The sequence below is a fragment of the Diabrotica virgifera genome, chromosome 1 (assembly GCF_917563875.1).
Source record: "Diabrotica virgifera virgifera chromosome 1, PGI_DIABVI_V3a".
NCBI lineage: Eukaryota > Metazoa > Arthropoda > Insecta > Coleoptera > Chrysomelidae > Diabrotica > Diabrotica virgifera.
Window position 1 is genome coordinate 176,712,197 of NC_065443.1, and position 144,179 is coordinate 176,856,375.

Consider the following 144,179-nt stretch of genomic DNA (forward strand, 5'->3'; position numbering starts at 1 on the left):
TTAGTTCTGTATACTGACGCTTCAAAAAATGATACAGGGGTAGGCTGTTCTGTTACAACGTCACGTAATCTTATCACGGCATCCCTTATCCCCTCCTTTTGTAGCGTTCATACTGGCGAATTATTCAGCATACTTCAAGCTATCAAAAACATTTCTCCATCAAATAAGCAAGTTGCTATATGCACAGACTCTCTAGCCTCAATCCAGTCTATCCAAAACATATTCACTGATCATCCTATTGTCCAAAAGATCCACGACCATTACCAACGTATCCTTTCCCAAAATATAACAGTTACTCTGATCTGGCTAGCATCTCATATTGGGATAAAAGGTAATGAGCTTGCAGACCACCATGCCAAGATTGCCTCAACATCATCTGTTACCGCCGATAACATCCAAATTAGCAAGGATTTAAAAGCTTACATTAAAAGAAGAACAAGAGCCCGATGGCAACAACACTGGGACACCAACTGCTCAGCTTTACCAAATCAAATTCAACCGCTAATCGATAGTCCTCCTATTTTTGGACCTACAAGTTTGTCTAGAAGAGATCTTGTCATGGCAAGATGACTCCGTATCGGGCATACAAAATTAACACATGGTTACCTGATGTCATCCAGCAACCGACCTAATTGTGAAAGCTGTCAATTACAACTGACAGTGAATCATATTCTCACCGAATGCCTCCAATATTCTGCCAGAAGACTATTTTTTCACCTCAAAGACAATATACGAGACATACTAAGTAATGCGGATCAAATCAACTGCGCCATAAAATTTCTAAAAGACATTCAGTTGTGTTATAAAATACAATTTTCATTGTACCATATTTTTTGCATTGTGTAACATATTATTTATTGTAATATTGTTGTAACCGTTCTTGTGCAAGTGGTCTTAGTAGCCGAGCACATTAATTTTAAATAAAAAAAAATCTTTAGAGATTTGCCGACTACTAATATGTGGATTCTGTTGAATTAAAGCAAAAACATTGATTGAATTATATTCGGTCATACCTCTACTACGTCGTTTAAAACAAGGACGATGAAAATTATTACCAGTTTCTCTTAATCTTCTTGCCTTTCTTTAAAATACTTGTTTGCCATAATGTCTCCTGTCAGGATATCTTACAGAATATATAGGTGAGGCAATAGCGGCATTTTGGTGACATTCGAAATAAACTCCAATCATATCATACAATTCTCAGTGGCGGATCCAGGGGGGGGGGGCGATCGGCCCCCCCTCTCAACCCAAGTGATTTATTTTTTTTTAATTATAATACAGTAAAACCTGTGTTACCGGCCACCCGCCAAAATCGGCCACCTGTACTAACGGCCAGTTTAAAAAATCCCCAAACCAATTATAAGTAGACTACAAAAACTGGCAATACCGGCCACCTTTCTATATCGGCCAATGGTTCTTTCATTTTTAGTGGCCGTTACTGACAGGTTTTACTGTATAAAGATTACAAAAACATTCATTGATTTTTCAAATGGATAATTATACATGTTTTAAAATTACAATATTATATGAATTACATATAAATATATTTTATTAGTATGAGACTTGTCTAAAACGGGCCAGTGACGCCAGTGTATTCGGAAATGAGTAATTTATAATTCTTAGGTATACATACATTAAGAATTAAAAATGATTACAATAAGCATATTTAAACAAATATGTATGTATATACTGTGAACGCATACCTAAGCATGTCCACCCTCGTATAATTATAAAATCGGTTGCAGATAACGGATTCTTCGAAAATCTCTCGAAAATAGCGCGCCCAGCAAAACTATATTAATTTGCCGAAAATATAAATGTATTATGTTCAAACGATTGCTGACCAGGAAAAAAGAACACCCTTTGCTTATTAATTATTAGTCATTTTAGTGTATTTTGTCTATCGATGCAAGTAACATCTCTAATACTGATTCGTACAGATCTTAGTTTGTAAATTGTTAGAGTGATTAATATTATTTTGAGTTTATTCTTCTTTTTTATATTAATAGTTTGTGATTTACGAAGAGTTATAAAATGTCAAATAAACGAAAAGAAGCTTCTACCGAGAACTTGAAAAGTAAAAAATTGAAATGTCGCAATATAGCTGATTATTTTTTTAAAAATCAACGTAATTCGGGTGATAGTGATAATATTAATAGTAATGAAGATAATAAATATGTACAAGGTACATCTTATCAGATAGATCATACTATGAGACCTACTGATCTTGGATCAAATTTAAGATCTGAGAGCATTCAAAACAAGTCATGCGATGTTTCAGTGCGTCCGATACAAATCAACGATGATGCAGTAAATACCAATTCTACTTTCGACAGTTTTATGGAAAAAGGTACCTATGTCTTATATGCATGAAATGTATGTCTTGTATATTATATAAGTTTATTCTATATCACGTTTGATAGACGTGAGTATTTATGCACGAGTACGATAGATAGTCATTTATGTCGCGGGATGCAATCATCCACATATAAAATTATGGTAATTAATTAAATTTTAAACTTCATATGGGAAAGTACATCATGTGACACCTCATTTAAAAGCTTTTGAGATAGTGATTACAAAAACGTATAGGTAATACTTGTGCAAAATCTCGGTCCAATGCTTTTTAAATGCATTCATTTTTTTATAATCCTGAGAAAACTAATAAGTATTTTTAAAAAATTTAAACACAAAATGCAAGATTACATTATTACCGAGGGACGAAAGTCCCTGAAAACTTCTATAATGTTTATTTGAATAAGTTACAGGGGTGAAAAAGAAGAGAAAATTGAGTATGATTTTTAATTTCAAATACCTATATCATTCACAAGAAACCTTTTGTTTATTCTAATGGACTTTCGGCCCTCGGTAATAATGTAATATGTATTTTATTCTGCTTTTAAATTTTTCAAAAATTCTCGTATTAGCTTTCTCAGGATTCGAAAAAAATGAATGTGTTTAAAAAGTATTTGACCAAAATTTTGCGCATGTAGGTATTATCCATTTTTGTAATCAGTATTTCAAACGCTTTTAAATGAGGTGTCACATGACATGATGTACTTTCCCATTACGAAATAACATTAAAACTATTTCGACATGAATTTGTTTGCATTGAAAAAAGTAAAGTAGTTATTTTGATTTTTTGAAAATTACATTCGTTTAATTCATTATTACATTTCCGGAACTACTGTAAGTTGTTAACTTATAAAGTCTCATTTTGTAGGTTTTTTAAATTTTAATGATAATTCACTACATATTATATTTATTTTTCTTTCATCAACTTTATGTATTATGTATATGGTGTCCCAACCCAAAATTAGCGGAACCGTTGAATATTTCGCGAAATGAACATCGAATCGAAAAAATGAAATATATGTGTTCAATAATTTTTAAAAATCTATCAAATGATACCAAACACGACCCCCCACTCGACCCCCTGAAAGTGGGATGGGGGTAACTTTAAAATATTAAATGGAGATCCTCAGTTTTAATTGCAGATTTGGATTCCTTACGTAAAAGTAAGCAACTTTTATTCGAGACATTTTTCGAATTCTGGATAGATGGCGCTATAATCGGAAAACCATTAATCGTGATACCATAGGTAATTTATAGAAATGGTTTAATATATCTAAAAACACTCTCAAATGAAAAATCAAAAAACACAAGTTTAATATTTTCCAAAATCCTGTCGAATACCACCAAACACGACAGGATGTCATTTGGTAGGTTTTTGAAAAATATTAAACACGTGATGTTTAGTTTTTCATCTGGAAGTGTATTGATCAAGAAAAACTATTTCTATATTATTATATTTCTATATGCTATATATTATAGCGCCATATATCCAGAATTTGAAGAAATGTCTCGAATAAAAGTTGCTCACTTTTACGTAAGAAGTTCAAATCTGCAATAAAAACTGGGGGTTTCCATTTACGATTTTAAATTGAGCCCCTACCCCACCTCCAGGGGATGGAGTAGGGGGTCGTATTTGGTGTCATTATTTTCCATTCTTTCCTCCTTGCTGCTTTATTTTTCCAATTTGTAATTTTAAGTTCTTCTGTCTCTTTAAACATCTTTCTTCCATCTGGTTTTCGGTCTACCTTTCTCCTTCTTTCCTGCTATGCTATACCTCCCGTTAAAATTCTTTTGGGAAGCCTCGTGTTTGGCATCTTTTGGATATGTCCCAAGCTACCAAGCATCTCAGTTTTTGTGATTTTATGATCCCTGCTATATTCGGTTCTCCATAAATCGTCTCCAGTTCTACATCTAGTCTTCTTATCCACATTCAATTCCATACCTTTACTTTAAATATTTTCCTGAGGACTTTTCTTTTCTACAGTTTCAGTAGGGCTTGTTCGGATTTGTTCATGGTCCATGTTTCACTGGCATATAATACTATACGTTTTATCACTGTCTTATATATTCTTATCTTAACCCTTCTAGATATGTTCTTACTTCTTAATAAGTTGTTTAGAGCAAAGATACAACCAGTCGTAATTCTTACTTGGATTTGTTCGTTCGTATTTGGTATCCTAGTGAATATTGCTCCTAGATCTTGGAATCTTTCTACTTATTCGTATTTACATATTTTTTCTTCTGTGCTTATCGTCAGCTATTGTCCTTGTATCTTTTCTCGTTTTGTCCATTCCGTATATTTTCTTGGTTTATGCATATCCTTTTATTTTCGCTATCACCTCTAGGTTTTTTAGTATTTCTTTTATTTCTTGTTTACTTCTGGCTATCAGTACTATGTCATCAACGAATGCCAAGCATTGGTGTTTTCGTTAATATACAAGTTGTGTCCTGTTAACTTCAACCTCGACTTCTCTAATGACAATTTCAAGGATACTGAACAACAATGACGACAGTGGGTATTCTTGTCGCAGCCCTTCACTGACCTTAAACTTATCTGTTTCCTTTTTCCTTTCCATCTATTTTAATCCTATTCTCTGTTTCTCTGAGTGTCACTTTTATCATTTGTACTAATTTTTCACTAATTCTAATTTCACATATTGCCTTGTATATTTTTTTTCGTTTTACCCTGTCCCAAGCTTGTTTCAAGTCGGTGAATAGGGCCACTGTACGTTCTCCGTATTCGTAGCTTTCCGCTTGTATTTCACGTAGCAGGAAAATTTGATCCACTGTGCTGCGTCCTCTTCTGAATCCACATTGATATTTTCCTATGTCATTATCTATCTTTTGTGTTATCTTGTCTTTTATATGTACTGCAAGTATTTTATACGCAACGTTTAGTAGCGCTATTCCCCTGTAATTATGGCATAAACTTTTTTCATTTTAATTTAGAAAGTCTCATTTTGTTTTTTTGAAACCCTTCAATCATATGTGTAAATATTTTATGTTTAAGCGAAAATATATCAAAAAATATCGATTTATCGTTTTTTTTTTGACAAATGTGTATATAAACATATCTCCGAAGTTTGATGATAAATTTTAAACAAAATCTTATTTGGTTTGTTTTTTGGAGTTGTTGGTGTATACCTTGAAAAATTTGGGTGTACCTCCCAAATTTTTTTATATCGAAAAATATTACAATTTTATGTTTTTAGATTCTTTTTTTTTGTTGATAATTTCACATGTCATTTTTTGTTAGTGCATCAACTACAAGAATTTTTAAAAATAAGACTTTTTACGTTAATTGTTTACGTTATGCTTCACAAATAAACAAAAAAGTTTTAAATTTTTTGCCGATTCCGACTACTTTTCATGTTTGTACATCATATGTTTTATACATATATTTTAATAAACATGGCGATATATTTTATTGTTTGAAAAGTGTAAGACTAAAAAGTAAAAAATAAAAAAATATGAAAAAAATTTTTTTAAGAAACGCTTTTCTTTAGTTACGAGTGGCCAAAATTAAAAGTATTATAAAAAAAATTAACTAAAAACCAAAAAATAAAAAAAATTGAATAAATCTAACACATTCGTTAAAGAAAAGCGTTAGGCGAAAACCGTTTATTCGATGAAGACGCGCCATGCTTTTCTTTGACGAATGTGTAAGATTTTTTGATTTTTTTTTTATTTTTTGGGTTTTAGTTGATTTTTTATAATACTTTTAATTTTGGTCACTCGTAACTAAAGAAAAGCGTTTCTTAAAATTTTTTTTTCATATTTTTTTATTCAATTTTTTATTCATTATCAATATGTTATTACGAATTAAGTACTTATATAAAATGAAATGATTTCATTTTTGTATGAAAAATTAAAAATTTTTAAATATACTTTTGTATTATCTACATTTTTACGCCTACATGATTATTTTTATTATTATCCAGATTTAGCCATACTGTTCACACTCTCTCTAAGAGGAAAATTTACTCATCCCGATACCTGCGGTAACAAAAAGATCGAGCTCTGGTGTGACTTTTTCCGTGTTATCGAGACCTAGGTGACGTGGTATGCTGGCTGGAGTATCTCCCAACAATTTTCATACACATCTGGCACTCGAGAGTAATATGTACAGCTTTCTGCATGGTCTTATAAAGATATTCATTTAGAGACTCAGGTTTTTTGTTTTCGAGGAGGTTCTTCGGAATGAGTCCAGTAGTAGACATAATAATCGATATTGTTAGGGTATTTTGCATTCTTCATTGTCTTCGTATTCTTAAAGCCAAATTATTATTATTATTATTGTTATTACAGTAAAACTTGTCAGTAACGGCCACTAAAAATGAAAGAACCATTGGCCGATATAGAAAGGTGGCCGGTATTTCCAGTTTTTGTAGTCTACCTATAATTGGTTTGGTGAATTTTTAAACTGGCCGTTAGTACAGGTGGCCGATTTTGGCAGGTGGCCGGTAACACAGGTTTTACTGTATATAGAAATTTAGCCAATCGGCCCCCCCTCTTAATGATGCTGGATCCGCCGCTGACAATTCTGCATTTGATATACTCATCACGAATTATTAGTACTCATAATTAATTACTAATATTACCAATATTAGTATCTATTGAAAAAAGTACAATCTTCAATTCGAATTATAATATAACACTTCTTAACAATGTTTTGACTGCTGTCAATAAATAAACAATATGAACGGTCAAATTCATTGTCGTAGCCTACTTAGTTTCGAGAAAACTATTTTTAATCGTATGAAGTAACAATGGTCAAAATAGGTATCAATATTAAGATTCTTCTGCTATAAAAAAAATTGAAAGTACCTCCTGACTTATTTTTTAATTTAATTTATAATACAGGGTGAGTCAATACTATACTTACTTATGTTTATGCGTTTTTATTCATATCTCGAGTTCGACAAAAGCTATCAACATGCAGTTTGCACCATTTTGTTACAAATTTAATCCAGTTCCATTATAATTGAATCGTTTATTTCAGAAAGGGGTCAAGTGACAAATCTTGACAAAATGAGTGAAAAATTAATTTTTTTTCTTAAACAAATTAACAAGACACATTTTAAAAAAATACAACACTTTTTGACAAATACTCCAGGTTGTTAGGTAGAATTTTTATTTTATATAAAGTGATTGTTTGTTGAATGTAAATAGTGTGTAAACTTGATTTTCTCAAAAGTTGATACTTGTGACTTGACCCCTTTCTGAAATAAAGGATTCAATTTACAATAAGTAGGTGTTTCCATTAAACATTTTGAAGAAAAACAAATTTTAATTTTTTCTATTGGAAAGTATCCTCTACCTATGACAATTAAAACCAAATGCAATTATTTTATATTAGATGTAAATTAATTCATCCACACTCTTTGTAATGACACTAATTTCATTAAAATCGGTTGATCCAAACCAAAGTTATAGGTATTTATCCATAAATACGTTCCCACTCTCCCCACCATTTATTTGAAAAAATAAAAAAAAGTACTAACAACTTTGTGCAGAATTTAGGACTCTTTCTAGTTTCCTTATTTAACACTTGGTATTTCACAAAAAACTGGTTTTCAAATTTTTCTTCACAGATTACGCCCCCTAGCGGTTAATCCAGAAACTTGAAAGTTATTTCCAGCCATTTTTCTTTGCCACTTTTACTAAGGAATTTTTTCTCCTAAAGTTATAACATGAATAGTTTCTGATAATATATAGCCGAGAGATCGGCTTATTGGACCACCCGGTACAGAGTCCCAGAAAACTTCTCACTTGGTGTTTGTCAGTCACTTCAGGCCATTACTTAATGGAATCAATTTTTCCTTTATCCACGGCCACTCTTTCTTTGCTGACTATATGACCTAAATAATTGACTTTACTTTAAAATAGCTGGCACTTCTTGGGGTTTAACATCAACTGGGCAGCTTTAAGTCGGTTAAAAACGTCTTCTAGATTTTTTAATGGTCTTCAAAAGTCTCGCCCAAAACGATTATGTCGTCTAAATACACCAGACACGTTTTCCAAGGTAACCCTCTCAACACATTTTTCATAAGCCTTTCAAATGTCGCAGGAGCATTGCAGAGTCCAAACGGCATAACGTTGAATTCCCACAATCCATATCCTGTAGTGAAGGCTGTCTTCTCCTTATCCACTCGGTCCATTTCTACCTGATAATATCCAGACTTTAAGTCCAACGTAGAAAACAATTTATTTCCAGCCAATGTGTCCAACCTGTCGTCGATTCGAGGCAGAGGATAACTATCTTTCTTGGTAACATTGTTCAACAAATGGTAGTCCACACAGAACCTCGTAATTCCGTATTTCTTCTTGACCAGGACCACCGGAGGGACCCATGGGCTCGTAGAAGATTCTATCACGCAGTCTTTCTTCATTTATTGAACAATCCTTTCAGCTTCCTCTTTCTTCGCCTGTGGTAATCGTCGAGCTGTTTGACGAATTGGCCTAGCGTTACCAGTGTCAATTTTATGTTTGACAACGGTAGTTCTTCCTGTCTTTTCTCCTTTCGATACGAATATGTCACGATAGTGCCCAACAAATTCCCTTAATTTTCTTTTCTCCACTTGATTTAGAGACTGGCTTGCAACTGCAACCATTTGGTCAAAGTTGTCATTGGAATTATCTGACTTTGTCGTCTGGCGCATTATGGACGTCACGGGTAAACAAGTTCCTACTTTTGTCTCCTTCTTGATGGTTACTGGGTAGTCATTGACATTAATCAGTCTTACAGGAATTTCTTTCGCAGAAATAACTAATTCCTTTCCAATTATGTGCTGTCATCATATGGATGAAGATACCTCCTCGTCGCCAACATTGATTACTCTGTTCTTAAAATCCAATTCAAATCCATGCGAATTCATTACATCCATTCCCAATATAAGAGATTCCTACTGGCAAAAGACCACTCGGACGTCACAGAATGCGATGGAGAGATAACATCTAATCATATCTCCGAAATATGAACATTCCATTCGACCCTAGGTTGATGGAAGACCGAAAAAATTTGAAGAAAGTTGTACAGTCAGCCAGGACCCACCCAGGGTTGTAGCGCAACGTGATGATGATGATTCCTAATATAACATCCTCTTCGATGTCAGCAACTATGGCAGTATGGATGAACTTTTCTGCTCCAATTCCTAAGTGTATCCTGATTTCTCCGTGGGTGTTGGCATTTTCACCTCAGGCAGTCCGCAGTCGCAACCTTATTGGTAAGAGTTTCTTACTCTTACGGCTGTTTATAACTGACGGTCGTATAATGGTCCTGGTCGCTCCGGTATTAACCAACAATGTATACTTTTGTCCATTTATTTCTCCATCCACATATACACTATCTTCACGATATTTCAAAGAAGCTATTAGTATTAGATGGTCTTTAGAGAAGTTCTGAGTCGAAGCGGACCCCTAGGGTTTGTCAGTTCTCTTATTTCTTGCTGGCGAGTTTCTTGATTTGCGCTCTTACTTAAACTCCGTGCGTGCCCCTTTTCGCCACAACTGCAGCAATTCGTGCTCTTCGTTTTCTTCGATGTAATGCCTTTCACCATATTAACAATCTGGTCCAGATTGTCTTCATTCTCTTCTTCTTTCACAGTTCGAACATTATTATACCTACCAAAGGCCTGCGTAGCTGATTTGAACTCGAGGGCCGCGGACAATACATACATCGACCAGCGTCTTGTGACGAGCTAATCTCAGTGTTCTCTGCATCTTAAAATCACGAAGACCATCAATAAATGTTTGAACAGCCAAAATTTCTATCATGTTTTCGCATGATGTATTGGATAAGCAAATCGTACAAACCTGGCAATATCTAGCTGATATTCTTGAAGAGCTTCATCTTTATTTTGTCTTCTATTTTTAAGCCGCGCCTGATAGACATACTCCAAATGTTCGTGACCAAATCGCATGTTTATTCTCTTCATAAGCTGGTCAAAATCATTAGTTTCCACTATTGCTATGGTCTCAAGTACATCCAAAGCCTCTCCTCGAAGAGCAATTACCAGGTTTACAGCTTTGTCTTTTTTAGACCATCCGTTCGCACTTGCACCTGTTTCGAACTGTTTCATATAACTGTTCCAGAAAGACTTTCCGTCGAAAGTTGGAATTTTGACTCGAGCAGAACTTACACTCCCTTCAGTTATCGGCCGTGGCTCCAATTTGTATTTGGGATCATCGTCTTCTATCTTCTTTTCCATCTCTTTGATCTTTACTTCAAAAGCAGAGACTTGGTTTTTTAGCGACGATACTAGTCCAGAAAGTTTGGTCACATAGGAGGAAACTTTCAAAATTAAGGAAACCAAAGCAGCATGATTTTCCTTAAATAAATAGGCTTCTGGACCATGACCCTCTTCTTTTAGGGCGTCCTTCAGACGTTCGACTAAATCAGCTTTTTTTCCAGTAGAATTCAGGTCCCTTTCTTCAAATTCAACCCTCAGATCTGCAATTGTTAGCTTACACAAGGAAGACATGATCACACAGTTTAATGCGAATTTATGTTATTATTTTAATTTTTACGAATCCCAATTTTCTGGCACCATTTGTGACGCGTGAGTGACTTGATTATTATTTTTAATAACTTACACAAATAGATAAAGAACACTGAATGTATATTCTTTAATAACAGTAATTTACAAAATAATAAACACTTAACATGCTTTAATTTATTATAAAATACTACATTATTTTTATATGATACAAAATAACCACGGCTTTATTAAAGATTACACTACAACATAATTTATTTATATATCTTATACAATTTATTTCGCAGCCGAACATCGAATTGTTAATCGACGGCTATAAATTTATTACTGAACTCTGCTTAAAAAATCATTCGCTTATATATGTACAGCGTGTCTACTTAAGTTGGAAACATATGGGAAACTTTTTTGTTATTAATTTTACGAAAAAAAGTTATTCTTTATAAAAAGTTCTGCATGATCTTAAACCTAAGATTCAATCACCAGATATCAAATTTTGTCAATACTATACGAGGTATGTCAAAAAATATAAACTTCGTTCAAGAGTAAAGTACCTTTATTTCTCTCAATATCGAAAATTCTTATTATGAAAAGTTGTTTGGAAATAAAAACTAAGATCAAATATGCAATTACATGCTTCTAATTGGAAAAAAATATTTTCCAAATTTTTCTCAAATTTATTGATACTAACTTCGTTTTTATTTATTACACATACGATAACTCTTTTATTATTACTTTTACGAAAAAAGGTATTCTTTATAAAAAGCTCTACATGTCCTAAGACCGAAGATGAAACCATCAGATATCACATTTTATTAATTTTATACGAGGTATGTCAAAAAATATGAATTTCACTCAAGAGTAAAGTACTTTTATTTTTCACAATATTGAAAAGCGTTATTAAAAAAGTTGTTTATAATTAAAAACTATGTTTCAATATGCAATTACATCCTTCTAATTGAAATATTGTGAAATATAAAGGTACTATAATCTTGAAAGAATTTCATATTTTTTGACACACCTCGTATAAAATTAATAAAAGTTGATATATCATGGTTGTGTCTTAGGTTTTAGACCATGCAAAGCTTTTTATGAAGAATAACTTTTTTTTTTATGAAGAATACACGAGTTATCATACCTATTTGTAATATTTAAAAACGATGTTGGGTATCCATAAGCTCGAGAAAATTTTTTTATTTCAATTAGAAGCATGTAATTGCATATTTGACCTTAGTTTTTAATTCCAAACAACTTTTTATCATAAGAATTTTCGATATTGAGAGAAATAAAGGTACTTTACCCTTGACCGAAATTAATATTTTTTAACATACCTCGTATAATATTGAGAAAACTTGATATCTGATGATTGAATCTTAGGTTTTGGGACATGCAGAACTTTTTATAAAGAATAACTTTTTTTCGTAAAATTAATAATAAAAAAGTTTCCCATATGTTTCCAACTTAAGTAGACACGCTGTAGATACGGATTTGCTTCGAGAATCCCCCGTCGAACATTTCGAACGCCTGGAACAGGTGTCTCGAAAATTCCGGCTTAGCGGAGAAATTATTAGTCGATGACGTGGCCCCGTTGTTTGTTTACTTCTAGGGGCAGGGCCGGACTCAGTTAGAAATTCGTCACAGTATATTAAGAGTATGAAGTAGAATGTTTCTTATCGAAAATTTGTATTGGATTATAAAATTAGATGATAGTCATAGATGATAATATAAAGAAGATGAGAGGATATAGATGATATGGGTTATGAAAAAGTTGTCGATGTAGGGGTTGCAAATCTCGATTAAAAGACGCATGGCGATTAACACAATTGGGACTTCTCCACTTCTCTTTAATTATTTCTAAGTCCTCATACAGGTCCAATTTCAGGAAGTTTTTTGAGGAATATTATGTAACAGTAAGACGTCTTCTGGGATGTTGAGAGTATGTTTGTTTTGTATGAGATGTTGTGAGAAAGTTGAAGTGTTCTCTCTTTTGGTATGTTCTAAGGAACGAAGGGCTAGTGATCTACAGGTTCTCCCTATATATGTAGCATCACAATCTGAGCATTGTAATCTATAGATGCTGCTACGATTTATATAATTAATATGGTCTTTAGAATTGGTAAGACACTGTCATGGATTATTAGGTACTTTAAAAGAAATTTGAGTATTATCAACTGCTCTTTTAAAAAGATATCTGATATCAACGGAAAGACGCTCATGATGATATGGTAAGGAAGCATAGAAGGATTTGATGGTCAAGTCTCTGGGGAAAGCAGTCTCTCTCAAGACTCTAAATTGTCTCTTTTGAATAAGTTTGTTTATAAGATTGGGACGGTAACCGTTGTTAAATGCTACCTATTTGACGGAGAATATTAAGTTCTTTGTTACAGTTAGATGGATATAATGGAATTGCCTCTAGTCGGTACACATAGCTGTGGAAGGCTGCATATTTATGTGACATTGGGTAATGAATGGATAACGGTATGACAGATAACACGATCAGTCTGTGTAGGTTTCCTATAGATACTTAAATCGAATTGGTCGCTTAATCTGGAAGTGGTAAGGTTGAGAAAGTTAATTGATTGGAAAGACTCTAGTTTCATAATAAACTTGATGCTTGGATGGATTTGATTAATTTTAGAAAGTAATAGATCAGCTGATTCAAAGTTACCTGAAATGAAGACTAAATAAGCGTGAACATAAATATCAAAACCCATGAAGTATTTTAGGGTTTTTTATATGTGTGGACTCTAAATGATCCATAAAAATATCAGCTAAAAGTGTAGATTAACAACTGCCCATAGCTAGGCCGTCAGGTTGTCTGTAAAATGTATTATTAAATACAAAGAAGTCTTGAACTAGACAAAATTGTAGTAATTGGATTATAGAATTGTTGGTAGACATAGTAATAGAATTGCCTCTTAGAAGGGAGTATATCAGATTAATAGTTATTTGTTTAGGAACAGAAGTGAAAAGGTTGCTGACATTAAATGAAAGCATAGTAATGTTGGGACAAAAGTTTATTCGAGAATCCCCCGTCGAACATTTCGAACGCCTGGAACAGGTGTCTCGAAAATTCTGGCTTAGCAGAGAAATTATTAGTCGATGACGTGGCCCCGTTGTTTGTTTACTTCTTGGGGCAGGGCCGGAGTCAGTTAGAAATTCGTCACAGTATATTAAGAGTATGAAATACGATGTTTGTTATCGAAAATTTGTATTGGATTATAAAAGTAGATGATAGTCATAGATGATAATATAAAAAAGATGAGAGGATATAGATGATATGGGTTATGAAAAACTTGTCTATGTAGGGGTTGCAAATCTCGATTAAAAGACGCATGGCGATTAACACAATTGGGACTTCCCTACTTCTCTTTAATTATTTTTAAGTCCTCATACAGGTCCAATTTCAGGAAGTTTTTTGAGGAATATTATGTAACAGTAAGACGTCTTCCTAGATGTTGAGAGTATGTTTGTTTTGTATGAGATGTTGTGAGACAGTTGAAGTGTTATCTCTTTGGGTATGTTCTAAGGAACGAAGGGCTAGTGATCTACATGTTCTCCTTATATATGTAGCATCACAATCAGAGCACTGTAATCTATAGGCGCCGCTACGATTCATATAGTTAATAGGGTCTTTAGAATTGGTAAGACACTGTCATGGATTATTAGGTACTTTAAAAGAAATTTGAGTATTATCAACTGCTCTTTTAAAAAGATATCTGATATCACCTTAGAGATCATGATGATAATATGGTAAGGAAGCATAGAAGGGTTTGATGGTCGTGAGAAAGTTGAAGTGTTCTTTTTTTTTGGTATGTTCTAAGGAACGAGAAGCTAGTGATCTACAGGTTCTCCTTATATATGTAGCATCACAATCAGAGCATTGTAATCTATAGGCGCCGCTGCGATTCATATAGTTAATAGGGTCTTTAGAATTGGTAAGACACTGTCATGGATTATTAGGTACTTTAAAAGAAATGTGAGCATTATCAATTGCTCCTTTAAAAAGATATCTGATATCACTGGAAAGACGCTCATGATGATATGGTAAGGAAGCATAGAACGGTTTGATGGTCAAGTCTCTGGGGAAATCAGTCTCTCTTAAGTCCCTAAGGTGTCTCTTTTGAATGAGTTTTTTATAAGATTAGGATCGTAACCGTTGTTAAATGCTATTTGACGGAGAATATTGAGTTATTTGTTTCAGTTAGATGGAGATAATGGAATTGTCTCTAGTCGGTGCACATAACTGTAGCAAGCTGCATATTAAGCATGTCGGAGTGAACAGCGACTAAACGAGCTCTTACTTTTTCGGTGTTTTAAGTGGTATTTCCGATATAAAACTTATTGGTTTTTGGTTGTACGTGGTGTTTGTTATTAGTTGAAAGTCTAGGATATAAAGTGATATCCCTCAAGAAGCTGCAAAAGGTAATTTGACTTACATCCTATTTGATAACGACTCACATATATTCAAGCCATAGTTGCCAGCTAGTTTAGAAAATCTCAAACTATGAGTAAAACAACTAGAAGCACGTCTATATCTGAGGATAGTATAATCGATGCTGTGATTAATAAGTTATTGCCGAGATTAACTGCTATAATTAATGAAAACACAGAGAAACTTGCCAAAAAAATGGACGGCCTAGAAGAAAAATTAAATAGTGCCATTACCAAACTCTCAGCAGTTGAAACCATGATACAATCTAATAATAAAGAAGTTGATATAATTAAAAGTAAAATGGAAAAAATTGAACAAAATTACAAAAGGAACTCGTTAACTATGATCGGAATTAAAGAAGAGGAAAATGAAAATCTGTTAGCCAAGGCACTTACTATATTTAATGAAGGTATGAAGATCAAATGCGCCCATTGGGAAATTAACAATATTTTCAGGATTGGAAAATTTAATAAAGATCAGCCTAAACCTAGAACAGTGATAATTGAATTTGTGACAGTATTAAAAAGGAATGAATTATTCAATTCAAGAAAAGTGCTCAAAAATTCCGGTATGTATTTAAACGAAAATTTGACTAGTCAATCTTATCAACTGCTACGTTCTGCCAAAAGTAAATATGGTAACCAATCTGTCTGGTCTAGGAATGGAAAAATTTTTGTTAGAAGTGACAACAACGTAATGGTGATTAACGATATACATGATCTGAACTAAAGCGATTAAGTTAAAAAACTGGTAAACTGTAATGAGGTATTTATTTATTTTTAATTTCTACTTGTCTATTATGCGATAAGAAATTTATATGTTCGAAAATGTATGATTTTATGTCGGATATAAAATTATCATAATTATTAATTTGGAAGAAATTAAGGAATCTTTTTTATTTACTTATTCTTAATTTTTATGCAGCAGTATTATTATTTTATTTAGGTTTATAGTATAGAAAATTGTATCTCTTTTTGGGTGAAGCCGAATGTTAGTTATGGGTTATTAGTGTTTCGATTCGGGTTGTTGGGTTGGTTTTGTTTGTGAATATATTTTTATGTTTAGGTTATAACCGTGTAATTTTCTATCTTTGTAAAATTCATACTCCTTTTCTTACTCTTGTCGTTAGTATCTCGTCTTATTTCTATTTAAAGAAAATATGATTCATATTTATTACATTAGTTAAACTTTATGATTAAGAGCTCGTGATGTAAAACACTTACGATATCCACCCTTGATATATATTATCAAAACTGCCGAGGACTGAACACTAAATTAAGCGATTTTTTCAGTAGTTGCTTGAATGACAACTATGATGTTATTATTGCTGTCGAAACATGGCTACAGGATAGAGTAATGGATGGTGAAGTAGTAGACACTTCAATTTTTAACTTAATAAGATCAGACCGGAACCTTCAGTTGACAGGAAAATCCACAGGTGGTGGAGTTTTTATTGCACTTAGAAAAAATTATAAAATTTTAAATGTAATAAAATATAACACTTTATTTGAAGCTGTTATAGTTAAGTTTAAGGTCAATAGTTGCAAGTACACCTTTTGTTCTATATATATACCTTCGGGAAGCGGGGTTAATGTGTATGAGACCGCATTTGAATGTTTACAATCTCATATAATGGATGAAGAAAATATATACCTTTTTGGGGATTTTAATATACCCAGTGTAACTGGTATACATATTGACAATAACATCTCTAATGACATTTTTGAAAAATTACAAGACTTTCTTGATTACAATGGATTTAAACTCTATAATAATATTAAAAATTTGCAAGGTAGGACATTAGATTTGGTAATTAGCTCGGATAGTAACTGGAATAATTGTACAGTCAGTAGAGATTGTCTCCCATTTGTTAAAGAAGATTTATACCATCCTGCCCTGGATATTGTAATTAAAACTAAATCAAAGCCAAAACTAAGTAATCAGCATTTAACAGAAATTCAGTACAATTATAAAAAATGTGACTTTCTTAGGTTAAGTGTAAGTATTAGAGATGCAAACTGGGATAATGTGATTAGGGAACAGTCAGATGTGAATGTAGCGTTAGATGCATTTTATAATATATGGAACAAATTAATAGACGATTGTGTACCGAAATTTTGTAAATATGTAAATTTAAAAAAATATCCGGTCTGGTTTACTAAAGAAATTAGAGATTTATTAAAAGAAAAAGATAGATATAAAAAATTAAAGCTTGTTTCCAATTACTATGTAGATAAATATAAGGAATTAAGGAGTAGGGTCAATAAATTGATTAAGTTAGAGGAACGTAAGTATATAAGTAATATTGAAAATAATTTATCTACAGATATTAATTATTTTTGGAATCATGTGAATAGTAAGAAAAAAGATATCTCAAGTTTCAGCAATTACACATTTAAAGGGGAACAAATAACAGAGGAAAAGACTGTAGATGCATTTGCAGACTTCTTTTCATCTGTGTATTCATCAATTAAAGTCTCATATAATCTCAATTTTCCTGAAAATACTGTACATAGTGACAACTTTGTAATAAAATTCATAACCGATGCTGAGTACAACAATGGAGTAAAAAAGATAAAACCTAAGAAAGCAGCTGGGACTGATGGAATTCCGCCGTATATTCTTAAAGCATGTGGTGAATGGTTAGAAAAACCATTGCTTCATATATTTAATTTAATAGTTTCCTCTAATAGCTATCCTGTAATATGGAAAACTGGTATTGTAACTCCTATATTCAAAGCAGGTAATAAAATGAATGTAGAAAATTATAGACCGATATCGATAATGTGTGCACCAGCTAAACTATTCGAACAAATTATTTATTCTAGTCTATATCATTATGTCGAAAAGTTTTTAGTATCGCAGCAACATGGTTTTGTAGCCAGTAAATCTATTAGTTCAAACTTATTTATTTACATGAATCGAGCATATGAAACTTTAGAATCAAAGTCCCAATTAGATACTGTATATACAGACTTTCGTAAAGCATTTGATACGGTTGACCATGACGTGTTATTATCAAAATTAAATAAGTTTGGTTTATCAAAGAATTTTATCGAATTAATAAAAAATTATTTGCAAAACAGATCTTTTATAGTTAAACACAATGGAAATACCTCAGGTAAATTTGAAGCTAATTCGGGAGTGCCACAAGGTTCTAATCTGGGGCCTCTTTTATTTGTACTTTTTATTAATGACTTACCATCAGTTTTGAAACATTCAGAATGTCTTCTATTTGCTGACGATTTAAAACTCTACAAACGCATACAAACTGTTAGAGACTCTGTATTATTACAAAAAGATCTAAATAATTTACTTGAATGGAGCTATTGCAACAAGTTATACTTTAATGTGAAAAAATGCTGTATATTTACCGTAACACGTTTAAAAGATCCTATTATATTTGAATATAAAATTAATGAAGAAACTTTACTGCGTTGTACAGAGGTAAAAGATTTAGGCATCACCTATAATAATTTATTATCTTTCGCTGGCCACATAAATAATATCACGAAGTCTGCAAACCGATTACTAGGGTTTATAATTAGACAAACCTTTAATTTTAGAAATATAGCAACTCTTAAAATTTTATACTATACTTTAGTAAGGGCAAAATTAGAATTTGGAGCTCATATTTGGTTTGGTGAGTATCAAACTGCATTAGATACACTGGAAAAAATTCAAAATAAATTTTTAAGATATATTTATTTTAAAAAATATTACATACGACCAGATTATACTGAAGTTAGAACCACTCGCCTTAGAAAGGAGTTTAAAATATTATCATTAGAAGACAGACGGAAACTTACAGCTTTAATATTTTTACATAAAATAATTAACAATAAAATTAATTCACCTGAAATTCTAGCTTTGATCAGGTTGAATGTACCATCAAGATTAACTCGCAATATGGTAATGTTTAATATTCCACTATTATCTACTACCACCAGGGCTCCTCTGGTGACCATGTTTCGACTAGCTAATAACATCAATACTCTAACTGATTTAGATTGGGCAGTCTCACAAAATGTATTTCGGGGAATAGTGTTACGACAAATTATTAATTTATCGGCATAGGATTAGTAAGTGCAGTCTTATGGATAGTATATAAGAATGGTTTGTATTATCTGATATGTTAGATTTACTACTTATTTTGTTTTTTTTTGTTATTTTTATTTTTTATGTTATTGTATATTTATTTTAGAAAAATTATTGTATTTTATCCTTGTAATTAGACCTTACAGGTCTGTTAGGATAATAAATAAATAAATAAATAAATAAATAAATATTTATGTAGGCTGCAAAAGGTTTCAGGCAAAGAAAAGTGATAATAAAAAAAAGTGATAATAGTTTCTTTCGAACAATAACTTCACTACACTTACCGAAGACCCATCTAAAAATTTAATTAACAAACTTAAAGACAACCTGAAACGTTTTTCTGAATTCGTCTCAGAACAGTTTGCTCCTTACTATAAAATACCACGCAATCCGCTGACAACCAGACGATACAATTGTTAGTTTCATAAACACTCCAGTCTCTATTCTGCCAAAATTTATATTGAATCTCATCAACAATTTGACGAACTTCACCCCTCGTTTTTTGGTCAGAAACACTAGTCATCTAGTTGAAAATCTCCAACAAATAAATCTTCGTCCCAACATTACTATGCTTTCATTTGATGTCAGCAACCTTTTCACTTTTGTTCCTAAACAAGTAACTGTTAATCTGATATACTCTCTTCTAAGAGCCAATTCTATTACTATGTCTACCAACAATTCTATTATCCAATTACTACAATTTTGTCTAGTTCAAGACTTCTTTGTATTTAATAATACATTTTACAGACAACCTGACGGCCTAGCTATGGGCAGTTGTTAATCTACACTTTTAGCTAATATTTTTATGGATCATTTAGAATCCACACATATAAAAAATCCTAAAATACTTCATTGGTTTTGATATTTATGTTGACGGTTATTTAGTCTTCATTTCAGGTAACTTTGAATCAGCTGATCTATTACTTTCTAAAATTAATCAAATTCATCCAAACATCAAGTTTATTATGGAGCTAGAGTCTTTCCAATCAATCAACTTTCTCGACCTTACCATTTCCAGATTAAGCGACCAATTCGATTTCAGTATCTATAGGAAACCTACACAGACTGATCGTGTTATCTGTCAAACCGTTATCCACTCATTACCCAATGTCACATAAATATGCAGCCTTCTACAGCTATGTGCACCGACTAGAGACAATTCCATTATATCCACCTAACTATAACAAAGAACTTAATATTCTCCGTCAAATAGGTAGCATTTAACAACGGTTACGGTCCCAATCTTATAAACAAACTTATTCAAAAGAGACAATTTAGAGTCTTGAGAGAGACTGCTTTCCCCAGATACTTGACCATCAAATCCTTCTATGCTTCCTTACCATATCATCATGAGCGTCTTTCCGTTGATATCAGATATCTTCTTAAAAGAGCAGTTGATATTACTTACATTTCTTTTAAAGTACCTAATAATCCAGGACAGTGTCTTACCAATTCAAAAGAACCTATTAATTATATGAATCGTAGCGGCGTCTATAGATTACAATGCTCAGATTGTGATGCTACATATATAGGGAGAACCTGTAGATCACTAGCCCTTCGTTCCTTAGAACATACCAAAAGAGAGAACACTTCAACTTTCTCACAACATCTCATACAAAACAAACGTACTCTCAACATCCCAGAAGACGTCTGACTGTTACATAATATTCCTCAAAAAACTTCCTGAAATTGAACCAGTATGAGGACTTAGAAATGGTTAAAGAGAAGCAGAGAAGTCCTAATTGTTTTAATCGTCATGTGTCTTTTAATCGAGATTTCCAACCCCTACATCGACAACTTTTTCATAACCCATATCATCTACATCCTCTCATCTTCTTTGTATTATCATCTCTGGCTATCATCTACTTTTCTATTTCAATACAAATTCGATAAGCAACATCCTACTTCATACTCTTAATATATTTATATTATTTAGATTTCATCTTTCCGCATTCTTATTATTTCACTTCTACAGAACTTTCGACATACCACCACATTTCTAAGAATAGATCTTCAGTCCACCTGGCTTCCTCTTATTTACTCCATCTCATAGCTTATCGATCAGACAACTTTTCAATCATAACAATCACAACAGAACACACTGTCCATCATTCATGGTCCAACATTACAATATACTTTGTCACCCACTTTCTCTCGTTGAATATTTCACTCCTCTTTCCCTTCAGTTTGAAGTTGAGTCTCTTGGGATTTCAGTCTCATCGAGTGGTTTTATTCTCGTTGTCATTCGAATATTACAACAAAATTTCTTTAGTCAAACGAAATACGCTATCTTTCTTCATTTTTGTTGGGTTCACCTGTATTTAACAAATTAGATCAAATTGTCAGTCATTAAAACACTCACACTCTAATCAATATCTTAGGATTGTACATTTCTGTACACATTAAATAAATTCAGATGTCCTAGACGCTTTAACGTAAAAGGCCTTATTAATAATTATTCTGTCTATTGTTTCCATATTATGTTCCTAATAACTACAAAGTATTGTTGACTGCATAACTACCTGTAACCTAAATACCATGTTTTCATATTCATCTATTTAATAATTGAATATTTCACAGTTTTTTACATTTAGGTTCGAAAATTTTTAACATTTTTACAACAGTTCATAACGTTACATTGACAGTTTGTCTTTGACATATTTCTAAAGTTTCTTAACCTTTAGTTGACATTCAACTCTCAATATGTGAGGTCCATCCCTTTCACATTACATCCACATGGGTTAAAGTCCTACGTTGCCCTGGATAATATCCAGGAATATTTGCAACATCCAATATTATTATTAACAATGTGTAGTACCATTTAAGATTGTGTAACATTTACCTAACAAGGGTTTTTACCCATAATATTTTGGTGGCTCACGCATGCCTGTTATTGTAAGTACATAATATGACCTCTGGCAATTCTTACCCTTAGTCAACTTTTTACAACAATTTCCTTTATTAATTAGGTTATACTTATTATTTTAGGGCCTTAATTTATTAACACTGATGACGAATTATTTGTTAATCCAAAAACGTTTTCTTAATGTGATGTAACCTTTACTACGGTCTTTTAAATATACCTTTTACAAAGGATCCACTACTTTTTTGTGATTTATGGTATACATCCAGCTACAGGAATTTTATTTTCCTCGTGGATTATTGTACCTTAAATGACTAGACAGTGGGTTGGATTATACGCAGTTTTGTGTTTTGTCCATTCCAATGAGTTTGCCATGTTTTAGTTGTGTTTTGTTTTATAGTTGCTGATAGAATTTTTATAGTTGCTGAAGTTTAATTTTTTTAGGCGTAAGTCAGAAGGACATGCTTTCCTTGCTGCGATACCTGCGGACTCATTTTCACTGATCCCCACATGAGAGGGGGTCCAAAGAATGGTTATTGATGCTCCTCTGCTGTGGTGTTGGTGACAGATATGTTGAATTTTTGAAGAAAGATAATCAGTGCATATTGCTAGGGATTTCGTATTAGGAGAAGTCCTTTAAATAGTAAGCATTCCATATAAGTCTGCAGTGTGGATACTACAAGTGGTTGGTAACCGGTGTAGAGATAAGGTTATATTTTCGGTACAGACAGCACAGCCAGTATTCTTTTCATCTTTTGAGGCGTCGGTATACAGAACTTGGTTGTATTGTTCGGCATTTATTGCTTCTTGAAACAATTGTCTAAAAAGATGGCTAGTAAGCTAAAGATGATGACTTGTAAAGGCTGACGTCATTTGAAAAGGGGAAGTTTCAAAGCTTCAATGCACATGCTTTCGGCGGGGCTAGATCGAAATGCACCTATAGACATATATCTGAGGGGGTCGTTCGTATTAAATTCAGAGGTTTGAGATAAGTATTGCAGGCGGTCATGTAGAACATGCATCCATAATCTAATCTAGAGCGGATAAGAGCTCTATAGATTCTCAGTAAGATATTTTCTTCAGTTCCCCATTGGTCGTAGTCTAGAGTTTTTAAAATGTTCATTCTATTTAAACAGTTGCTTTTGGTGTTTTCAATGTGATGTCTCCATATAAGTCGTGTGTCAAAAGTAACTGCTAAAAGTTAGTGTTGGTCGGCAAGTTGAAGTAAAACTCCGTTTAGGTAAATAACAGGAGAATGGGAACTATATCTTCTACTAAATTTGATAACTCTAGATTTGGAAGGTGAAAATTTAAACCAAATTTCTGTGGACCATTTATAAATCATATCTAATACGTTCTGAAGTAAATAACATTTAGTTTCTGTTACTTTTCCTTGACAAAATATGATAGGGTCGTCAGCATATTTCACATTTTTTACTGGGGAGGAACGAAGGAGCCCGTATGGTTTATACTGAGAAGAAACAAGGTAGTGCTTAGAACTGAGCCTTGTGGTACACCGTTTTGAGGAGTGAGTGATCCATATGTTTTTCCATTTGTAGCAACTTTAAAGGATCTGTTAGTTAAAAAATTACATTAAATGATAAAATATTTCCGTTGAGGTTAAACTCTTGAAGTTTTTTAATGATGGAAGCTTTAGATACAGTATCAAAGGCGCACTTTATATCCAAGGCTACAGCGACAACATCGCTCTTTTTGTCATGGCTTGAGAAATTTCTAACTGAAGAAGAACCAAATTATCTATCGTGCTTCTATTAGTTCTAAAGCCTGACTGAGCAGTATCTAGAAGATTATGCCGCTCCAGGTGCCAGAGCAGACGTTTGTTTATCATTTTCTCCAATAATTTACAGAGCGTACATGTTAATGAGACAGGTCTGAAGGAGTTGAGAGAGTTTGATAAGCAATCAGTTTTTTTAATAGGTATTATGATAGATTGTCGCCAGAGGTCAGGGAAAACTTGATTACACCATGTCATATTGTAAAGTTCGAGTAGTTTGGAAAGCGTTGCTTAATGTAGATTTTTAAGAAAAATTGACGGAATGTTGTCAGGACCGGCTGCTGAATTTTTTATAGAAGAGATGGCGGGATTTAGTTCTTGTTCCATAAAAGGTAGATTCATTGGATTCGACTGATCTAAAGCAAGAAGTGTATTATTGTTTGTGTATGAAATGGAAGAGTTGGATTTGGTTTTGTCATATAAGTGTTGTGCAAGTATATTAGATCGTCGGTAACAATATTGTCGTCATGAATTATTTCAGGTATTGAAGATGTTATATTTGCATCCTTTATCTGCCTGATTTTTGCCTATACTAGAGCAGAGCAAATAGAACTTACAAATTTAGTCCACGATGCTTTTTCGCTCCCTTTTAGAATGGGTTTTGATTTTGCACGCATTTTTTTAAGTGAATGAGATCTTTAATTCTGCGGGTATTCCGGTACTTATTAGCGCCTTTTTGCATTCTTTGGTGACTGATTTATAGGAGTTACTCCACCAGGGAACGGTTTTCCTTGAGGAATTTATAACATGCATTGGTCTGCGGCAGAGATGAGACAATCAGTTAATTCCACTACAGATTCATCAACATTGTTTCCCAGTGAATTTTTCAGTAGATCTTCAGTAAAAGAATCCCAGTTTGCATGAGAAATTTTCCATTTTTTACGAACATAGTTAGTTTTAAGTCAACTAGTGGAAATGAGAATCAGAAAGTGATGACTACTATATAAATGTTGAAGAGTGTTCCAGTGTAGGAGAGGAGCGATTTTGGGATCACAAAAACTCAAGTCTTTGAAGGAAAAAGTTCCGGATTGTATAAGAACATATGTAGAATTTCCAAGGTTTAAAAGGTTAATATTGGTATTGTTTATTACTTGCTCAATAATTTTTCCTCGGCCAAATGTTCGTTCCGATCCCCATAGTGTGTTGTATGAAATTGCCAACTAAGATGAAAGGAATGGGATGTTGTTGAATAAGATCGGATAGATCGGAGCTCTGTAGGTTAAAGGTATTTTATTAGGGCACCAGGAAGTTATTGCTATTGCTTCTAAATTAGTAGTTAAAGAGAATTCCTGCTGATATTATCTTTGGATATAAAGATGGAAGCTCCGCCACACGCACGTAAATGAGTGGTTCTAATGTAGGTGTAACCAACAAAATTTTTTAAAGAAGGATTATGAGCTGTGGTAAAATTGGTTTCCTATAAACACAGGAGATGGGGAGAGTGATCAGATATAAGGGATTGCAGGTGTTTCAGGCGTGGATAAAATCCATCGCAGATAGTTGGGATATTTCAGATGCGTCAGAATTGTAGTCATCATCGCTGGTTTCTTGGGAGATATTAAAGCTGAGCGAATTTTAGGTTTCGTCTAAGTTAGTCTTTTAATTTATTATTAAGATTTTTTATTAAGCGGCTTATTCTGTTCTTAACAGATCTTTCTATAAAAGCGGGATGCAACAGTTGTAAATTAGAAAACAGTGTTGTGACATCATTTGTGAATTTTATTGCCTCGGAATATGCCAAGGAATACAAAATGATTCGGGAGATTGACGGTAAAATATCCTTAATAAACTGTTTTGAAGTTTCAATGAGAGCATTCTGCGAAGGAGAGCTTACCCTTCGTCTCCTTTTTGGCTTTTTGGTATTTAATTTAGGGGGAGGCATCACATCAGAACTAGTTCTGGAGTTACTATCAGTGGAACTAGTTTGGAATTCAGAGTATCCCCGTTTGTTTGTAGAGGTGGGAGGTGCTGTTGGCTGATCTCGTTATGTTTTGCGTAGGTTCTACATTGCAGTCTTTGGTAGTTTGTTGGTTGTTTTAAGAATGTATAATAGTGTTTTCGGATATTGTTGGTTGGTCAGTTGTTACTACTGTAGTTTGAGGAGGGTTTGGACAGCTTGATATCATGCGATTTGGATGCGATTTTAAAAGATTATCAATAAAGTCTGAATTTTTTAGGTATATACAGATTCGCTTATTGGATATTCTGGAGACGAAAGAGATATGTACAGGACCAATAGCGTCACCTACTACCTAGTTGAACAGCTTAAGATTCTCAGCAGCATGCATCACTATGGCTTGGTTCTTGTTAGTAAAAATGTCTTAGGAGTTGATTTCACTACGGAAACATATGACATAGTTTGATTTGAATTATTATTATTTGTATTTTGAGACATCGTGTGGGATTTAGAACTGTTGGAGATCTGAGTCGATATACTGTCGCTCTTGTAGTCAAAAGCAGATAAATTGGATAACTAATAATATTTGGTTTTAACTTCTATGAGATTAGTTTTTGACAACAAATCCATTATAATTATAGATACACCCACGCCACTGATGGGCAGGGCGTGTCTTTCTATGACTATTCGATGTACTGATTAATATTTGCACCAAAAAATGTAAATAAAATTTCAATACATACGTGAAATTATCCAAGTGTAAAATAACAATATCTATTTACTATTTTTATCGATAGCACTACGATATAAAGATAATAGCAGAGCACAAAAAAATTTTTACTCGTTTAAGTATTTACTCGAACTCCTATCGCAAAATTTAAATAAATTGTAAATTGCATAATACAACCATGTGAAATAATAAGTTTAAGCTGCTACATGGCATTCAAATATACATAGATAAACATACGTTATGGTTCGTTCAACTTTAAGCTAAGCTCAAGGCCACCATGATCGGTGGTTGTGTCGTATCGTCGCAGAATGTCATTGGTTAGAAATTACGACGTCACTATATACCTACCCATCGATGGCCGTGGTCTCGAGCTTAGCTTGAAGTTGAACGAAATATAGTTAACTACTTTTACGTAAGGGTAGGTGCTGTAATTTCTCCAGTTATTCCTTAAGAAACTATTCTACTGAATAATATACTCTTTCAGATTATGTAATAGGCTTTTGTCATTTTACGGAACTTTGGGAAAAATTTTAGAGATTTAAATTGTAAAGGGAGATGGTTGTATAGTTTTTTGCAGAATATAAATAATATACATTTCTTTATAGCCTCCAATCAGGCCATGTAGTTGGGGTGTCTACATTGTAAAAATGGCGTACACCCTATACTCCATGCTATGGCATGCTGGACGAGCCATACAGTCTTTAGTCAACACTCCGAGGTATGAGCTGGAATAAAAGGTGTATTGTTACACCTTTTCTTTTCTATGATCTTTTAGGCACTAATGTTTAGTTTTAGTTGACTTTATTTATTTTTAATAACTTACAACTAGACAAATGAAAAACACTGAATTTATATCTTTTATATTACAAACTACGATATCTAATTTATTTATTACACCAAATCTGCTAATTTATCTAATTATAAATTCAAAAGTACACCGACGGTTTCAAATTTACAACTAACTGCTAATTTCAAAATCCCTCTTATTTATACAATGCTTAATCATCTCGAACACAAAAGAATTATCCAGAATGAACGAGTATTTACATAATAACTTAAAGCAGGTAAAATCGAATTTACTAGTACAATAACAAAAGAACAATTATTAGAAAGAGGTATGTAAACAACTCGATCGAGATTTTTCTTTAAATTAGGGTCCCTCATAAATCATTGTATAACAAAGGTGACTTGGTAAACATCTTCGGCGTCTGTTAGGCCGGAAGCTGAAAACAGCCGGGTGTCACATTGACCCTCCTTAAAAGAAGGTTCCTCCTGGAACCCTGTCGGGACTCGAACTGGATGCTGGTATCTGCAACTGGACCCTCTTTTACACGTCCCAGTTGTATAAAAGTGGTAGGGGACGGTCTTCGCTCCGCACCAGTAACTATGCGGATTGCAACAGACTAACACCTGGACCTCGGTGTCTTGGAAAATTTGCACGTTGGACTCCAAAACGTGCTTTCTCATTTGAATTAATGCGTCCCATACATCTTGGTAGGTATGTTGGTCATGGACAGTATCTTTTGTTACCAGATAGAATAGGTAACGTGATGAATCTTGGAGTTTCAATGCTTTGCCAGGAGCTGGCAGTTGGCATTGCAGTTCTGCAACTCGACCAAACTTCCTTTGAAAGGCGGACGTCAACACTCGTGCGTCTTTTATACTGGCCGGGATGGTATGGGCCAGTGAATAGTCATCGAGAAATGCGAGTAGATCTCGCTTTTCTTCAGTGGTAACACCATGTATCGCTTTACCGGACCTCCATAGGCACCCATGAACTCCTTAAACGTGAGGTCAGGTATTTCTCGAACTTGTTTTACTTCCACTTCTTCATCTACGTCGTGGTCTCCCTCGTACGGCACCAACCGGTTAAAGTGGACTATCGTCGGCTTTCCCCTAGGAATCTTGCTTATTCGGTAGATAACATTATTATGTTTCTTGACAATGAGACACGGGCCTTCGCAGAACTGCTGAAACTTGGGAGAACAACCTGTTCGCTTCTTTGGATTATAAAGCCAGACTTTGTCGTTCTCCTTGAAACATCCCTTCTCGGCTTGGGTGTCGTATCGTTTCTTCATTCGGTCGCTAGCGATCTGAAGATGGGAACGGACCAACACGTGTATATCGTCCATTCTTCTTCGCAATTCATTCACAAAATCCTCACCAGCCACATCTTCTCCAAGTCGACATCCAAACTCTAAATCACAGGGTATACGCATCTCGCGTCCAAATAGGACTTTTGCTGGTGTTTGGCCAGTTGATTCATTAACAGCAGATCTATAGGCCATTGCGAAGAACGGAAGGTACTGGTCCCAGTCTCGTTGATGATTGGACACCATCTTTGTCAAATACTTGACGAGTGTCTTATTCATACGCTCCACCATTCAATCCGATTGCGGGTGATAGGCCGTGGTTATTGTCTTTTTCATGCCTAGTCTATCACAGATTCCCTGAAATAGATCGCTCAAGTTCCTTCCTTGATCACTATGGATCACTATGAATCTCCAAGCACTCCAAATCGGCTGATACAGTCTTTGATTAGCACATCTGCAATAGTGGCGGACTTCTGGTCCGGCATTGCGTACATCTCAATCCATTTTGTGAAGTAATCCATTACGACCAACATGTATTTGCGTCCATTTTCACTTTCTGGAAATGGTCCGGCAATATCCAAAGCTATTCTTTCAAACGGACTTCCAACATTGCACTGTCTCATAGAAGCCTTTCTTTTCCGGTAGAGTCCGTTACTTGTAGCACAGGTAGTACATTTCTTACACCAGTCCTTCACATCGTCGGAACAACTCATCCAATAAAATCGTTCCCGAATTCTCTGAAGAATTTTCTTTACACCAAAATGCCATCCTGATGGACTGTCGTGTAACTGACGAAGTACTTCGGCTACTATGCTCTTTGGAATCACCAACTGTGTTCTTCTCGCTGAACTATCATCATTACTCGTTTAAGCAAGTCGTCTTCCAAGATAAATGAGTCCAACTGGGCCCAATACGTCTTAACTACTGAGCCTACGCTTGATATTTCTTACCAAGATGGTCGACGATTTTCTTCTTTCCATTTTCGAATCTTCTGTAAAACTGGATCTTTCCCTTGTTCTTTCTTGATCTTGGTAGGCGTCCACTCGTCGCTGACCACTGTTGTTCTTAGTACTGCTGCTTCCTTTGACTCTGTTTTGTTGCAATGGGAACACTCTGCTTGGCCTTCTAAATAGAGAATCAGCTTTCCTGTGGCTAACTCCGCCCCGATGCTCGACCTTGAAATCATATTCTTGAAGTCGTTCAATCCATCTGACTATCTGATCCTCTTGATTCTTAAACTGCATTAACCATTTAAGGGCGGCACGGTCGGTTCGGATTAGAAACTTCCTTCAATATAGGTATTGATAGAAAAGTTCCACTGATTTTACTACTGCTAGAAGTTCTCTTCCCGTGACGCAGTAATTTCGTTCAGGTTTTGAGAGCACTTTACTAAAATACCCCAGAACTCGTTCCTGTCCTCCTAGAATCTGAGACAGCACTCCTCGAATTTCCACATTACTTGCATCCGTATTTAAGATGAACTCTCCTTCTGGCAGTGGATATCCTAGTATTGGCGCTGTAATTAAATGCCTCTTCACAGTTTAAAGGCCGTTTGGCAGTCTTCATCCCAGCAATAATCCATTACTTTCTCTGTAAGTCGCGTTAATGGCTTAGCGATATCTGCAAACTTCTTAATGAATCGTAGTAAGTACATAGTCCCAGAAAACTTCTCACCCGATGTCTATCAGTTGGTTTAGGCCATTCCTTAATGGAATCGATTTTTCCTTTATCCACGGCCACTCCTTCTTTGCTAACTTCTTCTTCAGGTTCCTTCCCCTATCAGAGGTTGGAAATCATCATCGCTATTTTAATTTTATTGGCCGCACTTCTGAATAATTCTAATGAGCTGCAACCGCACCACTCTCTCAAATTTCTTAGCCAGGATATTTTGCGTCGTCCTGGGTTTCTCTTCCCTTGTATTTTCCCTTGCATAATTAACCTAAGTAGTACGTTCTTCTCCCGTCATTATATGACCCAGATATTGAATCTATCTAATTTTAACAGTTTTTATGACTTCACATTCTTTCTTCATTCTTTGTAACACCTCTATATTAGTTACTTTTTCAGTCCACGATATTCTGTGGATTCTCCTTTGGTACCACATCTCAAAGGAGTTTATTTTTTTGATTTCAGACTGTTTTATTGTCCACGCTTCCATGCCTTATAGTAAAGTAGAAAAATCGTAACAACGTAGCATTCTTGTGCGGATCTCTATATTAAGGTTACGGTTGCAAAGTAAGTTCTTCAATTTTATGAACGTGTTTCTTGCCATTTCTATTCTAGATCTGATTTCTTTTGTTTGATCTCCATCTTCGATTAGCCACGTTCCTAAATATTTATATGTTGCTACTCTTTCGATCGTTGTATTATTGATGATAGGTTATCTACATTTTGTAGTTTTTTGAGAATATCATTGATTTCGTTTTCTTGAGATTCATTTGCCTTTCACATGCATTGTATACATGTTGCATTATGTACTGTATCTGATCTTTCATGTCACTTGCAAATATGACCGTATCGTCCGCATATCTAATATTATTAATGCTATTTCCGTTGACCAAAATACCTTCCACAATATCCAATAAAGCTTCTTGAAATATCACTTCACTGTAGACGTTGAATAAGAGTGTTGGAAGTATGCACCCTTGTCGAACTCCTCTAAGTATACTAACTTCCTCTGTCAGTTCTCCTTCGACTCTTACTCTTGCTTTCTGATTTTGATGCAGATTCGATATAATTTGTAGATCTCTACTATCTATGTTTTTGGTTTTAAGAATACTTAAAAGCTTTTCATGTTGAACTCTGTCAAAAGCTTTTTTAAATCTATGAAGCAAGCATATATGTCTTGATTCATATCCAGACATCGTTGTGTCAGAACATTGACTCCGAATAATGCTTCTCTAGTTCCTAAACCCTTTATGTATGATTTTAAGGAAGGTTTTCAATGTGTGGCTCATTAATGCTATTGTCCGATAGTGATTGAAATCTTTAGCATTTGTGATTTTTGGAATCGTTACAAAAGTTGAGAGAAGCCATTCTTGGGTATGTTTCCCGTCTTGTATATGGAGTTAAAAAGGTCTACCAAGACATCAATATTATCTTCATCAATTATCTTCAATAGTTCAATTGGTATTTCATCGGGTCCTGGAGCTTTTCTACCTTTTGTGTGTTTTATGGCATAAATAACTTCCTCTTTCATTATTTCTGGTCCCGTGGTTTCTCCGTCAACTTCTAATTGTTCTACTTTGTGGTCATAAAATAGGTGTTCGATGTATTCTTTCCATCTACGTAATTTGTCTTGCGTTTTAGTTATAGTGGTACCATCTGCATTTGATAATATCCCGATTGGTTTGTTACGATTTCCTGAAATCATTTCTTTAACCTTCTTATGGGTGTTGAAAGTGTCATACCTTGCCTCACATTCCTCAATTTCTTGACATTTAATGGACATCCATGTTTCCTTAGCTTGTTTTATTTTCTGTTTTATTTGTTTATTGATTTCTTGATATTTAATTTTATTTTTGTTTTTATGTATTCTTCTTTTGTCCATCTTTCCGAGAATTTCTTGTGTCATCCATTCATGTTTGGCAGCTTTTGTAAATGTTACTGTTTTTCGTCCCACGGTCTCTATTGTGTTCTTTATATTCTTCCATTTTGTTTCAATATCTGTAGTGTTCTGTTATTCTGTTGTTTTATTGCTTGGATACTCTGATTTATTTTATTTCGAGTTTCTTGGCATGTATGTGGTTCTCTTAGTTTATCAATGTATATTTGTGGTCTAGATCTTTTCATTAATGGATTTCTTAATCTTACATTCATATTTGCTACTACTGGGTTGTGGTCCGAGTTTACATCTGCTCCAGGGTAAGTCTTCACTACTGTAATAGAATTCTTGTACCTGTTACTTATCAAGATGTAATCTATCTGATTTCTTATAATTCTATCTTTGTTGTCTCCAGGAGCTTTCCACGTGTAGAGCCGGCGATTTGGTAATTTAAACATTGTATTCATAACTACCAGTTCTTCTGTTTGGCACGTCTGAATTAGTCTTTCACCACGCTTATTTCGCTCTCCCAATCCATACATTCCAACACAACACTCCACACTTCACACTCCACACTATATGACCTAAATAATTGACTTTACTTTGAAATAGCTGGCATTTTTTGGGGTTTAACATTACTGGGCAGCTTAAAGTCGATTAAAAACGTCTTCTAAATTCTTTAGGTGGTCTTCAAACGTCTCCCCTAAAACGATTATGTCGTCTTAATACACCAGGCACGTTTTCCAAGATAACTCTCTCAACACATTTTCCATAAGCCTCTCGAATGTCGCAGGAGAATTACAGAGTTCAAATGGCATAACATTGAATTCCAATAATCCAGATCCTGTAGTAAAGGCCGTCTTCTCCTTGTCAACTGGATCCATTTCTACCTGCAAATATCCAGACTTCAAGTCCAACGTAGAAAACAATTTACTTCCAGTCAATGTGTCCAACGTGTCGTCGATCCGAGGCAGAGGAGAACTATCTTTCTTGGTAACATTATTTATTCAACAAACGGTAGTCCACACAGAACCTCGTAGTTCCATCTTTCTTCTTGACCAGGACCACCGGAGTGACCCATGGACTCGTAGAAAGTTCCATCTTCATCTTTCTTCAGGTTTTTCTTCATTTCTTGAACAATCCTTTCAGCTTCCTCTCTCGTCGCCTGTGGTAATCATCGAGCTGTTTGACGAATTTGCCTAGCGATACCAGTGTCAATTTTATGTTTGACAACTGTCGTTCTTCTTGTCTTTCCTTCTTTCGGTACGAATATGTCGCGATATTGCCGAAGAAATTCCCTTAATTTCCTTTTCTTAACTTGATTTAGAGATTGGCCAGCAACTGCAACCATTTGGTCGAACTTGTCGTTGGAATTATCTGATGTTATCGTCTGACGGATTATTGACGTCACGGGTACACAAGTTTCTACTTTTGTTTCCTTCTTGACGGTCACCGGGTAGTCATTGACATTAATCAATCTCACTTGAATTTCTTTAGCAGAAGTAACTAATTTCTTTCCAATTATGATTCCTCAGCCAACCTCCTCGTTGTGGTTCCATGGCTCCATCATAACAGGTGTTCCTTCTTCTACAATTCCCTGTAGCCGCGCTACGATGATCGTTTCACTCCTCGCAAGCACAACTGCATCTTCTTTAATGGCTGCTAGCACAGCGCTGTCATCATGTGGATGAAAAAATACCTCCTCGTTGCCAACTTTGATTACCCTGTTCTTAAAATCTAATTGAAATCCATGCAAATTCATTACGTTCATTCCTAATATAACATCTTCTTCGATGTCTGCAACTATGACAGTATGGACGAAATTTTCTGCTCCAATCCCTAATTGTATCTGGATTTCTCCGTGGGTGTTGGCATTTTCACCTGTGCAGTCCGCAGTCGCAACCTCGTTGGTAAGAGCTTCTTACGACTGTTTATACCTGACGGTCGTATAATGGTCCTGGTCACTCCGGTATCCACCAACAATGTATACTTTTTACCATTTATTTCTCCATCTACATATACACTATCTTCACGACATATTTCAAAGAAGCTATTAGTATGAGAGATACCCAAAGATAAAGTAAAAGCTATAAGAAATTGGGAGTTCATCAATGAGAGACTATTGAAAGTATCAATGAATTGTAGTAAAAGCGATATTATAACTTTGATTGTAATATACGCACCTGGAGAAAGTGACAAAACAAACGACAAAAATCAATTTTGGGAACAACTACAGCAGACAGTAGAAGATTATGAGGGAACACTCATAATATCAGGAGACTTCCATGCTAGAGTGGGAAACGAAAACATGAAATGGCAAGGAGCTATAGGTAGGCACGGAGAACACACAATTAATAATAACGGGAAAAGATTGCTAGAGTTTTGTATAGATAATGATTTAGTTATAGCCAACACTTTCTTTAAACACAAGAAAATACACAAGATAACAAGAGCAATGCCCCAGCGAAATGAAAAATCAATAATAGACTTCATAATTGTTCCTCGAGAAAAAAGGAGTAAAGTTAAAGATGTCAGAGTGAAAAGAAGATAGGTAGTGACCATTATCTACTAGAAGGAGTATTCAAGATTAACAACAAAGTCGAGGACCGAAAACAGATACAAAACAAAAACTATAGCGGAAGAATAAGAACCGATAAGCTGAGAAACTTGCAAACAAGAAATGAGTATATAGAAAAAACAGAAAAACAGTTTGCAAGGATTGAAAAGAGAAGACAAAGTAGAAATGTGGAAGAAAAGTGGATCAGATTTAAGGCAATACTATTAGAAACAGCAGGGCAAGTTTGCGGGTATACCAGAAGAAATAATCATAAAAAGCAGACAAGCTGGTGGAACAACGATATTAAAAAAGAAGTCAGAGAAAAGAAAAGGCTATGGAAAATGTGCATACAAAAAAGAAATCAAGAGGCATACGATAAATACAAGGAACAGCGCAACAAAGTTAAAGTAAGGATAAAACAAGAAAAGCAGAACGCCTGGGAAGAATTTGGAAGAACTATGGAAGAAAATAGTACCCAAAATACAAAATTATTTTATAGAGTATTAAAGAATATGAGAAGTAAAACGGAAATTAAACTACAGCAGATAAAAGATAGAAACGGAAATATAATAACTGAGGATGAACCCATTATAGAAAGGTGGAGAGAATATTTCAAGGAACTTTTAAACAATGAAAATACAACAGCAGAGAATCGCACACAGATAACAGACGAAACACCTGAAAGAGGGCAAGAAGACGTTTATGAAACTAAAATAAAGATGGAAGAAGTTGAAGATGCACTATAAAAACTAAAAGTTGGTAAAGCAGCAGGGATCGACGGAATAGATGCTGAATTATTGAAATATCTTGGACAACAGGGTAAACAAGAATTACATGACCTACTAAATTTAGCGTGGACAAACAAAAAAATCCCAGAGGATTGGAACATTTCAATAATACTGCCTATCCACAAAAAGGAAGACACGAAAGAGTGCAGTAATTATAGGGGTATATCACTTCTCTGCTCAGCGTTGAAAATCTACGAAATTATCCTAGAAAAGAAACTACGAGAAATAGTTGAGCCTCGACTGGCGGATATACAAAGTGGATTTAGACCATCACACAGCGTACAAGATCATGTATTCACACTACAGCAAATTACTGAAAAAACACTGTTAAAAAACGATACACTGTACCTGGCGTTTTTAGATATGAAAAAGGCGTTTGACATGGTCAATAGAGAAGGAATATGGCAAAGCCTGATAAACAAGGAAGTAGATGAAGAACTTGTAAGTGTAATAAAGAGTTTGTATGTCAACACAAAAAACCAGGTCAGGACAAGTAACTTAATCTCCGGCGAATTTTCTAATAACGACGGGGTTAGACAAGGTGGAGTGTTGAGCCCACTGTTATTTATTTCCGTTATGGATGAAGTTATTAAAAAGTGTTGGAAAAAAACTAAAAAATGCGCTATAGAGTATAGAAATTTGCAACAAATAAAAATTGAAGCCTGTGCATTTGCTGATGACATTGTATCAGTTGCAAGAACTGAAAAGGCTCTCGCAGATAACATTAGAATCTGGGCTGAAGAACTAAAAAACTACAACTTAATAATAAATATGGAGAAAACTAAAGTAATGACAATAGCCAACAAAGAAGCAACTGTAAATATTGAAATCGAAGGGCAAAAAATCTAGCAAGTAGACCTCTTTAAGTATTTGGGAATAATGTTACACAACAAAGGTACACAAGAAGATGAAATTGGAAACAGAATGAAATTGGCAACGAGAACTTATTATTCACTGTATAAAAATTTCCTAAACAAAAAAGAAATATCGAGGAAAACCAAAATGACAGTATATAAAACTGTATATATGCTAATTACAATATATGGGGCAGAAAACTGGGTACTTAATGACAGACAAAGAAAAAGATTACAAGCTACAGAAATGGGATACTTAAGAAAAGTGGTGGGAGCAAGAAGATTAGACAAAAGAAGAAACGAAGATATAAGACATGAATTACAGGTAAAATCGCTCAACGAAAAAGTTGAAGAAAAGAAGTTAAAATGGGCTGGACACATGATAAGAATGAGTGGTGAGAGACAAGTGAAAATGACATGGGAGGCCAAAGCAGTGGGTAAAAGCAGGAGGGGCAGACCAAGAAAAAGCTGGAACACTAGTGTAAACGAAATACTCAAGAAAAGAGGAACATCGTGGCAAGAAGCAAAAGTTTTAGCAGCAGATAGGAAGAAGTGGCGTAAATTTGCAGAGAGTATTATATAAAGGAGGAATCCTCGACACCTAATGGTAAAAGAGGTAACCGATTATGTATGTATGCATGTATGTATTAGTATGAGAGGCTCTTTGGAAAAGTTGCGGGTCGAAGCTACCCCCTTATGGCCGACTCGTTCTAGTTTTTCTGCTGGTGAGTCTCTTGATTGCTATTGTACCTATGGTACTTACATGAACTCCGTACGTGTCCCATTTCACCAAAATTCCAGCACTTTATGGTCTTCGTTTTCTTGGATGCAATGTCATTCATCATGTTAACAAGCTGGTCAAGTTTGTCATCATCCTGTTCCTCTTTCACAGTCCTAACTTTACTGTACCCACCAGAGGCTTGGGTAGCTGATTCGTATTCGATGGCGGCGGACAAGACATCGACTAGCGTCTTGTGACGAGCTAATCGCAGTGTTCTTTGCATTTCATGATCACGAAGGCCATCAATGAATGCTTGAACAGCCAACTTTTCCATCATGTCTTCGGGAGCTGTTGGATACACATATCGTACTAACCTGGCAATATCTACCTCGTATTCTTGAAGAGCTTCATTTTCCTTTTGTCTTCGATTATTAAACTGCGACTGATAGACATGCTCTAAATGTTCGTGACCGTATCGCATATTCAGTCTCTTTTTGAGCTGTTCGAAGTCATCTGTCTCCTCTACGGCTATGGTCTGGAGGACATTCAAAGCGTCACCTCGAAGAGCAATAGTGTGGTTTACAGCCTTTTCTTTTTCGGACCATCCGTTCGCTCTGGCCGCCGATTCGAACTGCTTTATATAATTGTTCCATAACGACTTTCCGTCGAAATTTGGCGCCTTAACACGAGCAAGACTTACGCTCCCTTCAACTATCGTCCGTGGCTCCAATTTGTATTTGGTTTCATCATCTTTAATGTCTGTTAAGATGGGTTCCATCCCTTTGGCTACTTTTTCCATTTCCTCCATTTTCTTTTCCATTTCTTTGATCTTTTCTTCAAAAGTAGACTTTAGGGACGATATCTTGTCGTCAAAATCAGAAGTGACTTTAGAGATGCTAGCAGAGATCTCGTTAGTCATCTTGCTTTCAAGGAATGAAATATCACCCGAAACTTTCAAAATCTCACTAGAAACTTTATGTTCTAATGATGTTATATCCGCCGAAACTTTGTTCTCTAACGATGTAATGTCTATCGAAACTTTCGCAATCTCGCCATAAACTTAGGAGATTTCACCAGAAACTTTGTTCTCTAACGATGTAATGTCTGTCGAAACTTTCAAAACATCCGTCGAAACTTGGAAGATTTCACTAGAAACTTTTTTCTCTAGTTTCGAAATTGACGAAATCACAGCATCATGCTTCTCCTTAAACAAGTAGGTTTCTGGATCATGACCCTCTTTCTTTAGGGCGTCCTTCAGACGTTCGACTAAATCAGCCTTTTTTCCAGTAGTGTCCATGTCTCTTTCTTCTAACTCAAGTCTTAGCTCCGTAACGCGCAGGTCACTAATTAGCGGCTTATGTTGTGAGGACATGGTCACACACTTTATTTATTACGATTTATATTTAGTTATTATTAAAGATTCCACACTGTATTTAAACCGAGTTTATTTTCTTGATTATTATCCACTTCTGACCCAATGTTACAAAACTGACTTTTATTTATTTATTTTTAATAACTTACAACTAAACAAATGAAAAACACTGAAAAAATGAATAACCGTTTTCAATTTCGTTGCAAAACGAAAATAAAGCCGAACCATATTCTAGTCCAATCAGAGAGTGCTGCAAGCACCTCTACCGGTTTCGAAACTTATTAGTCTCTCATCAGTAGGCACATATGCTGCTCTCCCCGATCCAACCAAAACAAACCCCAGCGTGCAGTCCCGGATTGCAACGAACGAAATGGCATAGATGCCCTAGCGGCAACTGCTAACAAAAAGACTAAGTCTTCACTCTAATGGCATATAAAACAACATAATGCTATTCTACATCCCACCAGAATGAAAACAATGGGAACCTTCTCTGGTTAGACTTCCGAGGCTTCTACAATTTGCAAGCCATACGGATGCTGAGACAAAGGAAGATGAGGGAATTCTACAATTTACAATTCACGTCCCATCTGCTCAGCGCGGTAAAGTTCCAACGAGAATGATTCCCTTCATACTCCACACAGAGTAAATGTAAATCAAAAATGAATAACCATTTTCAATTTCGTTGCAAAACGAAAATACAGCCGAGCCATATTCTAGTCCAATCAGAGAGTGCTACAAGCACCTTTACCGGTTTCGAAACTTATTAGTCTCTCATCAGGAGGCACATATGCTGCTCTCCCCGATCCAACCAAAACAAACCCCAGCGTGCAGTCCCGGATTGCAACGAACGAAATGGCATAGATGCCCTAGCGGCAATTGCTAACAAAAAGACTAAGTCTTCACTCTAATGGAATAAAAAACAACATAATGCTATTCTACATCCCACCAGAATGAAAACAATGGGAACTCTCTCTGGTTACACCTCCGAGGCTTATTAATTCTCGTTGGAACTTTACCGCGCTGAGCAGATGGGACGTGAATTGTAAATTGTAGAATTCCCTCATCTTCCTTTGTCTCAGCATCCGTATGGCTTGCAAATTGTAGAATCCTCGGAGGTGTAACCAGAGAAGGTTCCCATTGTTTTCATTCTGGTGGGATGTAGAATAGCATTATGTTGTTTTATATGCCATTAGAGTGAAGACTTAGTCTTTTTGTTAGCAGTTGCCGCTAGGGCATCTATGCCATTTCGTTCGTTGCAATCCGGGACTGCACGCTGGGGTTTGTTTTGGTTGGATCGGGGAGAGCAGCATATGTGCCTCCTGATGAGAGACTAATAAGTTTCGAAACCGGTAGAGGTGCTTGCAGCACTCTCTGATTGCACTAGAATATGATTCGGCTGTATTTTCGTTTTGCAACGAAATTGAAAATGGTTATTCATTTTTGATTTACATTTACTCTGTGTGGAGTATGAAGGGAACCATTCTCGTTGGAACTTTACCGCGCTGAGCAGATGGGACGTGAATTGTAAATTGTAGAATTCCCTCATCTTCCTTTGTCTCAGCATCCGTATGGCTTGCAAATTGTAGAAGCCTCGGAGGTGTAACCAGAAAAGTTTCCCATTGTTTTCATTCTGGTGGGATGTAGAATAGCATTATGTTGTTTTATATGCCATTAGAGTGAAGACTTAGTCTTTTTGTTAGCACTTTGCCCGCTAGGGCATCTATGCCATTTCGTTCGTTGCAATCCGGGACTGCACGCTGGGGTTTGTTTTGGTTGGATCGGGGAGAGCAGCATATGTGCCTCCTGATGAGAGACTAATAAGTTTCGAAACCGGTAGAGGTGCTTGCAGCACTCTCTGATTGGACTAGAATATGGTTCGGCTGTATTTTCGTTTTGCAACGAAATTGAAAATGGTTATTCATTTTTGATTTACATTTACTCTGTGTGGAGTATGAAGGGAACCATTCTCGTTGGAACTTTACCGCGCTGAGCAGATGGGACGTGAATTGTAAATTGTAGAATTCCCTCATCTTCCTTTGTCTCAGCATCCGTATGGCTTGCAAATTGTAGAAGCCTCGGAGGTGTAACCAGAGAAGGTTCCCATTGTTTTCATTCTGGTGGGATGAAGAATAGCATTATGTTGTTTTATATGCCATTAGAGTGAAGGCTTAGTCTTTTTGAAAAACACTGAATTTATATCTTTAATTTTACAAACTACGATATCTAATTTATTTATTACACCAAATCTACTAATTTATCTAATTTCAAATTCAAAAGTACACCGACAGTTTCAAATTCACAACTAACTACTAATTTCAAAATCCCTCTTATTTATACAATGTTTAAAAAAAAATTATCCAGAATAAACGAGTATTTACATAATAACTTAAAGCACGTAAAATCGAATTTATTAGTACAATAACAGAAGAACAATTATTAGAAAAATGTGTGTAAACAACTCAATCGAGATCTTTCTTTAAATTAGGGTCCCTCATAAATCATTGTATAAAAAAGGTGACTTGGTAAACATCTTCGGCGTCTGTTAGGCCGGGAGCTGATAACAACCGGGCGTCACAGTATCAATACTCATACGCTTATGAAACGCACCTGGCGGATCATGAGGACCTTCACATTTTGCCCTTTTTTTAACATTTCTTGAGTCACTTATCTTTAATCTTTCCTATCAGCCTCTCTTGGCTAACTCTTGTTTCTTCCGAGCCCAAATGGCGATTAGGTTTCCGAAGGCAGACGGTCGCTATATTTCTTTCTACTACATACTCTTCACCGAAAGGTTGTCGGTATAAGCAATCCCCCACTTACTGACTAACGACTTCGGGCGGATGAGTTGGTAAGTGGTAGGGAACCTGAGGTTGTGAAATCGGCCCCGAAGGCGGATGAACTAAATATTTGGTCAACGGTATAAGGATGGGGAAGCACAAGTAGGGCAAACACCCTAGTAATGATCCAGAGCGATAAGCCCTAGTCAATCAACCATGGTAATGCTCAACACTAAATTAAATTCCGGAGTAAGTCCTCCGATCGAGTCTCCGGGGAGGACAGTTTTGAGTTCACCACAAGATAATAAATTGAAGTGCAGAAAGAATATCAAGATCTGTACATGGAATGTCAAAACCTTATATAAAGCAGGAAAAATCACAAGGTATACTACTCGGGAAAAAGTGATGGATTACATGAATATGGAGTCGGATTTATATCATCCAAGTCTATGCTCCCACTGCAGACAAAGAAGAGGAAGAATCTATTGAGTTTTATGAGAAAATCCACAGAATTATACAGAAAATTCCATGGCATAAAGTTCTTATCATTATGGGAGATTTGAATGCCAAGATTGGAGTTGCAGATAAGACGCAGTACATCGGCGCATGTGGACTTGGAGTCAGAAACGACAGAGGAGACCTCCTAGTTGTCACCAATACATTTTTCCAATTACCACCTTGAAATTTGTACATGTGAAAATCCCCTCAAGACCAACCTGGGAGAATCATCAGAAATCAAATAGATCACATTTTAGTCACCAAAACTCGTTATCACCAACACATTTTTCCAATTACCACCTTGAAATTTGTACACGTGAAAATCTCCCCAAGACAAACCCGGGAGAATTATTAGAAATCAAGTAGATTACATTTTAGTAAACAAAAAATTCCGAAACAGCTTTACATTTATGTCAATACTTTTCCTGGAGCAGACTTCGAGACGGACCACGTTCCACTGGTGAGAGTATTTCGGGTCAAACTCAAAATAATGCAAAAAAAAAGAAATCACAATCATACGATCTACGTATGCTAAAAGACCCTGACACGAAAATGAGGGTTCAAGTCACGTTAAACGAGCAAGTGACTGTAATTAGAGACGAATCTAACGAAGAACAAATGATTAAACAGATGACCGAAATAGTTCAAAATGTAAAAGATAAACACTTAAAGGCAGATAAATGAACCAAAAAGAAATCATAAATATCAGATAATATCCTGGAACTAATGGACGAAAGAAGAAATGCCAAAAATGACCCCGACAAATATAAAACAATCAATATATCAATACGAAGGAAAATTAGAGAAACAAAAGAAAAAGAAGCGGTGGAGAGATGCCAAGTTAAAGAACTCACAGGTGGACTAAGACGGAGACAGAAAGGAAATCTAACTGATTCTGACGGAAACATCATATTAGACAAACAGAGTAAAATTAGAACGTGGAAAGAATATCTAGAAAATCTATTTGAAGACCAAAGAGATAACACCTTAATTAGAAGAAGGATAAATGATGGACCAAGGATATTACAACAGGAAGTTTATTCTGCAATAACACAGCTAAAGGATGGCAAAGCAGCAGGTCCCGATAATATACAAGCAGAACTTCTCAAACTGATAGATGACGAATCAATAGCCACAAAGATATTCAACAATATACAACCAACAGAATGGCTAAAATCTGAGTTTATTGCACTTCCAAAAAAACCAGAAGCCAAAAAATGCGAAGAATACCGTACAATAAGTCTGATAAATCATCTCCTAAAATTGTTCCTAAAGGTAATCCATACGAGAATTTGCAAGCTATGTAAAAGTCAAATTTCGCCCAACCAGTTCGGGTCATAAATACTGTTACGAGAAAGGCTTTGTTTTTAATACAAGTCTTATTCCAGAGATGCAGAGACGTTAATTGCGAAGTATACGCATGTCTGGTTGATTACGAGAAAGCGTTGGATCGAGTACAGCACGCCAAGGTGATGCAAATACTAAAAGAAGCCGAAATTAACAACCAAGATCTGAAAATAAATCTTTACTGGAATTAGACTGCAAACCTCAGAGTTGACGGTGAACACACCGAATATGTAAAAATCATGCGTGGAGTGAGGCAAGGCTGCATTTTGTCTCCCCTAATTTTCAATCTTGACTTTGAAAGAATATTCATCGAAGCTTTGCACGAAACTGAAAAAGGTATTCTACTAAATGGGTACTGGCTAAATAACATCAGGTATGCAGATGACACCAAAGTATTTGCAGACAACCTAGTCTTAATGAACAAAATCACGTATTACAGTCAACAATATGGACTCAATATAAACGTAAAAAAGACAAAGCTTATGATCATTGGCAAGAAGAAGATAACATAAGGTCAAATCTACATCAACCAAACCCCTGTAGAAAGAGTGAGGTACTCACGGTACGGGGGTCTTTTTCAAGAGCCATAACCTTTCTTTTGGTATAAAAGTAAGAATGCTGAGATGCTACGTCTTCTCTGTCCTTTTTTATTGTGTTGAATCAGATATTATGTGCCGAAAATTGGAAGCATTTGAGATGTGGCTATATCGGAGAATTCTTAAAATCCCATTGACTGATCGGGTCACAAATGAGGAGGTCCTTGGAAGAATAGGGAAGAACCGAGAGGTACTAACCACCATCAAATCTCGAAAGTTGGAATACTTTGGACACCTATGCCACATATGCCACATATGCCACATATGACACATATGCAAGGGACAAACATGACCTCCTAAAAACCATCCTGCAAGGAAAAATATTTGGAAAGCGAGGTCCAGGAAGAAGAAGAACATCCTGGTTAAAGAACCTCAGAACCTGGTTCAACACAACGTCTGTGCATTTCCGCGTTGCTGCAGATAAAGTAAATATTGCTATGATGATCGCCAACATTCGTCACGGATAGGCACATCATGAAAAATATTTTTTTACTAACATAGTGGATGGGATCGGTAAATAGGCATCAAAGATTGAATTTCTGCTGGAGTAGTCATGATTAGGTCTTGCTGGAAAGACATGTAGGTGTTTACAAATTAAGCAAATAGTTTCTAAAATATGTAAAGAAGAAAGTGTTAAAATCTCATGATCATTGAAGTAGCTTTTACAATGTGTTGTTCTTTTGAGGCCAAACAGATACCTTATTGTGCTTTTTGTAAGTTAAAAATAACATGGGATTGGTCATCTGTACAAGAACTCCAAAAAGGGTGACCATATCGAAGATGAGACTCGAACAAAGAAAAATATGTTATTTTGGAAGATGTTAAATTGATATCCTTCGATACAAATCGATATAAAGGGACCATTTAGGGTCGCTCTTAAAAAAACAAGAGATTTTATAGAATCAAAGGTACTGATCTGGCTGTTATTAAGAAGCCATGGTTGATGAAGAGCTCCTGTATAGGATAATGCCATTGCCTTATCCAAATTATATTATATAGTTATAATGGCATGAAGGGTTTCAATATTTGAGTTGTTCTAAGTAACACTGGTATCAGCAGCAAAAAGAAAAATTTTTCGTGATATGATATTTAAATAGACGTTAATTTTAAAACAGAGGGAAATATAGGTAGAAAAAGAAAAATGAGTTAAGATATAAGTTTCACGCGGTACTGTAGGTATGTATATTGTGAACAATTTTATATCATTTTAATTATTTAAAAAATAATTTCAACCTTTTTAAAACATTTATATTATAGTCATCCTTGAACTTTAAAAGAGAAAGTAATTTTGTTATTGATTCCCTAATGAGACGATTAGTCGGTATTAAAGTCTCTAAAAATGCCACGTATTCCTTTTTAAAAATTTATGGATTCAAAGGAAGGAATACTGAAATCGTTTGTTTTTATGGAGTTTCTCATAAATATTTCAAACGGCAAAATGACCGTCTAAATGTATTTTTCTTCTGAACAAATAATAGATAATTATCTTAAATCATTAGAATGTATACAAAGCGTTATTCATTAATTCAGAAATTGAAGTAAAATAATTTAAGTTTTTCTTAAATAGGTCAACTAACAGCTAAGTGATTAAAGAAAAATACAGATTTCTAAATGCCTCCAATATTTTTGGACACCACCGGCGGTAGCTGGACACAGCGGTAGCTGTGTCCAGCTACCGGACTAAGCTTTTTTTTGCGGTAGCTGGACACAGAGGAGTAGCTACCGCCGTATCAGCCATATCAATTATACGGGGCCCCCAACATTCAGGGGCTCCAACGCAGCATGCCGAAACTAAATTCCATTTAAAAAAAATTGAAGGCACTCGTGGGAGTGCCGACAGAAGTGAAAACTTCTTATAGTATATAAATTACGAGCTCAATGCTTTTACCCCATCCTAAAAGAAGTGCTATACCTATATCATATACGATATACGCGATGCGTATGCCCTATGCTATTTATGTATACATACACATAATTTATATATGTACAAAATTTATTTCAGCGAAGTGATGACGGTCGCAAATGCAATACTTTTTCCCCATCCAAGAAGTGCACAACGTCCCTAAAGAAATTTTCAATTCAAAAATTTATTTCGTCGAAGCGATAACGGTCGCTAATTTAATAATTTTCCCCATCCAAAAAGTGCACAACGTCCCTAAATAAGTTTCACTTCAAATATTTATTTCGTCGAAGCGATTACGGCCCTAATTCAATACTTTTCCTCCATACAAAAAGTGCACAACGTCCCTAAAAAAGTTTTCACTTAAAAAATTTATTTCGTCGAAGCGATGACGGTCGCTAATTTAATAATTTTTACTTATCCAAAAGTGCACAACGTCCCTCAAAAAGTTTTCACTTAAAAAATTTATTTCGTCGAAGCGATGAAGGTTCGCTAATATAACATTTTCCCCATCCAAAAAATGCACAACGTCCCTCAAGAACTTTCCACTTCAAAAATTGATTTCATCGAAGCGATGACGGTCGCTAATTCAATACTTTTGTCCATCGAAAAAGTGCACAACGTCCCTAAAGAAGTTTCACTTCAAATATTTATTTCGTCGAAGCGATAGATGACAGTCCCTAATTCAATACCTTTCCCCCATCCAAAATGTGCACAACGTCCCTAAAGAAGTTTCACTTCAAATATTTATTTCGTCGAAGCGATGACGGTCCCTAATTTAGTAATTTATCCCCATCCAAAAAGTGCACAACGTCCCTAAAGAAATTTTTGACTTCAAAAATTTATTTCGTCGAAGCGATAAAGGTCGCTAATTTAATATTTTTCCCCATCCAAAAAGTGCACAACGTCCCTCAAGAAGTTTCCAATTTAAAAATTGATTTCATCGAAACGACGACGATCGCTAATTTAAAATTTTTTTCCATCGAAAAAGTGCACAACGTCCCTAAAGAAGTTTCACTTCAAATATTTATTTCGTCGAAGCGATGACGGTCCCTAATTCAATACTTTTCCCCCATCCAAAAAGTGCACAACGTCCCTCAAGATTACAAATTTATTTCATCGAAGCGATGACGGTCGATAATTTAATACTTTTTCTATCCAAAAAGAGCACAACGTCCCTAAAGTTTTCACTTCAAATGTTTATTACGTCGAAGCGATGACGGTCGCTTATTTATTACTTTCTCCCCATCCAAATTTAATAATTTTTCCCCATCCAAAAAGTGCACAACGTCCCTAAAGAAGTTTTCACTTCAAAAATTTATTTCGCCGAAGCGATGACCGTCGCTAATTCAATATTTCTTCCCCATCTAAAAAGTACACAACGTCCCCAAAAGAAGTTTTCACTTTAAAAATTTATTTTGCCGAAGCGATGACGGTCGCTAATTTAATACTTTTTCCCCATCCAAAAAGTGCACAACGACCCTCAAGAAGTTTTCACTTCAAAAATTTATTTCTTCGAGGCGATGACGGTCGCAATGACGGTCGCCAATTTAATACTTTTTCCCATCCAAAAAGTACACAACGTCCGTAAAGAACTTCAATACATATACGTACAAAATTTATTTCGCCGAAGAGATGACGGTCGCGATGACGGTCGCGAAATAAATCCTTTTTCCCTATCGAAAAATAGGTTTTACATTTATTTTAAATTTAAATACTTCTATACAATTTACATATGTATATGTAGATACACTTAATATAGATACGTACAAAATTTATTTTGTCGAAGAGATGACGGTCGCTATGACGGTCGCGAAATAAATCTTTTTTCCTCATCCTAAAATAGGTTTTAAATTTATTTTAAATTTAAATGCTTCTATACAATTTATATATACATACTAATATATATAGCATAAGTGATGACGGTCGCAATGACGGTGGCGATGACGATCGCAATGACGGTGGTGATGACGGTCGCGATGACGGTCGCGAATTCAATGCTTTTTCCCCTATCCAAAAATCGCACAACGTCCCTAAAGAAGTTTTCACTTCAATAAACGTACAAAATTTATTTCGCCGAAGAGATGACGGTCGCAAAATAAATCCTTTTTCACCATCCAAAAATAGGTTTTAGATTTATTTTAAATTTAAATACTTCTACACAATTTATATATACATACACATAAAATATATATGTACGTACAAAATTTATTTCGCCGAAGAGATGACGGTCGCGAAATAAATCGTTTTTCCCCATCCAAAATTAGGTTTAACATTTATTTCAAATTTAAATATTTCTACACAATTTATATATACATACACTTAATATATATTTATGTACGTACAAAATTTATTTCGCCGAAGAGATGACGGTCGCTAAATAAATCTTTTTTCCCCATACTAAAATAGATTTTACATTTATTTTAAATTTTAATAATTCTATACATTTCATATATACATACACATAATATACATATACATATATATATATATATATATATATATATATATATATATATATATATATATATATATATATATATATATATATATATATATATATATATATATATATATATATATATATATATATATATATATATATATATATATCAATTTACAAATTATTGGGTTAACAGCTGAAATGGAAGACTCAGTGTACTCTTTTCTACGATTCCAATATTTCGTTAACAGTCGTTAACATCATCAGGGACGCTGAAATAATATTAAAGGTATAATAGTGAAACTGGGTATTAAAAAATAACTCACCAGTTTGAGATTTTAGTCAACGATGTTATAAATGTGTAAAAAAGCGGCATTAATAAAAAGAATTGCAGTGAATGTTATTAAAAATTAAAAATATAACAATAAGAAAGATAAAAAATGGAACTATAATATAAATAACTATGCTAAAAACCACTAATTATTAAAATCTTTTAAATTCGTCGCACAATTAATTTTTTATTAATGCCGCTTTTTTACACATTTATAACATCGTTGACTAAAATCTCAAACTGGTGAGTTATTTTTTAATACCCAGTTTCACTATTATACCTTTAATATTATTTCAGCGTCCCTGATGATGTTAACGACTGTTAACGAAATATTGGAATCGTAGAAAAGAGTACACTGAGTCTTCCATTTCAGCTGTTAACCCAATAATTTGTAAATTGATAATTACTAATCAGCTGTGATCATTTCTAATTTATATATATATATATATATATATATATATATATATATATATATATATATATATATATATATATATATATATATATGTTAGATCACTGATCACGTATTTGACTTTTTAAAAAAAGATTTTATTTGTTACACAATAAGTTTACATAATAGTACAAAGTTAAATTAATTTAAAATGACTACAATAACTGGACTGGTCGAAGTTGCAGCTAAGAGTGGTCCCGGCATCTGAAAATGGTAATTTATAGGTTTGGTATAAAGTGCTGAATCGCTGTTCCCATGAATGTTGGCCAACGGTTCGTACAAAGTTCCTCTGCTGCTTGGTCAGCGGTTTCTGTGGGAATGGTATGATGAAATATGAAGTCGGCGAACTTAGGCTAGTTCAAGGTTAATATTTTCTCATATAACAACTCCCCTTATTAGTGAAAAGTCAATGCCATTGCTTTGACTTTTACAGAGAAATTGGTGTTTCTGCTTCTTCTTCGCTTTCTTGTTGGACATTGGGTCTTCTTCTGAAGGAGGTTAAGCTTTGAAGTTTTTGTCTAATGGAATTCCTGCGTGGTGCTGAAGTTGGAGGCTGATCCTGGGACAAGGAGATTGCAATTTTTGGGAATATTTTGGTTCGATATTTACAGCAAAGGTATAAGATAACTAGGATTATAATCAGGGATAAGGTAGATATGGTGAATAAGGGTAAATGTTCCTCGATGAATGATTGGCTCATGATATGGTCCAGTTCTTCTGAATATTGGTCCAATTTGTGTTGTGCAATATTTAAGTCATCTACGTTGATCTTACTGAGTTTTAGCGGTTTCAATTTTGATAGGTGACTCTTTGTCTCAAAATGGTCACAGCATCTGTAGGGTACGTTAACTGGGTGACTTCTATACGTAATATTTGTATATTTCTCGATTTGGTCTTTGGCATGAATTCTGGTACTGCCAATGAATGCAATACATTCGGGAATTAATCTTAAGATTGAATTTGTTTTGATTATTCGTGTAGTGACATCTTTTCTTGCACATTTGATTGTTACTGGTAATGGATCGGAAATGGTTAGCAACCATAAATTTCGGTAAATCTCTTGAACGTTGTAACCTTGTGCCAAGAGCATGGACATCTGGCAAGTTTTTGGCAAGTTGCTGAGAGGTTTCAAAAGCTGGGCTTCGCATATAGCATCGGTGTCTATGGGGTACGGAAGAATGTCTGTACACATTCTTTGGTTTTGACTGATTTGATTGCATTTTTCGGTGTTCATGGGTAAGACATATGAAATTGAATCATCATCTCGCGCTATGTATTTATGAACAGTTGAAAGTATATGATGGAAACCAGTTTGATTATCTAATATTGGTATTGAATATAGTTGATACAAAGTGAAGATTTCGGGATCAACTAACGGAATTTCGAGAACGAAAACAATTTTTGAATCGAGCTGATAAGCTTGTAGTTTTATTATGTCAATATACTGAGCTATATTTGACATATAAGTGGGTAGAGGCAAAACGTTATTTTGTAATGACTGTGAGATTTCTTTTAATGCTTCCATTAAGTCTATGGGCGAAATAATAGAACTATGTAAAATTTGCAGGCGAGAGAATGTGATAGAACTTAGTATATCATTTAAATAATTTTCTAAAAATACGTAGCTTTCCATTAAGGACTCACATAAATCTAGTATTTGTAATTGTGCTTGGTAAAAGGAGATGTCATTATTAATGTCCAGAAGTGTAGTCTCTATAGTTTTTAAGTCGTTGTTAAAGGTTTCTTCGTCTATTTGCAATTTTTGAATAGAAGTGTTGAAAGTTTTTATAATTGAAGTGGTAACAGATATTTGATTTTTTAAGAGATTTTCAATTTGAGTTTCATCGGAGTTTATCTTATTTATACATTTATTAAAGTATTCGCCGTCAGAGGCGTCCAAATTTCCAGTAATGGATTTCCATATTGTTCCAATACCATTTACTAAACCGCGTTTTACGCGTTTATTATAAGGTACTGTGTCAGAGGTTATTTCTTTATATTTTAAGTTAACGGAGTTTGAGATTTGTTTTAGCAGACTAACATGTGTCTGTACTTCGGCTTGAAAGGCAAGTTTTCTCGGTGTATCCACGTTAATAAATTTTTCTAATAGGTTTTCCAAAATTTTGTCATTGTTGGATATTGTAGTTTTGATAGGCAATAATTCTTTGTAAACAAGTAAAGTCCATTTGTCGTTAGATATTCGTATAGTTCCTTTTTCATGGAAAAATATTCCAATTGTGTTATTAATGGGAGTGAGGAGAATTTGGGATTGGACGATAGAAAGGAGTCCATAGAATCTGTAAAGGAAAATTATTCAAAATAAGGTTTTAGTCTGTCAAAATTTACTTTAGAAGTTTGGTTAGTTTTGGGATTTAGGATAATTGCGGAATTTGTAAAAATTTCTTGAATTTCGAAAGGTCCATTAAAAAGATTTTCCGATTTTGATTTAATTTGGGATTCTTTTACGTAGACTTTATCACCAATTTTAAAATCAGGTCTTTGTGCTGAAATATTTTCGTCAAATCTTACTTTCGCCTTTTCTTTCTGTCTCTCTGTTTTTGCTCTGGCTACTTTGTAAAAATATTCCATGCGATTATTCAGGTCTCGAATATATTTACTCATTAGTGTTTTTTGATTGTATAGAGTTTCTGGTGGTCGGCCTGCAGTGTGCCCAAATATAAGTTCATATGGTGTAAAACCGTGAGTTTTATTTTTTGTGTTGTTATAGCATATTATTGCATAAGGAAGTATAGTGAAGGGATGATCGTTTGGGTTTTCGGCTTGATTTGCTCTAATCATTTCTGAGAGTGTGGCATGAAATCTCTCTACGGATCCATTAGATTGTGGATGGTTAACACTAGAAAATGTTAGTTTGATGTCATATAATTCGCATAGGTCTTTGATTATAGCATTCTCGAATTCTCGACCGCAGTCGCAATGAATTCTTAATGGTGTTCCATAGTGTTGAAAGAAGAGTAAAAGTGTCTTGGCTACTGTTACTGCTCTTTTGTCTTCTAAAGGATAGGCTTGTGTGAATTTTGTCAGTTCGTCACGAATAGTTAATGCATAATTTCTAGTTGGGTATTCGAATATGTCCATATTGATTCTTTCGAATGGTGTTTTTGGAGTTTCTGTTATGACTAGTGGTCCACTTAAGTTTTTTCTACAAATTTTAACTTTTTGGCAAATTTCACATGCTTTTACAAATTTCTCTACATCTTTTGTTAAATTTTTCCAATTATATTTTTGTTTTATTCTTCTGACAGTCTCGTTTATTCCACGGTGTAAATTATTTTTACCACAATGGTAATGATCTAAAATTTGAGGGATTTCGTCTTCGCTGGCTGTTTTAATTATATTTTGACAGATTCTTAATTTTAATTCTTTGTCAGCAAAAATATAAGAAAATATCTCTAGAATAGGTAGTTCGAGATTATTTTCGACACAATATATTTTTGATTCATCGAATTGATCTTTATTTGCAAAAAGTACAAGAAACAGGTGTGATATTACTCGTTCGGGATCAAAAGGTAATGGTATAATAAAATATTTTCGATCTTTTACTGTTTTGCTGTGTACAATATTAATTCTTCTGTTACTATATTCCATGTTTTCTTCGAATATGTCATTCATTATTTTCTCGTGAAGTTCTTCAAGTTTATTTTGCCAGAAAAAGGTAACAATATTTTTGTTAGATTTGTCTAATAAGTCCGTATTCGATATTTCAACTTTAGAATAATCGATTATCGACTTAGTTCTATAAAGTTCGATAAACTTGTCAAGTTCTTCGGACATTTTTTCTATATCTTCTTCATCGTTGTCTTCCTCGTTTTCTTGTGTGTCCGTGTCGTCTTCATTCGATGCATGTAATGTGATTTTCGATTGAAAGTTTGCACAATCCTTAAAATGGTTAATCTTAATCCTTGAGAGGGCATCAGCGTTTCTGTTTATTTTTCCTGCACGATGTTCTATTTTATAATTGTATTCTTCGAGTTTTAGGCGCCAACGCGCTAATCGGCTTCCGGGATCTCTTATCGAGAAAAGCCATGTAAGGGGTCGATGATCGGTAATAAGTGTGAATTTTCGGCCAAAAAGGTATGGTCTAAAATGTTTGACTGCCCACACAATAGCTAGTAATTCTCTCTCTATGGTTGAATATTTTGTTTCTGCACCGCATAACGTTCTGGAGGCATAAGCTATGGGTAAATCTTTTCCTATTGGGCCTTGTGATAGAACGGCTCCAATCGCGAATGCACTAGCGTCAGTTGTTAGTAAAAATGGTTCCTCAAAATTCGGATATATGAGTATTGGATCTGATGTTAGAATATTTTTGAGTTCGTTAAAGGCTTCTTTGCATTCAGAATTAAAGATAAAAGGTACGTCTTTCTGGAGTAGTTTCGTAAGTGGTTTAGAAATTTTTGCAAAATTTGGAATAAATCTTCTGTAGTAACCGGCTAAGCCTAAAAATGATTTTATTTCTTTGGTGTTCTTTGGTTCCGGGAAGTTTTTGATGCAAGAAATTTTAGCTGGATTTGTTTTTACACCATTTTCTGTTACAAGGTGGCCCAAATATGCCACTTCTTTTCTTAAAAATTCGCATTTGTCTGGCTGTATTTTTAAATTTGCTTTTCGTAACCTTTTAAAAACTTCTGTTAGTCGTGACATGTGATCATGGATAGTGGGTGAGTAGATAATTATGTCATCCATGTATACTAGGCATCTTTCGTTTTGTATTCCCAAGAGGATGTTGTCCATTACTCTTTGGAAAGTAGATGGAGCATTCATTAGTCCGAATGGCATGCGGACAAATTCATAATGCCCATTTTCGACGGAAAAGGCCGTTTTCTGGATGTCTTGTGGCTCCATTTCAATCTGGTGAAATCCAGACGCTAAATCTAGTGTTGTGAAGTATTGGCATCTTCCTAATTGGTCTAATAGTTCTGATATTTGTGGTAGAGGATAACGGTCTTGTACTGTCAGTTCGTTAAGCTTGCGATAATCAATAACAACTCGCCATTTTTGTTTCCCTGAGGCATCCAATTTCTTCGGTACAACCCAGACTGGACTCGAATATGGCGACACGCTTTTCTGGATTATTCCTTCTTCTAACATTTTATTAATTTGCGTCTTTACCTCTTCCTTATGTATTTGAGGATATCTATAGGATTTAGTGAAGATGGGTTTAGCGTTGTTTGTATCGATTTTGTGCTTGATTTCGTTTGTGAAAGTCAATTTGTCGCCTTCGACATAAAATATATCTGCATATTCAGTACAGATATCTAAAATCAGTTCTTGTTCTTCGCAATTTAGGTGATCAATTCTTAGTTGTTCTTTAATTATTCTCGTTCTATCTACTACGGGTTCTTCAAAATCATTTCCGTTGTAGGCTAGGATTGTCTCCGAATTTTTGAAAGGTTCAATTGAAATGTCTGAAAATTCGATTGTCTTCGGCATAGCATTAGCATTTAGGACGGAAGTTAAGAATTCTCCATTTTCGTCAACATGGACTAATGCATGAGGTAATCTAACTTTTTCTATTTCTTGTGCTGATAATATGGCATCTGTATTTGATAAGTTGCATTTTAGTCTGCATATTTGTTCGGTCCGGCTGTCAATGGTAATTATGTTTTTTCCTTTTATTCGTTTTCTCTCCGGTCTTTCAAGATTTTTGTCTTGATCTCGGTTATTTACGATAGTGTATTTTTCATTCATAGGGTTTTGGTATTTTAAATTTGATTCCTGTTTAGAATCTGGTTTAATTTTTATTTTAGGTTCGTTTTGTCTTGTTTCCGTAGGGTGTGTCGGTGATATGTCTTTAGGAGGTGTGTTTGTATCATGTCCTACCTTGTGAAGGGTGAGAGTTTTAAAATTTGTATGCAACTGTCGGGATTTGAGATCTATTACGCATTCATAATGATCTAGAAAGTCTAGGCCTATTATGCCATCGAAGTCAATGTCTAAATTGAAAATAAAGACTTTGTGGGGATTATCGTCAGTGAAAGGAATAAGGACAGATTCTGTTATTAACAATTTTTGATCGGTTATACCTTGGATAGTAACGTTTTCAGGAAATCTATTATGATAATTGCGTGCTGTGTTTTCTTTGAAAACAGTGATTCCAGCACCTGTGTCGATTAAAAGTTTAAAAGTGTTGGTAGCATCGTTAATGTAATATAAATTTTTGGAACTCATGGTATGAAATGGGGTTACAGGAACCTTTGTTCGGGAAAATTGAGATCCGGATGAAAATTGTCTAAGTTGAGTGCCTGGATTTGTTCTTGGATATTCGTAATATCCGTTGAATGGTTCGTATGGTTGGGAGGATGATTTTGATTCTGAAGTGAAAGAAAATCCTGATAATTTTCTGTGTCGAGTGTGTTATTGGTTTCGTAAAAGTTATCTGTTTGTGGATTATTTTCTGTATAATAATCTGTTTCATAGTTTTCGTAGTTATCGGTATTATAATAATTATTATCTGTATAGTAATCGTCTGTATAATAGTTAGTCGTCATTTCATCAGGGTATTCATTTAGAACATGTGCCCTTTGAAAATTTGGGTTTCTTTGAATAACGGATGGACGATTTTGATTTTGATTTTGAGATGAAGAGGAAGGTCTCTGTTGGTTGAAATTTGGATTGTTGGAGGAATATTGATTCCTATTAGGGTTTTGATTGTTTTGATAGTTATTAGGTCCATTATTATATTGGTTTTGATAACCGTTAGGCCTAGAAAAAGATTGATTTGGTTGTACGAAACGGGAAGAACGGCATTCAAAATTTTGATGACCTATTCGGCCACAATTTGTGCATTTTGTAAATTGAGACGAGGGTCTTCTCATTGGCTGAGAGGGTTTAGGAATAGTTGTCTTAAAATTGGATTTTTGTTCTTCAAAATATGACAATTGAAGTTCGCGTCGGATGCGATTGCTTGCTTCAATGAGATCTTTAGGGTTACTAGCCCTAATAATTTGTCCTAGACGAGGTTCTAAACCGGTTAAAAGTGTGTTTAGGGCCATGGTATCGATTAAGTCACATTGGGTGGTTTTTTGTTCTGCGGATAAATCTGCAATTTGGATCGAGGCGTACATTTTTGCATTCAAAACTTGTAAGCGATTAAAGAAAGTTAGAGGAGATTCGTTAGATAGTTGTCTTAGTCTTTGTAAGTCTTGTATTAAGGAGGTCAGGTCTCTACTGTCTCCGAAATGTAGATTTAGTAATTGTTTTATTTCTTTATAAGAAAGTGGTTTTCTAGAATTAATAAGCTGTGCAGCTTTACCTTTGAGTTTATTTTTTATGTGAATCGTTAAAAGAACGCGCTGATCACCTGTGGCCATCTTAATAGCACAGTCGCACGCATCTAAAAATGTTGAAAGAGAAATCGGATCGCCTTCAAATTCTGGGATAATGGAAAAAATTTCCGAAAGCTTATATGGTTCAATATCTTGTTGAGTTTGGGAACGTGTCTCGGGCATTTTGCGGGATATTTTTAAACGAATATGAAAAAAAGAAGTCTGGAGAAATATAAAATATCTGTATGTAAGGGAGAAAAAAAAATATGTAGTGGTATATAAAGGGCAAAATGTATCAATAAAAATAAAAATGTTATATAGAGACAAAATGTATCAATAAAAATATCAAATAATATATCAATAAAAATGTATCAAATATATCAATAAAAATATCAAGAGAAAATATACCAAAAATATAGCAAGTAAAAATGTGTCAATAAAATATGGTAGAAGTATACCAAGTAATAAAATTATGTCAATAAAATATCAGTATAAAATAGTATAAAGAAAAATGTCAATATTAATACTTTCAAATGTTAGATAATCAAACTGTATTTTATTTTTTTTTATGTATCTTGATTAATAATTGACTTGCAGTATAGTCAATTTCGTAAATTATTAAAACAAAATTATTAACGAGATGATTCAAAATCCACTTACATAAAGAAGAACATCGGGACGCCTTGTTCTCTCTGCTCAGCTACCAGGGGCTTCACTAGGTGTTCCTTCCGTAGATCACAGGAGTGAGGTTGTTCGGAGATGCTTTCTTCTTTAAGGGTCGTCTTGTTCTCTCTGCTCGGCTACCAGGGGCTTCACTGGGTGTTCCTTCCGTAGTTCACAGGAGTGAGGACTTCCGTAGATTCTTTGATCCGTTAAGGGATAAGAATCCGCCGCTGCCAGTGAGTATACACGTGTTCTAGCAACGTTAAACGGATCCTACTGACTGCGCCAATTGTTAGATCACTGATCACGTATTTGACTTTTTAAAAAAAGATTTTATTTGTTACTCAATAAGTTTACATAATAGTACAAAGTTAAATTAATTTAAAATGACTACAATAACTGGACTGGTCGAAGTTGCAGCTAAGAGTGGTCCCGGCATCTGAAAATGGTAATTTATAGGTTTGGTATAAAGTGCTGAATCGCTGTTCCCATGAATGTTGGCCAACGGTTCGTACAAAGTTCCTCTGCTGCTTGGTCAGCGGTTTCTGTGGGAATGGTATGATGAAATATGAAGTCGGCGAACTTAGGCTAGTTCAAGGTTAATATTTTCTCATATAACATATATATATATATATATATATATATATATATATATATACAATATATCAAGTGAGTGAGACGAAGATCTCACTGTAATTGAGGTTATCAGTCAAGGAGAAATAAAAAATGAAAAAACTATTTCATTCTTTTAATAGAAGACGTTTCGTGCAGCCTTCCTGCACTTCATCAGTTCTACTGATTGTGAAGTTACATATAAGATGTACACAACAATGTCATCACAATGGGTTGTGTTGTTAAAAACTTAATAGTTAAATGTTAAAAAAAATACATAAAATTTCTTAAGCTAAAAATACAAAAACGCAAAAAATGTCACAAAGGTCCTTAGTGGTAAAAATCCTAAGGTTATTAAATAGTTACATGGAATGGAGTTACATGGTTTATTTGGAAACATGAGGCCAGGAGAAGAAATATTTTGTTAGAGTCAATAGAATTCCTTTAAATCCATCTCTTATTCTAATCAAAAAAGCGCACAAAAAACCCAAGCAAAAAACAACTGTTAGGTGTCTGTCATTAAATGGATTTGAAAAAGGGATGTGAAAACCTGAACCAAATTAATGTAAATTACTGTAAACCTAGATTTTCATCCAAAAACCTCCCTGTGACACAAAAAAGATAAGAAATAAAAATATACGATCACCGTGAAAACGTCAGCAAAGTATATTGTCACAAAAAAGCTTTCAAATGAAAACCCGGTTCACAGGTTTGCCGATGCACCCTGAATTATATCAAATTTTATTTAATCGAAAAAATGCCATAGATTTAATGGTTGTTAATAATATTATTGAAATCCAGGAACCTAGAAATATGCGTGGATTAGTTAAATATTGATTACAAAAGACTGATTTACTTGCCTCATGATTGTTGGAAAAAAGCCACTAAACCTGGAGTGTTAAGCCATGTTATAAGACAGGAGCTGGTTGGAAAAGTGATTTTAAAACTTTCATGTTGCTACCAAGCATTGGTGGTTTGTAGGTTGGAAACTTTTTGGATGTAGGTAAAAACAAATGAAATTAGGCCATGTGTTGATCGGATTTGTGTGGAAAATAAATTTGAAATTTGACAACTGAATGAATTTAAGGATTGTTTAAAAGCAAGGAGTGATTTATGATGCTAAGATTGTCTATATCAGTACGTTTGTTCATAGAGTTTTGTTCCTTTAGGATGTGGGCCAATATATATATATATATATATATATATATATATATATATATATATATATATATATATATATATATATATATATATATATATATATATATTGATGTGATCTTGATTATTGATATGAGATAATATTCTTATATGTCATTTAATTTAATCAATGCATTAATCATAATCTAATTAATTTACCAGATCACATATCAATATGTTTTCAATCTCAGGGCGAATTATAAAATTAATTACTTACTCTCGTGGCTTCTAAGTATTTCTCAATGGTTCCTAATCGGGATAGGAAAGAAAAGAGTAAAATAATACACACATATGGGTTACAATTATAATCAAAATATTGTTTATTTTATTTAAATGGCAATCACTGCTTAATATTTGCTAGATCTTATTATTCTTAAACATAACATTTACAAATGGGAATCTTATTTCCTTTTGGTTTCCAATTGAAAGTTTTTATTAACATTTAACTATTAGGATTTATTAGCAACAATTCTATTTAAGTTTGATGAAGCTTTTCTGATATTATTTATTATGTTCTTCAATTTATAATGTGGTATTTAATACGAAAAACCCATACATTCATGTCCAAACAAATGAGACTGACCTTTTTCTGGTGAACTGAGAATGTCTTCACACAAGACCCGTTTCCTGCTATCCTTGGCTGCGATCAAAACCTCGTCCTGGCTTTCAGTAATGTTCTCCTTTGAAAACTAGCTCGTATAGCTCTCGTTCCTGCTTCTGTCGTGATGCTGTATTCTACCTTTTTCGAAACTGCAATCAGCTACCGGGACACTCTTGGCTCAAGGAGGTTCTTTTACTCTCAACCTGGTCTACCTCTCGTTCCACGATAGATACTGTAACGTTACAAACGTCACATCTTTGATATTTTATTTTTAAAGAATTATTTTACCATATTTCCTTTAATATTTCATTAATAATTATTTTCTTCTAATTGGTTTACCCATTTTCCCCTTTAAAAATCGGTTGGCGCTCTCTTTTATTACCTTCTTTTATTATCTTCTATTTAATATATCTCTTTCATTTAAATCATCATACTGAACATACCTCGTATATTCATACTCTCCAAATATCTGTATTTTCAATACGGAACATGCCGCTACTTCATAGTACTTGGTTGTGTTTTTAAATGTCGTTTTCAATGACAGTGTCACTTCATCGACTTGACCCCCTACTCCCTGACATACACTGGAAGGAAAAAATTTATCCTTAAAAAGGCATGTAATTCGAAAAATAAATCATTTCATTTCATCAAATCATCTCTTGGGGTAAGGATAACATTATATTGTGATTATATTTCTCCGTCTAACAGTTTTTATATTGTTTTTTTTTATCTAACCTAACTTCCAATGTCAGACCATGTGTTCTGATATTTTAGTTTCAAATATAATTATCTTTTAATTTACATGTATGCACGTTTAGTAATCAGAATTTTAACTATTCTCATCTAAATTTCATTTGATTTATTCTTGTCATCTGCTACTCTTTCTGACGATTAGAACGGCAGATGGCACACGTTGGTTTTTCTTCTTGATGATTGATACGTGTCTCTATTTTATAGTTTTTTGGAAAGAAACCACTTTTCTCCCTCCGGGAGTTTCAACAACCCTCAAATCGCCGGCGATACAACAACGAGGACCATGTCATCAGGGCTGCAACCACATAACCAAGACTGCAACGACCAACATCCGTAGGCCTGGTGGAATACAACACCTACAACCCCAGAGCCCGTTGCAGAACCAGCAGCAGTACCATACGACATCAAGAAGATACCATCAGTTGCCAAAAGCCATAAGTATAATCCAGAATTGTTAGTTTTTGGCAAGAATTTGAATACATTTGTTAATGCAATTTACAAGTCATTTTATTTATTATATCTTTATGAACAATAAACATGATTAATTAAAATTATTGTTTTGTTTGTTTCCATTCCAATTTTCATAGTTCATATCTGAGGTTAGGACAAGACGAACACACACCTGAGTGACTGAGCTAAGCTAAAGGTGTAACGATGGCTATCTTGGTTAGTTGAGGTAATATTTTCGAATATTATTTCAATTAGCGGGGTAGTCCATCGCTTTTCGTTACACTGGCGCCGCAACGTTTCTCATGTGCGCTTTTTCGTTACACTGGCGCACCAACGCACTTGTCTTATCCGAAGAATCGAGCTGTGAGTGTGTGGTTTGGTAGCAGACAACAAGCATTAATAAATACTATTTTCTTATATTCAATTTTTGCAGTAAATCTATATATATTATCTATTTTGGTACTTTTTGACTACCTTTTTGACTAATTTTTATATATTTTCACATGTTATGGGTCAAAAAGTATTACCAGTTTCAATAATTTAATTATATATTTCAGCATAATTGATTTAAAATACATTTACAGTTGCAAATATTGGTATTTTTAACATTTTGATACTTTTTACCTACTTTTTTTGGCTAATTTTTATGTTAGAACCTTGATAGTAATGCCCACATGGCATTTTTTTTCTGTTTTCTCAATTTAACCAGTTTTTTTTTGGTAGTTCTTCTTTAATTACTTTCTTATTTTATTGTAACTTTCCAAAACCCAAGAGAATTTTTCCATTTATTGTCATATTTTCTGTACTTTTTATATGTACTATTTCGTCTACGTTCTTTTCATAGGTACTTCTGTGTACTCTAAAGTGCATTTAAATCTTGTTTTATTACTTATTTTCAATTACTTTTTACTTATTCTTATTTTTCCTAGTTGTTTTCATATATTTATTACCAATTTTGTACAACTACCAAAAGTTTTGTTGTTTCCGTCGAACTTTCTGTTCGGATGGTATATACTACTTTACTTGTATAGTAAAGACTAGGACAATTTTCAAGTTCTTTTCTTTCATTGAGGTATTTTATTCTTATTCTTCTTCTTTACGTATTCAGAATATTAATTTAAATCATTCTTCTTCTTCTTGTATTGAATCTCAAAAAATTTTTTGTTCGTAAAGCATGATATTTTACATTTTTCAATTTTTTGCATTATTGCACTTATATTAATTATGATAAACATTATATTTAACATCTTTTTTATTTAACAATGCCCTATTTATCTATATATTATTGTTTTATTATTTTATTTTGGGTGTTGTACTGATTTTTGATACAGATTAGCATGAAAGCCTCATCCGGCACTTATAAGTTGTGTATGGCTTATATATAGCTGCATAGACACCTAGTGTTTTTTTTCCTAGGGTACATATAAGTTATCCATAGGGTTGGGCCAGATCTATTGAGTCTGAGTTCCGTTTTTTTGGTCTTAATGACTGTTGATATACAGTTTAATGCTGTATATTATTTTTAGGATGATGTCTTTTATAAATTTTTTCTTTTGGAGTTCAAACAATTCTATGCATATCTACTTTTAGAAATCTGGTGTAGAATTGTGGCGCTTTGAAGTATGATTGTAGTTTAGCTACTAGCATTTGTTATTTTCCATCTTTGCAAATCATATTTATGCATTTTTATACATATATTTTGTTCTTTAGTGTAGATCCCTGGTATGCATTTGATGGAAGTAGCATTTGCATTATGTATCTCTCTCTCTCTTTATTAACTTATTGGTTAAGTCTTTTAGGACTAGTTTTATGCAGTTTTTTTAAACCCTTTGGTGTAGAACTTTGTCTTATTTGGGTTTCCATATAGTTGGTACTTATTTTTTTTAATAGTTTATCTATAGTTGCACACTTGCATTTCTTTTTATTATATTATACTTATATTATCTTTATCTACTTATATGCTTTTACTTACCGTGTTATATTGATTATTATATTATTACCTTACTTTCGGTACTCGAGTTATCCGAGTACTTATTATTTTGTTTGATATTTAGTTCTTAGTAGCTCCACTAGCTATTGATTTATTTTATATAGGATGTGATATCGATATCCCTTATATTTACTTAAATTTGGTTATATGCCTTTTATTTTATATAAATACCAGAATATTTGCACTGCAATTCATTTTTAATATGTCTACATTATTTGACTATGGTTACTTACTTACTTGGATTATTAGTTAAATTTGATTATTTCTTAGACTTTATACTACATGTCTTTATAATTTTGAATTAATTTCATACTTTTTAAAGTACATTTATTTTTTCCCAGAGATAGATATTCTCTGATGTCATTTATTTATAATAAATAAATATTTTATAGTGTGATGAATACTACAATTCATTGGGTAATATTTTTATTTTTTTTATTTTCCCCAGAGTAACATCTGAAAATTATTTTGGTACTTTAAAAATTTTTATGATTAATAATTTATATTAACTATATACAGTGACTTAATGATTACTTTATTATCAGTATTTATTTTTGATTTGTTTTGAACGATTACTACTGCATATATTTATTTCTGGTTAGAACTTTGATTTCTTGTTTTCCTTGAGAAAAATTTCTCACCTGTGTTCGAAATTTTTCTGATGAGTGGAGGGAGTGTGTAACATTTCTGTTTTCTTTGAGAAAAATTTCTCACTTGTTCAAAATTTTTCTGATGGGTGAGAGGAGTGTGTAACGTTACAAACGTCACATCTTTGATATTTTATTTTTAAAGAATTATTTTACCATATTTCCTTTAATATTTCATTAATAATTATCTTCTTCTAATTGGTTTACCCATTTTCCCCTTTAAAAATCGGTTGGCGCTCTCTTTTATTACCTTCTTTTATTATCTTCTATTTAATATATCTCTTTCATTTAAATCATCATACTGAACATACCTCGTATATTCATACTCTCCAAATATCTGTATTTTCAATACGGAACATGCCGCTACTTCATAGTACTTGGTTGTCATTTTAAATGTCGTTTTCAATGACAGTGTCACTTCATCGACTTGACATACACTGGAAGGAAAAAATTAATCCTTAAAAAGGCATGTAATTCGAAAAATAAATCTTTTCATTTCATCAAATCATCTCTTGGGGTAAGGATAACATTATATTGTGATTATATTTCTCCGTCTAACAGTTTTTATATTGTTTTTTTTTATCTAACCTAACTTCCAATGTCAGACCATGTGTTCTGATATTTTAGTTTCAAATATAATTATCTTTTAATTTACATGTATGCACGTTTAGTAATCAGAATTTTAACTATTCTCATCTAAATTTCATTTGATTTATTCTTGTCATCTGCTACTCTTTCTGACGATTAGAACGGCAGATGGCACACGTTGGTTTTTCTTCTTGATGATTGATATGTGTCTCTATTTTATAGTTTTTTGGAAAGAAACCACTTTTCTCCCTCCGGGAGTTTCAACAACCCTCAAATCGCCGGCGATACAACAACGAGGACCATGTCATCAGGGCTGCAACCACATAACCAAGACTGCAACGACCAACATCCGTAGGCCTGGTGGAATACAACACCTACAACCCCAGAGCCCGTTGCAGAACCAGCAGCAGTACCATACGACATCAAGAAGATACCATCAGTTGCCAAAAGCCATAAGTATAATCCAGAATTGTTAGTTTTTGGCAAGAATTTGAATACATTTGTTAATGCAATTTACAAGTCATTTTATTTATTATATCTTTATGAACAATAAACATGATTAGTTAAAATTATTGTTTTGTTTGCTTCCATTCCAATTTTCATAGTTCATATCTGAGGTTAGGACAAGACGAACACACACCTGAGTGACTGAGCTAAGCTAAGGGTGTAACGATGGCTATCTTGGTTAGTTGAGGTAATATTTTCGAATATTATTTCAATTAGCGGGGTAGTCCATCGCTTTTCGTTACAATACTCCACACTCACGGAACTACACCGGCTTTCTCACTCTCCGTACACTACCGTCTACTACTGGACTTCACTTCTCGACAGCTCAAAACATTCTGATCTATCTTTTTCATTCATTCTCCTACTTTCTAAATATCCCTTCCAGATTCACAAATCAACCTTCCACCACCAACTCTCATTCGCAGTATTCCTCAAAACCAATTTTTAATCTTTCTAAATATGCTTAATGGATTTCCAAAAAAGAATAGTTAATTCCCATTCTAAAATTACTTTCTACTATTTACAAAATTTAATGACCTATTATCTACTTCAACTGAGTCTTATTTAGCATAGGCTAATGATCGAACCTTCCGCGAACAACGATAATGAACTATTATCTATTTCAACTGAGTCTTATTTAGCATAGGCTAATGATCGAACCTTCCGCGAACAACGATAATGGTACGCGCCATTCACTTTGTTTATTCTAAGCGCATTGTCCCGAGTTTCGTATGCTTCTTCTAATCACTTCTTAAAATTAAATATAACAATTTGTTGTATACAGGTTGTTCTAAATTTATATGCCCGTGGTTGAGAAAATTGAAAATATTTTATATTAAATTGAATTCTGTTTATAATTATCAAAATTTAATTTTCATATCAAATAGAAATATAACAATCCCCGCCTTGTATTCGATAAAATTTATCTGCATTTTTAAATAAATTTTCTCGAGGCAAAACCAACTCCCTGTATATTTCCTTACTTTAATCTACGTCTTATACCCCTTCTTCTTGTATTACTCTAATTAGTCCCACCTGTAGAGTAATTGTTTCCTTATTTTCAGTGTCCTCATCCTGTGTTAGAGTGTCGGCTATTATGTTGTCTTTCCCTTTTTCCCATATCAATCTTCTGTCTTTTTCCTCAGATTTTTCACATACTTTTACCGTGTATTCTGCATCCTCGTTTTCATATGCCTCCTCTTCAAATGCCACTGTTTCGATCATATCTTTTTCGCTTTCATTTGTTAGCTTTATTTCTTCTTCTCCTGAGCTCATCTCTTCTTTTGAGGAATCCCAGTTTTCTTTTGCTTTTGATACTCTCAATTTTTCTTCTTCTGGGCTCAACTCTTCTTTTGAGGAGCCACAGGTTTCATTTTCTTTTGTCTTTTTCTGACTTTTTCTCCCTTTTCTTCTTTGTCCTTGCTTCGTTGCCAAATTCATTTCCACTGTTTGTTCTTTACCTGATTCGTCCGTATTTTGTTTCTCCTGTTCCTTGTCCTGTTCTTCTTCTTTTTCTTCTGTTAGTTCATCGTATTATTTTTAAAATCTATCACTACATGTTTTTCTGCCAATTCGTCAACTCCTACTATCATGTCATGTGACATGTTTGGCATTATTACACATTGTAGTGCATACATCTTCTTACCCAGTCGTACCATTACTCGTATGCCTTCATTTATAGTTGCCAATGTCCGTTTGTTTGCGCCCACTAAATTTACCCTAGGTATTTTGTAAATTAAATTTGTTAAGTTAACTTCTTCTATTAGTTTTCTGTTGACGCAATGTTATTTCAGATCCAGTGTCTATCATAATTTTAATTGGTTTCTCGTTGATAAATCCATCCACAAATTTTAAATTAACTCCATTTTTCTTTTCGTTGTTTCCTGCCAATTTAATAAACTCCTTGGGGTTACAAAAGATTCCTGTTTGATTTTTGGTTTTTAGTGAGCGCCGTCGTGAAAAGACGCCGCGATGGCTAAACTTGCACAGCGGCTAACTCCGTTTTTTAAAACTTTACAGGAACACAAAAAACTTCTTAAAATCACAGAATTGGTATATTGGGTAACTCCTCAATTCACATAGTAAATAGTTACGTTAAAAATGGAGAACTCCATCCTCAACATATTATGTTATAACTAGGATATTTCTCACAAAAAGTTATATTATTTCATTAAAACTACTTACCGGTAAAATGGAGTTAGCCGATTTGCAAGTTAAGCCATCGCGCCGGTTGCTCATCGTTGTTTATATTTTCGTCATAATGTCTCTCTCCGTCATATTCATCTGTCTGGGTATTATTTACTTCTCTTCTATTTTCTCTTGGTCTGTCGGATCTGTTTCGGTTTTCTCGATATCCCTGTTCATTTTGTCTACCATTATTTCTGTTTTCTTGATTTGAGCGTGTGATGTTTCTACTCTGGTATTCTCGATTTCTGTCCTCATTCCATTGCCTATTTCTTTGTTCATAATTTCCTCTTCCGTTGTCTCTATTTTCGTTTTCCCTTCTGGGATTAAAATCTCGTCTTGTGTAGTCCCTCCTATTTTGATTTCTATCTCTGTAATCCTGTGTTTCTCGGGGCCTGTAATCTTCTCGCGACCTTCTTGATTTTCTTTCTCTTAAACGTGATTCTCTTATTTGTAGGAATTGGCATAAACTATCTATGTCTTTGTAGTTTTGCAATGTGATATGGTCTTCCAGCGTTTCTTCGAAATGTCTTGCAATCAGTTCGACTAATTGTTCCGATGAGTAATTATATTGTAAATGTTTTGCGTTATAGTAAATTTGTAATGCATATGTCCTTTCTGATATACCCATCCTATCATTGTATTTCCCATTTTGCAATTCCTTGTTAATTTCCAATTGTTGGACTTTTCCCCAGAAATAATTCAAAAATTTTTGTTCAAATTGTTGCCAACTGTCAAATTCTTCTTCTTTGCAATCGAACCATAGGCTTGCTTCATATTTTAGATGGTTTCTGATAGTTTCTTTTGCTGTTTCGAAATTTTCGATGTGCTGTATTTTCTTTTTCAGGCTATTTATGAACGGCACTGGGTGTAATCTTCTTACATCCCCGCCAAACCTTATCTTCACGTCATCTGTGCTATGTATAACCATTTCTCTTCTTTCTCCGACATTCTGTTGCGTCCTGTTTTCGGTGACTTGTTTTTCTATTTCTGTGATTCTTTTTTCCACTTCTTCTCTGTCTACTTGAATAGCATTTTCCAACTTGTTTTCCAAACTTTCCATTTCTTTTTTCTGGCAATTCGTTAACTCCTTCATTTTATTTTGAATTTTCATTTCTTGTTCTTTCATGTGGTCCTTCATTCTCATTTCTTGTTCTTGCATATGGTCTTTAATTTTCATTTCATACTTTTCTATGCGTTCCTCCATTTTCTTGTTGTTCTCTTCTATTTTTTGTTGTGTTTCATCCATTTTTTGATCCACTTTATCCATTTTTTGATCCAATTTTTGTTGTGTTTCATCCATTTTTTGTTGTGTTTCATCCATTTTTTGTTCCATTTTTTGTTGTGATTCATCCATTTTCTTTGATGTTTCTTCCTGATTTTTATCCATTGTTCGTTTTGCTTCATCCATTTTTTGTGACTGGAGTTGCATAAGTTGTAATATCTTTTCTAATTCTGACAATTCTTTTTTTCCTGTTTCCATGATTGTTGTGTCTAAAATATCTTCTTGGTCTGAATTTTCCTCTTGATTTGAATGTTCTTTTTGTTTTTTATTGTCTTTGCTTTGGCTTCTTGTCACAGACATTTGTTTTCAAGAAGTACTGTCCCCGCCAAATATGAAATTTTACTAGTATGTTACCAAGACGACATTTTCTCACCCAAATATTATAAATTTTCAAAAAATATATCAAATGTAAATATCGTAAAAATAAAGTATTAAATCAGTTATGTAAAATTTGTACCTAAAGAGATCTAAAATTTTATGTTATCAAATGTAAGTATCTCACTTTTTACCACAGGCATATAAATCTTCAAATACCGGCTTTACTCTTTCCATCCTTCAAATTTGCCACTAGAAATACTTTTCAACGCTTTCCACGTTGGACGACAGTTGATGTGATCTTGATTATTGATATGAGATAATATTCTTATATGTCATTTAATTTAATCAATGCATTAATCATAATCTAATTAATTTACCAGATCACATATCAATATGTTTTCAATCTCAGGGCGAATTATAAAATTAATTACTTACTCTCGTGGCTTCTAAGTATTTCTCAATGGTTCCTAATCGGGATAGGAAAGAAAAGAGTAAAATAATACACACATATGGGTTACAATTATAATCAAAATATTGTTTATTTTATTTAAATGGCAATCACTGCTTAATATTTGCTAGATCTTATTATTCTTAAACATAACATTTACAAATGGGAATCTTATTTCCTTTTGGTTTCCAATTGAAAGTTTTTATTAACATTTAACTATTAGGATTTATTAGCAACAATTCTATTTAAGTTTGATGAAGCTTTTCTGATATTATTTATTATGTTCTTCAATTTATAATGTGGTATTTAATACGAAAAACCCATACATTCATGTCCAAACAAATGAGACTGACCTTTTTCTGGTGAACTGAGAATGTCTTCACACAAGACCCGTTTCCTGCTATCCTTGGCTGCGATCAAAACCTCGTCCTGGCTTCCAGTAATGTTCTCCTTTGAAAACTAGCTCGTATAGCTCTCGTTCCTGCTTCTGTCGTGATGCTGTATTCTACCTTTTTCGAAACTGCAATCAGCTACCGGGACACTCTTGGCTCAAGGAGGTTCTTTTACTCTCAACCTGGCCTACCTCTCGTTCCACGATAGATACTCCACACTCACGGAACTACAGCGGCTTTCTCACTCTCCGTACACTACCGTCTACTACTGGACTTCACTTCTCGACAGCTCAAAACATTCTGATCTATCTTTTTCATTCATTCTCCTACTTTCTAAATATCCCTTCCAGATTCACAAATCAACCTTCCACCACCAACTCTCATTCGCAGTATTCCTCAAAACCAATTTTTAATCTTTCTAAATATGCTTAATGGATTTCCAAAAAAGAATAGTTAATTCCCATTCTAAAATTACTTTCTACTATTTACAAAATTTAATGACCTATTATCTACTTCAACTGAGTCTTATTTAGCATAGGCTAATGATCGAACCTTCCGCGAACAACGATAATGAACTATTATCTATTTCAACTGAGTCTTATTTAGCATAGGCTAATGATCGAACCTTCCGCGAACAACGATAATGGTACGCGCCATTCACTTTGTTTATTCTAAGCGCATTGTCCCGAGTTTCGTATGCTTCTTCTAATCACTTCTTAAAATTAAATATAACAATTTGTTGTATACAGGTTGTTCTAAATTTATATGCCCGTGGTTGAGAAAATTGAAAATATTTTATATTAAATTGAATTCTGTTTATAATTATCAAAATTTAATTTTCATATCAAATAGAAATATAACAATATATAATCAACAAATGAAATAGAGAATGTGGAAAAATCCCCTTACGAATAACTCACACATCCACTATTTCGGGCTGGGAAAAATTTTCTGAATAGAATCAAGATCCAAACACCAGTTCTCAGAAATGTGTTTCGCCCTCTTCAACCTCCCTGGGCTCATCGGTAAAGATGAGAGGTTGAATATCTTTAGACACATTCCATCAAAAAACAACATCCGAGACATAGAACATAACAGGAGCGTATATCTACGCATCATCTGACAATGACAGTCTCAAGTTTTAATTCCCTAATTACTTAAAGTAAAATATATGTTTAAAAAACAAACAAAAAAGAAGTCAATCTTTGAACACACTCAGTGATCAAAAGATACAAAGTTGGTTCACCGACCAATCGTAACAAAATCAACAAATGAAATAGAGAATGTGGAAAAATCCCCTTACGAATATATATATATATATATATATATATATATATATATATATATATATATATATATATATATATATATATATATATATATATATATATAAGGAAAAGAAGTCTTTGCTGACAACGTAGAAAACGGAATTCTGAGGTTATTGGGATATGCAGCGGTGAAATAAGTGTACTCTTTTAACTAAGTTTCAAGCTTTCGAAAATGTTTATTTTCATCATCAGGAATAACTGAAATAAAGTGCTACTGTTAGTACAGCATCCTCGAAAACATATAGTACAAGGTGTAAAGGTTTAAAAACTTACGTTATTGAGATTTGCTTTCCGTGGATGTTATACTCACAGGTGACAAATTCACGCACCACTCATTGATTGAGTCAAATATTAAAAAATACATGGTGTAAAAGACCAAATTGACAAATTATTTTCTACACTAACACATAAGAAAAAGACAATTAAAAAGATTTACATGCCACGTGTGCCGGCAAGTGTGAAATGTGAGGTTAGAAGTCAATGTCATTCCTGGACATACGCAAATGACACCACTTCTTCTTTTTTCTTTGTCTTATGTAGTACTAATACTTTAAGAATACACATCAAAAATTTACCAGAGTTTTGTTTGAAGTTAAAAACCAAAATTATAAATAATTTACATTTCAATGTACTGAAAGCTGGAAACTTTACAATAAATCAGTTGATAAGACATCATTGAAATGAGGATAGTTGTCCAAACATAATAGATATGAGTAAATAGAGCTTAATTGATTTATGTCACTCCTTTTGTTCATTGCATTAGAATTCTGCGAAATGAAAGCCATCTCTAAGAACAGTCTTTTAGTATAGTTGGATTCAGAAGCTAAAACTCTGACCGATTCGTAATTCATTTTGTGATGTTCTTTATTCACATGTTCGGCAAGAGCAGATCTTTCAGGATCTAAACGACTACCTAAATTGCGTGCGGTTTGTCCAACATATACCAAATTACAGTTGTTACAGGGAATCTGGTAGACAACGTTAGAACAATCCCTAATGTCACTCTTGTCCTTAACCTTTGAAAATATAGATCTTGAAGTTAAAGATGTTTTAAAGGCTATTTTCAAGTTAGGGATGTCTTTAAACAGTCTAGCCAGTCTGGGTGTTATGCCTTTAACGTATTTTAAAGAAGTATATAAACAATTGGCATTTTGTTCTCCGCTTGTACCAGTAATTTGCAACTCATCATTATGGCGTATTATGTCAGGGGTCAAACTGAATAATATCTTGGTGACTAGGTGTTTTGGATAAGAGTTGTCGATATAAAGGTTAGACAGGATTCTCAGGTTCTTCTGATGGCAAGGAGGATCACTGATAGCTATGATTCTAGCCTTCATTTGCTTGATCAAATTGATTTTTATTGAGTGTCGATGATATGACCAATAGTTAAGAAAACGTCCAGAACTATGAGGTTTTCTATGCCAGTCAATTCTCAGGGAGTTGTTATGGGTTCTAATGAACCGGGTATCAAGAAAGGGGACTGAGCATAGATCATCCTCATGTTCAATTGTGAACTGTAATAGAGGGTCATAACTATTGAATACTTGCAAAATTTCAGCTGATCTATTGCTAGGAATAGCGAGGATTAAGTCATCCACATACTTTTTAACAAAAGGAATATAGAAGGACAATTCTGGGATCACCATATCCAGTAAATGATCCATCACATAACAGGCCAGAATGGGAGAGATAGTACCTCCCATAGGAGTCCCTTGTGTTTGTCTAAACACAGTATTATTAAATGTGAAGTAGGTGTTGTTAAAAAGAAAGGAGATGAGTTTTTTGAAAGATTCCAAGCTAATATTGCAATGAGAACTAATAAAATTCCAATTGTTTTCAACAGCTATTAAGGCTGCATCTAGATGTACATTAGTGAACAAAGAGACTACATCCAGACTGATAATAACATAGCCTTCAGGTAACTGATAGTTGTTAAAGCTGTTAAAGACATCAAGAGAACTTTTTACGTCATATTCATTAGAGACATATGCATTGGTCAAAATCTCAGTCAAAAAAGATGCTAATAAATTAGTAGATGAACCAATGCATGCAACAATGGGACGTACCGAAAGCTGTGGTTTATGAATCTTAGGTAAAGCGTAAAATTTGGGTATGACACCCTTTTACCCTGTTAATTTTTTCTTTGTATCATCATCTATTTGTCCCGAACTGCATAATTCCTTGATGAGGTTATTGCATTTAGTTTGAACAGTATTAGTTGGATCTCTGTTCAATCTCTCATATATATTATCAGAATTTAGCAATTCGAGACATAAATCTAAGTATCTCTGCTTCTCCAGAACTACAGTTACATTACATTTGTCAGAAGGCATGACACTAACGTTAGTTAGTGTTAGTGTTTTCACTGACGTGAAAACACTAACATTATTGTCATACTCAACTGTTATAAAATTTTGACACTAATAACATTTATCAAATTTTGACACTAGTGACATTGCATAGATTAATTAAGTTATATCGGCCATTTTTGCGTTTTCTGTGTTGTTCCTTTAATTTTTAGATTATTAATCTGCTTTTATATAAAAAGCAGTTGTTTTTGGAACTCTTTAACGACATATTAATATTATAATATAAATTAAAATTAAAATTAAAATTATTAAATTATAATATTTATGGATAGCCGTTGAGGGCTGACTAGATCAACCAAAAAAGAAGATGTATTTGGTTATTATTCTAGTGACTTTCTTGGGTGTGAATCTGTCTTTTTAGTTTACTCCTCCTGGTTAAAAAATAAACTATAGTAAATAGTATTTTTAGGAATAAAAACCTATAAATGAGTAACTAAAGGTTAGGTTTTTAGATGAATAAAAAATAACAAGTTTGTGATTATTTAAAAAAATAATAGGTACATAAAATGCACGCGGGTGTAAGTCTAAAATTCGTTATTGTAAACCTATATTCTTCCCCTTCATATTTAACCCATTATCGTAACCTTGACTACGCATATCTGGTACATATGTCAATTTCGTTGGAGATTAAATATTCTAACAAAAATTGAGTTAATCCCTGACCAGAAGTATCTGTAATAGAAAAAAAAAACCTTGAAAATATGTTTTTATTTCAGCCTTATTGCTACTTGCATTTAAAAGAACGTACCGTACGGCAACCGACATTTTGTTCTTCGTGAGCAATACCTGAAGTGCAATCTAAAATAATTGAAAAATATTTTGATTGTTTTAATTCAAAAGTAATATGTAGTTCTTTTTATTCTTTCTCCCAATAAATTTATTATTTCATTCTGAATATTATGGCCCAGGTCATGAGTTTGGCTTGTCTCAGAATTTTGAATAAGGGCAATATGTTCTGCAAGCACATTATCAAAATTAGAAGTATATTCAATCAACTTTAAAAAATTACGATTGTCAGAATCGTAATTTTTTTCAGACTTTCCCCGTAAAGCCAGATATTGCCTCGCTAAAAGATGGATTATGTTGATTAGGTATTCGTTCAATAGTCCATTAAAATGTTACATTTTTTAAGCCATACCTTGCATTTGTTAGAGGAGTCAATTTTATTATTTTAATGTGTAGGGGGGATAGGTAGAAGCTTAAGTTCAAGTTTTTGGGGTCGCCACCCTTGTCCACCGGTCGCCATCTTGGAAATGGAAATTTAATTAAACATAAACTGTAGAAAATTAAATTTTATACAATTTTGTTTCTATTACTTTTTATCGTCAAGTGACCAACAAAAAAGATATAAACAAAAATATATAAAAAATTTTTAACAAGTTTCCTTTTGGAGGTTATAACTTTTTTTCAGTTTATTTTAAAATAAAATAACAAAAAAGCAATTTTATAGAGTGTTTTTCAGCGAACAATTTCCACTATTAAGTTGTTTAATTCTATTTATTTATATAGGTTTTACAGCGCTCCAAACTTGACCAGATTCTCGAATGCTCATAGTGATACAATAAAAACAAAAGTTAGGCTTACTTTTCTATCTCTATATGTATTTTATTCATACAATTTATTATGATTTTAACATTCCTATGCTATTATGAATCTGTTTTTGACCTTTCTTCCCACTATAAAACTTATAACCCTAAGCATATATAGAAAAGGCCCAAGAAGTTATTTGAGGACAAATTCGCCGGTCAGAAAAAGAATGACGCAACCGCAAAATGCAAAATTTTTAAGAAGAGCAAAAAACGAATTTTTGATATCAAAATAATAAAGTATGATCAAAATTAGCCATTCGCCACACCGTGGTCAGGATGTCGAGATATAAGCGTTTTTTGTGGTGTGCCGCTTGTCTATGAAGTAACAACTTTTTTCCTATTGTATATTTTAACTTAATATTTTCCAAAAAACTTCTTTGTCACTCAACTTTTTTAAGTAAACTGAAACTAACGAAATATGATGACAAAATGTTTAAAAACTCACAACTCCTTTTTTAATGTGTTTAAACATTATGGACAAATTCCATTGTTATCTATATACTTCAAAGATGACACAGTAAAATTTTCAAAAGGAAATATTTACAGCGACCAAAGATACAGCGAGGTAAATATGAAAAATCATCAAAATGGATTTTCGACATTTTTGTATAAAATTTGATTTTTGAACATGTTCCACCAAATCTAGATAAAAATAAACTTCATATTCGGATTCAGCGACCTCGAAAACATAAAAAGAGACCAGAATTGGTCATTCAGCTTAAATTAGATTTTCGTGGTCGGCATAACGATTGCTGCCGCTCGACTAATATTATGTACAGTATGTCCCTGTAAGTTGTATCCATATGGAAAACTTTTTTATTATTAATTTTACGAAAAAAAGTCATTCTTCATAAAAAGCTCTGCATGGTTTAAAACCTAAGATTCAACCATCAGATATAAAATTTTATGAATATTATACGAGGTATGTCAAAAAGTTTGAATTTCACTCAAGAGTAAAGTAGCATTATTTTTCACAATATTGAAAATTGCTATTATGAAAAGTTGTTTGGAATTAAAAACTATATTCTAATATGCAATTACATTCTTCTAATTGAATTTTTTTTAAATTATGGATAACTAACATTATTTTCAGTTATTTCAATTCTGATAACTCTTTTATTATTAATTTTACGAAAAAAAGTGATTCTTAATAAAAAGTTCTGTATGGTCTGAAACCTAAAATACAACCGTCTTATGTCAAATTTTATCAATTTTATACAAGGTATGTCAAAAATATAAATTTGGCTCAAGAGTAAAATACCTTTATTTTTCACAATATCGAAAATTGTTATTATGGAAAGTTATTAAGAATTAAAAACTATGTTTCAGTATGTAATTATATCCTTCTTATTGAAATATTTTGAACTGTAAAGATACTTTACTTTTGATCTAAATTTATCTTTTTTGATACACCTCGTATAAAATTGACATAAGTTGGTTGTATTTTAGGTTTTAGAGTATTTTAGACTATGCATAACTTTTTATTACGATTCACTTTTTTCGTAAAATTAATAATAAAAGAGTTATTAGAATTAAAATTTCTGAAAATAATGTTAGTTATCCATAATTTTTCAAAAAAAAAATTTTTTTTTCAATTAGAGGGATGTAATTGCATATTAGAATATAGTTTTTAATTCCAAACAACTTTTCATAATAGCAATTTTCAATATTGTGAAAAATAAAGCTACTTAACTCTTAAGTGAAATTCAAACTTTTTGACATACCTCGTATAATATTCATAAAATTTGATATCTGATGGTTGAATCTCAGGTTTTGGACCATGCAGAGCTTTTTATGAAGAATAACTTTTTTCGTAAAATTAATAATAAAAAAGTTTTCCATATGGATACAACTTGCAGGGACATACTGTATATCATATTATATGTAGAAAAGTATTATTATATTATAGATAGAAAAGTAATTTTTTTATTGTATTCCTATGAGAATTCAAGAATCTGGTCAAGATTGGAGCGCTGTAAAACCTAGATAATAAATAAAATTAAACAACTTTGTAGTGAAAATTGTTCACTGAAAAATCGTCTACAAAATCGCTATGATGGTATTTTATGGGTCTAGGACGTTTCATCGCCGCCGTTTCGATGCCGCCAGTTCGATGCCGATGCAGGCCGATTCATCGCCAGTCAATTTATCGCTATCTGATATATTTCCGAATTTTCGACAGTTACAATTATTATTTATTTTTAGTATTAATTATAAATTCTGGGAAATGCGAGATATGACGGCAATGAAATGGACTGGCGATGAACCGGCGGCATCGAAACGGCGGCGATGAACCGGCGGCATCGAAACGTCCCATTCCGTATTTTATTGTGAAATGAACGGGAAAAAAGTTATAACCTCCAAAAGGAAACTTCTTACAAAATTTTCTCATATTTTTGTTTATAACTTTTTTGTTGGTTACTTGACGATAAAAAGTAATAAAAATAAAATTTTAGAAAATTTAATTTGCTACATTTTATGTGTAATTAAATTTTCTGTAGGATTGCTAGTTTAGGAGATACAGCGCGAAAGCCCTTTGCACCCCTTTTTCCAATATGGCGGACGAGGGACAAGGGTGCTGACCCCAAAATTTGAACTTAAGCTTCTACTGAACCCCCTACACATTAAAAAAATAAAATTTACTCCTCTAAGAAATGCAACCCTAAATTACAACTTGATTCAAAAAATCTACCGACTTTCCTTTTAAAATAATGGTATTTAATGTAATTTGTTTCTTAAGACATGATCGGTGCCCTAAGCTTTTTTCGTGACGCCTTAAAGCTATAGACAAAAAATGCTGCCGATCTTTGTAACACATTTTATCATTAAAAGGTGTAACATCAGTATGAAAAAGTTTACAATAAAAATAATAAACAGAATCAGTCGATTTAGAGAAAACCAGCCTAGTTCTTAAAACAGTTTCATTATTTAACATTTTTTTAGTATAATACGTCCCAAGTAGCAATTTTTCGACGCATTGGTTGTCAGTACAAACAAATGCACTGTATATAACGTTGCCACAGTGGACTTTCAGTTGTTTCGGCCAACGACCCCTAACCCGACTGACATTACGATGTTACAACGTTAAGTAATATCTTTAGTTATATGAGCAACTAAGTTATTACTATTGTGACAACTACATATCACAGTTAAATTTTTCAACAATCGCAACTACTTAAAAACGTTATAATGCTAAACTAATTTACGCCCATGGGTTTTCTGGCCGACTAGGTAGTTGTCTCTCACGACCCCTGGGCCTTTTATAGTTCTATAGATGTGTGACACGTTTACGGCAACTTCAGGAGCAAAAAAAGAATTTACTTTATAACCTTACTTTTTTCTTATTATTTTATATTTTATTTTGATGGAAATTTTGGATTTATTTAACAACTTGTTTATTTGTTTTTTATTAGCTGGTTTCTCCATTGTCCATTGTTTTATCAGTAGATTTGATAAGCTTAAATCTTTGTATCAGCTTTGCTAGACAGGGTTGCCAGGCCAGTTCTTACTCTTTCAGTACTATATCCGTTGCAAGATAATTTGGCTGAAACTCCGACAAAATATGTACTTTTTGTACATATTTTGTCTGAATTCCATCCGAATTATCTTGCAGCGGATAGTAGTTTTGCTTTCAAAAAATCAATAGAAATCAGTAGATTCTTTTAGGCCCTGTAAATACAGTAAAATCTGTGTTAACGGTTACCTGTCAAAATCGCCCGGTTTCATAATCAACTTAAAGTAAACATTAAGTAAAGTTCACTTTAAAGTTGACATGATTATGAAACCGAGCGTTGCAATCATTTTGAAAATTCTCCAAACCAATTATATGAAGATCCACAGGGAAGAATTTCCTGTAGCTGGCTGTATACCATTAATTACAAGTAAAATTTAATAAAAAATTTTGGTCCTGGTAAAAGGTATATTATTTTAAAAAGCCCTATAGGGCTACAAACATCGAACAAAACGTTTTCGCTCTAAAAAGAGCATCATCAGTGTTGCAAGAACATGGTGAGCCAACCAAAAAATACGAAGGTCAAAGCCTTTCAAAAATGGACTAAAAGTCACATCAAAATGCTAACATAGCAAATTCCAAAGGATGGATATAATCCCTAAGGATACGGCCCTAGGATAACATATGACTCCCACACGTTGTAAGTGGGTCAAAGGTAACAAATTAGGTCGTTATGTTACAAGAGCTGACAGGCAACTGATGTGACTTTTAGTCCATTTTTGAAAGGCTTTGACCTTCGTATTTTTTGGTTGGCTCACCATGTTCTTGCAACACTGATGATGCTCTTTTTAGAGCGAAAACGTTTTGTTCGATGTTTGTAGCCCTATAGGGCTTTTTAAAATAATATACCTTTTACCAGGACCAAAATTTTTTATTAAATTTTACTAATTATATGAAGATTTCCTTATTTAGATCTGGTATTTACCAGTTTCATTTCTCTGTCCATCTATTATCATCATCTACGTCCTGAATCTTATTTTCGGTAATGACATTGGGAAATTGTAACAAAATTTCTGAAAATTAATTTAGAAATGGGGTGAATACTATTAAAAAGCAAATTTTATTTTAGTGATAACAAAATATTGAAATATACCAAACATCTAATAAAAAACATTGCCTACTAGAATTTTTTAAATAATATCAAAAATATACCAAAACAGTAGATATCTACTAAATGTGGCAACGCTGTTAAGGAGAATGATGCACTTCAATTGCACTGGTCACATGACCTCTGTCACCCAATAAGAGGGTGCGTTCTAAAGTGGTTGGGATAGTCGGTCCAGGCCGTGTTTGGTCGGCGATTGGACTTCTCGGTTGTCTCATCCGTCTATGGTTGGTAATAAGGTATATTTTAAGTAATATTAGTAATGTTGTTTAATGCACCATTTTGGTTTTTTTGGATGTAAAGAAAATAAAAACACAAAATATAAAAAATGCAGGCATTTTCTAATACCTTTAAAAGCACCATCAATACATTAAATTTATACAAAACATCTTTAACATAAATTCTGGCTTTTATATTAAAATTAGATTTTTTAAATTTACATATTTTTTGTTAAAAAGGTGATAAAAATGAGCGCGTGTGTTTTTTAAAGGTGGAATATCCATATTTGACGGTAATCTGAGATGCGTTTATAAATTTCACATCAGGTAATTTTGTTTAAGTCCTTATTTATGTATTTATATAAATTTAAATACCTGATATGATGTCAAAATAGTTTACTTTTTATATAGGTAAAAAACATAACCAGTCCGACTCTTTGAGCAACCATTGCACGCAGGCACTTTTTATAGTCGCTTCAGTTGTCTTATGCAACGCTTAAGGTTGCCTAGGCAACGTCAAGACAACTCAAAAATCGTCCACCAAATTAGTGCAGAATTGGGTCGTCTTCTAGGCAATAACAACGTTGTAACAAAACGTTGCCACGCGGTAGACAACGTTGTCGCGTCGACAAATTGCTACTTGGGGTATTTGAAAAAGATCTTTTAGAACTATTCGAAGGATAGGAACGCTGTTTTACTTGTACTGGTCCACTGATCTTGTGTCGGATAAAATCCGTGGCTGTAAGGCAAGATCATTCATTATATCATCTTGAAGTATATTCTCCGGGAACGCTACGGCACAAGAAGGTTCTTTGTCTTCTTCCACTACCAAGGACGAAGAGAATATAGATGACGACGTTGAAGAGATGAGTTCTGGTGTATAATTACCTTGGTTTTCATTTGCCGGATTGACAGTCGGGCGGGCGGCAATCTATAAATTGCGCTAAGTGCCAGTGTAATTTTTTATTAATCATTTTAAATCATATTTTATATTGAAACAAAGTAAACGACCCGCTTTTTGGCGCTCGGCGCAACCAACATCCCGGCGCCCGTGTGCACCGCACACCCTGCACAATAGGTAAAGCTGCCTCTGGTCTTTGTAACATGACAGACCCTATACCTATTATGAATGGGTTTCTTCATTACAGATATAATGGGTTTATGGTCAGTTTGAAATCTACATTGAATTTATAAATAAAATCATGAAATTTCTGAATTCCGTAATATATAGCTAAAAATTCTTTTTCGGTTTGACTATAATTGCCTTCATGATTGTTCATAGTTCGAGAACTGCATGCAACTAATTTTAGAATTTTGTCATATTCATGAGACATGCAACAACCTAGCCCATCCTTAGAGGCATCGCATTGTAACACTATTTTCTTCTCTGGGTCAAATGGGGTGAGACCTGGAAATTTGCTAATTATATGTTTTAGTTTGTCAAACGCTTTTTGGTGTTTGGGTAGCCACTGAAATTCACAGTTTGCTTTTAGTAGTTCACCTAGAGGGTTCATATACTCTGACATATTTTTTATGTAACGCCTTACATAGTTGAAAGACCCTAATACTCTTTGTAATTCAACTTTATTTGTAGGGGTAGGTAATCTGCATAGTGATTCAACTCTATTCGGGTCAATTTCCATGCCGTCTGCCGAAAACATCTGTCCCATAAATTTAACCTGACTTTGACAGTATTGAATTTTGTTTCTATTAAATTTAGCATTAAATTTTTTTGCTCGTTCTATTACCTCTGTTAAGGCTATATCGTGTTCCTCTCTGGTGGAACCAGAGATTATCATATCGTTATGACAAATTTGTACATTTTTTATACCTTTAAAAATTTTTTCTACTTGATCCTCGAAGATATCTTGTGCATTGGATAATCCATAAGGTAGTACCTTAAATCTGTAAATACCAAATGGGGTTGCAAAACAACATTTCCATGAGGATTCTTCAGTGAGCACTATGTGATGATAACCCTCTGCCAAATCCATCACAGTAAATATAATCTGGCCTTTTAAATTTGCGCATATTTCTTCATTATTTGGTACTAACCTGGGTTTTCGAATAATTTTATTGTTTAGGTCGGCTGGGTCTAGACAAAGCCTAATTTTACCATCGGGTTTTTCTACGATAACAGTTCTATTAATACTTCCTGCTGGATGTATCTCATCTACCTTAACAAATGCTTTTCTCTCTATGAGCCTTTAGAGTTCATTTTTTAAGGGGTCTCGAATAGCCACAGGAATCCTTGTAGGGGGGTGACTAACAGCTTCAAAATGTTCAATGGTGGCGATTGTGTGTTCGCCAGGGAACCTTCCAAACCCACTAAAATTTCATGATTTCCCTTAATAAATTTATCTTTGTCATTTAAAATTATCTTAGCACAATAAACCCTTTTAATTAAATTTAATTTTTTACATGGTTGCCCATGCCCATTTAACATAACTTGATTTGCACCCTTCGTTATAACAAAATTTTCATAAATTTCTAAATTTTTATACTTGCAATACAAATTACATATAACAATTGGTTTTACATGTGAGCCCTCAAACCCTTTTAATACAAACTTAAGTCTAACCTTAAATTGCTAGTTAATAGATTTAAAAATCTTATCTGGGATTATGTTTACATCTGCCTCTGTATCTAACCTAACTTTGATTTTTTTGTTTTCTATGGACATAGTTTCCTCCCATACATTTTTTTGACTTATAGAATTACTAAAGTTAACATTTCCTACAAAATAATCACTTACACTGCTATTGTCTTCATACTCATCTTCAACATTTCTTATATTTCTTACTTTACATGCGACAGCAAAGTGGTTTTGTAGTCCACACCTTTTACATTTTTTGCCAAATGCTGGACAGTCTCTGACTTCATGGGTGGTCTGACATCTCTTACATTTAAACTCATTTTTCTTTTGTTTGTGGTCACGGTCACACTCCGATTTATAATTTTGGGATTCCTTTGTTGACCACTTTTGATTATTATGTCCATATTTGTTGACAAAATTTACTTGGGTTGAGTCCTCTTGGAATATTAGACTCTGTGATTTACTTTGTTCACTTGTACGACAGAAAGTTATAGCTTTATCAAGTGTCAGTTGGTCTATTCGCATTAGCGCTTCTCTTGTTACAGGATCTTTGATACTCATTACTATTTTGTCACGTAATGCTTTGTCCTCGTTGGATTCATTCTTGTCGATAATATTGTAGTTGCAACTCTTGATTAAATGTCTGCACTCAGTCAAGAAGTGTTCGAATGTTTCCCCTTCTTGTTGTGCTCTTTTCAGAAATTTATATCTTTCGAAGCACTCGTTTATACGTGGATTTACATACTTTTCAATAAGACTGCGTACATAGTTGTATTTATTAGCTTCTGTGTCAGGAACATCGAAAGTCGTCATGATTCTTGCTGAATTGGTTCCAATAATATTTCTTAAAATTGATAGTTTGACATCATCTGCGGCCTCATTTTGGCCTGTAGCCACCAAATAATCGTCAAAACTTACTTTCCAGAACTTCCATTCTGAAGCCGCATTCGGTCCTTGGAGATCGAAATCTGGTGGCACCTTCACGCCCATTGCCATATTCATACTTAATTTTTGTATTAGGTGTTGGGTATTTTAATTGTATCTTTATTTCGTTATAAGTTAATATATTAAATAAAACTAGTAATTACTGTAATTAGTTTACTGTTTATACAAGATACAAGATGGACATGATACAAGTGAAGTTAGCCGAATGTTCGTCTTCTTTTTACATAATATCTAAAATTAAACCTACATTTCAAACAGACACAGTATTGCTTCTGTCCACTCCTCAGGTAGTATTTCTTTTTCCCATATATTATTAATTAGTTTATGGATTTTATCTACTAACTGATTTCCTCCAAATTTATTCATTTCAGCCGTTATGCCGTCGCTTCCTGGGCTTTTGTTCCATTTTTAATTTATCGATGATATTCTGAATTTCGCTTATAGTCGGAGCCTGCTCTTCACTCTGTTGATTTTGTATTTCATTTACTAGATCCTCTGTTTCCTCGTTATTATCGTCTGTCTCTTCAGGTCCATTTAGAAGCTCATCAAAGTACTGCTTCCAGCGTTCTAATATCTCTGGTTCACCCATAATCATTTCTCCATTTCTGTATTTATAATACAAACACGATTCATTCAATATGCACAAAAAAGTTAAAGAAGCTGCAGGCTTATACAAACCTAGAAGAGTTGGGTGTTTGGCAGATAACCAAGGCAAACCACTGTTAAGTGTGGAAGAAAAACTAGACACGTGGAAGAAATATGTGGAAGTAACTTTTGTAGATGAAAGGCAGAATACCATTGAAGACACTGAATGCCAAACAGGACCCCCGATTACCATTGAAGAAGTCACGTCAGCTATTAAAACAACTAAATATGGTAAAGCTGTAGGGCCTGACCAGTTTTATGTAGAATTCCTAAAACTTATGGATGAACAAGGAATAAAATGGATAACAACTGTATTCAACAAAATATACGTTACTGGAAAAATACCCCAAAGCTGGTTAAAGTCGACCTTCGTAACTTTACCCAAAAAAGTAAACGCCAAAACATGTAAAGACTACAGAACAATTAGCCTAATGAGTCACTTACTCAAAACGTTTCTGAAAGTGATACACGGCAGAATATATAAAAAATTCGAAGAACAGATATCATGGACGCAGTTTGGATTCCGCGATGCCTTAGGCACCCGAGAGGCTCTATTCGCTGTCCAAGTGCTTATGAAAAGATGCAGGGATGTTGACTGTGACATGTATATTTGTTTTATCGACTACAAAAAGGCGTTTGATAGAGTAAAACATGATAAACACATAAACATCTTGAAAGAAGCGGGAGTAGATGACAGAGACTTGAGAATCATATATAATTTGTATTACAACCAAAGTGCCAATATTAAAGTGGATGACCAGTTGACAGAGGCAGTCTCCATAAATATAAAAGTGAGGCAAGGATGCATCCTGTCCCCGGTGCTGTTTAATATATACTCTGAATGTATCTTCGAGTAAGCGCTGGGAGAACTACAGGAAGGCGTATTAGTCAACGGAGTGCGTCTGAACAACATTAGATATGCCGACGAAGCTGTAGTTTTTGGAGACAGTCTAGATGGTTTGCAAAGAATAATGTCGCGCATATCAGATATAAGTAGAGAATACGGACTTAATCTCAATACGAAACAAACAAAATTTGGAAAGAGAGGACCAGGGAGAAGAAGAATATCTTGGCTTCAAAACCTGAGAAAGTGGTTTAATACATCGACAACCGGAATATTCAGAATAGCAGCAAGCAAAGTTAGGATAGCCACGCTGATCGCCAACATCCGGAACGGATGGGCACCTTAACAAGAAGAAGAAAAAAGTCTTTATAATGTACAGTTTTCGGTTGGTGCCCTCGTTTCTCATTTTTTATCCCTTGGTACAGGTTCCTAATTTGATTATTTTTGTAGCTTTCCTCTATATTTTTCAGTTTAGCTTCATAATGTTTCCTTTTTTTTTTCTCGTAGTATTTTTTTGGTTCTATTTCTTTGTTTATGTAATTTTCCTGCTCTTCTCTTGTTCCTTGCGTTATCATTTTTAATCGTAGCTTGGCCCGTTCTTCCAATGATTGTTCACATTCTTCATCAAACCATTCTTTTTGCTTTTTCTTTGTGTTGTCATTGGTGTTGGAAATATTTGCTGCTTCTTTAATTACATCTTTTAATGTTCCCCACATGCATTCTACATTCCTTTCATCCACTATGCTCTCTAATTTGTTGTTAATAATTTGTCCATAAAACGTTTGCTCACATTATCTCTGTAATCTGATTGGTTTGTTTCTTTCGTATTTTAATCTTTTTTTATTTCGAAGAGTTGGTACTAATTGTTTCATCCACATTCCGACCAAATAGTGGTCTGAGTCCATATCGGGTCCTCTATATGTTCTCACCTTTGTTATGCAGTGTTCTTCGTTTTTCTCAATTAAAACATGGTCGACCTGGTTGACTGTACGGCCGTCTGGAGATTTCCATGTTCCCTTATAAATGTCCTTTCGTTGGTGGTACGTACTTTTTATTATAAGTCCCTTTTCTTTGGCAAAATCTACCAGAAAATATCCAATTTCGTTAGTCTCTGGATGTAAACTGTGCTTGCCTATAGTGGGCATTAATATTTCTTCTCAGCCTATTTTGGCATTAGCGTCTCCTAGATTAATCTTCATATCATACCTGGGTATAGCCTCATATACTTCATCTAATTTGCTGTAAAATTGCTCTTTCAGATCTATTCCCTTTTCCTCCGAGGGTGCATGTATATTAACAAATGTTATTTTTTGGTATTTACCTTTTAATCTGAGAGTGCACAACTTGTCCGAAATTGCTTTAAGGTCTGAAACAAATTCTTTCAATTTTTTACTTATTACAAAACCTGTACCCAACAATATGTTACTGCCTCCGCTATTGAAAAATATATAGTCGTCTATTTCCTGGCTACCCTGCCCCAATTGTTTTGTCTCTTGTAGAGCTACTAGATCAAACTTACATTTCCTAACTTCGTTTATTAAATGCTTCAGCTTTCCTTCCTGATAGGATCCTCTTATATTCCAAGTTGCTGCTTTTACTATTTCTTCTGTTATTTTATTAATCTGTTTTTTGCTTTCCTTTTTTCGTGTCCGTGTTCCCTGCGGTGTCGTCTTTGTCGATTCATCTTCGTCTGCATCTGATTCTAGTTTTTTAAGATGGCTTCTTTTATTTTTTCCAATTGCCCGCTTTCTTTGTTCCATTTCCATAGTTCATTGTTTACTATTATTCTCTGGTACCCTATTTTTGTGATTTTTCCTTTGTTTCGCTGCTCTCTAGCCATTATTCTAATTTTGGCTTGCATTTCCCTTTCTTCTTTTGTTAGATCATCATTTACATATATTTTGTCCCTTAGCTGGTTAAGCTTCATTTTATTTTGCATTACTTTTGACTTTTCGTATTTATTATCGAAGTCTACTAGACATGTTGTGTCTCCCAGCTTTCTTGCATCGTTTACCCTTACTTTAACTCCCATTTCCTTGTCTATGAAACTTTCTACTTTATTCTTTAGTATATTGGGATTGTCCGTGTCAATTGGAAGTCCTTGAATCACAATGTTTCTTTATCGTTTTTCTTCTTCTAATTTTTGTAATCTTATATTTGTATTACTTAATTGGTTTTGCAGCTGCTTTATCTCTTTAATAGCTTTTTCATTAGCAAGTTTTAGTTCTCCCATTTCTCTTCTATACTCCTTTTGTTCTTCTTTGAGCTCTTTTAGTTCTTCAGTTAGCATATTCATGGTTTCCGCCTGCTTTTTCTGTTGATTTTTTATTTCCTTTGTATTTGTATTTGTATTTCTGGGTTTGAATCATCCTATTTTTTTGGTGATCTATAGGTTTTTTTTGGAATTTTTTAATACATCATCCCAAGTTCCTGCTTTTCTTTTTCCTCCCTCTGAATACGCATCATCTGAGTCTGTCATATTTATAAGATTTCACTTTTCTTGATGTTGCCCTAGTTTTGCGAGAATATTTTTTGCACCGCGATAGGGGTTGTTATCTTGAAAACTTTATTAAGTTACGCTTTCCAAAGATTATTCGCTTTAATTGAGGTTCGCTTTATATTCGAACCAGACTTCAGCTGTAGAACTAGCTGTTTTATTTATCTTATCAATATAACCTTACTTGTTCTTCTTATTGTCAGTATTGTTTAAAAGGCCGAAAATCACTTTTTCGCAGTGGATTTATACTTATTTTATTGTCCTTCACTTTATAATCACCTGGTACTGTCAGTTAACATTTAATTTTCGCAACAACTCTCGAAATTTTCGGGTTTATCGTTGGCGAAAAATCAAACACTTTAACACTTTCAATGCCACGTTGCCGATCTTCGAGATGAACGATGTCCGAGATACTGTAACTTTATTTTTTTAATTGTAACTTCAACTTCCTTCTCTTTTTCTATTCTTCTCAGTAGGTACTTCATTGTTCGTAAATCCATCTACCCAGGAAACCCTCATAATTATTCTTCTATAGGTCCACATTTCAAAGGCGTTAAGTCGTCTCATTGTCTCTAGATTTAACGTCCATGATTCCACTCCTTATTATAGTACACTGTATACGTAACATTTTGTTAGGCGTACTTTAAGAGATAATGTTAAATCTTTGCTATATAGGATCTTTTTCATTTTCATAAAATTATAACGTGCTTTTTTGATTCTGACTTTGATTTCTACAGTGGAGTCATTATTTTCTGTTATAAGTGTTCCTAGGTAAGTGTACTTAAAAAAAAAACGATAAAATCCTTTATAAAAGGTATATTTGTTAAGATCCCTATAAAGGGCTACATCACAGAACATAACAAGTTTTCGATCGGATGACCGATCGTCATCAGTGTTTACGTGAATCTAACATGCTAGGTAACCACCAAAGTAAAAAATATGTGGGTAAAAACCCTTTGCAATTAATCCGTCATAGGAACATAGAAGTAAAATTTGAAATTAAACATGGATGTTTAAAATATCCAATGTTTCATGATCTAGTTACCATTGAGCTCGAATCTGACTTGTTCACATCATGACTGTATGGCACTTGCTACCATACAGTCATGATGTTAACAAGTCAAATTCGAGCTTAATGGTACCTAGAGCATGAAACACTGGATATTTTAAACATCCATGTTTAATCTCATATTTTATTTCTATGTTCCTATGACCGATTAATTGTAAAGGGTTTTTACCCACATATTTTTTACTTTGGTGGTTAGCATGTTAGATTCACGTAAACACTGATGATGATCGGTTATCCGATCGAAAACTAGTTCTGTTCTGTGATGTAGCCCCTTTAAGGGGATTTTAACAAATATATCTTTTATAAAGGATTTTATCGTTTTTTTAATATATCGTCGTCCGGTATACTTCGAAAACCAGGTAAATGTCGAAATACCGAATTCGAGAAAAAACGTTTTTAAAGTTTGAATTAAGCGGACCCCTTGCGTTTGATATTCAATATGCTACTGAAAGATGCGTATTAGATTGAAAAAGTTAAGATACCTAGCTGATTAAAAATAAAATTTAAGATGGAGGTGAGATCACTTACTTGGTTTTACCTGTAAATCTAAATAAATCGATTACCCTTAAAATAACACATTTAAAATAAAAATAATAAACCATATAATATATAGTCGAGGAAATAAAGCTGAAAAAATGGCAAAACCTCGCAATTTTTTCGTCTAGCATCGATTCATACAAAAATTTGGGATTAGGCTCATTACACCCTCTAGTTCATTTTATATATTGAGCCGTTGTACGCTTTTGGTTTTTTAAGGGTGAAAACTACCCCTAATTGTAAAAAATTATAAAATAACAGTTTAAACTTTAATACATATTGTCAACATTTGGTTCGTATTAGTTACATAATGATTGTTTTATGCATTAAGATATACTATCATAATATTTCAACCCTTAAAACCACCCTTGTTGGAGCTATATATCAGAAATTTACTTATCCTAAAAGAATAATTTCGGCTTGCATCGATTTACATAAAAATTTGGGATTAGGATCATCTCACCCTGTACTTCATATTCTATATCATGCTTAATATCGTTGATTATTTTTAGGGGTGTAAACTACCCATTATTGTCAAAAATTATATAAAAACTTTGTAAACTTTAATATGGGTAAAATTTGGTTTTGATTGGTTAAATAATGATTGTTTTATACTTTAGGATATAATATCATAATATTTCAACCCTTAAAAACCTCCCTAAATAACATTACAATTTTTATATATAAGTAGTGGGGTTCCTACGGTCTCCTCCGCATCCCACATCTCGCTCGCCATCGTTTTCTATCCACCCATTCGTTTTCGTCAATAGCTCTATCTGCCATAGACTGTTCTATGCCTTTCTTCCATGTTTCTGTAGGCCTTCCTCTTCTTCTTCTATTTATGGGTGTGTAATTTAATGCTCTTTTTGGCCGTCCTTCCTTTGACATCCTCATAAAATGACCATACCATAGCAATTTCTTTGTTTCTATATGGTCAACCGTGGAATATAAACTCTTTGTCCGTCGTCTTTTTTCCTCATTTGGTACGTGTTCTAATCTAGATACTCTGCATGCTCTACGTAAGTAATCCATATCCGCTACTTCTATACTTTTTCTTTCCTTTCCTGTGAGTTGCCAACACTCTGCTCCATAAGTTATAATAGGTTCCACAATTGTTCTGTAGATTGTTAACTTTGTGTTCAGCTTCACCTTGTTAGACCATAGTAGACCATTTAAAATACGAGTTGCTTTTCTTCCTTGCTGTATCCTATGCTGTGTGTCTCTTTTTATAGTTCCTTCTTCTGATATTATGCTTCCTAAATATCTATATTCCTTACATTTCCTTATATTTCTTAAATCTAATTCCGGATCTTCGGTTTCCTCTCCTATTCTCAAATATTCCGTTTTCTCCATGTTCATACATAGGCCCCATTTTTCATATTCATTCTGTAACTTTCTTAGCATATAATCCATATCATGTTCATCGTTGGCAAGAATTACTTGGTCATCAGCAAAAAACAAAGTTGTTAAGCAGCTTTCTTCAATCATGATTCCCATCCCAGCAACTGTTTTCCTCCATTGCTCCAGAGCTTTCTGGATGTATATTTTAAATAGTGTTGGCGATAAGCAGCACCCTTGCCTTAAACCTTTTGTAACAGGGAATGGTTTCGACATAGATTTTCCCTGTTTAATACAGCTTTTCGGATTTTGATACATATTTTGAATTGCTCGCACATATGCTTCGCTTATGCCTATCGTGGTCAAAATTTCAAAGAGTTTCTTTAAAGGTACCATGTCGTAGGCTTTTTCCAGATCAATTAATGTTAGGTAAGTAGACAGATTCCTTGCTCTTCTTTTCTCTATTATTGGTTACATCACGAATATGTTATCTGCGCACGATCTACCGGCGCGAAAACCACTTTGTTCTTCCATGTCCTGAATTTCTAATTCCACCCTTTTCTTTAATCCTCGGCAATACAACCTCCCCATTGCACTGGTTATACTTATACCTCTGTAGTTTTTGCACAACGTTTTGTCTCATTTTTTGTAAATCGAGCTAATGTATGCACAATTCCAGTCTTCTGGTATTTTTTCTCCCTGCAACGTGCATTTGTTGAAGAGTTCCGTCATTATTTCGTGCAGTATGTCTGGTCCATATTTTATCAGTTCGATGGGGATATTTCCAGGTCCTGATGCTTTCCCATTTTTTGATTCTACTAAGGCTTCTTTTATTTCTTTTATAGTTATTCTTCTAACTTGTTCATTTACATTCGTCTGCATGTCCATTTCATTTACCTCAAATTCGGGTCTAGTTTCCTTCAGTTGTATCTTATAGTAATCTTCCCATTCTTTGGTACTTATTAAATTTAAATTACTCTGCCCTTCATTTTCTTTTCTGATATTTTTTATCGTTTTCCATGCTTCAGCTACTTTGGATCCGCCTATGGATCTGGTGGTCTATTTGGTGGTCTAAAGGTCGGATTCCTGGTCCCGGAGGTGGTCAGAACTGTCGAAATTCTGACCACACCGAAAACTCCAAGTAACGATCACAGTCTACTAAAGATGCTCCGACAAATCCTACTCCCACGTCCACGAAGGCATGAGCCGCATGGCCACTGGGCAATGTACAACGCACAATGGGTGTGTGGGGTGTAGCAAACGGGAGAGGGTTAAATAAATAAATAAATAAATAAATAAATAAATAAATAAATAAATAAATAAATAAATAAATAAATAAATAAATAAATAAATAAATAAATAAATAAATAAATAAATAAATAAATAAATAAATAAATAAATAAATAAATAAATAATTGCTTCATTACCCAACAGTTTCCCATTTCTAGGGTAAAAAATTGAAATACATTTTTTTAGTTAGTATACAATCAGTATGTTGAAAATAAAGAGTGAGAACAATTTAACTAAACAAATATCTATGTAAATAAGAAATAAAAAAAATAAATAAGAAAAAATTAACAATTTAAGGTACTCCATAAACCAATGCAGTATCAACTAGATGATTAATTGAGCATGAAAAAATATCACAATGGTTGCATATTTTGTTATAGTTATCGCACATAACATAAATCGGTGACTTTAGTAACATGTTTGTTCTCGCGCGTGGACAAGTAAACACCATAGTTGACCTGGAAGTTATTCGTGGCACATTAAATCTAATTTGGTCTAATATATCGCTGCAGTCAATACAGTTGTGTAATGACTTAAATAAAAATGAAACCGAAAATATAACTCTTCTTAACTCCAAACTTACAATATCAAACCTGTTACATAACAAATCGTAATCATAACCATGGGCAGGATATACTCCATCAACTTTAAATGCTAAATATTTTAAAAGTTTCCGTTGTAACTTTTCAATCTTTTGCATATAACATTTATAAATTGGATACCAAATTAAGCTACAATATTCTAGTTTTGTTCGCACTAACGACAGATACTGCAGTTTAATAGGTCTTATATCGCTAAAATTTCTACAGTTTCTGATGATAAAACCGTACATTTTCATAGCATCAGATACTTTTTGCTCAATATGGTAATTAAAGGTTAATTTTGAATTAAATATAACTCCTAAATCTTTAATGCTATTACATTTTTCCAGTTCTGACCCCTGAATTACATAATTAAAATCAACCTTATTTTCCTTTCTAGAATATCTCACTACTTTACATTTATTGACATTAAGAAAAAGTTTGTTTTTTATACACCAAGTATCTATATAATTTAAATCGTTCCGCAAATCTATACAGTTAGCAATTCTTTTAATTTGACAGTATATTTTAAGATCATCCGCAAAACATAATTTTCTGTTATTGATATCTAAAAATAAATCGTTGATATATAATAGGAACAACAATGGACCTAAATTTGATCCCTGTGGAACGCCGGATGTAGTAAAGATTAATTCTGATGTGAAACCATTATATGATACAAATTGGCTTCTACCTATTAAATAGCTTTCAAGTAACTTTAAAATGTTTCCAGAAAATCCTAAATGTGATAATTTAAAGAGAAGGTATTTGTGATCAACCTTGTCAAACGCCTTAGAAAAATCAGTCCAAAACATCAGAAATATATTGAGTTATTACAGCTAAGTTTGATACAGTAGAGCGTTTATCTATAAAGCCATGTTGATAAGGTGATATCCATCCCCTAACAGAAGGGTATATAGGATTATATACAGTTACTTCGAAAACCTTTGAAAAATTGGATAACAAAGATACCGGTCTGTAATTGGATACATCAGATTTCGTTCCGTTTTTGAATACAGGGCATACTTTTGCATTTTTCCAGAGTTCGGGATAAGTTCCCGTTTTTATTGATAAATTAAAAATTTTTTGAAGTGGCTTTACAAATACCCGAGAACAATCTTTGATTAAAAATGCTGGAATATTATCCGGTCCGGACGTCATTTTATTTGGGTAAATAGATATCTCTACATTCTTGATTATCAAATGCATTGTTTTCGACAGGTATATAAACTTTTTCAAAAAACATCTTAAAAGCATGGATTATATCGTGAGGATTATTAAATGTATGAGTCGTACTTCAACAGCGTAGGTGACAACATCGTTAAAGTATAGAACAATTATTAATAATATAGTAGTAATATTAATTATTAATTAATAGGTATAGTTACAGTTATAAGGGAATTGTGAGTTCTTAGTGCATTTATATGGAGGTGGATAGTGAGGGGAAACCCCCTCCTCAACCAGATCGTGGTGAAAATAAAGATCCTGCAAATCAGATAAGTGGTTCAAATAATTTAAATTTAGTTATAGATTCTTCTTTAATAAATAAACATGCAAATGATCAAAAACAATAAAAATCAGTTTGTGTCGAAAGAAAAGTTAGTTAATTCTAGTTTAAATTCAACATCGAGTTTTTCGGTTTCTAATGATAACGATAATAAAGGTAAAACAACATTCTTTTATCAGTCTACCGATACGGCTACTTTTCAAGTTTATATTGAAAACAATACGGATAATTATACAGGGCAATTAACCGCAATAAAAATTGGAGAAATAATATTAACAGCATATCCGCAATTAGATAATAAAATAAAACAAATACAGTCTATAGAGAAAAATCGGATTCGGGTATTGTTGAAAGATTATGCAAGTGCTAATATATTAATAAAATCACACATTTTAAAAAATAAAAAAATTTGTCTGCATACATTCCTAAACTTTTAACATTTCGTTTGGGAATTATTAGACACATTGATAAAGATTTACCAGTTGATTATTTGAAAAATAAAATTAGGGCCTATGGTTTTCATCGTAAATTTGAAGTTGAATTTGTTAAAAGAATGAATCAAAAAATAAAAAATTCAAATAACGAAATAGAATTAATACCCACAAGTACCATTCTGGTTTCTTTCAAAAGTCAAACTCTACCTAAGTATGTAGAAATAAACAAGGTGCTTTACGAAGTAGAAGTTTATAAACAGAGGGTTGTAATGGTTAATAATTGTTATCGTTACGGTCATATTGGAAAGCAATGTCGTTCTAAAATAAGATGCTTGAAATACTCTCAGAATCATGACACAGCAACCTGCTCATCAGAAGAAGTTACAGTAAAATGTTTTTCTTGCAATGGAAACCATTTTACAAACGATTTTAGTAGATGCCCAGAATATAATAGACAAGAAAAAATTAAACAAATTATGTCACAGTCAAATTGTTCCTTCGAGGATGCCAATAGTAGTATTCCTAAAAAGTTACGCTGATATAGTATCTAAGCATTTAACTACAACCACAATTGATAATAAAATAGTTAATTCTAATCTAAAACAAAATTCATTATTAGATTCAGTTAATGTTCATGTACCGTCTACATCGTCCAAGTCATTTCCACCAATATCGTACCAGTCACGACCTATTTCTCAACGATCAAATCAGCATTAATATTCTCAAGCACAATTAAACAACTTTCCAAAAAAAAAAATAAAAGATCTTATCCTTTATCTCCCGATCCTACATTGTCAGAGCACCAGTCTATTGTTAGTTCAGTTAACCTTCCGTTTAAAAAAAGAGGAATTTTGAGCACAGAACAATATCTTTCCAATATACAAAAAGAAAATAATTCAGAAAACGAAGGTAATGAAATTTCAAATTTAATTTTTCAGATAGTTTTATCAACCATAAATATAATAAAGAGCAAAAACAAATTCGATATACAAGAAAACGAAATTACAAATATTATTAAAGCTAGTTTAAATAACCTTTTTGAACATGGATCAGATAACTCTTTGTCAATAGAATCTTAAATCGGCAAATTCAAATAAAGAAAACTTACAATATTTGTTAAATGAGAAAAACATTGATATAGCTTGCTTGTCAGAAAGTAGATTTAGATCCAATAAATATTTTAATCTTCCTGGCTACAATATTGTGAGGGATGACCGTTTAGACCGCAGTGGTGGTGAAACGGCCATCCTAATTAAGTCGAAACTTTTGTATATGGAACTACCGATCTCTGTTCCCCTACCTAATTGTAATCAAACATCCATTATTGTAAAATGTAATGATAAAAAAATATTACTATTGTATCGCTTTACATTTCACCAAAAACAAAAATTTCGTTGCATATTTGGGATAAATTCTTCAGTTCTTTTAAGCCACCTGTAATCTTTACAGGAGATTTTAATTCGCATAATATTGCTTGGGGTGGGCCAAACACAGACTGCTATGGCATAACACTTATGAAAGCCCTAGACCGAAATAATCTTGTATATCTAAACGATGGAACAGCTACATTCATAGGAAATTATTTACAAACTCAGTCAGCTATCGATTTGACAATTTGTTCTCCTTGTATAAAACATTTACTACATTGGCAAACATTAAAGGATCTTTACGAGTCTGATCATATTCCATGCATTACACAAATATATATGTCTCCCAAAATTAATAAATCATTATCTTGTAGAAAATGGAACATTAAAAAGGCTAACTGGGATCTATATTATATGGAGTCCCATGAACAGTTTAGTAAAACAGAAGTTGGTGATTACAATTCTTTTATACAAATTGTAGAAACCACAGCAAACCTTTCTATACCTAAATTTAAATCCAATCAATGTTCAAATAAAAATAAACAATGGTGGAATGAAAAATGCCAGTATTTAGTACAGAAACGAAAAAATAGTTTGCATAAATATATGAATAATCCCACATTAGATAATTTGTTAGAATATAAAAGAACTGATGCTATAGCAAAAAAAACTTTTAAGCAAACAAAAAAAGATAGCTGGATAAATTATTGTAAATCTCTCAATAGATCAGTACCTCTTAAGACTATATGGAAAAAGGTAAATAACTTTAAAAATCGCAAAATCTCTAATCAAAATCAATCAGATCAAGACGAATGGCGAGCTGAATTTCATAACATTTTAACTCCTCCATATGTATTACTTCAGAGGTTCTCAATCTGTGGTACATGTACCACTGGTGGTACATATCATTATTGGCGGTGGTACACAAAACACAGAAAAAATTAAAATAGTAGTACTTAGTAAGTATTGATAATACAATTTAAAAATATAGGTGGTACTAAAAATAATAAAAATAACTATAGGTGGTACATCACTCAAAAAAGTTGAGAACCGCTGTATTACTTGATCCAATCTTTCTTGACTGTCCAGGGGTGACAGAACACCATAATAGTGTCAATTATCTCACCAATCAGTTTTCAAAACAAGAATTAGATATGGCATTTAAAAAGTCTGCCAATAAAGCTCCAGGTTTTGATAATATACATTATTCTATGTTGTTTAATCTTTCTAAACCAGGAAAAATTTTGCTTCTAAATTTACTAAACGATATTTAGTTAAATAAAATCGACATACCTTCACAATATGAGAACTATATTTTAGTTCCCATACTTAAGCCAGGAAAACCAAAAAATCAAACATCGTCATATATGGCCATTTCTTTATCATCATGTGTTTTAAAAACATATGAAAGAATAATAAAATCACGACTAGAATTTTTTTTAGAATCTAATAAATTTATTCATAGTTCTCAATTCGGGTTTCGAAAAAAAAATTGGCATATGAAAACCTGGCCAATATTGTTACAGATATTAACTATCACTTTCCAATGACCAGTCAACATCAGCTTTATTTTTAGACATTTTTTTTTTATTAATGGCTTTGACAGAGCCAATTAGCCAGACTATTTGTGTTTTTTTGTATGGTATTACAATAACAATTTTAAGTTAATATCTAAGCCTACTTATTATCTAAATTTACAGAGTGGTATACTATATTAATGGATACATTTTTCAATTTTGTGTGATATTTTTACAATTTTATAATTTTATTATCTAAGCCTATTTAAAATTTAAATTTACAGGACGTTACATATTCGTAAAGACATTGTAACGTCTGCTTATTTTTTGGAAAAAGAATTTCGTTTAAATTGACAGGTAAAGGACAATTTAGATCAATTAACTTTTCATACATTACTTTAATATTTTGTCTGTACAGTCCACACTCCAATATGAGGTGCTGTAGATCTCCCATTCCACCACAGGCGCAATATGGGTTATCACTGATACCTATGCTGTGTTTGTATGCTGGGGTTAGTGCGTGATTTGACCTCATTCTGTTTATTGTTTTTATAAATAGCCTATTTGATTCTTGTTTAAACCATCTCTCATTGGGAATTAGTGGCTGGCAATTTCTAAAATTTATTCCCGTTGTACTTTGGTTATATACGCGTTGCCAATTTTGTTTGCAATGGTTTTTACTGATATTATCTATATCGGTTACTGGTAGAAGTATGTTGCTTATGTTTTGTTTGGTTAAAGCTGCAGATTTAGCTAATTTGTCGACTTCTTCATTTCCTAATATTCCAGAATGTCCTTTCACCCAACAAATAATAATTGAACTGCCCGAGGAAGTAAAATCATAATATAGACTCTTAATTTCTATCTCAATGTGGTTTAGATTTTTTGTCGATTGGATAGAAGTGAGTTTGTCCACAATACTTCTACAATCGGTGAAAATGATATAATTGTCCATACCAACAGAGGCTATATATTTTAACGCAAGTAATAAAGCTGATAATTCGGCAGTATATATTGAAGCTTCATTAGGCAATCGGCATGATTCTTTGTATTCAGAATTCCAGTGATATATTGCACATCCGGTTTTATTTTGAATTTTGGAGACGTCAGTAAAAATATATTGAAACATAGGCCACCTGTCTTTAATTATTTTGTTGATAATATTGCCTGGAAGGTTTGAATCCATGTAGTTTGTTTGTATTACTTTGGAAAAGAGAGTTTCAGGAGGTTTAGTGTAAATTAAAGGTATTTTATTTTTGTACATTTGGTTTTCATTCATTGCCAATTTCCTGTAGCTTTCAACGTATATGGGGGTTTTTTTAGTACACCAATATTTATGGCTTAAATCTAATATATTCAAGTTACGAATAGTCCTTAAGTAGCTGACGTTTTTTGAGATAGCTCTAGCTACAAACTTATCTGTACAAAACTGTCTACGTAGAGTAAGTGGTGGTTCCTTAGCTTCAATCTCAATAACAGTAATAGGAGTAGATTTTAAGTAACCGAGACAGAGTCTCAAACATTTATTCCTTTGGATTTCAACTTTATAGACATAAAATATAAGACTATATTTTTAGACATAAAAGGGGCATATGACAACGTAAAATTAGATATATATTGTATTTAAAAATGTGTCAAATGGGAATTCCTCACAGTCTAGCTAAACACGTATATATTCTATACAACAACAGAAATCTATTTTTCAGAGAAAATCACTCATTCTCTGAATGCAGACAAACATCTATGGGGCTGCCACAAGGTGGTATATTAAGTCCTATACTATATTTAATTTACTCAAGTGATTTAATTGTTGACATCTCACAAAATGTATCTATTTTGCAATATGCCGATGTTATTGTTATTTACACTCGTCACAAATCCATTGAGATAGGCCATAAGCAACTTAACTATGCAGTAAAAACTTTAGACAATTGGACTTTCAATAACGGCTCATCAATTTCCGAAGAAAAATCAGTATTAGTTACTTTTACAAGAAAAAGATTTCGTTGTCTTTCTCAAATAAAGTTATCAAAATGTGTATTTCCTTACAAATCTTCCACTAAATTTTTAGGATTAATTTTAGATTGTAAATTAAATTGGAAAGAACACATATATTATGTAATCGAAAGAACAGAAAATAGTGTAAATTTATTAAAAACTTTCAGTCATTCCTCCTGGGGAGGGGATCCAAAAATAATGTTACTGTTTTATAAATCACTCGTTAGATCTATTTTAGATTATGGTTCTTTATTTTACCATTTAGCAGCGGAATCAAATCTTATAAAAATAGATCAAATAAAAAACAAATGTCTTTGACTCAGTATTGGATACTTGGGAAGTACGCCTATAGAAGTCATGGAAGCTGAAACATGTGAACCACCACTGAACCTGAGTAGAAGATTTTTATCTGACAAATTCGTGTTAAAGTTAAGTTGTCAGAAATCTAAGGTATTAGCTAAAATATCCAGTTTAGCCAGTATGGTTTTGACATCTAAATATTGGGAGAAGAAAAAAACACCATTATTAGTTGAAAGTTTTATTACCAATGTACACAGATATGAACAACTTTATCAATCCAATGGTACCCCTTTATGGAATTATTCCTATGAAATGTCTCTATATCCAGTAAAGACTCATATTAATGTTAGATACTTGTGTCAAAACAGTGATATACAAAAATAATATTATCGGGATTGTACAGTTAGGTGGAAGGAGTATGAAAAAATTTATACTGATGGATCGAAATCGGAACATGGAGTTGGTTGTGCCGTTTATTATACCCTTCTAAAAATATTAAGTTAATATACAAACTACCAGAAATGTTGTCAATTTCAGTGCAGAGCTTATTGCCATAAAACTAGCCATTAGTATGGTTTTAGAACAAGAAGATGATAAATTTTTTATATTCACAGACTCTAAAAGTTCTGTAGAAAAACTTAAAAACCTTTGTTTAAATCCTAATTTAAATTATATACTGCTTGAGATTTTGGAATTGTATCACAATGTATTAAGTAGGGGAAAACAAATTTATATTTCATGGATCAAAGCCCATTTAGGTATAGATGAAAATGAAGAAGTGGATTCTTTAGCAAAAAATGGTGCGAAAAATGGAAGAATACTCGGATCAAAAATACCAGAGTCTGACTTTCTTCCAATTTTTCGAAAGGAATTAAAGGAAAATTGGCAGCTAAAATATGAATTAGGAGAGAAGGGACAGTTTTTTAAGAATATACAACCAAAAATAAGAGACAAACCTTGGTTTGAGAATATATGTAATCGTTCAATTATTCGGATTATAAGTCGAATGTGCTGTAACCATGCCTTATTTCCAGTGTATAAATGTAAAATAGGTTTGTTAGATAATAATAAATGTCTGTGTGATGAAATTGCCGATTTACAACATATTCTTTTAGAATGTCCTTTAAAAAATTAGAAATTGACAAGCTTTATCAAAATTTAATATCTTACAACATGAAATTTCCAATAAATGTTTCAAATCTATTGACATTAGAGGATAATAGTGTTTATAATATTATATATCAGTATGTAAAATCTACTAACATTACTTTGTAAGCAGTACTGCGACAGACAAAAAATTTTATTGTAAGCCTAAAACGAAAAAATAATTAAAAAAATAAATAAAAAAACAAGCAAACAACAACAAAAAAAATATGTACTAAAAAATAAAAAAAATAATAATAATAAAGAAAACAAAACAAACAAAACAATCAAAAAATATACATAAATCCTAATAAAACGAAAAGAAATAAAAAAATTTAAAAAAAGAAAAAAAATACACAAAAAAATAAAAATACGTAAACAAAATCCTTAGGCATTTACTAACAAACTAATATTGTATTGAATACAAATAATTGTTACTCAATGTACCACATATATAAATGTAAGTAAGCAATGGTTGATAAAACTATAAGAAAACATGACTGGCCTTTTGGCTATGCCAGTGCCATTAACTTAGTAAAAAAAATAAATAAATGTATCGCCGTTGTAACACATTTCACCTGGGATTCTAGAAGTTTTATTCTTTGCATGAACATATGCCCAGAAATTATTAGATTCGTTGGAAATACTATTCTGAATTTTTTCAAGATAAACGTCATATTCAGTTTTAATCATTTTTTTTATTATTTTTCGCAACCTTTTAAATTCATGCATATAAAGTATATTCCCTGTTTTCTTATAATTTTTGATATTTTTTGATTTCAACTTTATCATTCTAATTATTTCCGCATTATACCATGTAGGATATTGACGTTTATAATTTCTGTATATTGGTACACACATATCAAATAATTCATATATCTTATCAATTCTAGGACTGTATTTACATCATCAGACATGTCTAAAAAATTACAGTCGCAATTAAGAAATTCTGAGTACAGTAAAGGAAAATTTGTTTTTTAAAATTATATATTTTAGATTTAGAATGAGACACAAATCTGGTTTCCTTTTTCTGAAAATCATTAATATTTATCATTAATGCTGGATGATGTAAATCTTCTTGAACAAGTGGTGCATTATCACGACTTACATGACACAGATCTGATGATATAACTAAGTCTAACAATCGATGTAAATTATTTCCCACTTGATTATACTGATCTAAATTAAACAAACACATGAAGTCTAACACTGCCGATGTCTTCACATCAGACCTATTTTGATCGATATACTTTGGAATGTTAAAGTCACCCAGGAGAATAACAGAGAATAACATTAAATAATTCAAGTTGCTCTAACATTTCAAAAAAATATTCAAAATCATTTAGCTTTAATTTGTCTGGAATATATAATACTGCAACATAAAACTTCTTATTTCCTGTGTGACATTTCACAATTAACAAATCAACTAGTGGAAAATGAAAATCAAACGTTGAAACATCAACAAGAACAAACTCGAAGTTTGACTTAAGTGCCACAGTACACCTCCACCAGTTGATTTATTAACTGGCGAAAGGCGAGCTTCCGGCGCCTTTAAATAACTGGAACACTTCGGCTAAGGGAATAAACCCCGACAGAAAATTCTGTCCCTTCTAGTCAGAAGGTTTAATCGATGGGCTAGCAACTCGTCATTTGTGAAAAGTTACATATGCTAAAAATTTCGACTTAACGCCTCGGAATCCGGATGGATCAAATCGACGACGAAAATTGCTACGAAAACGGACATGGAAAATGGCAACCTGGAATATACAAGGGATACGAACTAAACAGACAGAAGTTTTTTCAGAGCTGGAGAAACAAAATATTGATATCGGTGCTCACGGAAACGAAGAAAAAGGGGAAAGGAAATGAAGAGACGGGAAACTACATTCATCTTTATAGTGGTGTACCTAAAGACTGCAGAGCCAAAAGGAGAGTATCTATAGCAATTAAGAAAGACTATAGAAAACACATTAAAAAATGGGAAGAAGTAGATGAGCAAATAATCACATTAGAGATAGAGAAAAACGGTCACAGCATAACAATAATCGGAATCTACGCTCCCAATGAAGATGCAGATAAACAAACAAAGGACAATTTCTACAATAAACTATCCGATGTAGTAAATCCTATTAAAAATGACAATGAATTGTACATTTTAGGAGACGCAAATGGGAGAGTAGGAAGAGGGCAGAATCACTCTGTAGTAGGGAGATATGGCGAAGAAACACTGAACGAAAACGGTACTCGTCTGAGAGATTTTTGCCAATTCCGATCGCTAAAAATAATGAATGGGTTCTTCTCACACAAAATTATCCACAAATTCACATGGACTCAACCTACAAAAAAACTACGGTCAATAATTGACTACATAATTCAAAGAGAAAGCTCTAGACTCAAGACTACAGACGTGAGGGTATACCGGGGACCAGAATGTGGATCCGATCACCACCTGTTGGTAGCCAGCATAAGAATAACTTACCGGTCAACAAATACAAAAAGGCTAAAAAAAGACGAAGAAACTAATATTTCAGAGAAATGTTATAAGTTGGAAAGCTTAAAACACGAATCGACCAAATTTTTGTATAAGTTGAGACTGGCCTCAAAATTAAGAATTATAGAAAGTAACACCGATAACACCGAAAAGTTGTACCAGCAAATAAAAGAAAGCATACACGCAGCAGCAAAGGAAGCGTTAGGATATTTGGAAAAAGATGATAAACAAAATCCAGAATGGTGGTCAGAGAAAATAAAACATTTAGTAGACAACAAGAAGACAGCGTACCAAAAATGGCTACAGACACAGGACTTACAAGATCAAAGAGTATACGCACAACTGAACAGAAAAGTGAAAAGAGAAGTAATAAGGAGTAAAAATGACACATGGGAAAGAAAGTGCGAAGGGGTGGAAAGTTACAAAGGCGGACATTACAATTTTTATAAGTAGATATTTTAATAGGTCTATACAGAAAAAAAAGTAGAATTAAAGAATTACAAAAACATTTATGTACAAAAAAATACGAATTTACAAATATGTACAAATACAAAAACTAATAGTTTTTTTAGTCATCTTTCAGTATACGAACCGGTTCTGTGGTATTATACATACATTGAAAATTATCCAAAGCGGACTATCCGAATTTTTCGAAAAAAAAAAAAAATCGTTTTATAAACATAGCTCCTTCATTTTTAGCGATAAAAAGTTTTTTCAAAAATGACTGTAGTATTTTTGAAAAGTTATAAGATTGTGTAAACTAAATTCCGTAAGATCACTTAGTTTTTAATTAGGGTGGGTTTAAAGGGCTCGAATAAGGGGGTGTTTTCTCGTAAATAGAGGTTTTAAACAGCTATATCTCCCTAACTGTTCACTGTAATGAAAATCTATTCACAAAACAATTTTAGTTATTAAAAAAGCTACAATTTATTAGTCCTTTATTTTTTCGTATCTCCAGTATTTTCGGAGATATTTTGAAGTAAAAGGTAAAAATGGGAAAATCCAAAAAATTAATTTTTTTAAACTCCAATTTTTCTAAAATTAGGCCTTTTAAATTGGTTAAAGTTCTTGGGTGTATTGATAATACAAATATGAAAGGAATTACAGAAAGGTGAAGACCAATTTTTAATTAATAGGGTAGTTATTGGGTTGTTTTCACTGACTTTTTTCATAGAGAAAAGCAGGTACCGACATTTTTGATCATAAGTCGCTTAATTTTCAGGCTAGTAACTTTTTATTATTATTTTTTGAAAGGCCTAACTGTATACTTTAAAAAAGATTTTTTAAGTTTTCCTCTAAAAATACAAAGTTTTTCTGTTATTTTACTTTGAATATTTCAAATTATGCATTAGTCGAAAAAAGCTAACTTTTAATATGCAGTATCTCGGTTTGTGTTGGTTTTAAAGATAAAATATTACAGAAAAAGAATTTGGTTTGTGTTACTAAAAGATACAATTTTGATATCTACAGTTTTTTTGATTAAATTACCCTCTAAAAAAGTCGATTTTATCATCGAAAAACTGTACTTTCAAGCGCGAATAACTCGAAAAATATTAGTTTTACGAAGAAAATGTAAAAACGTTTATTTCTTAGATTTATTAGAAAAATTCCCGCCCCTGAGATGGGGTGCAACCACCCCAAGGTTTTAGCGTACAGCGGCATGATATAGAAAATAATCCTTGGACTATTTCCCTACCTTCTGTGAAAATTTCAAGTAAAACCATGCTGGACGAAAAAATTGCGAGCCAAAATGCTTCATTTCCTCGACTAATAATATTTTGTAGTTTTGTGATCGGGATATGACTCTTTAACTAGGTAGTATCAATGTTTTTAAGGTATTAGTCGATAATTATAACATTTAACTGGTTTTCCTTGAACATTTTATTAAAGCTGTTTGTAGTTATGTAGATATTATTTATATAAAAGATAGGCAGTTTTGTACAAAAAACAAATTTATTTCGGACGTGTTATAGATATACGACAATATAATTACTTTGCGGATTCCTCGTCCTATTCGTCACTGAAAGCTGGCTCTGACAAGATCTCGTCAGATGCCGATGGCATCAGAGGAATATACCACCTGTTGTATTCCTCCGGTATTACCCCCTTATCAAATCTTCTTCTTCATCTTACGGTGCCTATCCGTTCCAGATGTTGGTGATCAGTACGGCTATCCAAACTTTGCTTGATGCTATTCTGAATAGTCTGGTTGTCGCTATGTAATAAACCACTTTTTCAGGTTTTGAAGCCAAGATATTCTTCTTCTCCCTGGTCTTCTCTTTCCAAATACCCTGCCCTGAAGAATTAGTTGCAACAAGCCATATATCTTTCATTCCTTATAACATGGTCAAGATATTCTAGTTGGTGCTCTTTGATGGTGTTTATTATCTCGCATCCCTTGCGTATTCAACGTAGGACCTCAACATTAGTCACACGATCCACCCACGAAATTCTTAACAGGCGTCTGTAACACCACATCTCGAATGCCTCGAGTTATCTCAAAGAAGCTTCGGAAAGTCTCCAGGCCTCTACTCCGTATAATATCAAATATCTGTAACAAATCTCTATTTTTTGCTAGGCTAGTTGGCGAAGCTCTATCATAAACTTGCTTAAGTTTTTATCAACTAACATAAGCATGCTTATGTTAATTGATAACTCAGCCTGTTTTTTTCTTGTTGACTGCCGGATAGTATCAATAAGGAAATGAAGTTTCTTGACATGTCATAATTAAAATAGATTATGTTTGTCTCTCCTTTCACGAATCTCATCTTTCTATCTTTAACCACATTATTTTGCGCCATTTTGGTCTTTTGTTCGGTTTTTAATGTATAATTCTATACATCCTTTTTTACCATTGACCTTGATATTTTTAGTTTCCCTTGTATTTTGAAAAAACAGAAAAGTAATCTGGCATGCCATAGATAGACCTGATTTCTAGCTGTTTAAATGCTACTATGTATAGAGTCAACTTCCATACAGGAATGTCCCGACTCTAAAAATTTATGTTTTATAACATTTTTTAAAGGATACAAACTTTTTTTAACAACCCATAAGAGTTAGGCTGCAAAATGTTGATTACGATACTGTCCTCCGCAGGTGTACGAAAATACGCTTATTTCACTTACATATTTATTCTGGGACACATTTTGATAAGTAGTGGAGTACAATTCTTTCTATTTCAGAACTTCCTCCTCTACCGTTAATCTCTGACTAGACAAGACTAATGTACATTTGGTAATGAGGCTTCATATGCACACAAACTGTAAACCCATAATTTTCGGGAATAATATATTTGTTCAGTTAATCTAGAATCTGCAGTACAGCCTGTAGATCAATAATGATTGAAACAAAATTCGGTTGTTGATTAGAGCTTTTCTTATCATTTCGTTTTTCGAGATTCTTTCGAGATTCATACTTCTTTTCTTTTCTGATGTTCTCTGTAACTGTTTTCTAAATCCGATTGTTCAGTTGAATTAGACTATCATATTTATTACAAACTAAACATTTATCTTTTTTAAGGACAAAAAAGCTTAAATTATAGTCGTTAGAAAATATTCTTCGGTATGTAATTCGCTAACACCTTCCAGTTTCTTCTGCTAACAGTCATTTATATAAGTTTATACATTTTTCTTATACTCAAATTTTTGTCCAAATATCTACGCTTCGAAATTTGGCGATTATAATGTGGGCTCATGGTTGGAAAAGTCTCAATATGACCCTCCACATTTTTTCTATTTTCATTGCTTGATTTATTTGGCAGTATATGCTTGCCTCTTTTGTCCGTATCTGCATAAAAACATAGAATATCAATTTTTCTTACATTTCGTATTAACGACGCTAATATACAAAGACGGTGATGTAAGACGAATTGTTTTACAAAAAAACTTCTCACATGCTTGTATCTCTTGACCATTCAAAGAAACGCAGTCGATACTATCGATGTTACCAATCGATATAAATGAAAAATTTTAATAAAATATACGCGTAAAATGTATTAAAGACACTCATCACCTTTTTACTGAATATGGTATACAGCAGTAGAAATATATTGTTGTCTGGCAAAATAATATACGTGCGCTTATTCGGTTTTACATGCAACAAAACTTTAATTTTATGGAAGTAAGTAGCGATATATTGTTTTATTTGAAAATCAAAAGTTGGTTAGGTGTAACTTACTTGTTTATTACACAAATTATCTGCTGAATGGTAAGCCGTACCATTTATTGGGTTTTACCTGTATGTAGAGCGTTAAATATTTAAATATTTTAAAATTTGTCATTTATCTGGTTTTCGCAGTAGGTATACCGACGATATGGTATACAGCCAACTACACGAAAACTTTTTCCTCGTGGATTTGTACTTTTTTACTCTTTCGATCTGCTGGCCCTCTACTATTAAGATTTCGTTAGTATTATGGTTGTTTTTACTAATTTTCATAAACTTCGTCGTTTTGATATTGAGAGAGAGTCCGTACTCTTTACTACTCCTTACTATTTTACTCATGAGTCTTTGCAGGTCTTGTAAACTATCGGCGATTATTACTGTATCATCTGCATGTCTGACGTTTTTAACTAAGACACCATTTACTCTTATGCCGACTGTTTCATCTTTCAGAGTTTCTCGCATTACCTCTTCAAAATAAGCGTTAAATAATAGAGGTAATAGTATGCAGTCTTGCCTGACTCCTCCCTTTATTTATATTTCTTCAGATGTTTCTTGTTTTAATTCTTACTATTGCTCGCTGATTGTAATAGGATTCTTAGATTGTAAAGGGATTCTTAGATTTTCAAATTTCGATGGTCTGCTTGTCGGTACCTACGTATGTTTGTGCTCTGTACTTCATCTTTGTTGTTGCTTAAACTAATAATTGGATTTTCCAGGCTAACAGAGCTTCTGATATTCTTCGGATTCTTATGTGACTCAGATGAAAGCGTTGTTTTGGAATATGAAGATTCAATATACAATTTAATGTTTACACCAGGTGGCCAAATTTCTTTATTAAATAGTAAATTAATAGATGCTAATATATTCCTTGATACCTAGCTTCTCTTTTATATAGTGAACCACTTGTATAGGGGTGTATATTGGGATTAACTTACTTCTTCTTCTTTTCTTCTTTTACCTCTTAGAGATCTTTCGATCTGTTTAATTCTGAAGCTGTCTCTGGTTAATTTCCTGTGAGGTATATTGCCAACTATCCTTCCATCTTTTAGGTGGTTTTCCGGGGGGTCTTGCACCGGGCGGGTTATTTTCTAGGGCAATTTTTGGGAGTCTATTCTCATCCATTCTTCTTACGGTTGTACCACATCCTCTTGCGTTGCCTTCCCCATCTTACAATATCTTGAATTTTGCATTGCTCTCTAATGTTTGTATTTCTCGCCCTGTCTATTCTTATTTTTCCCACTACTGTTCTTAGGGTTTTCGCGAACCTTCTTTTTGTTGGTGTTTTCGCGCACTTTTATGCCATATGTCATGATCGGTCGTATGCAAGTAGATTCTTATTTTACTATCTGTGCGCATATACGGATTTGACCAGACTATCTCCCGCAGACATCGTGACAATGCAGATGCGTTGTTGATCTTATTCATCAGGTCCTTTACTAGGTCGTAGGTGCTTGATATATCTATGCCCAGATTTCTGAATTGCATCACCTGTTCTATGGGGTTGTTCTCAACCACTAACTTACATCTGAGAGGATCTTTTGCTATTGTCATACATTAAATTTAGTTTTGTTGGTAGAAATGTTCATATTAAGTTGAGGGCCTATGTGAAAGAACTGAAAGAGCTGTCTCTGAAGATCATCTTCTGATTCGTCTTCTTCTTCATGTGCCATCTCCTCTAAGAAGGTTGGCAACCATCACGGCAATTCGCACTTTCGATACCGCTGCTCTAAAGAGATCAGCAGAAGTGCAATTAAACCAAGCTCTCAAATTGTTTAACCAGGAGATGCGTCTTCTTCCGCGACTCCTTCTACCCTGTATTCTTCCTTGCATTATCAATTGTAACAAGTTATAACGCTCGCCCCTCATAACATGTCCCAGATATTGCAGTTTTCTGACTTTAATTGTATTTAAAACCTCTTCGTACACCATACCAATTCTTTTGTTGCTCATTATATATCCGAGATTAAGAGATGTTACTTTGTTTAATATTTTGCTCATGAGTAGGTTAAATTAGAAGGGGTTTAAACTGTCGCCTTGTCTAATTCCTCTCGGTGTTGTAGCATATTTTCTGCTTTAACCTGGGTTACGTTGTTGTTATTAAGGTTTTGGACAATCTTTGTTATGCTGGTTAGTGTTTTATTTTCTATTAATATATTTAGAATGTCTCCCAGGCGAACCCTGACAAACGCCTTCGTCAGATCAATGAAGCAAATATACGCTGGCATGCCGAACTCTATAGATTTTCTTTTATTTGTTTTATTATAAATACTGCGTCTGTTGTAGACCGCCCCTTTGTAAAACCTTGTTGTTCTTCAGCATTAGTGATTTGCCTTTCCAATTTGTCCTTAAGGATATCCATGAAAAGTTTCATCGTTGTATTTAAAAGGGTTATTCCTCTGTAGTTTTGTGAGCAAGTTTTTTTCCTTCTTTAGATATGGGGATTGTGATGCTCTTATGCCATTCCTCTGGTGTTTCTATTTCGTTCCAGGCTATTTTGTTTTTTATCTTTGCTTCTACTTGTTCGTCATTGATTGTAGCACTTATATCTGCTTCGTATTCGTTTATATTCTGCGTTTCTTCAGCATCATATAGCTATTTAAAATGCTGTTGCCATGTCTCCATAGGTACTCCCTTGGTCCTCACAAACACTCGTTAACTGTTTTTTTCCTGTTTCGAAGCATTTTCTATACTTTATTTTGGGCACCATATAGGTCGTAGTCCATGTCGCTTGTGAATTTAGCTCAATATTCTCTTTTAATTGATTTTATTCTTGCGGTTACTTCGTCTCTTACTTGGACATTATTCTGCGAAAGCTTCTTCAAATTGCATGCTTTTATATCTCGGGTAGCATTTGAGTTTTAATTCAGAGAGTTCTTTTACCTCTTGTCAAAACCCCGGTTTGGTGTGATTTGTCGCTCTCGTGTTAATTTTCCGCTTTCCAATCGCTTCTTCTGCTGCCTCGTTGATGCATTTTTAATTTTTTTGCCAAATCTCTTCTACTCCCCATTCTGGTTGTAAGTTGATCTCTTTTAGTTTGCTGGTAATCCTGTTCTCATAAAGGAGTTTTTACTCTTTGTTGCTAGCGACTCTATATCGTATTTTTTGGTGAACATTGGGGACTTTCTGTTTCGTTGCGGACGTTCTAGTAGCATCTTGCATACAAAAAGGTTGTGATCGGTTCCCAGGTTAGCAGGTGTTCGATGTTAGGGCTCTGACATTAAGTACTTGTGACGGTGTTATCACTCGATTTGTGATTATAAAATATATCATTGATCGCTGGCCTCGATTATTGTTAAAAGTGTATTTATGTTGGTCTTTATGAGGAAAGTATGTGTTGTTGATTCTCATTTCATTTCTAGCCCAAAAGTCTATTAGTTCTTCACCGTTTTCATTAAGTATTTCTTCGTTGTACTTTTGTTTTATACCTGGTATGACATCGTTTCCTATCCGTGTATTTAGATCGCCGAGTACGATAATTTTGTGCTTAGCATTTATGTTATCTACGACGTTTTGTAGTTGCTGATAGAAATTTTCAGTTTCTACTGTGGGCAAACGTGATTATCAGGTGTGTTGTGATGTTACGCATTTTTATTAACCTATCGTTAATGTATTGGATATCTTCGATGCTTTGCAGCAAAATAGTGCAGCAAAATTCCAACTCCTGAATGCGCTATAATAACTACTAATAAGGGTTAAGTTACTAATAGCTACTAAGTGACATTTTTATCTTCTGTAATTTTTTACTTTTTCTCTGGACTTGCTTCGAAATGTGAGGCACTTCAGTTTGGTTACTTGAGGTGGCATAAAGTGTATTTTTCTTCAATACCTCTTTTTTCGTTGGTATGGTAGATAGACTTTTGGTAAGATTGCTCATTTGATTCGATATTTCACTAATATTTTAATAGAGCCTTTCTAATCCCAACTTAATCTCAGTTGAATTTGAGTCTTGGATTTGAACTTTAATAGTCTGACAATATATTGAAAATATCATGTTTCATCTGCCTTACAGATTTTATAACCTTTTCAGGATTCAGAAGGATATTTAATTTTTATGAATCTCGTCAACTTTTTTAGTTTGATAGTCCAGTTTGTCGTCATTTTTTGTTAACAAATCGTAAGTCTTAATATAAACAGGAAAATTATCAGTAAGTTTTTTAGTAACTTGAGTTAAGGCTTCAAAGTTCTCTTGAGGTATTTGATTTATTGATAAGTTGGTTATTTTTTCATTTAAGTATATTAAGCTAGGCGAGGCACATATTGTACAAAAAAATCTTAGATGAAAAATTTTTTGTTCCAATAAGGCTTTGGTGGTCATTTTATTTAGCTCAGTGCATTTTATACAAAAATTTCGACGGCAATATCCATTAAAACGTAACTTATTGTATTCATCGGTATCTGCAAGTTGTGTAAGGCAGTTCTCGCAGTTGTAGGTCATGGTTGAAAGTTAGATTTGCAATAATTTACTGGGTCGATGAAAGTAAACAAAAATAGAAAATCTTATAACTAGTATTCACAACCCTCCAAAATAAAACAATAACAAAACATTTAAACACAATACCTAATTAGCAGCAGGCCGTGTTTCAAATCAAAACACACAACTGAACGCTTCCACGGTCAAAGACTAACTGATGGCAATACGTCTGTCTTGTGTGGACGTAACGGCCAGGGGCCTTATTCTTGAATTTCAGAGAGTAGAAATGGTAAGAGAAAGTGACGTAAAAGTAGGCGTGGTTTACTAAAACAGAAAATGCTGTATTCTTGAAAAATTCTCTTAATCTTTGAGAGAAATGTCACTCCCCAAGGGAGTAACAATTTCTGTTAATAGTATGTAAGAGAAATTGAAAAATAGAAACGAAAATAATAATATATTACAACCTTAAAAAAGTTGAGAGAAGTATTTTGTTTTTTAAAAATCAAAAGTGAAAATTAGATGGATCTCAATATTATGCTCCACTGGACTGGAATCATATTATGTTTAATGATGCTTTAGAGGCAGTTGAAGATTTTCGAACGTATATTAATTGATGTCTTGAAGCACCTTTATTTTCCAGATAATTACATGAATACACCAATAAAAAGTGTACCCTAATCAAACAATAATAGTACAATGGTGTACTAAAAAGATTCCACTGTTTGAAGGCAATATAGGAACTTAATTAATTTCGCTAAAATATTTGTAAAAATATACGTGAAATAAGGACTGATTATATAAATATAGTAGCACTATAATTGTTTTTCCTATTTTTCAATGTGTAGTTACAAAAATTATTATCAATATTTATAAAATAATTATTAGATATTACATTATATCTAAATTACTCAAAAAGAACAAAAAACACCTCTATAAGTAGTCATTAAGATAATATGTATAAACATTTACAAGAACTTAAATATTTTATTTAAATATCCCGCTACTTTCTCAACCAAATACAACTCATCAAATAAGTATTCACTATGTATTCACTCGTTCACCGCCGTAATCTCGCTGTCGCTGACGGTATCATGTTCATGTCACTTGCCAAGAATTAACTCTTGTGATTGGTTGAAATTTTCGACAAACAGCCGGCAACACTGTTGGCAGTTTCTTTGCTCTCTTTCTACCATTGAGGTAGGAGTGGGATCTAAATTAAATGTAAAATTAAAATATGGGACTAATTATTTACCTACTAGGTACAAAGCAAACTTAAAATAGTATATTGTACAACAAGAGAGAAAAAAGACATATTTCTCACGAGTGCAGAAGTTTGCTGGCACGAGCCGAGGCACGAGGCGAGTTCCGCAAATCAAGCGAGAGAGAAATATGTCATTTTCTCTCGTGTTGTACACTGTACTTTTTCTATGGATGCGTTTTTGTCAAGAGTTCTAACTTCAAAATTAAATAATTTAGGTGCTTTTAGGTATATTATATGCCTAAATTGAAATAAAATACATATTATACACATAGGTATTTAATATTCTTAATATTTATATACTTTATTTATTTAAAATTATAATTCACAGTTGAACAGTCTTAAAAGGTAATTTTTGATAAGTTTTGACAAGTTTGAATACATTTTGTTTGACAAAAATAATTGTGTTTGTATTGTGCATGTTACCATGGAAATGGCGATCTTATGTATGTAAACCGGCGGTGAACCCGTGAGAAAAAATATTTCTCACTGCAATGGACGACTTTTCTCACTGCCTGAGAAATTGTTCGTTTTAAATGTATGTAAGTAGTGAGAGAAGTTGCATATTGTATAGCATCCATAGAAAAAAACATTTTATCCAGTTAAGATTGTTGAACTTAATCTTTAAACGCCCAAGGTAAAAAAATATGCACCTATGCATATTCTCTAGTAACATATTTATTACGTGTTCCAAACTTTTTCAAAAATTATTTATTGTTATAAAGATGGCACTTTATCAAATGTTAATTTGATCCTACGGATATTTTTGGAAATAAATATCTTAAGTTGGGTTATCTTAAAGATGGGTTTGCACAAAATGTCTACCCTTGGTAAAACTTTATAACTCTATAACTAAAGGTTTTTATATAATTTATCGTTGGCAATTACATAATCCACATTATCAACATATAATTAAATAATCGACATACTTATTAGCCACATACTAATGACGAGGCTGAAAGGAAGAATGTGGAGAAAATCGACAAATCTCAATTACTGACTTTTACTGGTATTTTAATTTTGATGTACATCGTAATTTTGCTGTAATGTTTGTACATTATTTATATTAATATTTTAGAAAAAACTGTGTTTACTAAGCATAAGATCCTTAAGTTTAATCTATTTCTGACATTTGTAATAACTCTTAATAAAAATATTATTAGCTATTTTCCAGGTGAACATTTTTTACCCACTTTGGGCATACATGGAACTTACATATTGTTGGGCATTTAAGGGTTAAGACAAAGCCAACACTATTAATAAAACAATTGTTTCAATCTTTAATTATAAAACTTTTCAGGTAATTCTGTACTTTATTAAACAATTTGACTCCAGATATTATTATAAGATGATTTTTATAAAAATTTTAGTGACTAACAATTGGTTTCCAGGCATCCACAACATTAACCCATTATTCTAAAGAACCAAACAAAAACAATTGTTATACCTAAATAAAGGAAGATCTATACATACTTAAAAAACAAAGTTTTTATTATATACAAAGTTATTTTAAGAGAAAAAAATTTAGTACAGCTCTGTTAGTTGTTTATACTAACCTATGAAATGTTATTCCAGACGTTTTCTTTTTATCCACACCAGCTCTATGTATACAACTTCTCTTAGCGCACGATACCATTGTCTTTTTTAGTTTGTAATACACAAAAAAACAATATAACTTAAATAACACTGCGAAATAAACGAATTTAGTAACCCAAGCACAAACACTAACTATTTGACGTGGTATGACTAAAGTGTAATAGAAATATGGCGGACTGATCACACTTTTGGTCACGTGACATCTCCTCCACTCCACTCCTACCTCAATGCTTTCTACTCACCCTGTTCAAGAATACAGCTTTTTAAAATCGAGAGAAATTATGAAGGAGTAGAAAAGCGAGTTAGCTTAGTGGGGAGTAAAATTTTCTCTCGATTCAAGAATAAGCGCACAGATGATAAATCATAGGTACTATTCTTTTAAAAGTAATGTTTCATTTATTAGACATAACGATGTTCAACTTCCACTATATTTCTAAACATTTATAGAGAAATGCGGTAATGCGGAAATTTTGAGGTTGTGAGATGCATAAGAAAGCCCTGAAATTAGTCTTCTACCACAGAAAAACTCCAGTCCCTTCTCCTTTATTACATATACAGGTACAATATTAACAAAAATATCCAAACACATAAAAAATAAAGGAATGAAACCAACGTTGAGAATTAACAACAACTTAGAACTTAGGCAAATACATTAAGAACAATAAGAGCCAAAAGAAAAAGCCATTAAAGAGTGGTGTATACAAACTGACATGTTACTCTGGGCTAATTAGCAAAATTCATGGAAAAGTTATTTACCAGCAATTTTATTGCTGGAATCGAATTATAAAGTCCTATATATTAATAATATAGGTATGCAAAGTCCGCAGATAGTGTGCTACTTTTTTTATAAACAAAATGGCGCCGACAAATCGTATTTTTTTCAATTATTGCTCTATAACTCCGAAGATTTTTACTTTACAACAAAAACACCCTAATAAAAATTCACCGCAATTAAATTCTGCATAGAGATATGTTTTTCACGATTTGCTCCGACGAAAATTTTCCTCGGAAAATGCGGGTTTTCCTAACAAAAACTATAATTTTCAAATAAAGTTTTAGGTAAGTAATTATTAATTAATAATTAAATAACTTAGTGACATCAAAGATTTCTTGGTATATATTGTAATTCCAGAAGCCGGTGAAAATTAAACGAATATTTTAGCAACAATTCAATTGTTAATTAACAATTTACGATCGCAATAATAACCAAAATAATCATGATACGTTGATCAAACTTATAAAGATTATAAAGATGAGATGCTTGTTTAATATTTTATTGACAAAATATAAATTTTTCTTTTTTTTTGCATAATCTTTAAATTTTGAAAAAAAATAGTTATAATACGTTGGTCTAATTAGTAAAGTACAGAGAAAGGTTATTTACCAGCAATTTTATTGCTTTAATCGAATTATAAGATCCTATATATTATTAATATAGGTATGCAAAGTCCACAGATAGTGTGCTACTTTTTTATAAACAAAATGGCGCCGATAAATCGTATTTTTTTCAATTATTGCTCTATAACTCCGAAGATTTTAACTTTACACCAAAAATACTCAAATAAAAATTCACCCCAATTTAATTCTACATAGAGGCATGTTTTTCCCGATTTGCTTCGACGAAAATTTTCCTCGGAAAATGTGGGTTTTCCCAACAAAATCTCGAATTTTCAAATAAATTTTTTGGGCCAGTAATTATTTATCAATAATTATATAGCTTGGTGAAATAAAAGCTTTCTTGGTATAGATTATAAATTCAGAAGCCGGTTAAAATGAAATGAATATTTTAGCAACAATTCAATTGTTAATTAACAATTTACAGTCGCAGTAACAACCAAAATAATCATGAGACATTGATCAAACTTAGAAAGATTATAAAGGTGTGATGCCTATTTAATATTTTGTCGACAAAATATAAATTTTTCATTTTTTTGCATAATCTTTAAATGTTTAAAAAAATTGTTATAAACAAATTAACATTTCTTAGAAATTGTTTATTATATTCTAATTTTAAAAAATACTTAAAATGCGTATTTCATAGGTCTTGAAAATGAATGCTTTAAAAAAATTTTCCAACCATTTGCAAAAAAGTTAGGAAACAGCAAAATAAATATACGATATCTCCATTGTTTATAATTTGTTTTAATTGTTTCAAAGCTTAAAAGTGAGTCTATGGTACAATCTAATTACTCACAAAGAATGTCAAAAATTAGTGCAATGGTTATATTTTAATCAAAGATTAAAAATAATTTTTTTTGTAATTTTTAGCGCGAAAGTAGGCTTGATACAGAGCCGGAGATAAAATGTTCACTCGAAGCGACTGACACGCTTAAACTCGCGCGAGTTGTGTATGTGGGCGGGTAGCTACGGTACTGTATTATTCTACTTTCGCGCGTGTAAATTACAAAAAAATATATTTATAATCTTTAATTAAAATATAACCATTAAGCTGATAATCGATATTGTTTTATAAATAATTAGCTTGTACTTTAAACTCACTTCTACGCTTTGAAAGAATTAAAAAAAAATATTAACACCGTAGTAATCGTATGTTTACTTTGCTCTTTCATAACTTTTTTGCAAATGGTTGCAAAAAAGTCTTAAAGCATTCATTTTCAAGATATTTGAAATGCGCATTTTAGCTATTTTTTAAAATTATAATATAATAAAAACTTTCTGAGAAACGTTAATTTGTTTATAACTATTTTTTTTTAAACATTTAAAGATTATGCAAAAAAATAAAAAATTTATATTTTGTCGACAAAATGTTAAATAGGCATCTCATCTTTATAAGATTTCAAAGTTTGATCAGTGTATCATAATTATTTTGGTTATTATTGCGACCGTAAATTATTAATTAACAATTGAATTGTTGCTAAAATATTAGTTTAATTTTCACCAGCTTCTGGAACTATAATCTAAACCAAGAAGGCTTTTAAGTCACCAAATTATTTAATTATTGGTAAATAATTACTTATCTAAAACTTTATTTGAAAATTAAAGATTTTGATGGGAAAACCCGCATTTTCCGAGGAAAATTTTCGTCGGAGCAGATCGGGAAAAACACGTCTCTATGCAGAATTTAATTACGGTGAATTTTTATTTGAGTGTTTTTGTTGTAAAGTTAAAATCTTCGGAGTTCTAGAGCAATAATTGAAAAAAACACGATTTTCGGGCGCCATTTTGTTTATAAAAAAAGTAGCACACTATCTGAGGACTTTGCATACCTATGTTATTAATATATAGGATCTTATAATTCGATTCCAGCAATAAAATTGCTGGTAAATAACTTTTCCCAAAAATGGCCTATTCTCCGATAATCAGCCCAGACTATGTGGTGACTCTCCAGAAACTTACATCGGTCAAACTGGCAGAATCTTTGACAAATACATAGCAGAACACAAAAAGGCTTTCAATAATGGAAAAGCAGATTCTACGTACGCACTTCACCTTCTATTCTAGATTATAATCATTCTTTTAAAAAAAGAGTTAAAAATTCTTTATATTCAAAATAAAAGCCTTAAGGTATCTTTTTAATCTATGGAAATTAATAAACTAAAATGTTATTATCCAGATATAATTCTGAATGACCAACTTAAGCCAAACAGCTCACCACTTCTCAACATACAGTGATGAGCTCGCTAATAACCGGCAAACTAACGAAAAAGATGGAAAACATATTAAGTTGTGAGATAAAAAGAAATGAAACTAGTAGAGTTGGAAATTACCGATATAAACGTATAAATTAATATTACATACATGTTTTCCCACCTTCAACCTTTAGACGTATCGGAGAAGTATGACAACTGTCACTTTGACAGAAGAATTTTTTAAAATACTCCTGTCACAGACATCTAAAGGTGGGAAACTATGTAATGTAATGTTAATTTATACGTTTATATCGGTTTTTTCAACACATTTCATTTCTTTTTATCTCACAACTTAATATGTTTTCCATCTTTTGCGTTATTTTGCCGGTTACTGGCGCGCTCATCATTGTATACAGTTCTTCTTCTTCTTTTTCTTAGCCTTCTATCGTCCACGTTTGGACATAGGCTTCTAGCAACTCCTTCCATCGGTCTCTAGCCTGAGCAACATATTTCCAATTTGTTCCGGCTACTCTTTTAACCCTATATTGCATGAATTTTAAATATGCAAACTAAAAATGTTTTTTTCATTTTACCTGGCTTTAATTATGAACATAAATGATCCCATAATTTAATTTTTGAGTCGGTCCCCCTTTTTTGGGAAATTCGGAATGTGTACTGTAAGCAACAATATGCAATTAAACTACATTTATCAGATAAAACAAAAATTTTGTATCCCCACTTTTTTGTTTTTTTTTTTGGATTACACTGCTTTATATTGCTTGTTCCTTTGAAAGGAACAATTTGTTCATCTATTGACAAAAACTCTCCAAGGGGAATTGTAAAACATACTTCGTTCACTTTAGTGATCAACGGTCTTATTTTGTACGAATAGTCATAATATGAAGATTATTTAGATAGTTGTCTAGTATTGTCGCTCATAATAATTTTTTTATAGCCTCAAATTGATTCACCGACATTACATCGGCTACTTGGGTAATCCTCGTTTTTGGATTCCAAAACATTGGTTGTTGCGGTAGTTTTTATATAGGTAGACATGTTGCATGACATACCAATAAATTGTTCAATTTCATTTTTTGTTACACCAAGTGGCTTATTTGAACTTTGTTGAATACTATGTAAATTTGACTGCTCTATAAGAGTTCCAATCAACATCATCGTCGTCATCAAAAAATTTCATAAAGTATTCTATTGGTTGTTTTGTTTCATTTGTGGTAGGTACATTATCTTTCCACTTCGGAATAGGTAATGCAATTTTTGTTTTACAAAAATAGGTTTTGTACAAGCAGGTTTTGTTATAACAACCTTTTCATTTCTGTTAATTCGATTTCCACAGAATCGATTTACACTAATTTCAGCTACTTCCATGATTCAATTGCATAAAGTTGCCTCAAAGCAACACCTGCTTACAACTTGATTTGTGATTCTTGTTTTATATTTATAATTATAAAATTACTAGGGATTACTTCCCTCACATAAGCTTATTACAAAAAGTATCCAATTTTACGATCAAAAATGGTATACAACAAGAAAACAAATTGAAAAGTCTTGTACTTCTCGCTTATAACAGACGACGGCAACTCCTGCCAACTTTTGGCGCGAAAAATTGGCTTGACATAATGATGTAGGAGTTTGCGTGATTACATAGATAGAATGTATCTTTCAGAACACAATATGCAGTTTAAATTCACTTAATAATTAAAGGTTAGTTTTCTAACGGAAGTTAATTTTGGTGTTGCCTTAAAGCAACGCTATGCAATATAGGGTTAATATCATCAACCCAGTCTTAGCATCTTACCCAGTCGTTTCTCTTTTTATCTGACAGTCGTATACCTAACATTGCTCTTTCTGTTGTGGCTAGTTTATTCATATTTGCCTTGGTTAGGGAACAGGTTTGACATCCATATGTCATGATAGGAAGGATGCACTGGTTGAACACTTTGCTCCTCAAGTATTGGGTATTTTGCGGTTCTTAAATATCCAACTAAGTTTTCCAAATCCTGCCTATGCTAGTCTTGCTCTCCTAGTAATTTCCGCACTTTGGTTCTCTTGGTAAAGTTTCAGATTTGGCCTAGGTAGATATTCCTGGACTTTTTCTATCTCACTGCCATTTATAGTTATACGTCTGGGGTCATCCGTGTTTGTCATTATTTTTGTTTTTATACAGTTAGAGACTTTAAAATGTAAACGCATAGGTAACTATTTAAACGAAAAAACTGCCATTTTTGACCCTTATTTGTTAATAATTAAATTTCTCGTCCGAACTGTGACGGGTATTTTTGTATTTAATGTGTTACGTATATAGTACCTAAAAAACCCATTTGCAACCTGGCTGGTCAAGTGTCCCGACAAAAACCTTAATTCTCTCGACTATAAATATCGTCTACGCAAGGATTGGCAGAAATAAATAGTCGCCCGTTGGCGTTGCGTGGCTGCCCTTCAGCAACCAGCAGTAGATCGTGATATTGGGATTGCCGCCCTGGCGCTGCCCTTTACCTATCGGAGTCTACTCAGTAGTTATAGCTTTCGTGTCCGTCACACCGCAGGAGACGATTTTTCATTGAAGTCACGAAAACTATTGGGAAATTTGGCAATGTTGCCAGCTGTTACTGCAGTATAACTTATCCATCAGAACGTAAAGTTGCATTTCGACGCGTGTTATACCTTTACGGAGAATTCCAATAATGCTAAAAAAATACACACAACCTAGTTTGCAGTTTATTTTGTCCAATAACAGACAATAAAACAATGAAAACTAATTCCAAACTAGAGGTGGTTGTGATTAGTGCAGAGCTACATTTTTTTATATAAAATGATTGTACCGTAATGTACGATGTAATAGGTAAATGCAAAAATTCAGAGTGCATAAATAGTAAAAAAATAATGTAATTCTAAATTATTTTATTAGACAAGGAGAAAACGGCGGGTTCGTTGGAAAAAATATTCCCATGAGATTTTTTGCATAATCACATTCGTGAGACACTCCAGAATAAGGTTCAAGAAGTCGCCCACGCGAAAAGTGGTCCAAATTTTTTTTAATAATTTTTTTTAACCAAATTGTAAAAATCAATATTTTCGGTCCGGACAAATTGTTTTTAGATTTTTCGGACCATTGCGAACAAAAAGGGTCTCTTGTAATTTTTCTCTAAAATTGATCGTGTTCGAGTTATAAGCAATTTAAAATTTGAAAAACGCGAAAATGGCCATTTTTAAGAGTTAATAACTCGGTTAAAAATTATTATTATGAAAGTCAGAAAGTGACTAAATCAAATTTAAAGCCCCCCCCCTATATGATGCTGAAGAAATTTGTGTCATTAATTTATTACTAAGCTATTATTTTTTATTATTAATAATGAGCGGTAAGATCGTATTGACGCGGCGGTAAATGTAAGTGCGAGTAAGATGCGCCATTGACTGCTGGAATGGCATCTCTCTCGCACTCACTATTGACGGCAGCCTAATACGTGCATGGCACTCATTATTATTACTTAAAAATAACAGCTTAGTAATCAAATAATGACAAAAATTTCTTCAGGGTGTTGTAGGGGGGGCTTTAAACTTTGATTTAGTAACTTTCTGACTTTCATAGTAATAACTTTTAACAGAGTTACTAAGCCTTAAAAATCGTCATTTTTCGTTTTTTTTTTCAATTTTAATATTATTCAACGAGCATGTAATGATGGCTATTACTCACGATGACGACCTTTTTTAATTTTAATTAGTAAAAAGTTTAATTATCAACTACTCGAGATTTAAATTATAATAATTTACAAAAATACCTAAATGCTATTTACCTATAGTGCATGGCTGAATTGGTTGCCTACTATTACCAAATTCTTATTTATTATAAAAATACAACTAGAAATAGTCAATATAAGTTCTATTCGTTTCCGAAAAACTATAAGCTTAAATTTGTACCTACTGTCAGTGAATCTATAGGAAATGGCTGTTGTCGGTAGACGTATTTCATATATAATAAACATATAGTTATAAGTTTTAATGTATATTTACATTTAACTATATATAATAACTATAATAATATATACATCATATGTTATAACATATTCAACACAATACAACTTGAAAAATAAACACAATATTAGTTATAAATTCCGTTTAACATAAACAAAATGCGCTAATGTCACTGTCACTAAAATAAAAATGATAAACGTCAAAATTTTTAGTAAAAAAGATATAAACATAAAAAATATACTGACATTGTTACAGTTAAAATTCCTTTAAAAATTTTTCGAAGTTAATTATTAATATAAATTACAATAATTATTGGGGCCGGCGTAGCGCAGGCGATAGTATGCTTGCCTCGCATGCTGGTAGGCCGGGGTTCAAATCCCACCGCCGCCCGGCAAGAACAACTAGACATTTTTAAAATGTCTATAGGCCCCAGGTCGACTCAGCCTGAATAAAATGAGTACCTTGGGGTAATAATAAGCGGTTGCAGCGTAGCACTGGCCCTGTTACCTTCCTTGTATACCGTAGGCCCTAGATATAGCAGACTACCCTGCTTTAATCCCAAAGCCGCGTGAGCGGTATAAAACGGGAGACTATTATTATTATACAATAATTATTAAATTAAATAAACAAGATTAAGTAATTTTATTTGCAGTTTATATACGGTTAATATTAAAAGTGGCATGCGCCACTTGAATCTAACTTCAGCCCGTGAGTAATGACCCGTGAGAAACTGCAGCCCGTGAGTAATGAATTATTACTCACGGATACAGTAATGGGTGCTATTATCTATGAAAAAATGGCGAATAATAAGCATGTTATTAAACGGTCGTAGAAAAAATGCTTTTACCTCGAAAACGATCAACCTTAGAGAAAAATTATAAGAATAGAAAAATACTGTTTGACTTGTACCCACTTATACAGGGTGTAACGAAAATACAGGTCATAAATTTAATCACATATTTTGGGACCAAAAATAGTTTGATTGAACCTAACTTACCTTAGTAAAAATGTGCATATAAAAAAGTTACATCCCTTTGAAGTTACAAAATGAAAATCGATTTTTTCCAATATATCGAAAACTATTAAAGATTTTTTATTGAAAATTGACATATGGCATTCTTATGACAGTAGCATCTTAAGAAAAAATTATAGTGAAATTTGGACCCTCTCTAAAAATTTTATGGGGGTTTAGTTCCTTTAAACCCCCCCAAACTTTTGTGTGCGTTCCAATTAAATTATTATTGTAGTACCATTACTTAAACACAATGTTTTTAAAACTTTTTTGGCTCTTAGTACTTTTTCGAAAAGTCAGTTTTTATCGAGATATTTTGGATATTTGTCAAATCCACCACATATTTGTATATGGTTAAGTGCGATTATCGAGACTTGGTAATAATATGAAATTTTGTGTATGATTTACATTTTTAGGTATATTTTGAACCGTATTAAAAAAGAAGCCATATCTCGATAAAAGTTGCCTTCTCGAAAAAATACAAAGAGACAAAAAAGTTTTAAAATAATTTGGTTTAACTAATGGTATCGCAGTAATAGTTTAATTGGAGCGTACACAAACATTTGGGGGGTTTAAAAGAACAAAACCCCTATAAAATTTTTACGTAAACATATTAAAAAAGAAGCCGCAACTCGATAAAAACTACCTTATCGAAAAAATACTAAGAGCCAAAAAAGTTTTAAAAACATTGAATTTAACTAATGGTACCACAATAATAATTTAATTGGAACGTACAGAAAAGTTTAGGGGGGTTTAAGGGAACAAAACCCCCATAAAATTTTTATGGGGAGCCCAAATTTCACTATAATTTTTCTCTAAGATGCTCCTGCGATAGGAATACCACATATCCATTTTCAATAAAAAATCTCTATTACTTTTCGATATATTCGAAAAAATCGATTTTCATTTTGTAAGTTCAAAGGGCTATAACTTTTTTTTATGTGCATATTTGTACTAAGGTAAGTTAGGTTCATTCGAACTATTTTTGGTCCCAGAATATGTGATTTAATTTATGACCTGTATTTTTGTTACACCCTGTATATAAATCAAAACGTCATGTTGTATGTGTCAGTCACATTTAAATGTGATATTTTATACATTCAACGGTTTTTACCCTGACCAGTGGTTAGATCCCTGAGTTAATTTTTAATAATAGAATGTGTTTGTTCGAAGTTTTCTCTTTATTTGAGGTATTTACACCTACGTAAGACGTAAGTTTCACTTTATAATTTTTTATGAATAAGATTCTTCAACTTAGTCTTTTTATAGGATATCTCTGATGATGGCATTAAAAATGCTGAAAGTACTTAGCTGATTTTAATAAATTTATTTACACACTATCAGTCTTTGAAAACATACACCAGTTCCCGTTTTGATTTAAAATTATAAGAGACCTTTTTTATCCAGAATGGTCCAAAAAACCTAAAAACAATTTGTCCGTGCCGAAAATATTGATTTTTGCAATTTGATTAAAAAAAAACTTGTTAAAAAAATTTGGACCACTTTTCGCGTGGGCGACTTCTTGAATCTTATTCTGGAATATCTCACGAATGTGATCATGTAAAAAAATCTCATGGGAATATTTTCTCCAAAGAACCCGCCGTTTGCGCCTTGTCTATACAGTTAATGTACATACTGTACATGGATGGATGCTATTATTTTTTTGAATTTCAATTGCAAACATATAATATATAGGTATATACGGGATGTCATATCGGCTGACGCCGCATCCCCACACCTAACCGCCATATATTTCTATCCTGGGCATCTTCCTCTTCCAAATCTCGGTGTTCCATGGCCTTCCTTATCGTGTCATTCCAGGATAGTCTTGGTCTTCCCCTTTTCTTCCTGCCTGGGGGTTTCCATTTCAGTAGTTTCTTTGGCCATCGTTGGTCGTCCATTCTAAGTAAGTGACCGAACCATTTTAGGCTTCTTCTGTATTTGACTTTTAATTTTGTAGTTCTGGATATATTTTTATCCCACCACACGGAATTCAAGCAACCTACTACCTTCCTACTTTGTTCAACTCGCCTTTGGATTTCTTTGTTGCCTATGCCTTCTCTGTTTATTACAGCTCCTAGATATTTGAATCCTTCAACCTGTTTAACTGATGTGTTCTCTGTTATTAGGACTTCAAAGTGGGCGTCAGAATTCACAATTAGATATTCTGTTTTTTTCTATATTTATATTTAATCCCCATTTTTTGTAGGCTGAATACAGGCGGGTTAACATGAATTCCATGTCATACGAATCTTGTGCCAGTACTGCTTGATCGTCAGCAAAGTTAATTTTAAACAGGCAGTCATCTCCGATCATAATTCCCATTAGTCCATAACTTCTTTTCCATTTTTTTAAAGCGACTTCCGAGTATATTATGTTAAATAGCAACGGTGATAAGCTACACCCTTACTTCAGTCCTTTTTCTATTTTTATTCCTTCAGATAGTTGTGTACCAATCTTGGCATATCCTATGTCCTATATTATCGCTGTACAATGATTTGATAATAATATGTATAATAGCCGGACTCACTTTCATTTCAGCAAGGGCATGTCACAACTTGTTTCTAGGGACGAAGTCATATGCGTTTTCGAAGTCTATGAAGGCAATGTGGGTTTCTTCATTTACACTCGTCCTCTTCTCTATAAGTTGTTGGATGACAAAAAGTTTGTCCACACATGAGCGTCCCGCCGTAAAACCACTTTGATCTTCCGACCATTGCAAACATGATATAAGAAATTCTAAACTGCGATTAAAATACAAACAAGAAGTGTGATCAGTACCTATCTACTTAAATTGTCGTTCCTGCAACCGGGTATTCAATATCTTAATATGTAATAATTGTCTTTTATCCTGGTCTACACTTATCTCGTTTATTTTATTTACATGTAGCTACGAATCCTCAATTAATTTTACGCACTTGAATTCAGTTCCAACATATTATTTCTAGAGATGGAATTGAAACTACTTTTCGCCCAGTTTCCCAAACCGTTTCGTCAGTATAATCAATAGGCCCAACATGCCTGTCGTAATACTGTTTTCACCCATGTTGAAAAAATGTGTAAACCTTGAACTATCCACGTCTGTCCCAGAGATATTCTATTAGACAAAAGTGGTATTAGAGGTGAGAAATTTGACCTACAACTTCCGTTTTTAGAGTTAAAACCGGAAATACTGTTTTAAAGTCGCCCAATTTCTACAAGCGATATTATTTATATGGTTTATTATTGGTTTATTAGTTATATGATTTAGCTATTATGTATGTATACTTACGGTTTTATCCATGTATGTCCGCGTATGTAACTCCTACGTTAGGTATTAAACCATATATTATGACAAATGAGGTGTCCAATGAGAGCTTATAAAGCGTGTGACACACACGCAAACTTTAAGTATTACGCGGGTTTAAAGATCGCGGACTGGTCGATTCTCACTATACCTTCCGTTTACTTTTCATATCCGTGGCATTCCGTTTCCATAAAATATTTTAAATACAAATCATATAGTATATGCCCACTTTCCGTTACGTGTACCTACCATTCCCGAAGCCTTGCGTTCAATATCGGCCACGTATTTTTCGGCGACGTCTCGGATACCCTATGGATAGTGTGAATATTGCTATTACCTCGCGATTCAGTCACGTATTTTTTTCTGCGACAAGGTGTGACTTGTCAGGTAGGGTAGGGTATGGATAGGAGGAATATATTTACATAGTGGTTCAGTCGAAGTGGTTGATATAAAGAACGACAAAAATTTATAGAACTTGTCTGGCATGCCTTTATAATTTTGAAAATAAAAAATATAGTGATAATACATTTAAAGACAACATAATTTTGGCCGGCTGTTGCCAAGGAATTAGAGTATTTTCTTCATCCAATATCTTCTTATTCCTCTTTCTAAGCAACTATGCTTGTTCTTTGGCAGATTAATAAACTCTATGGAAGATTATCACTCCATCTTTTGCTTGGTCGGCCGACTCTTCTTCTACCAATAATTGGTGATTTATTCCTTATTTTGACCACACGTGTCCCTCTATTCTGCTATGTGGTTGTTCTTTTTTCTTCTATTTAATGTCCATTTGTTTATACATTGTACGTTACATTTTCTTCTAATGTCTTTACTCCTCTTTCGATCTCTCAGCTACTTATTACAGGAAGAATTACTTCCTGTAAATCTTCTTAGCGCTCACATCTCTAGTAGTCTTCTTTCCAGCAGTCTTTGTGTTGTGGCTATATCGGGTCTTGTTTCTGATGCAATATGTCATTATTGGTTGTACACTGGCTTTATAAATTATTGACTTCATCGCAGTGTTAATATGTCGGTTTTGCCATATAGTGTTATTAAGACACCCTACCAGTCTAGTTGCATTTTGTACTTGATTTCTCACTTCTTTGTCCAGATCTCAGTAGCTTGACAATGGAGTTCCAAGGTATTTTATTTCCATTACTTGTTTAATACTGATTGGTTCTTTACTGATTACTATTGTTTTAGTTTCCATCATTTTAGGTTTCTCAGAAAACTAAAACAATATTAATCAGTAAAGAACCAATCAGATGTTAAATAGAAATTGATGGTATCAGTATTGAAGTAAAATACCTTGGAATTACATTGTCAAGTCACGGAGACCTGGACAAAGAAGTGAGAAATCAAGTACAAAAAGCAAATAGACTGGCAGGATACCTTAATAACACTATATGGCGAAACCGACATATAAACACTGAGATGAAGTCAAGAATTTATAAAGCCAGTGCAAGACCAATAATGACATAAATATGCATCAGAGACACGACCCGTAAAGGCAGGTATACATATGCGCTCCGCTCGGTGTGCGAGTCGCTGGCGCGCAGCATGTTTGTTAGATTAGTACGTGTTTTCAAGTGGCGCACAAACGGCTCGCACACGGCGCACCACGATCTAACTTCTATCGGTTTTTCAAACGCTTTGATGGTTCGTAATACGTATTTGGACGGGTTTGCGAGTGGTTTGTTGGTTTTGGCGTGCCTGAGTTGAATATTTGTTAGTAATGGGGTGGTCGGAGTGACGGAGAAAAAAATATCAAACTTATTGATGTTTACCGTAGAAAATCATTATTGTGGGATTCTCAACAAAGCACAATTTAAACAAACAACTTAAAGCCGACATCTGCAGGGAAATAGAAGCTTAAATAAAAAATATACAAGCGGACCAATGTAAAAAAAGTTCATTTCATTGTTGTCTTCTTACCTGCGTGAGAAATACAAAATAAGATATACTATTTTATTTGAGTATAAGCCACAATTCGAGTTTGAAATCAAGTTTACTTGACGTTTCGACTTTCACTTCGGAAATCGTTATCAATATAAAAAACATTCATAAATTAAAAATTTAACTTTGTTTCTGGTGAAGCAGCGGAGTTGGAATAAGCAGATATATTATAATTGTGTCACCGGAAAGCGAAAAAGGTAACGCACAACTCGGAAGAACCTATAGATTTCTAACTTCGTTTCTGGTAAAGCAACGGAGTTGGAACAAGCAGATATATTATAATTGTGTCATCGGAAAGCGAAAAAGGTAACGCAAAACTTGGAAGAACCTATAGATTTCTAACTTCGTTTCTGGTGAAGAAACGGACGGAACAAGCAGATATATTATAATTGTGTCACCGGAAAGCGAAAAATGTAACGCACAACTTGGAAGAACCTATAGATTTCTAACTTCGTTTCTGGAATTGTGTCACCGGAAAGCGAAAAAGGTAACGCACAACTTGGAAGAACCTATAGATTTCTAACTTCGCTTCTGGTGAAGCAACGGGTTTGGAACAAGCAGATATATTATAATTGTGTCACCGAAAAGCGAAAAATGTAGTCCCTGAAATGTTCCAGGACTGAAACAATCGCTTAAAATTCGAGAATTTTTACGATTTTATATCAGGAGAGCAGAAACGCGAAAGGGGTTGACTTTATTGGAAGATGATAGTTCATTCGATTACATGAAGTCAACCTTAACTTAAGAATATCCGAAAATCAGAAGAAATAAAATCAGAGGATATCAGAAAAATCATAAATGATTACAGTGAAATCTTCTGTTAGTGATCCCATAGTAAATAACGAGGAAAATAACCTCATGATACGATCCCGACAAGGTAAACATTTTTGGTCTTACATTTAGTTTACTCTCAAAAAATACGAAACCTTTGAAATATTTTATTAGAGGTATTTTTACTGTTTGGAAGATCAAATAAACTTGACTCAAATTCAAATTGTGGCTTATTCCACATAAAATAGTAAATTGCGTAAGGTGCCACATGAAAATAGTTTGAGAACAATACCAAAATAATATTTAGTAGAAGTACAGGACAGAGACATGATTATCTACAATTACTAAATGTTGAATAAAAAAAAGAGCAGTGAAGATATTAGAAGACAACGTAACGTAAAATGTATAAACGGATGGACACTAAATAGAAAAAAAGGATGGAATAACCGCATAGCCAGAATGGGCGAGACACGTGTGGTCAAAATAACAAGAGATAAATCGCCAATCGGTAGAAGAAGTATCGGCCGACCGCGGAAAATATGGAGTGACAACCTTCCATAGAGGTATCAATCCGCCAATAAACAAGCAGAATTGCTTATAAAGAGAAGGAAGAAGAAGAAGAAGATCATTGCTTCAATCCAATATAATAGGGTGAGATCAAGTAAAACAGGGGGAAAACAGGTAAATCGCGGCGTCGACGTTGGCAAACTGCCGGCATATAAATATAAGCAAGCCATTTGATAGTATATTCTGTTTTATATAAAATATATAAGTATAAAATTATATTATATTATAAAAATATATTATACAATTAATTAGTTTAATAACTAATTAACAACATAATATATTCCATATATAACATATAAAAACCTGCCCGCCGCTATATTACTTTACCATAGTGTCAAATCAAGTATGTAGCCCCATTTAGTAAATACAAAAGCATCGTTTATGTCATATCCACTCCCTCCCACATCAATGTATAAAAATGTTACCAAACTGGAACAAAATACCATATTTAAAGGGCGACGGAAAGTAAACGCTACGTCTACTGAGAATGGAAGTTAAAATCATGGGAGGTGTATGGAACGGGTATGGTAAGTAAACGGAACGTATAGTGAGAATCGAATTTTAATGGTAGGTGTATGGAATGGGTATGGAAAGTAAACGGGAGGTTTACCCCAAAGTGTGAAAATCGACCCCAAAGGGTCGATTCTCACTATACCTCCCGTTTACTTTCCATACCCATTCCATACACCTCCCATTAAAATTCGATTCTCACTATAGGTTTCGTTTACTTCCCATACCCGTTCCATACACCTCCCATTATTTTAACTACCATTCTCAGTAGACGTCGCGTTTACTTTCCATCGCCGTTCAAATATTGTATTTTGTTCCAGTTTGGTAACATTTATACAGTGATGTGGGAGGGAGTGGATATGACATAAACGATGCTTTTGTATTTACTAAATGGGACCAATTGATTTGACACTATGGTAAAGCAATATAGCGGCGGGCAGGTTTTTATGTTATATATTAGGTCTGGATCCCGCGTATGAAAAAAAAGTTGATTAATAGCAAGCTGAAATTTTGTTAATAGCTTAAGGGTGTCTAGTCGGATAAACTTTGATATATGCCAACACTGGAACAGGGGCAGTTTTAACTGTGGAACAGGTTAAAAATTTGGAACGGTCACACCACGAAAACGGCACATTTATTTTGTCCGACAGAACAGACTTAAACTCTCCGAACAGAGATTAAACTCTCATGCAAAAATCAGACTGCTATTTATCACCTGTCATAATTCCTGTCATTTGAAATATTCTACATGTTCCACTCATTAAAACGCCCATTTGGTGATAAATAGCAGTCTGATTTTTGCATGAGAGTTTAATCTCTGTTCGGAGAGTTTAAGTCTGTTCTGTCGGACAAAATACATGTGCAGTTTTCGTGGTGTGACCGTTCCAAATTTTTAACCTGTTCCACAGTTAAAACTGCCCCTGTTCCAGTGTTCGCATATATCAAAGTTTATCCGACTACACACCCTTAAGCTAATAACAAATTTTCAGCTTGCTATTAATCAACTTTTTTTTCATACGCGGGATCCAGACCTATATGGAATATATGTTATTAATTAATTATTAAACTTATTAGTTACATAATTTATATAATATAATATAATTTTATACTTATATATTTTATATAGAACAGGATATACTATCAAAGAGTTGTTCCGCCATATTGTTTTCCCCTTTTTGTCTGTGAAACCGATCCCATCTAGTTCACCGCATGCCATATCCACTCAATCCTATATTTATACTAAGTTTTTGACAGCAATAGGTACGCGTATTTTTTTCTGGTCTGATAAAACGTGGACTGAAGAAAATTTAATATTATATTGGATTGTAACAATGATCTTCTTCTTATTCCTTCTCTTTATAAGCAATTCTGCTTGTTCATTGGCGTATTGATACCTCTATGGAAGGTTGTCGCTCCATCTCTTGCGCAGTCGGCCGATACTTCTTTTACCCGGTGGTAATTTATTTCTTGTTATTTTGACCACACGTGTCTTCCCCATTCTGCTTATGCGGTTATTCCATCCTTTTTTCTATTTAGTGTCCATCCGTTTATACACTGTACATTACATTGTCTTCTAATATCTTCACTAATCTTTCGATCTCTCAGCGTATTTTCTGTAATTCTTCTCAGTACTCTCATCTCTGCCGTTTCCAGTAGTCTTTGTGTTGTTGCTGTATCGGGTCTTGTTTCTGATGCATATGTATGTCGTTATTGGTCTTACACTGGCTTTATAAATTCTTGACTTGATCTCAGTGTAAATATTTCGGTTTCGCCATATATTGTTATTAAGGCATCCAATCTATTTGCTTTTTGTACTTGATTTCTCATTTCTTTGTCCAGGTCTCCGTGACTTGACAATGTATTTCCAAGGTATTTTACTTCAATACTGATACCATCAATTTTTATTTAACCTTCCGATGACCAACCTTTTTTTTACACGGATGACCAAGGGGGGGAAAATTACCCCAGTTCAAAAATGTCAAAAATGACAACTAACAAAAAAATAAAGTTTTTTTTTAAATTTTTTTTGACATGTATTTTATGTCATTCAGCCAGTCACAACATGAGTATTAGTGTCATGTGTAGTGTGTATGTTGAGTAAGTGTCTTGTTACTTTGCAAAGTCGACGTCATTAGCGTAAAACTACTGGGAATTACACATAATAGACGGTATTTTACTAAACATCAACTTCAGAATATATTTTTTATTCGTAAAATATAGGGAATTTTTTTTTATTTTAAAATATGAGGATATCTAGAATGATATTAGAGTCAAATAAAAAAATAATGAGTTAAAAATTGAAAATACTTTTGAATTTATTAAAGAAAAACATACGCTGGGGTCACAATTTCCCCCGCTTGGTCATCCGAAGGTTAAGATCTGATTGGTTCTTTATTGATTACTATTGTTTTAGTTTTCTGAGAAAACTAAAATGATGAAAACTAAAACAATAGTAATCAGTAAAGCTCGGATTTATAGGCAACAAAAATTGAAGAAAAAGGCGCCTATATAGGCAAAAATTTTTATTAAAAAAGGCAGGAATATTAACATTACATATTTTTCAATATTTTCGGTCTTAAAACTATGTCTTCGATCACTTAAAATTAATTTGTACATTGAAAACGAACGTTCGACATCGACAGATGTAATTGGAGCATATTTCAAAGCGGATAATAAATCTGGCATAATTTGTAATTCCTCGGAAAATGTCCCATTCAAAACTTTAGCAACATTAGATAAAAACGAAAAACCTTCATTCTTGTCGAAAACATATTTAAATTATCTATTAATTTTACTGATTCACATAAATTTATCTCTTGTTTTTCTAATAATAGTCCAGAAAGCCACTGCGCATCCGCTAGAGAAAATATTCTAATTCGTATTTTTTGCACAATCTTACTCAAAAAGGACTCCTTTTAACAAATTTGCATGTTGCCAGGACCAAAAGGTGGTCAAAAATTTTTTAAACGTTTTTTTTTTGTTTTTTTCCTAAAATTATTTTTTTTGCATGGAAAAAAGTTTTTTAGGTTTTTTGGATCATTCCAAACAGAAAAGGTCTTTGGTGACTTTTCTCTAAAAATGATAGTTTTTGACAAATAAGCGAATAAAAATTGAAAAATTGCGACATCGGCCATTTTTAGTCCTCAAAAACTATGTGAAAAACTGAAAATTTGAATGTTGCCAAGGCAGGTAGATATTCTTTAAACATCGATTGATGAAATCCCTAAGAGATTTTTGCAATACAATATTCAAAACTTCTTTGTTTTTTAATTGCTAAACAAGCGTGCGCGACACTATTTTCCACCGACAGTATGGTGCAAATGAAAGGAATAAATTTATTATTTCGTAAACCGGCGACTTTAGGGAAAAATCCAGAAACAGGTCGATTTTTATTTTTAAGTTATGATATTGTGGCATATATGATATACTAGTGACGTCATCCATCTGGACGTGATGACGTAATCGATTTTTTTTTAAATGAGAATAGGGGTCGTGTGCTAGCTCATTTGAAAAGTTCTTCAATTCTCTATTCAGTAATATAAACATTTACATAATTATTTATACAGGGTGTCCAAAAATTTTTTATTAAATTAAATAATTTGACAAAAAAAGAAGTAGAACGACACCCTGTATAAATAATTATGTAAATGTTTACATTACTGAATAGAGAATTGAAGAACCTTTCAAATGAGCTACCACACGATCCCTATTCTCATTTAAAAAAATCATCGATTACGTCATCACGCCCAGACGGATGACGTCACTAGTATACCATATATGCCACAATATCATAACTTAAAAATAAAAATCGACCTGTTTCGGGATTTTTCCTTAAAGTCGCCGGTTTACGAAATAACGAATTTATTCCTTTCATTTGCACCATAATGTCGGTGGAAAATAGTGTCGAGCACGCTTGATTAGCAATTAAAAAAAATAGGAGTTTTGAATATTGTATTGCAAAAAACTCTTCGGGATTTCATCAATCGATGTTTAAAGAATATCTACCTATCTTGGCAACATTCAAATTTTCAGTTTTTCACATAGTTTTTGAGGGTTAAAAATGGCCGATTTCGCAATTTTTCAATTTTTAATCGCTTATATGTCAAAAACTATCATTTTTAGAGAAAAGTCACTAAAGACCTTTTCTGCTTGGAATGATCCAAAAAACCCAAAAAAACTTTTTCCATGCAAAAAAAGTAATTTTAGGAAAAAAACAAAAAAAAAACGTTTAAAAAATGTTTGACCACCTTTTGGTCCTGGCAACATGCAAATTTGTTAAAAGGAGTCCTTTTTGAGTAAGATTGTGCAAAGAATCCGAATTAGAATATTTTTCCTAGCGGATGCGCAGTGGCTTTCTGGACTATAAGGTAATTGTGGTAACTATTAATTTATAATTGTCATTGATATAAGCGAGTTCCTGTTTAAATTTGGGATTTTTTAATATTTTTTTTTGCTTCTCGAATGGCTTCGGAAATATCATCATCAAATTCTGACATAACTTATTATATTTCATTGCAGTGTTCAAAGTAAAAAAAACTGCTTCGAGCCAGGTCCCCACCTTGTAATTACCGGTTTAGGTGGCAAAGGGACACCGGGAAGTCTTTCTTTATATATTTGCACCCTCAACGGAGCCTTTACAAAAACTTTTTTCATAAAATTTATAAAATTATTTACCAACGGAAACAGATTTCTTATTTCTTCAGCAATTCTATTTACCCCTTGGGCTACACAAGTGCAATGAATTAAATTAGGATAAAATTAACAGCAGCTTTTAACATATATGCCGCAGCATCTGAAAGCATTAAAATTATTTTATTCACTGGTATAGGGTTGGGTAAAAAGAGGTTTGTTAAACTATCTTGTATAAATCGACTTATTGTTAAATTGTTTGCTTTTTCCAATTCTTTAACGGCAACTAAATAAGGTTTTCTCGCAAAGTTTTCGTTCACACTTCCAATCATTAAATTAGCTATATACCTGCCGCATACATCTGTCGTTTCATCCACGATAATATACAAAAAATTGCCCTCTAACTCCCGCTTAATTTTTGAAATACATTCCACATAACATTTTTCCACAGTATGTTTTCTCAATGTACTCTCGTCCGGTAAGGATTTATTAAGATGTTTTTCGAAAAAACATTTAAAACTAGGGTTATTAACTTTATATAGAGGAATGTTGGATACAGTCATCATCTGGCATAAATCAAATTTAAATGCGTCTTCCTCCTTTTTTTTTGAACTGCTTAAACTATCCCGCAGAGATATTTGGGCTAACTTAGAGGAATTTAATTTTTCCAAATTACGTTTATGAAGTGGGGTTCCACAATGCTGGTCAATAAAGTACTTTTTTCTACTTGAAATCTGAGAATTTAAAAAAAGTAATTAGAATTCTAAAACCGCTTTAGAATTAAGTTATGTTGTGGGACGAGAAAAAATAAAACTTACCGATTTGCCGCATGGTTTACAAAATGCTCCATCTCCTTCTAGAGAAAGTTCCGAATAAGGTGCGATCCATAGCCTTAATGATACAGTAACCGACTGTACAACTGATAATAAACTAATAAAGCTTAGGGATTTCCAAATAGGGCTTTTCATCGATTGTCATTTGTTTCGAGCTTCTGTCATATTTTGTATAATCTGTGTATAATATTAATATTCACGGATTACACGACATTTGACAGAAGCTCGAAACAAATGACTGTGAATGAAAAGCCCTATAGTTAACCGTCAAGTCTCGATCAGGTACATTTTCCTAGAAATCTGTTAAGGCCGCGTCCCACCATCAAATAATTTGATCAAACTGGTTTGAGCAAACTGAAAGTGACAGTTAGTGACGTCACATCCTGAGTGTTCATTGTGGATAATAATGAAAAATTTTAATTTTAAATAAAGTGCAAACAAGTTAGACAACTCAATACAAAAAATTTGATCAAACTAGACTGATAGTGAGAGCACAGATTTTTAGAATTTCAAAAAAACTGCAATTGTGACGTCACTTTGACGTACTTCCGGAGTTTGCTCAAACTGTTTGATCAAATTATTTGATGGTGGGACGCGGTCTTTATATAAACAAACCATTGATATTTTATTATTGACCCAAAATTTTATTATAGAATGGTTTAGTAATAGAATAATATCATGGGTAGTACTATGAAATTTTAAAAAAGGCACAAATAGGCGGAATTTACGAAAAAAGGCAAAAAGTACAAAAAACAATTATAATAGGCAAAATAGGCAAAAAAAGGCATTTTGCCTATAATCCGAGCTTTAGTAATCAGTAAAGAACCGATCAGTATTAAACAAGTAATGGAAATAAAATACCTTGAAACTACATTGTCAAGCTACTGAGAATAATGACATATTGCATCAGAAACAAGACCCGATACAGCCACAACACAAAGACTACTGGAACGAGACTACCATAATTGAGAGTACTGAGAAGAATTACAGGAAATATGCTGAGAGATCGAAAAGAGGAGTAAAGACATTAGAAGAAAATGTAAAGGCACGTATACATATGCACTCCGCTCGGTATGAGAGCCGCTTGCGCACAGCATGTTCGTCAGATTAGTACGTGTTTTCAAGTGGCGGACAAATGGCACTCACACGGCGCAGCACGATCTAACTTCTGTCGGTTTTCAACAAACGCTTTGATGGTTCAAAATACATATTTGGACGGGTTTGCGAGTGGTTTGTTGGTTTTGGCGCGCCTGAGTTGAATATAATTTGTTAGTAATGGAGTGGTCGGAAGGAAATATCAAACCTATTGATGTTTACCGTGGAAAATCATTACTGTGGGATCCTTAACCAAGGACCATTTAAAAAACAACTTAAAGCCGATATCTGAAAGGAAATAGAAGCTGAAATAAAAAATATACATGCGGACCAATGTAAATAAAGGTCATTTCATTGTTGTCTTCTTACCGACATGAGAAATACAAAATAAGATTTACTATTTCATTTTTGCATAAGCCACAATTCGAGTTTGAGATCAAGTTTACTTGACGTTTCGACTTTCACTTCGGAAATCGTTATCAATATAAAAAAACATTCATGAATTAAAAATTTAACTTTGTTTCTGGTGAAGCAACGCAGTTGGAACAAGTAGATATAATATTATAATTCGGAAAGCGAAAAAGGTAACGCACAACTTGAAAGAACCTATAGATTTCTAACTTCGTTTCTGGTGAAGCAACGCAGTTAAAAAAAAACAGATTAGTATATTTATTATACCTAATTATTGTGTCACCGGAAAGCGAAAAAGGTAACGCAAAACTTGCAAGAGCCTATAGTTTTCTAACTTCGTTGGAACAAGCAGATACATTATAATTGGGTCACCGGAAAGCGAAAAAGGTAACGCACGACTTGGAAGAACCTATTGATTTCTAATGGACCAAGAGCTAGCAACGTCGGGAAAACAGTGATTTTAAGACACTTGGTTTTTTAATATATTATTCCCTGTGCTTCCTTGAACACCTTACCGCCCATGTGGCTACTGAGACAGGTTGCGTTCATTACTGCGCAGCGCACCTGTACAGGTAAATATATCGAATTTAAAATTATTTTAAGACGAAAAATTTTTTTGCCATTACTTTTTAAACATTATTAGAAATATGAATTATAATTGCCAGGCATTTCTGTGGTTGCTAAATATGCGCCAGACGCTATTTTTTATAAATAATAATTGAAAAATTTAAGTCATTTTAGTATGTCTGAAATTTTAATATTATATTATTTACACATAAATAAATGCAATATTTATTTGCCAGGCATTAATTCGGTTGCATTCATCAGCCAGATGGATTTAAAATCATAAAAATAATGTGTATTTTCAGCAAAACGATCGCTGCTTGGGTTAAGAAACTAGACAAACAAAAGATACGACAATTTCGGGGGTGAATGTTGTCCGCACATGTTATTAAGAGGAAACAGTAGCGATCAACAGGTAGCAAAAACGCGTTCCAAGATTGCGGCTGTAATTTTGAATAGTTTTTCGAGATATTTGGCACACGTATTCGTAATATAATAAAGAATGGCGGTACAGAGCCCAATTTGAAAAATATATTAATATGTGGAAATTACTCTGTAATTAAATACAATATTAAAAAAACGAGCCTGTACCGCCATTAAGAAGAACAAAAAAATACACTTTCTTCAAATAAACTTTTTTATCCGATGCCTAGATTTTGTGTCATTTTGGAACTACTAAAATTTTTTATTTCATTAGTAGTTCCAAAATGACACAAAATCTAGGCATCGGATAAAAAAGTTTATTTGAAGAAAGTGTATTTTTTTGTTCTTCTTAATGGCGGTACAGGCTCGTTTTTTTAATATTGTATTTAATTACAGAGTAATTTCCACATATTAATATATTTTTCAAATTGGGCTCTGTACCGCCATTCTTTATTATATTACGAATACGTGTGCCAAATATCTCGAAAAACTATTCAAAATTACAGCCGCAATCTTGGAACGCGTTTTCGCTACCTGTTGATCGCTACTGTTTCACCTTAAGATGGCCGTCACAGTCGCAATAAATTCACAGTTTGTTAACAATTCTTGTCGAGTTTCTATTTAGTGAAAAGTAATTGTGATACAATATAATGGCAAATAAAATACAATGTGTGTTTTGCAAGGAAAAAAACGAGAATATAATAACTTTTGTGGATGAAAAACTGTTAATATAAAGTGTAAAGAAGTTTTGAGTGCGCGTATGAAATACAATTTAAAATATAATAATGTACAGTTACCGGACCAAGTGAATACCACTGATGGATACCATAAAAAATGTTACAATTCTTTAGCAGCCTTAATGGCTAAGTATCGTAACATATCTGACATTAATTCAGTTTTGTCAAATCTTCGTCATACATCAAGTTCTTCGCTGTCAAGTGTGAGTGACACTGTTTTAGATAGTGATGAATTTTCCAATTTATCGTCGACCGGTTTTTCTGATACATCTAGTTCTAAGACATTATTACCAAAAACTTCAATTAGTATAAGTGAAACAGTGGCATATGACGAGGCTTCTTCAAGTTCATGTACCAGTTCAAATTTCCAAGAAACAAACTTTTGTCCTGAAATCCCGCCGATTGATGATCATCAGTCAACAGACACAGGTAATAAAAGAATATGTTTTTATTGTGGAAAAGATAGAAAACAATTGAAGTGTAAGAAACAAATTCTACATTCCTGTAATGATGTTAAGATATATGATAAAATAACAGAGTGGGTAACAAAATTACAAAATCAGGAGTTATTAAAAAAAATTAATGATAGTAGAGCTTTAAATAGTTTAATTTTTTATCATCATTCATGTGAATTGGAATATTTAAATAAATATAAAAAAATTATTTCTGATACTACACGTACCTCCTGGCACAATGTGAGAGATATTCACATGAATATTTTTAAAAAAATTGTGTCCATAATTGAAGAAACAGTAGTAGCAAAAAATAAATATCTGTTATTAGCTTCTCTTTGTGACATGTACAACGACGAATTACAAGAAGAGTTAACACTTCAACCTGATGCAGATGTCCATGTAATTACAAATAATCAGCTTGAAGAAAAAATATTAAAACATTTTAAGCAAATTAAGATTGTAACAAAAAAGAAGAAAAAAAATATTATGCATAAAAATAGTCATTTATTGGAAGATGAAGATATTGTGACACTTGAAGAAAATGCTCTTATCGATAAAGTTGCGTACGTTTTGATGAAAATATATATCATTTTAATGATTTTAAATCCATCTGGCTGATTACTGCAACCGAGTTAATGTCTGGCAATTATAATTCATGTTTCTAATAATGTTTGAGAAGTAATGACAAAAAAATTTTTTGTCTTAAACTAATTTCAAATATATTTACCTGAATCTTTTGTTTGTCTTATTTCTTAACACAGCCAGCGTACGTTTTGATGAAAATATATATCATTTTAAATGATTTTAAATCCATCTGGCTGATTACTGCAACCGAGTTAATGTCTGGCAAACTAATTTTGCATTTATTTATGTGTAAATAACATAATATTAAAATTTCATACATACTAAAATGATTTAAACTTTTCAATTATTATTTATAAAAAATAGCGTCTGGCGCATATTTAGCAACCACAGAAATGCCTGGCAGTTATAATTTATATTTCTAATAATGTTTAAAAAGTAATGGCAAAAAAATTTTTCGTCTTAAAATAATTTTAAATTCGATATATTTACCTGTACAGGTGCGCTGCGCAGTAATGAACGCAACCTGTCTCAGTAGCCAGATGGCCGGGAAGGTGTTCGAGGATTCATAGGGAATAATATATTAAAGAATCAGCTGTCTTAAAATACTTTCTCGAAAACGTTGAGAGCCATTTAGACTATAGCGTCTGGCACGTATTTAGCAACCACAGAAATGTCTGGCAATTATAATTCATATTTCTAATAATGTTTAAAAAGTAATGGCAAAAAAATTTTTCGTCTTAAAATAATTTTAAATTCGATATATTTACCTGCACAGGTGCGCTGCGCAGTAATGAACGCAACCTGTCTCAGTAGCCAGATGGCCGGTAAGGTGTTCTAGGATGCATAGGGAATATTATATTAAAGAATCAGCCGTCTTAAAATAGTTGCTCGAAAACGTTGCTAGCTCTTAGACCATAACTTCGTTTCTGGTAAAGCATCGGAGTTGCAACAAGCAGATATATTATAATTGTGTCACCGGAAAGCATCCCTGAAATGTTCAGGACTGAAACCATCGCTTAAAATTCGAGAATTTTTACGATTTTATATCAGGAGAGTAGAAACGCGAAAGGATTGACTTTATTGGAAGATGATAGTTCATTCGATTAACCTGAAATCAACTTTAACTTAAGAATATCCTAAGATCTAAAGAAAGAAAATCAGAGAATATCAGAAAAATCATAAATGATTACAGTGAAATCTTCTGTTAGTAATCCCATAGTAAATAACGAGGAAAAAACCTCATGATACGATTCCGACAAGGTAAACATTTGGTCTTACATTTAGTTTACTCTCAAAATCAACACGAAACTTTTGAATTATTTTATTAGAGATAATTTTACTGTTTATTTGGAACGTCAAATAAACTTTATTCAAACTCAAATAGTGGCTTATTGTACATAAAATAGTAAATTGCATAAGCTGCCACAAGAAAATAATTTCAGAACAATACGAAAATAAGATGTAGTAGAAGTACAGGACAGAGACATGATTATCTACAATTACTAAATATTCGTAAGTTTCCTCTGGATCGCGGAAGGTTCGTCAAAATAAAAAATGTTAACGAACATTAACCGCGCCACGAACGCTCGGCGCTCACACGTCGCGGAGTTCGCGGCGCGGATAGCTATCTCCGCCTTAACGTACAATGTATAAACAAATGGACATTAAATAGAAGAAAAAAGAACAACCACATAGCAGAATAGAGGGACACGTGTGGTCAAAATAAGAAATAAATCACCAATTATTGGTAGAAGAAGTATCGGCCGACCAAGCAAAAGATGGAGTGACAATCTTCCATAGAGGTTATTAATCTGCCAATGAACAAGCAGAATTGCTTAGAAAGAGGAATAAGAATATTTATTAATTGAAGAAAATATTTTAATTTCTTGGCAACAGCAGGCCAAAATTATGTTGTCTTTAAATGTATTATCACTGTATTTTTTATTTTCAAAATTATAAAGGCATGCCAGACAAATTCTATAAATTTTTTGTCGTTCAAATTTATCTCAGCAACTTCGACTGAGCCACTATGTAAATATATTCCCCCTATTTATACCCTACCTTGCCCGACAAGTCACACCTTGTCGCAGAAAGAAATGCGTGACTGAACCGCGAGGTAATAGCAATATTCACACTATCCATAGGGTATCCGAGATGTCGCCGAAAAATACGTGGCCGATATTGAACGCAAGGCTTCGGGAATGGTAGGTAGATACACATAACGGAAAGGGGTCTAGGTCTAGGACGTTTCATCGCAGCCAGTTCATCGCCGCCGGCGCCGTTTCGATGCCGCCAGTTCATCGCCGGCCGATTCATCGCCAGTCAATTAATCGCTATCTGATGTATTTCCGAATTTTCGACAATTACATTTATTATTTATTTTTAGTATTAATTAGGAATTCTAGGAAATTCGAGATATGACCATTCCCGTTGTCATACTTGATCTTTTAATATACTTTTAAACTTTTATAATATAAAATATATTATAATGATAATCTTTTAAATTTCACGGTCAACATTTCCAACCAAGAGAAACTGTTTCTTAAATTCGAAAAGAACCCAAAATTTCTGTACAAAAATTTAGGGGAAGTAGAACAGTGAATATAATAATATTTTTTATCTTTTTAATTGACATAAGTTTTGAACTGAATTTAACGTCGCGTCGTGTCATCTCCCATAATACAAAATCAACTGACTAACTGGCGATGAAACGGACGGCGATGAAATGGATTGGCGATGAACCGGCGGCATCGAAACGGCGGCGATGAACCGGCGGCGATGAAACGTCCCATTCCGACGGAAAGTGGGCATATACTATATGATTTTCACTTAATAATGTTTTATGGAAACGGAATGCCACGGATATGGAAAGTAAACGGAAGGTATAGTGAGAATCGACCCTTATGTGACACACGGCAGACTTAGGTATATTGTCGGTATTTTCAGTACCTACGTTTCATTAAAATGAACACTTACATTTTACATTATATTTTATAAAAAATATCGTTTTATTAAAAAAAAATTGTACTAATCGACCACCGTCGTTCATTTATTCATTCATTTTTTGTAAGTGAGGCAAGCTGTCAAAATTATGATGTGAAATATATCACTCGTTTTTGATCTATTATAATTTAATACAAGGTAGGCCTATAAATAAGTAGGTTTACTCAAAAACAAATAATCTAAAATAATTATATATAATAGCTTAAAATAGTTTTTTTTGCACGATTGATCATTTTTGACTGTTTACCGTGACAGATTTTACGTCAGTAGGTGACATTTACTAGCAACTCGACGGTAAGTAATTCACTTACCGTCGAGTTAAAAAATCTATTAATTTTAATTTATTTTTTGAAAGAATAAAGAAAACTAACGAATTATTTATTAATATTGAAACTTATGGTACAATTTGTTAATTTTTCTCTTCAAATACGCGATCAAAGTTGAAAACTTGGAAATATCAATGCCATCATAAAGAAAAACGGTGGATTTAATCATTGAATATTCTGCCCAGAGGCTTCCAGGAGCTTTCAACTGCATATCTCTTTGAACGAAATATGCCAATAGAGTCTTTTCTTCGATTCTTAAATTCTTGCCTTCGCACCATTTTTTAAAACTTTGGTAGGTATTTTGATAACGGATTTTGGATTTTTCGGGAATAATTGCGGAACACCCTTCTTCCCAAGCCCGTTCAATTTCTTCAAATTCACTTTCGCTCATATTTTAATTTATAATAATCAAAATTGTACTTAAAATTATTGACAACTAAATAAAAACTCAATTCTCCATTGTTGTTATGCACCCTAGTTACTACCTAACAACCAAAGTATCTAGCTTGATAAAATGAATGAAACTAGTCAATATGACGAAAATGTTTAATTTTATAATTATAATGGTATCAATCGTGCAAAAAACGTTATAAGCATGTCGAACGTTAAGGGTAACCGATCTCAGACAATAATTGGAGTCGTCGCTCCGCTCCTCCTCCAAACAATTGTCTTCAATCGGTATAAAACCCTTACCGTTCTCCATAGTTAATATATTATTTACGGTTTTATAAATTTTTATAAAATGTAACTTGTCTCCTTTCAACAATAAACGATTCAATTATTTATATACCCCATTCCACGAATATACGACCCTCTTGGATTATCGCGACAACGAATATTGTACTGTGCAAAATATGAAGAACGAAAGTAAATTGCAAATTATATTGTTGTTTATTGGAGTAATTATTAGAGCAAAATACTTTCGTACTTCTTATCTGAATATTTGCACACTAAAATATTCGTTGTCGCGATAATCCAAAACAGTCGTATAATCGTGGAATACACCATAGGCAATTGGCTTAATTAGTGAAAATATAGGTGTAACTTAAACGCAATAAAATAACGGCTCGCGGCCCCTGGCTCGACGCAGTGATACACGTACAGGCTACGAGTAAGATTTCAAACTTGTTGGATCGACGGTGTACTTACTCGGCGGACTTAAAGTAAGCGTAATTGCGGTGAGACACACGCGAAAAAGGTCGTCGAGCCATAAGTTCGCGTACTTACTCGCGTGTGTGTCACCCCTTTAACAAAAAGATGGTATTAAAAGTGAGAAATTTGACTTCGTAGTTCCAGTTCTAGAGTTTCAACTGGAAATGTTATTTTAAAGTCGGCGAAATAGTACAAGCGATGTATTATTCGACGCCGCTTAGCACGCCGGAAACAAATATATACTTTCCATTTTTATATCACTTCTGGTTATAAAGGTGTAACCAGATGTGCCCAGTGGCGTAGCGTAGTGGGGGCGGCAGGGGCGGCCCGCCCCGGGCGGCACTTGTTAGGGGGCGGCAAAATTTACCAATAAATAATAAAAATATTTTGTAAATATTTGAACCATTTTATATTTTTATCGCAACTACAAATTCGGACCGATTGAAAGGAGCACGGAATTTTTCATTACTTATTTTGTGACGAATTCGGGGAATTCCTTTGCTTTGAATGATATTTTGCAGCGACTGGCAACGTCTATATGACTTGTGGGAATTCCTCGTTTGTGACTAACAATCATTACAACTTTTTTCGGCACTTTAGAACGTTGCTATTCTTTTTTTCCCTCATCGACACATCGTTGGGAAGTTCTGATAGCAGCTACAGGCAAAAGAAGGATTCCAGACACGCGGTAAAGTGCAAGAGGCGATGCCGTAAATGTGACATGGCATCATTACAAAGACGTTCTCGCCACTTTGGAAAAACTGACAGAGGC